At 52.3% G+C, this 112,217-nt stretch overlaps 6 protein-coding genes across 9 annotated transcripts; 2 read left to right on the forward strand and 4 right to left on the reverse strand.

Annotated features, from left to right (window-relative positions):
• The first annotated feature begins 1,460 nt into the window (after positions 1 to 1,460).
• Positions 1,461 to 16,304, forward strand: ATF1 (activating transcription factor 1). 2 transcript variants are annotated; one of them, XM_062597311.1, is made up of 8 exons: positions 1,461 to 1,594; positions 5,935 to 6,051; positions 7,867 to 7,995; positions 10,071 to 10,171; positions 11,762 to 11,892; positions 12,646 to 12,825; positions 12,928 to 13,087; positions 13,481 to 16,304. In XM_062597311.1, the coding sequence occupies exons 2-8, from the start codon at positions 5,941 to 5,943 to the stop codon at positions 13,623 to 13,625; spliced, it is 957 nt and encodes a 318-aa protein (XP_062453295.1). In that variant the 5' UTR covers positions 1,461 to 1,594; positions 5,935 to 5,940; the 3' UTR covers positions 13,626 to 16,304. The 2 variants fall into 2 exon arrangements, with proteins under 2 accessions (XP_062453295.1, XP_062453296.1); XM_062597312.1 differs by lacking the exon at positions 13,481 to 16,304 and adding an exon at positions 13,299 to 13,449.
• Positions 16,305 to 17,339: 1,035 nt separating this feature from the next.
• On the reverse strand, positions 17,340 to 22,461 carry TMPRSS12 (transmembrane serine protease 12). The gene is made up of 5 exons (XM_062597314.1): positions 22,371 to 22,461; positions 21,671 to 21,869; positions 19,801 to 20,072; positions 18,863 to 19,005; positions 17,340 to 17,814 (listed from the first exon to the last, which is right to left on the reverse strand). The coding sequence occupies exons 1-5, from the start codon at positions 22,459 to 22,461 to the stop codon at positions 17,578 to 17,580; spliced, it is 942 nt and encodes a 313-aa protein (XP_062453298.1). The 3' UTR covers positions 17,340 to 17,577.
• Positions 22,462 to 23,242: 781 nt separating this feature from the next.
• LOC134152178 (N6-adenosine-methyltransferase TMT1A-like) lies at positions 23,243 to 25,071 on the reverse strand. Its single transcript, XM_062597335.1, has 2 exons — positions 24,446 to 25,071; positions 23,243 to 23,514 (listed from the first exon to the last, which is right to left on the reverse strand). The coding sequence occupies exons 1-2, from the start codon at positions 24,953 to 24,955 to the stop codon at positions 23,278 to 23,280; spliced, it is 747 nt and encodes a 248-aa protein (XP_062453319.1). The 5' UTR covers positions 24,956 to 25,071; the 3' UTR covers positions 23,243 to 23,277.
• A 1,941-nt stretch (positions 25,072 to 27,012) lies between these two features.
• LOC134152181 (N6-adenosine-methyltransferase TMT1A-like) lies at positions 27,013 to 35,148 on the reverse strand. Its single transcript, XM_062597338.1, has 3 exons — positions 34,837 to 35,148; positions 29,061 to 33,263; positions 27,013 to 27,334 (listed from the first exon to the last, which is right to left on the reverse strand). Exons 2-3 carry the CDS (start codon positions 29,553 to 29,555, stop codon positions 27,098 to 27,100), a joined length of 732 nt encoding a protein of 243 aa, XP_062453322.1. The 5' UTR covers positions 29,556 to 33,263; positions 34,837 to 35,148; the 3' UTR covers positions 27,013 to 27,097.
• SCN8A (sodium voltage-gated channel alpha subunit 8) lies at positions 34,358 to 85,682 on the forward strand. Of its 3 annotated transcripts, XM_062597143.1 has the most exons (27): positions 34,358 to 34,534; positions 42,823 to 43,149; positions 48,664 to 48,782; positions 50,387 to 50,476; positions 50,711 to 50,839; positions 52,624 to 52,715; positions 55,486 to 55,707; positions 56,469 to 56,532; positions 56,835 to 56,976; positions 57,660 to 57,866; positions 58,408 to 58,695; positions 59,064 to 59,423; positions 61,799 to 61,934; positions 63,879 to 64,117; positions 64,548 to 64,721; positions 65,698 to 66,054; positions 67,200 to 67,670; positions 68,059 to 68,176; positions 68,850 to 69,004; positions 69,873 to 70,046; positions 74,212 to 74,334; positions 77,631 to 77,915; positions 78,327 to 78,380; positions 79,430 to 79,567; positions 80,002 to 80,106; positions 80,678 to 80,948; positions 81,932 to 85,682. In XM_062597143.1, the coding sequence occupies exons 2-27, from the start codon at positions 42,877 to 42,879 to the stop codon at positions 83,077 to 83,079; spliced, it is 5,934 nt and encodes a 1,977-aa protein (XP_062453127.1). In that variant the 5' UTR covers positions 34,358 to 34,534; positions 42,823 to 42,876; the 3' UTR covers positions 83,080 to 85,682. The 3 variants fall into 3 exon arrangements, with proteins under 3 accessions (XP_062453127.1, XP_062453126.1, XP_062453125.1); XM_062597141.1 differs by lacking the exons at positions 34,358 to 34,534; positions 48,664 to 48,782; positions 50,387 to 50,476; positions 74,212 to 74,334 and adding an exon at positions 52,401 to 52,492 and having other exon boundaries at positions 43,091 to 43,149; XM_062597142.1 differs by lacking the exons at positions 34,358 to 34,534; positions 48,664 to 48,782; positions 50,387 to 50,476; ... (1 more) ...; positions 52,624 to 52,715; positions 74,212 to 74,334 and having other exon boundaries at positions 43,063 to 43,149.
• A 2,906-nt stretch (positions 85,683 to 88,588) lies between these two features.
• Positions 88,589 to 91,901, reverse strand: FIGNL2 (fidgetin like 2). Its single transcript, XM_062597104.1, has 2 exons — positions 90,520 to 91,901; positions 88,589 to 90,324 (listed from the first exon to the last, which is right to left on the reverse strand). The coding sequence occupies exons 1-2, from the start codon at positions 91,760 to 91,762 to the stop codon at positions 89,384 to 89,386; spliced, it is 2,184 nt and encodes a 727-aa protein (XP_062453088.1). The 5' UTR covers positions 91,763 to 91,901; the 3' UTR covers positions 88,589 to 89,383.
• Between the last annotated feature and the right edge of the window lie 20,316 nt (positions 91,902 to 112,217).

Here is a 112,217-nt window from a genome sequence, read left to right on the forward strand (position 1 = left end):
TCAGTAAGAATATGCCTAAACACATTATTTTCTACAAACCATAGTGGCAATTTACTATGATTTTCCTTTGAACACATTTCATTTTCAGTAAATAACTGGAGCCCTGAATTGTTACATTAATCGCATTAATTGAAATAGCCAATAAACTGTGCCTTTCCATAAATGCTCAGATTTGAATGATAAATTTCTCAGTTGTCTGAAGATTCTTGTTTTAGTTGTTACAATTCTGGCCCAGGCACGTTGTGTGGTACCATAACGTTATATATAGTGAACTTAACGCTATTGTGTAGGTAAAACTTTTGCATAATTCTCGAGGAAGAGGAACTGTGAGAAGGTACAGCTTCTGAGCAGTAGCTGTGGCAAGTATTGACAGGGGAATTACAAGTTACTCAGGACTGACTGCAAGTACCTCTTCATCTGCTTACATTCACTAGTTTGGCTTCTAGAGAGATTATGTGGTTTGGGGAAAACAAAAGAGAACAAACATTGGAGGCTTCAAACGAAGCACTGCTAACAGTTCTTCTTCCACTGCCCGCTTTCACAGCTGTAGTCAGGTGTTCCAGGAAATGAGGAACCCACCAAACGTCTTCAGGGCCTTTGGTGAGGGCCTGGCCTCAAGCGACAGTGCAGGAACCTCGGAGCCGCAGCCTTGGCCCCCGTCGCCGATACGGAGCTCGCTCACGCCTGCCCGCACGTTGCGGGAGGCGCCTCCTCAGTACCATCTTTTACAACTGCTGCCAAGATAGGATTTGGGAGTGCTAAAGGTAGTGCAAAGGCTCCCACTGATACTGGTGGCTAGATAATCGAGTTTACATGTCTCATTTAGATATTTATTAGTTCTTTGATTACTATTTTCCTGCAAGTGGTCCTGTGAAAAGGGGCTGTTACCCTCAACTACTGCTCTACTGCTGCTTCCAGTCTTCATTAACTTTTCCCTTTCTGAGGTAGAAGAAAAAAAAGTAGTAGTTTTCCTCCCCAAAACTGTGAAGAACTGCTGCATTTGCCTGTTTGAGCTCAATTTAGTGCAAAGCTTTAATGGGCCCTGCCTGAAACATCCTTTCAGCGACGGGAAAACCGAGGCGGAGCCATTTTACTTCGCCGCTCGGCGCTTTGTTTTGCGCGTGGCTCTTGGCGCCCGCTCGCTCCTCCCGTCTCCCCGCCGCAAAAACGAAGGGAGCGGAGCGGTGCCGTCCGCCTCCGGCCGGGCCCGGCGGGGGAGGGGAGGGGAAGGGGCGGCGGCGGCGCTCGCGGCCCAGCCCGGGGCCGCGCCTGGGCCTGCAGCCGCGGCCCGCCCGCGCGGCCGCTCTGCCCCTGCAGCTCTATGGTGCGCGGACACCCCCCCCCCCGGCGGTGCCAAGAGCGGGCGCTCTAGCGTGGGCCTCCGCAGCTCTATGCTGCGGGAACTCTATGGTAGGGATTTCTAGGCGAGGCCTCCGGGGGGGACTCTATGGTCGCAGCCCGCCCACCGCGCGCGTCCCGAGCGGCCCGGCCGTGTTTACGATGCCGGCGGCGCCGCTTTCCTGAGGCGGCGGCGGCGGCGGCGGCTCCCGCTCCCCCCACGCGAGGCCGCGGCGGAGCCCGGGCGGCCTCCGAGGTAAGAGCGGGCGCCGCCGAGGCAAGGCGCGGGCCGAGACCGGGTCCGGCCGCTCCCTGCCCGCCCTCAGGGCCGCCGGGGGCCGCGCCGCGCCTCGGCCGCTGCCCTCGGCCGGGGGAGGCGCCCGGGCGGCGGCCTGGCCCTGGCCCCGCTCCCGCCGCCGCTCTTTGTCCGCCCCCCGCCCGGCCGCGGCGCCTCGGGGCCGGGGCTCCGCGGGGCGCTGCCCGCCGCGGGCCGGGCCCTGCTCCGCGCCGCGGCCGGGAGCCGCGTTATCCGCGTACAGCGGCGACGCCGCTTCCGAGCGCCCGGCCCGGGCGCGGCCGCGGCCGCGAACCGCTGCGGGACCGATCGGCTCCCCCCTCGCCGGCGCGGGGAGCCCTGCGCCGGGGGCAGCGGGGTTTCTTTTAATTCTTTTAATTCCGAGTTATTTTTTGAGTCAGGCTGTAGCTTGTCTTTCCGCTTGCCGCGGCAGCGCAGGTGGAGAGCGCGGCGGGAGTTCGGGGTTTATTCGTCTGCGGCGGGATCCAGACCGGCGCCTCGGGCCGCCGGCCCGAGCCTGGGCGCCCGCCTTGCCCCTCTCCGCGGGGAAAACGGATTGCTGTCCCTCTGGATGAGGGAGACCTTCCCCAAGTGTGTTAACGGCAGGTAAAGCAGACGGCGCTCTGCCACGGCTTGGGAAGACGGCGTGCTCTGAGCCCCTAAAGAATCCGAAATTACTTGAATGTAATTCCAAAAACTTTTTAAAATTTCTTTCTGTAGCTTGTGTACTACAGTATTTTGGATGTTGTTACTCGCTGTTTGAGACTAAAGCTCTGTGCACGGTATTCTTTGATTTCTGACTTCATAAAGTCTTTAAAAAATTAGTTACGTCTTAAAATATTTCGATATTGAAACAGTGCTTAGGCCTTTCCCCTGGTAGATTCAAAAGGACCAAAACAAGCTTAGTTCCTTCAGCTGGTGGTCCCGCAGTACAGCTCGTATCTTTTTGCCTTAACCTACTGCTTCTATATTTCATTATTATTTTTTTTTCTCCTGATTATGTTTTGAAGCTTCATCTGAGGCTAGGAATCCATTATTTTAGCCATTTTACAAACATTAACTAGAAAGAATCACTGTCTCAGAGAACTTGCATTCTAAATTGACAAAAGCAAACTAGTGAGGACTAGGAAGTCATGTACCGTTTACAGATGGGGCGCTGAAATCAAGAGTGGTTCAATTTAAAATCTTGTGAAAATAGTTAGTGTATGCGCACAGAGTGTCTCTTCAAAATTTTGGGCTATTTTTTCACCACTCTTACTCAAAATTGTGGGAATGGGGTTGGTTTGCTTGTTCTTTAACTGATACTTTTACAACTTTCTTAGTGGTTCTTGCATGGTGGCTCAGTGTGGTATAAGGGGCGTATGAGTGAACTGCGGAGTGATAAATTTGCTTATGGTGAAATGCAGGGTTTTGCTTGCGTTTAAAACGAAGCTAGTTTTGAGGCTCAGACTTGCTGTCAGACTGCTGTGCATCTCTTCGGCTGTTCTCAGAATTTTGAAAGTCCTTTGGAACAAGGACTGTTCTGCATCACGCTTGATCCAGAATCCTCTCGTTTACAGAGGTAGCTGCGGGGAGGCATCGTTTGCCTTCTGCAAATCATCATCTTTAGCTATTGTGTTATGAGCAATGGTTTTCTTACAGACTGAAGCAGTTATTATTTTCCAATTAATAAAACATCAGGTGTTACAGTGCTGGATTCCCTGCTTTCTGTACTCCATGTGACACGCAAAACTCTCTCTCCGCCTCAAACTGCTGGTTTCAGCTAAATGTATATTCTGCTGTCGAAGGTGGCTTCAACTGGCGGGTAGAAAGCTGGAGCACCAGTGTGTTTCCCGTCTCTGGTACTTTGCAGTTTGAGGTTTTTAGCTGCATAGATAGAAATCACCGTTTCAAGTATTCACAGAAGAACATCCCAATGGAAAGTTCGTATTTCTTCAGCTAAATTGCTTGTTTTAACAAGATAGAGACATGTAAAAATCTTGTGTGACAGCTGTGCAGGGCTGGATAGCATACTATACCTTCTTTATCCAGTGGAGGATAGAGATGCAATAATAATTTTCATCTTGTTAGAATGGCTTTCTAAATCCGTTTTCTATGGAAAATTGATAGATATTGAGTGAATATTTAGTTACATACTATAGAGCAAGTAGAGATGAAATGCAGTTGAAAAGCACATTTATCATTGGAAATGTCTTATCTATTATTCTTGTAAGTAGGGCTTCACACCAATTAGAGGAAGCTCAGCAGAAATCTTTCTGCTCTCTTCCCAGTTTGTTTATTTGGGGTGGTTGGTTTTATATCTATCACTTTCATTGTTTATTGCGATCAATTTTGCTGCTGTTGTAAGTCTTTCATGGGATAAAAAGGCAGAGAAAAACAGTAAAAGAGAGAGAAGAAACAGAGAATGTGGTTTAGCACTACAGAGATGAATTAGGTGTTTCTGTAGCAGTGGAAATTTCTTTTAATTTTTGCTGTTGACTGGATTTCAGTTTGACAATGCTGTGTTTACTTTTGACACTTAATATAGCTCCATTTGCACAGCTACAAAACATTTTACTTTAAAAAAAAACCCTAAAATTAAATTAGAGGGTATACAAAGTTGACTCCCTTATACATACTTTTCATCAATTATGCTTTTCACAATTTCGTATTTATTATTTTAAGCATAATATTATGCTTAAATTACTGCAGTTGTCAGTTTTCTCCTTTAAAAAAAAAGAAGAAGAAGAAGAAAGGCCAGAACACGCTTCTGAGTTTCGAGCGAGCTCTAGAGCAGTAGGAACTTCGTACAGAGAACGTCGTAGAGCCGCATTGCCGCGCCGCTGCGCGGTGGCTGCCTCCCCGCGAGCGGCGGCGGCGTTCGGCCGGGCAGCGCGGCGCTCCGGATCGCGGTCCCTGCGGTGCCCGCCTGGACGGTGCTGCGCGACGGTGCTCCCGGGGGCGCAGCCGGCGTGACTGGGGGGCGCGGGGAGCAGCCGAGGCGCCTTCAGTCCGAGCTAAAGCCTTCCTTCTCCTGCTGCAACTTAGGCGCTGGATAAACCGCGTTGTGTTTACAGAAATACGGATGTCGGGAAGCTGTGCCGAGTGTCAGAGAACGTTTGTTCCGGGCTCCCAAGAAGGCAGTTTCGTATGCCATAAAACCATTGATGTCTCCCCAGTTTCTTCACTACAAAGCCCCTTTTTAGGAGCTTGGTTGAGGAGCCCTGTGAGTGCGGGGGGACTCCTCAGATGAGTAAGGACTGCGAGAACAGGATCCTCGTCTTCATGTACGTTGACTTTTTACCCTCTAAGTATACGTCAAGCTGCAAGAGCTGTGGTTTATCTCAGTAGGGAAAAATCAATGACTCACATTTCCACAGAAAGAAGTGTAATTTCCAGTCTCATAGCAACTGTCCTTTCAACAGTTTTAAACCTTCTGTGACAAAATGTTTAACACTCACCGATCATCTTTTAATGCTCTAGGCTGGTCCGCCCACTCACCCCACCTAAAAGCATGCATTTTTACATCGCTCTAAATCCCCCTTTTTTGGGGAGGGGAGGGCTGTCAAGTAGTGTTGAACAGTTAAATATAAAATGTTGGAAATGAGCTAAATGGCTTTGTAATGTGGAGATGCAGTTACTTTTGCAGGGTTTAAAAGGATGTTATTTATCTTTCAAACCTGTGATTTTGAATTCATATTTTGCTTTCATGCGTCTTCAGATGTTTTCAAATAGATTTGGCTGGTAGCTTGGATAAAATATTTCAGAAAATTGTTCTACTTAGAGCAGGATATTCTTTAGTATAAATATTTGATGCAAGGGTTGTTTTTTTTTTTTTTTCCCCTAGCTCTCATGACTTGCTTTGCTTTCATTAAAGAACAGGAAATTCAATAAACACTGACAATAAACTTTGGCGAGGGGCAGGTTTGACCCGCTGCCGACGAGCAGCCGAGCTGCGGGCGCTGTGGGAGCCGAGCCGGACTCGGCGGCAGCTCGGACGCCGCGGTCCGTGCTGCGGGGCTCGGGGGCGGCGCGTGCGCCCTGTCCCCCCAACCCCGTCCCCCTCCGTGACTCGGGGCAAAGCTGCCGCCTCCCCGTCCGCAGGTTGGCGTAACGATGCTCAGCGTAGCAAAAGGGGCCCGACCAAGACCGCTGTGCCGTTCGCTGACAGCAAGCGACGTAGAAGGACAAAGCACTAATTAAAGATTTTCAAATAAGGCTGAAAGAATCAGGCGTATCTATTAAACACCAGTGGAATTTGGGCACTTCTCGCCCGTTCAAATTTATCATTAACTGAATTTAACTTGTTACTTTTCTTCTAGTTGATTATGGAAGAGGTGCACAAGAGCAGCAGTAACAGTTCAGTGACGGCTTCACAAACATCAGCTGTTCAAGGTACAACACTACAGGCAGCTCAGCTCTCTCATATTGCTCAACAGGTAAAGCCTGGGCCAAATCTCAGCAAACATTTGAGGGAGTTAAGAGCCATTTTTGTGTGCAAGCTGTATTAATTCTTCAGTTTTAGAAACGCACGGAGAAGGACCAGCAAAGAAAGTTGAGAAGAATAAACTTGTCTGATGATGGACATCACAAAATTAACAGCATTGCTTGAGTTCAAAAAACCGAAATGAATTCAATGCTGGTACAATGGAAAAATGCAGCCCATCATTTTTGTTAGATTATACATCCATTGCAACAGTCACCAACTTGACTTATGGGAGCTGCTCAGTAAGGAACGGAGGACCTGATCTTTATTTTTTCAGAAAAACTATTTACAGCTCCTTTTGTAAGCTATGGCAGTCCTGGGTGCTCAGCACCATGGAAACGCTTGGATTTTAGCCCAACATGAATGTATTTAATGTGATAAATCATATGAAGCTGGAAATTTGACACACTTTTCATGAGGTAACATCACTTTCAAAGCTTTAACCTAATTTCCTCCTGATTAAAATTTCTGCTTCTGAAAGAGCGTATTTTTCTAGAAAAGGCTGCTCTCACAGCCGCGTCTCAGTGCTGCGAAACAATGACATTTAACAGCTCGTCCACTGTTTACTGTATGGAGATGATTTAGATTTTGATGCAAAATCTAGATAACCACATGAAACAAAGGCAGAATAGAGCATCAGCAAGCATCCTGCTGTTTGTTGACAAGCTATTTTTCTGATCTGTTTTTATATAAGGTTGCCAATGCTACTTGATACTGGTTATTTACTTTTGCATCTGCATGTGAAACTTTAATATTAAAAATGCAAAGCTCACATAAGTTCAACATCAAATTAAAATCTACTCGAATATAAGAAATGTTTTATACAAGAATAACAGTAATAACTAATTTCTTGCTATTTAGGCCTCCACTTCAGCTACAATGTTAATTGAAATGGATAGTTTTATAACATTGCAGAGCAGATGCTTTAATTTTTATTGGGAAAAAAATCTGCTCTTAGTTCTTCCTTGCCTGGAGCTTGTGTAACTTGTCTCCTTTATTTTCCTTTGTGCTCTGATATCTTTTGTACAGCCCCTGTGCCATGAAGTAGATTGGTCAGCATTTGGTACGCATAACTCTTCTGAATGCTTCTCTGTGAAGTTTTTGAAGCATAGTCTTACACTGGCTACTTAAAAAAATCCAATAACATCAAATATGTACATTAATCATGCTATCTGTTGTGTTAATTTAGTGTTGTTAGTCTGATCTATCCTGAGCCTTTAGACCTGTTGGTGATTTCATCTTGATTAAGATGTTTTTAGTGCCATAAACTCTTATTAACTTTACAGGGAACTGAGGCACCTTAGATCTTCAGGCACTTTTATTTCTGCTTATTTAAGTATAAGTCATTCTTAAATGGAATCAAAACTTGAAAAATAAACCCACAAATGGGAGGTTTTACCTGTGCATATTTATGGAGTTGTATGGGAGTAATCATCCTCAGGAAAGCTCTGTGTTGCGATTCTGCGGAAGTCTGCTCTACGGTTCATTTAGAAAAGGACGTGTTTAAGTTGAAGCATTTTAATCTTTCACACATACTGCTACATTAGATTTTCTCCCTAGCCTGAGGCAAGTAAGTGGCTGTTTCAGCCTTCTACGTGTACAGATACGTATCTGAACAATGTGCATCTTAAAAGGATACCTTTGTGACTTGATTAGACTTAGATAAGCTTCTGCTAATGCATGTTCTCCATTAGTTTTCATACACACAGCTACATTTTCTGAACGCTGTAAACACTTGCTTTTTTCACGATCCTTTGGTTTGTTGTAGATGTCTCTAAGAGGTCCCGCCCCACTGACCGTTGTCCAGCTTCCTGGAGAACAAGTCCAAGTCCAGGGAGTCATTCAGACAGCTCAGTCGTCTTCTGTAATCCACTCACCCCAGGTGCAAACAGTGCAGGTAACTACAGAACTTTTGCTGAATAACCGAGTGTCTTTTTTACGTACATGAAAAGACCTGCAGTGGCCTGTCTGAGCTGATCCTGCCACAGCGCAGCCTTTCTGGCCCTACTGTAACAGGCAGCGACCAACCCAGTGTTGTGGGGGTGCATCATTCTTATTTAGGGATTATTTATGTTTGAAATTAGTGTTAATGTTGCCTTTAGAGTTGAAATGAAACTATTGGGCATAAACCTTCCTTTAAAAAGCGAAAACCCATCCCTATAGTCAGTGCTCTTAATAGGCCTTCAATCTGTGTGTCCTGATCCACAAATAAGGAGAGTATCAGAATAATCCAGGGAAGAAAATGTGTGTTTGGAAAGAGCCAGCCTGAATGATGGTGGATAAACTGTTGATTACTCACATGCTGTATGCTATAATTCCGTTTCTGTGGCAAAGTATTCTACTTGTGTCTCTCTTATTTGCTTGCCATGTGATTTTTGTACAAGCCACTTCAGAGAGGTGCCTTGGGGAGTTTACACTCGAGCCCGTTCCTGCTGCCGTTCAGTTCTTGGCTGCAGAGAGCCGTCTGGGCAGCGTGGCATTGAAGTCACGCTGTGAAATAACTGCACTAGTCAGCTAAACAACTGGGAGGACTCAAATACCTAAGTCATTCATCCTTCTGCTGTTGGTTATCCATTCGTATTGCATTACATTGAGAAATCAAGAAAAAAAAAAAAGACTATAATGCATTTTCAGCTACCATTGTTCCTGTAACATCAGATCATGGAAAAGAAAATGTATTTCGCTTTGCTGAAAACAGTTTCACATCTGCTTGAGTAGGTTGTCTTAACCTGAGTCTCTGCTGATCCCTTTTCTATTATCATGTTCTAATTGCAGGATCCCTGCTGACTGTATTCTTGCATTTTCTTTTGGTAATTCATGAGCATTATGGCCTTGCAGCTCACGGGGAAAAAAAAGTAACATGTGAGCAGCTTTTTTAAAAAATGTTGATAGCAGGTTGCTGCTCTTGTCTCTCTGTAGCAGAAGTTAACTGAGAAATACTTTTCCCATAGCTGCATGCATTCTTGTTGACTTTTTGTTGCTGACACATAGATAAGTACAAATAAACACTTTGTAAGCTTGCATTAAATAAGGAGCATCAGAGGAAAAAATTGGCACTGGCCAAGGGCACAATGGAATAAAAAGAAAATTATAGTTAATACTTCACATGTTTACTCCCTGATATGCTGCTGCCTTTAATTATTTATATTGTTTTCATTTGGGTCTTGTTCTTACCAACAAAATATATCGCTAGTCTGTCTACATGATGTATTTTAAGTATTTTATGTGTTTGTTTCTGTACATAAATGGTGTTCCTGTTTCCGCTCCTGTCACCACCTTAGACAAATTTATATGTGGAAGTGGGTCACCTTTTCAGACTAGATAGCTATTAAGATTCCCTGTCTTCTAGCAGCATTTTGCTTTGTTTTGCAGAAGGATAGGTGTAGCTTAACTCAAACCTTTGTGAGTGTTTGCTTAGCTGGAGTTCTTCACCCAGTTCTTGTTTACAGATTTCTCCTTGATTTCCCCCCCCCCCTTCTGTTAGGTAATCTTCATATTACTTCAGAACTTGCATTCCAGAATTCAAAGTTAAGCTTATGAAGATTTTTATGAAAATGCTAACCCGTTTATTTCTTCACACTGTTATTTTTAGATTTCTAGATTGATTAATTCTGCAGTCATAGAACATCTTGGCTTCAGATGGTGGAGGCTTTTTCAGCTTTTAATATAGTAAATATTTTGGGGATCTCTTGAGCTTTCTCTTTATAGGGAGTTAATAGATTTGCATCCTTTGGGTTTTAAAGTGAGTATGTTCTGGTTTCATTATGACCTTTCTAGCTGTAACAGTCTTTGAGAAATGCTGAAAAAAATTACATAGCACTGAATCTATAAATCCACTGCATTTTCATTCTATTTGTAAATAGCTGCATTAATGCAGTTTTCATGCAGCTTTAACTTATTAAAAAATATGTAATTTTTTCTGGGCATTTCTTCTGTAGTGTACAGGATAGCCACATGGAATGTGTTTTTTAGGTATCTTCTTTGTCTGAGAGTGAAGATTCTCAGGATTCGTCAGATAGCATAGGCTCTTCGCAGAAAGCTCGAGGTATCTTAGCTCGTCGTCCGTCTTACCGGTGAGTGCTTTATATGAAATATTTTGTTATTTTGATTTCAGACAAGCATACAGCTTCTTTAAACAGCCTCTGTCAACCTCTAAGTTATTTTCTTTCTCTTGAAGCATGCATTGGATGCGTTTATGCAGTAAACGTTTTGCGTGCCATGTTAGTTACCAATTGCTACAAGGAAACGGGCTTAAATAAGAGCTAGAGATCAGCTCCAAGAAGAGAGGTGGTATAGGGAAAATTGTTTATCATCTGTAATTTTACTTGATGATCTCATTTCACTGAAACGAGGAAAGTAATCAAATGCTGTGTGCTAGCCTTTCAAATAATACATTTATTAGAAATTCAAAGGGCACCAAATTTAATACTTTTTTTACAATAACATCCTGAAAATTTTAAAAGACAGTTTCTGAATTTACTTGACATTTCTGTGATTACTGTTCCCACTTTGGCCACTTTTTTCATTTTTTTGGAATACTTTATCCGCATTCACTCTTGTTAGTACTTTCTTTTGGGTTTATCTCATCTTGAATTATGTACCACAGCAAATCACTTAGGAGGGATTTTAATATTTTATGTGCACTCCAAAAACGGTGGTGGAAAAGAGCAGTTAAAAATCCTCAATAAAAGTAGCCAGGAAAATAGAAGCCGCAGGAAGAGCGTCTATGGGAGAACTGTTTTAGCGGGGTGGATTTGGGATCAGGAGTTGTCAGCTCTGCTTTTCTGTAACTACCACTAACTCATCATTTGGCCTGGGGTAAGATGCATAAAATTCATACCTCCATCGTTCTTTTAAATAGGGATGTCTGTTTTCATAGGGGACTGTTACATAGTACATTGCTTGTTTGAGAAGCTGTGCAAGACCTGAATTAAATGTAGAACACAAAAAGTCTTACTTTGTATTGAAGGAGCAAAAGATTAATCTTAAAACTTTTTTGCAGTAATTTACTTTCTAGTTTATTCTGGCAACAGATAGAGCAAACTGGTTTTAATTAGTTATACAAAGCATATTCTTGAGAGAATTGGAGGATCAAGTTTTAAATCAGAAAAATCTCTTAACAGGCCAGTTATAAATCCCTGGAAAAATGTTTATGATGGAAACTCTAGTGCAGCTTTTACTAAAATAGAATGATGCAGCTGCAGTGCTAGAACAACTTCAGTACAAAGTGTCTTCAGTATATTGTTTTTCTGAAGGTTGCTGAAATCTGTTGCGAATCGTATAGATTATTGCAGACTTACCAGTGCAAACATCTAAGGCTTTTAGAGGATAATGATTGAAAATCTGGAATTTGCACTGAATTGTGCGTAGAAATATTTATCGATCAGCAGCTGACTTGAATTGTTTTTAGCTCTGTCAGCATAAAATTATTAAAATATTTAACAAAAAACAAGAAATCAAAAACTACCGAAATGTAATTGCAGACAGACTTTTGGATAGTTGATACAAAATTTTTCTTCATTTCCAAAACTGTTTGCTATCAAAATTTTAGCATTTATTTTTGTAATACAAAATAGTGATAGTATTTTACAACTGTTGTAGTAGTAATATATAGCTGTTGCCTATTATTAAAACTGATAGAGAGACTTCTTTATTTTTAATAGAAAAATCTTGAAAGATCTTTCTTCTGAAGATACACGAGATAGAAAAGGAGATGACGAAAGTCCTGGTGTCTCTACTGTTACATCTATGTCTGTCCCCACACCGATCTACCAGACGAGCACTGGACAGTACAGTACGTTATGCAAAATATATACCTAATTAATGTAGTTTTATTAAACTTTTCCCAAAATACAAGTTTTTGTTTGTTTCACTTCAGTGATATATATTACAAAAAAGATTGTTTTCTCATTTAGCAGCTAATGAAGCTATTACTATTATGCAGAAATAAATTGATTTCTAAAGATTATAGATAATGCAGTTTTGAAGTTATCTTAGTTTTTGTGTTTTAAGACATTAAAAATATGGGAAAGGGAAATGTTACATTTGTTTTACAGCAAGAAAAAATAATTAAAATAGCAGTCTTCTAGTCTAATGTCCAAAATGTGAGATTATTAAAGATACACTTGCATAAACCTTAGGGCCAAGATGTGTTCCTGTGGTATCAGGGAAATAGAAAGGATTTCATTTTTATCCTCTATTAATCATTGTGTTTTGCAAACCAAACAGCTGTGTTTGTACGTGAGTTTGAAAGTGAAAGCAACTAAAAAGCAAGTTTTTAAAACTTCAAAATACAGGAATTGCAAAAGAGTAATCCTAAATGACATTGTTCCTATAGAAGAAATCTCTGTAAGATAAAGTATGTGAGAACTCAACAACGAGATCTGCTTATTAAAGGTGACAGGGATAAAGCCTTTCAAAATAGGGAGTATTTCTAGTGGTGGGTTAAGATACAGATTTGCCAGTTGGAATGAACATACAGTGTGCGTCTTTATATTTTGTAATGTGAAGCTACAAATATTTTTGTGCATGTTCCTTTTTCTTTAAGTTGCCATTGCTGCGAATGGCCTGCAGCTGGCCAGTCCCGGTACGGACGGCGTGCAGGGTCTGCAGACATTAACGATGACGAACGCTGGGGGTACGCAGCCTGGGACGACAATACTGCAATATGCACAGACATCAGATGGTCAACAGATACTCGTACCCAGCAACCAGGTGGTAGTGCAGAGTGAGTATGCCTGCTGGAAACGTTTGGAAGCACTGATCCCGAGTGGGAGTTTAGCCTCCTAACACTACTGCGTTTTGACATCTTACACTGTTTCTGTAACAGCTGCATCTGGAGACATGCAGACTTACCAGATCCGCACCACGCCAACTACCACATCCCTTCCTCAGACTGTGGTTATGACATCTCCCGTCACTCTGACGTCGCAGACAAGTAAGACGGATGATCCGCAGTTGAAACGAGAAATAAGGCTGATGAAGAACAGGTATGTTCACGGCCATAAAATAAAAGCACACAGACTGCTTTTATTTGTTAATGTGCTAAAATATGTCTTCAAAGGGCAGATTATATTTTAGCTGATTTAAGTGTGTGCTATCAGTATGGTATGCTGCATCTAGTCAGTAAAAACATCAGAGATTTTTGACCAAAATATGCTGTGTGGAATTTGGAGAAAACAAGCTGTTTTTTCCCTGCAGATTGACTACCATGTGTGTTAGCAGATACTGCTAAATTTCATGCTCTCCACCTACTGTTGCAGTTTGTTCTGCTAATGATGCCAGTGCCAACTCCCTCATCTCATATTGGTCAGTGTTACAACACTCATAAAATACTCAAATCTCAGATAAAATAAACAATGACTTCTGTCTGTCTGTTCCAGAGAAGCTGCTCGAGAATGCCGCAGAAAGAAGAAAGAGTATGTTAAATGTCTGGAAAATCGTGTTGCAGTCCTGGAAAATCAAAACAAAACTCTAATTGAAGAGCTAAAAACTTTGAAAGATCTTTACTGTCATAAAAGTGTGTAAGAAAAGAAGGTAAAACTTTTGTGGACTGTTTAAATTTCAGAGGAGAATTTTTTTTTTATACTGAATTTTTTAAACTAGATGAAAGGTCAAAAATGAAACTTTTCTACCTAGATTTCACAATTTAAAGACTATATAGATTTTATTTACATGTTGGTGACAAGTACAAAAAGGAACGAGAAAACCTCACCAAAATTCCTGCTGGCACAACTGGAAACTTCATTAAAGTCAAGATTGCATCTACAATAAAAGGACGTTCGCATTTTACCAGACAGGTGATTAGAATCTCTTTGAGCTACAAATACCTTTTGTAATGGAGGCAATATTTGGTTACAATTAAAATACGGATGAAATGGAATCCTTGCCATAGCTGACATTATTAGTAACATTTATAACTAGTATATGGTTTCTTACTGCTTTTTCAATCCTTACTTTTTCTTTCAGTTATTTGTATGTAAATATTTTTATTTTAGCCTGTAAGTTGTTACTTACAGGTAAAGATGACTTAAAAAAAGATAATACTTTTCTAGAAGTATAAATTATGTTTATTCTTTCTCAGCTGAAAGTTTAAAAGTTTTCTTTTTTAAATGTTTGCTGTGTTTATCAGATTTGGAAAGGTTTTGCAGAAAGCAGAGAGAGGCCTAGTCCTGAAAATGTCTGAAGCACGTGAAATAAGGTGTTGACTTTTCTTCAGAGAATTCAACACATCCAATTATTTTAAACCATGGTTTGGTAAAACGAGTACTGATGAAAAAAGTTTCAGGAGAATGATTTTAAAGTAGTTTGTTCTTAGTTGCTGGGCATGATAAACGTCTATAATTGAAAAAATAAATTGTGTGCTGATTATATCTACAGTTATACACGCATGGCTTACTCTGTTTGGAGATTCTACTGTGCTTTGGAACATTTAAACCAAATAAGAGAAGAACGGTAAAATTAAAAAATTGAAGATATATACCAAAGGGTTTAATGAGGTTCTACCATAGGGTTTGTACGCTGAAAGTAGTGCAAAATTTCCAAACTAATTTTGTAAGGTAGGCAATATTTTGCAAAGTAATGGTATCTTTGTAAGAAAATATTCTATTAAAAACAGGTAGATGGTTGGTATATTTTGTAGCTAAACTGTGATCTTTACAAATTCTGAAATTGAGTTTATATACATATTTTGACAGTTTATATATTTCATTTAGTAAGCAAAAGGAATATTTTGTGAACCAGATTTTCAATCATATATTTTTATGGGTAGTACAAAGTCAAATGAGATCCTCTTTGGTGTAGGAGATATTTGAATTAATTTTGTATGTCTGTAGGCAATTTGCAACAAAATGGATCCTAAAGAGTATTGGAGGGGGAAAAAAAAAAGAGATCAGGGCTCCCGCCCCCCCAAACTGGTAATACCTGCACATTTGATCTTATTGCTATCAGAGATTCTAGTTTGTGTCATTTTGATTTGTTTTGGGTGAAAATTAAATGATGTTTGACATGATCAGGACTCTTGGGTGTAAATAGAAAAAAAGTGTATACAGTGCTTATTGCATGAATAATAAATACACTATTTTCCATAGTTAGGATTGAATCCTGCTTCCAGTTATGTCAGCGGGAATTGCACTATGGACTATGCTATTAAAAGATGTTAGAGCTACGTGTGTGTGTTGTGCTAGCTCAGATCTGAATGAAATTAAAAGATGTACTCACTCCCTAGATGTGTATTGTTTATCATACGCTCAGTCAGTATTTTTTATTTTACTCATTTTTGAATTAATGGGCTTCTTAGCAAGCAGAGCTCTTTGCAAATGGTATGAGACTGCATTCCACAATCACATTGTTAGTAGGCTATGAAAATATTTTTGTTTCTGAAGCTTAATATATGATTGTTATGGACATGATCCACTATACGTTTCCTTTAGGCCAGACTGAAGTAGACATTTGTGTTCTTAGTCATTGCAAAAGAAAGCGCTCTGGTTGCACGGCAAAAGTAACGAGCAAGATTGAGAAAGTCATTATGTTTCGAAACTATGCTCCAAAAGAGGTGCTCGGTGCCTCCAACTTCTGCTAGAGGGATTTCAGGAAAAATGAGCAGCTCTTGGGAGGTGCTCGGCACCTCGGAGAACTGGACCTTCCCACTCCGTCTGCCATCAGGTGTGTGTACGCTCTTCGGCATGGGTGTAAGATGGCAGGGTTTGACCTACAGTACTGAAACTAATTTGGAAACTCCTCTGTATGGTGTTTTGATCCTCATTGAGTGCTGTTGTTCCTTTACCTTCTTTTGTCATATGGAATAATAATTTTAAAAACTATCAACTATTAAGGCTGTATGAAAAACATTGGCCAATTCTTTCTGTATTCAGCAAGTGAAACAAATGTAATGCTGCCAGACATAATGTTAGTAAATTTTTATCCTCTTAAAATAACAGTGTTTTGGGAAAGAGCATATGAAACAGTAACATGAGTTTGCTCTTTAAGTAATCACTTATCATGCAGTAGTTATTTTGGATTTATTTCAAAATTTACATGGTAAGAGAGTAAAATGTACATCCTGACAGTAAGAGAGACTATACCAAATACTGTTCTGCTGGTTATTTCCAAACAAAAATACATGCTTTATATGAACTGTAAATATTTGTTGAAACAATTAGATGGTTGAGAATTTTGACCTTGGTAAATAAAGTCGCCAAAATATAATTCTGATGTTCCTTATTTATTGATCAATTTATTTTTAGTTAACATACTGTTGCAGTGGTTCAGACTAAATGTCTGCATTTTCTAGTATCAAGTCTTTTGTACTGGCCAGGAATAAATACTTAAAACAGTTGTAAGAAACAGCATCCAGAGATCCTTTCCTTGGTGTGTTCTTTCAGCATGCAAGCAGATTGCTAAGTTATTTATGTCTAGAATTTAGTCATCACTAAAACTAATTACTGGACAATACCTTTTGTCTTACGGATTTTTTTTGTCCTTTCTAGTTCTGTTTAAGCTGAGCCACTGTTAACTGAAAACGTTCTGTGCTCTGTTTGTATTCATCCAGCAGAGGGAGTATCCCTTCCATCACCAAACACGTGGTATTAAGTAATACCCAAGCTTCTGAGAGCTGGAAAAGTATAGGAAGAGGGGAGGAAAAAATATCTTCAGTTGGTTAACATTTCTATATTGAATTTCATTATTAGAGTCAAGGTTGTTATCATTTCCTCTACTGTTAGCACGGATCTCAAAGGCAGAAGACAAAACTAAGATAACAAAATTCCCAACTTTTAGGAGATGTACTTGGAAGGACTGGTAGGTGGTTTTAATTAGCTGTATTTCATGCTTATAGGATTGATTTCATCAGTCTAAAATTATGTTTACTGTATGTGGAGACATGCCCATCAGAGTGGCTTTTTACAAGAAAATAAATTCTGTATTTATCTGGATGAAAACACTTTCTTGCAAGAATGCTAAGATTTTACAGTTCAGAGCAACAATATACATTGCAGTGCTCCTTTAAGCTAGAATACTATGTGCACTGTATGACCAGGTTAAATTGTAAAGTATCAGCTTTCTTCCAACAAACAGCGAATTAATATTCTCATAACAAATAATCATGGTGATGTATACTTTAATATTTTTTAGACATAATGAATTCATCCATTTCATGCTCCCCCAAAGATGGTGTTTTACCACAGTTTGAAACCTTACACTAATAGCAAATGGTTGTATATGCTTTCATTGTGTGCCCCTTGCTTTAGTTCATTTATTTACAAGAAATAATGTAACTCCAAAAATAATACTGCTTTATTAAAAAGTTTTATATCTATACATACAGAAATTGGATAAAAACATGCTTTCTAAAAAAAAAAAAAAGCATTTGTCCTTCTACCCTGAGATTTAGTCTTACAAAACATGAGTTAGCTTTGTTTTCAAAGTTTTAACAGCCCAAACCTTCACTGTGATGATGCAATGGCTTGTCACTTCAGAAAGCCTATGTGAGCACTATACATCTCACAGTCAGAAAGATCACAAGCGTAATGCTCATGGGAGTCACAGCCCTGTTACTCAACAGAAGTTCAGATACTACCCATCTTCTGTATGGAGAGAAACGGACATAGATCCCAGGAAATTTTGGTCGGCCGCAGCCAATTCCAAAGCTGGTAATCCCTATTAGGTAGTACTTGCTGCTACTAGGGAAATAGCACGTTAATGGTCCACCGCTGTCTCCCTGTTAACAAACAACATTCCAAAAAAAAACAGTAGTAACATTTTTCCTTCTAAGAAGCAGTGCAGCATTAGGTCAATAAGGTATCCCCTTTTCTTAATCAACTAAAAGTCTCCTGTATCCAAAATTCACGGACAAACCAAAATAAATTACTCTGGGTGACATTACCTTGACCAGAATACTATACTGACGTGATTGTTTCAGTGCCTTTAACTGAAGTTGACTCTTTTTTTCAGCTTTTCATTATAAGATTTGTCTCCCTAAACTTTCTTAGTCATCAGTTAATATGAGGGTTCAAATTACACTGTCCAAACAATACATAACTGTAAGAACCAAGAAACCTGGTAATGAATAAACAGCCCTGAATCTTTGCCAAGTCACTTAGAGGAAGCGTGCTGAGGAAAGCAGGAAGTCCTATCAGACTAAGTACTTACGAATACACTGCATTTTTTAATTATAAATATCTTCTGCACTAAATAACTCCGTATCGCCACTGGTGTCCAACGTTGTATACTAGTGCTTTTGACTGAAAAACTCTCTTTTCTGCGAAAGAGATACTGATTGCTCAGCATTTAATTCACAATCTTGCCACTGAACCTAATCACTTTCCAATGCTGCTGTCCTCTTTCAAAAGCATAAAAACATTTGAAGTGTGTGCTTCACATAAACTGTGTATGTACAATGATGTGTAGATGTGTGTGTGTATATAAATATGTATGTTTGTATAGTGTGCATTTTACTGAAATCTTTGTGAGAAGTGTTGTATACAGCAATATCTGTGTGCTCTGTTTGGGTTATTTCTCCTTTCACTCCTGTTAGCTTATTTTTGCCTCCTACCAAGTATCGCTGAGCTTTTTGTGTGTTTGAGATACACTTTTTCTTCGGAATCACCATCTTACCTCTACTTTTTTTTTCCAATTTGGTATCTGTTTTATTTATTGTTTGTACTGTTTTAATTAATTATGCTACAAATGTTGGTCATTGTTATGCCTGTGAGAATTTGGCTTAGTGGTTTCCATGGTGGCAGGTTGGACGCGATGTTTGTTCTTACCTGACAGCTATCGGTGCCTCCAGATTCATAGCCAGCACAAATCATGTTGCTACGCACCAGTCCTCCATAAGAATCAAAAGCATTACAGACATCAGAAGGAATGATTTCCACTCGTGCTTCTTTTAATACAGCTGAGGTTTTACCTGCAATGGAAAACAGTACACATTAAAATATCTCTGCTGTTGTATGTGGCAATTCTTACTGTGTTCTCTTTTCCTGTTTTGGTACTTTAAGCATAATTCTGTACATGCCTAGATATGTACTTAATACAGAGACTGTGCCTGCTTCTAGTGGATTTAAGCTTAAGTCAGTTAAGTATTTGCAGATTTGGGACTGCTGTAGTTTTTGCCCTTCTTGCTCTGAAGGAACATTAATGATAACAACACTGGTCACTAGCTGTGTTCCAAATGTCAATAGTGGCTTCTCAAACAAGTTTGTATGGTCCCTGGCTGCCTTTTAAATCTCCACTCAAAAATGCTGCACACCATTAAGTTACAGCCTATCAAGTCTGTGACTATTGTGAGTGAAGACAGAATTTGAGGGGGCGCAGGCATTCCCAAAACACACTGGGAGCCCTCTGCTCACAACACATTGCATCAGAAATTTTGTTTCTCAATAAAAGCTACTTCTGGCAGCCAACACTGAGTAACTACCAAAAATCTGAAAGTCAGGCTAGTTTATTTTCCTTTTTTTCATGTTATCCTTGGAAGAAACGCTAAAAATCAAATTATGTCTTTGGATTACATCTTTGTAGGCCTAATCTTCTTTAAATAGAAAAATCACAGAGAGCAGATTTTCAATTGCAGAAGGATTTAATGATGTTTTGTGAGGAGACTATCACCCAAGCTGATTCAGTGATGCCAGTGAGCCTGAGGGACTGAAACCTGCGATCAGCTACTTAGTTTGTAACTTGGTCTGGCAAGCAAGTAAATTTTTACCTTTCTCAGCTATACGTCCCCAACCACTTATAAAGCAGTCTGTTTCGTTGTCAATATATAGGTAAAGGTGTGCGGAAGGTAAGCAGATAGGCTGAATATAGTCATTGTAGCGTACAGAGGAATCAAGTTTAAATAACGCAATATCATTTTCAAATGTTTCTTTCTTGAATTCTGGATGGACAGTGATGTTTCTAATATTTATTTTTGTTGTATGCTTATCATGTTTCCGAAGGTTATGCACGCCTATCACAGCTCTCCAGAAATATGGGTCCCTAAAAGAGAATTCATTTATTTTTTAGTTATCTTATAGTAAATGCATTTCTTGATGGCATTTTTTAAACTTATTGCTTTGCTGTTGGCTTAAGCACCTTTGAGAATATACCTTGAAAATTCTGTAATAAATAGTTTTTGGAGCAAATCTGGCTAATGACAGTTTTGGCTGTATTTAACACTCAAGTTTGCCTAATGCTGATTATATCTTTTAAAGCAAATTCAGATTAATGATTTAAGCTGATACTCAGATTTTGCTTTCCACTGTTGTCCCAGCAGAGGCCACCCAGGAGGTATTGAGTTGAAGAAGATAAACACATGGATTTCTTTTACAAAAAGGTGGTAGGCTTGTACCCATGGTGCTTGTAAAGACAGTGCTTGTGCCTAGATTCAGAAAATCCAGTAACTAGAAGTTACAAATATTAGTATCAACTTAATGTTAAATTTAGGAATAGGATCAGAGTCATTCAGACCTAGTTTCTGTTCAAGTCCATAGGAAAAAAAAAAAAACTTAACTGATATTAAATGGTAATTGAATTTGGCCTGTAATGAAGAAAGGGGCAAGCTATAAAACTCAGATTAATATCCAAAATTCTTCAGAGTATAAGATAAAAACTAAATTGATTATTTGCAATAAAATGCCACGATCAATTGATGTTGTTAAAGTGGACTAAAGAAATAAAGAGCTGATCTAACAAACTTCTGATAGGTGGTTAAAGTTAAAATTGGTTAAAGTAGTTAAGATTAAAATTTCAGAGATTAAAAATTTAAAGAGACTGTGGCAATTCCATTACCCCCATGTCAAGGTTATGTCAACAAAGATAATGCAATCAATATTAACTTGCATGAACAAATGTGCAAATTCTGCAGCTATTTTCAAGGCTACAGTAAAGGAAACAACAAATATCTGAAATGCAGCAAAATTGCTCCAAGTACAATGAAGAAGCATCTTCTGAGGTATGTTGTTATTATTACCACATTGTCAAAGAAAAGGTACTGAAGTGCCAAATTGTTGGTTCTGCTAAGCAGGGAAAAATGGAAGTAGTGTTAAAACTAAAAAAAAAAAAAAAAATAAAAGAAAAAAAGAGGCAATTTTTCTCATTTTCTTTTTGCAGTGAGCTTCACTAGTTTAGAAAAATCTGTTGAGAAAATTGGAAATTAGTGTTTTTTAAAAAAAGGAAACCCCCAACCTAACAAAAATATTGCATAGACATGAGAACAACCCAGCCTTCAGCAAAAGTAGCAAAGGTTGTTCTGGGCCAAACCAGAAGCATGTTTCCAAAATTTCTGGGTTTTTAAGGTGTAACTTTGCATCCCACACCGAGCTTGCCAGGACGGCAGCGGTCAGCAAGCACAGCTGCTGCAGCTCGGCAGGGCAGAGGGATGGGTTTCGCTCCTCAGCTACCAGCCACCAGGAGTACTGGTAAACAGGAAGTGCATAGTTCTGTTCGCGTTATCAGAGCTCAGTCCCACTGATTTCTGTTTTTTTTCCCAAAGAATACAACCAGTGCAAATTCAGCTGTGACTCAAAGGTGATGCTTCTCCCCTCCGTGCCCCTTCTCACACTCAACCGAAAGAACTTTTAGATGAAATTACATACTTCCTCTGTGCAGCACAGTGGGCAGCTGAAAGCACTGAATTCTTGTTAACTAAGGCTCCACCACACACGTGCTTGAATTGTACACCAACTTGGTGGATCTGGAGGCTCACTAACCACGGCCAGGCTCCCACTTGACTGTCGTGTCCGCCCACGATCCGAGGCCCGGAGAGCGCCTCCACGAGCGGCCGTTCGCCACACTCTGTGCAAAAGGGAGCAGAAGCGCTTACGTCAACGTGCCAACATGGCTTTAGCAGGCTGGCAGCGGCGTTTTTTGGCAAATACTGTGGTTTCCATTTATTTAATTTATGTGGATGTTCGCAGTGGAGCCCTGATTCTGGAGATCCCCTGGATATTTTTCCTCACACTGTAAGGTTATTTTGCCTACAGCCGTGCAGACCTTTGCGGGAGCGGCTTCCCATCGCTGCTGCGTTTTTGGTATTGATCCCCCTTAAGCGTGGACAGAAACCCTTCCCCGCGTGTTTGCGGGTAACCGCGGGGTGAAGCCGTGCGCCAAACGGGCCCGGCTCCCTCCCTCCTCCCTCCCTGCCGCCGCCGCGGGGCTGAGGCGGCCGCGCCGCCTCCCGCCGCGCGGGGGCTCACGGGAGCTGTAGTTCCGCCGCTCCCAACCGCTCGAAGCTGCCCGCGGCCGCTGTTTCGACGCCCGCCGCTCTGCCGCAGCGCCCGCGTAGGGCCGCGGTACCTTCAGCGGATATCCAGGGCTCCGGGACATCAGGCACGGCGCCCGCGAGGAGCGGCAGCAGCAGCGAGGCGACGGGCAGCCTCGGCCGCATCCTCTGTCGACGGGACAAAATGGCGGCCGCGGCCCTGAGGCGGCGCACGTGACGCGCCAACGGCCGCGCGCGGGGGGGGAGGGGAGGAGAGGGGACGGGGGTGACATGACGGCCGCTGCCCCGGGCTCTGCCTCAGCCATTGCGTGTGTCGTATCAAGCACTACGAGAGACTTAAGTCCTTTAATGTCACAGCAGCTGACAGCGTTACAAGCAGTTACAGCACGGTGGGTGGCTGCGGGCCTTGGGATAAGCGCTATCCAAGGAGCCAGGGCACCTGTCCGGCGTGGCCGCCCGCCGAGGCTTGCGGCTAAGCGGCGGTTACCGCTGAGGGGTTCACGGCCACCTGCCCGTTTTGTACCGCTCGGCAGCAAGCTGCGATAACGAAGCGCTGAAAGAGGGCAACGGGCTGGAACAGCGAGGCGGGAAGTGTGCGGTCGAGGCGGCAGCTTGGGCTGGAGCCCAGAGGTAGGGCTGGCTCCTCGGCTGCCTCGCCGTGCCTGGCTCTGCCCGCTTTCCGACAGCGAGAACTGGCCCAGGAGCATCTGGAGGAGTCGTTGGCCAGCTAAGCAGAAGCTCCCCTGAATAAAGATTTTTTTTTTTTGCTTGCTCTTGCTGCTGTACTAGCATATTTGCTTGGTTTTGAAACTAAGTGAGTCTGGATGAGATCCAGAAGGGCAGGAGCTTGTGCTGGCAGCAGCGATGCAACAGTGAGGCCTTCCTCAAACCGCCGCGTACCTGGGACTGTTTCCTAGCGTTTGCGAAACACAACTAGCACACTGCAATCGGTCTAATGGTTTAATACACATGCAATATGAATTACTTCACAGCATGTCCAATGATATGAGGCTTAATAAGTGGCCAAGGTAGAGGAACGGTGATGTGTTGTAATTTCAATTCGGAGAAGTTGGCCTGTTCTAGGTTTTTCCATATCTCTCTTGTTAGGCAGCACCCATCAAACACGAGTTTCCAAGTTGGATAGCAGATCTGCTGCCAAAAATACCTCCAGCTGGAGCGATCGTCAGCCACGTGCTCTAAGAAGTAGAAAGCACCGCCCTGGGGAAGCAAAATCATCTCAGAATATCGCAGGAGAAATGTGCGCGCAGCAGACACTTCCCCCCCCCCCGACCCACCTGTTTGCAAAAGCAGTTCAATGCATGGGAAACTCAGTTCGCTCACTTCGACGGTATCTTTTTCTACCCCATTCCTGACAGCTTTTTACTTCTGTAATGTCAGTTGGAATTAATACAAGGAGACTTGCAGAGACTCAGAATGCGTATTCTGACGGGATGAAAGGTGCACTTACCTGATCCCTTCGTTCTTACAGCAGTCGTTTGTTCTTTGTCTTTTTGTTTCAGTTGCAGTTGCTGGCATGTCATTTTTTCGAAGCAAACTAGGTGAAATGTATGAATCCTACCAGAACTTGTTGTTTTTGGCAACCCAAAGGATTGTGTCGAAAATACTATTTTAAAGGCTGAAATTCTACTGCAAAAAATAGCTTTCTTTTCTCCTTAACTTGAATGGGACGCTACAGGGGATGAAGGCGTTGAATTAGATCGCTTTAGTCATACAGGTAGATCAGGCCCTCTAAGATGCTAAAGCAGTTTATTTTAAAACACAGGCTCTCAGTCCTGATCAAAGATCTCTCCCCCGCCCCCATCTCCCCAAAAGAAAATCTGGTGCAACGAGAGGGCCAACAACGAAGGAGCCAGTTCTGCTTTAAATGATAGGCTATAGTTACTTACAAGATTAATGGCAATTCTAGTTACTTACTGTGTTACTTTTAAGGCTGAACTAAGACTGACTGACCAGTAGGCTGCTACTGTTTTGCACCATTTAGCATTGCAGGGTGGTTGGAAAATCTCATTTTATTTTGAAAATAAACGGGGTCTGGCTTGTAAGCTCAAAGGCAAATTTTTGTTTTGGTGCAGTGCCTCTGAACAGATGATAAAAGAAATAACATAAAACTTCTTCTTCAAATACTCACCGATCTGAGCACTCGCAATACTTCTTTCAAGGTGCTGTTTATGTCCTTCACGGAGCATAGGACTAAAGTGCAAACAACTGCGTCCACAGAGCCGCTGGGCACCTGGCTCAGGTCTTCTGCCGCAGCTACTAAGAAACGCTCATAGTGGAGGTGCTGGTTCTCTTTCATGCTTTGAGAAAGGCTTTGCTGGAAGTGGGGGTTTATATCAGTGCATGTCACTTTGCAGCCTGGTGGGTAGAACTGGAAGTTAGCGCCGCAGCCGGTCCCAATCTCCAGCAGCTTCAACTCTCCGGAGGCGCCTGCAAACTCAGGCAGATTCCGAAATAGTTCCTGTTTCTGCTTCAGTGTTTTCCTGTTGTGAACGGCAGAAAGCTTCTTGAGGATGAAAGGAAAAAATACTTTCTTACAGAAAGGCTCCCATAAGCCCAGGAATGATAGCAGGTAGACGGGCATGGCAAGCAGTGCGAGGCAGGCGCGGAAGAGCAGAATGCTGGCCTCCGTCGTTTCCATCGTGAAGGCAGAGGATCCGTACAGCACAGAGCTTGTTCCTCGGCGCGTTAGCACACTGGGAACTTGGAGCTGGGTTTGTGTGCTTGCTGTGTTCCTCTCTAGTGCAGTCACAGGCGAGGAGGGGAAAAACAGCACTGCATACCAAACAGTTGCCGTCATGCCCCAGCTTGCGCAAAAAAAAAGGAGCTGCCAGAAAAGGAGCTGCCAGTTTATTAAGTAACCTAGATAATCTGGAGAGTACATCTTTTGTATTTAACTGCTGGCAAAATGTCAGCAATCACTTTAATCTGGTGTTCAGCAGTTTCAGATTACAGTTTATATCTCTTAAAGAAACTGTATCTTGTGTTCAGTGAGTGGTAGGAAGTTAATCTGAACTCCAGATGTGCTACAGACATTAAATTTTGTTTCATTAACTTTTTGGTTAAAAGGCATGTATTTAAGGGTTATTTACCACCAAGTTTTAGGTCTCTGAAGTAGCTAGATGAGCCAGTCAGCTGCCTGCTGGGTGCTTTCTCTGCAGCAGCAGTTTTCAGTCTTGCCACTCCATGGACACCTCAGATATTTTTTTACATGCGGATGTGGGCTCCTTTGCGGTGAATGAACTTGCTTTTCTTAGTTACCATTCAGATCTTTGATGGGAATCATGGACCAGAGAGAAAACAGTCTATTAATTCAGTATTCACTGTCTGTGGTAGCTTGGTTTTGCTAACTTTATTAGCCTGAGCTGACAATGTACAATCCATTTGCTGTGAAAATTTTTCAGCTTTTCTATCACTGATGTTTTTTTGCAGGGTTCAGTAGTGGCGGTGTAGAGCAGCCACTGGCACTTAATTGCTCTGCCTAGAGTGAGTCTAGTAAAGGGATGGGGGGCTGTTTGCACCCTTCGGGTTTAGTTCCCTAATTCAAGTAGTTCTGCTGTGAATTGCCCTGGAGAAGTTTGTTTTTCTGTTGGGTGATGGGTAGCTGCTTGTCCAAGGAGCTGCCTCCTCCCTCTAGTGGTAAGAAAGCAAATAAAATAGCAGCATGCAGCAGCAGCATTATACGACTGCTTTATTACTAAACGCTGTTGTGATACCTTCATACCTCCACCATGTGGTAACTGCGTTAGAGAAACACATCTGAACAGCGGGAGTTACTTCAGATGCACTTCGTGTGTGAGCCAGTTGGACGTGTGTGGAGCACAGAACAGAGGCACTGAGTGCGTTCTTTTCTTAAATATCATTTGCACCAGGTTTTAATTATTAGATGCTTTACTGTGGAAAATCAAAAAGAAGATGAAGCAGTGGCCAAGATAACAGCACCTTCTCTTGGTGTCTTAGGGGAGTTTTACTGGAAAACTTTGCTAATGAAATGTGTGGCTTTTAAAAAGACTTGATACCTTAAAGGTGTAATCTGGACTGGAGGGAGAGTAGAATATGAAGAGTTTAAGCATAGGTTTCACTTCTTAGCAGAGCACGACAAAAGCTGTAGGAGCATGGCTTAGAGAGACCATTTCACAGCTGAGATGAGGTTTCTGCCACCTGATTTAGCAAAGGCCAGTGTGAGGAGAAGTTCCCCTTTTTTGCTTTGTAGGTTGTAAGTTAAATCTAGACTGATAGCACTAGCATCTAATGGCCAGTGAAAGCTCTGGTGCTCTAATGGGCACTTCCCTGAATAAACAGTCTAATAAGGGAGGACTCAACTGGCATGGGAGAGTGAATGCTGGCTCCTAGTGGTATTTTGTAATGGGCAGACTGAAAGAAAAATGCTTGTACTGATGCTGTATCTATTATGTATGCGTCCTGAATCTGAAACCTTAAAGGCTGAGTAATAGTCTTTGCCAACAAGTACAGAGAGCTAACATAGCAAAGCTCTCTTCCCTTTCTTTCCTCTCCCCTTTCTCAACTCTAAGACAATGATTCTTCCTTGATTTTGCTTTGCACTGAAATGCATTCTCTGTTTTTGTTTCTGATTTGCTTGGTCCTTGTGCACAGCTCTATTTAAGAGCTCCAGCCAGAAAAACTGTCTAAAAGATGGAAGAATGTGATTCCCAATTTGAATGAGCTATGGATGCTTAGGAAGTTTTTCACATTTTTTATTCTGGATATTTCGCTGTTGTATATAGGTTTACTGTAAGGCTAGTATCCAGTGAAAAATACTCATTTATTTTACTGCATATCCAATGATATGAGGACTGGTGGGACTCCAGCGTGGTGCGACATGTATGCGCCTCAAGTTCAGTTCCGAGAAGTTAGTTTTCTCCAGCTCCTTCTGTGTCTCTCTGCTCAAGGAACACCCATCTCCGAAACACTTCCAGGCTGGGTCACACACCTTTTGCCAGAAGTAGGTCCAACTGGATTGATCTGCAGCCACATGCTCCAAAAAGTAAAACGCTCCACCCTGTAAAACAATGCCATAAAAAAATATAAAAAGGACGTAGGAGGTTGCACCTGTGTGTGTAGAACTTTATTATTTAATTTTCAGCAAACAGACTGCCCTTTTTTCACCTCTGGAGACTGGCCTCCTTTCCTAGAGATTGTGCATGGTGGATTCATGTTTGTTTTGAGTAGTGAAGTCTCTGTAACTGCCTCCCATTGAATCTGCATAGAAGGTAGTGGTTTTTGCTGGATGATTGCTTATTTTCTGATAGGTGCAAGGGTATTTATCTCTGCTCCAGCTGCCCTGCATGATCTTGGAGAAGCCACTTAACTTCCCTGTGTTTCAGTTCTCCTCATCGGTAAAGTGTGAATAAACTTGTTGCTTACACCACATAGCAGTAATTAAGAGTTCATTTCTTAATGTTTGTAAAGCCTGTGAGATAGCTGTTAGCAAGCAGAAATCAAATGTCCCGGAAGAGAGATCGAGGCTACAGCTAGTATGTACAGCACGTAATAGTTTGTTCGTTGTCGGTCTTGTGAACCCTGTCCATGTTTAACTGGATCTTTTGCCACGTCTAATTTAATGCCTTTCAGTGTTTATAAACAACAGATAAAAGGCAAATCTCGTATCGTAAGCAAGCCTTTTCCTAACAGTAAAGGCTGTCTAGTGGGTCCACACGCAGAAGTCAAGGGTTCTGAGTTGGCAGTTCCCTCCTCTTCTTAGTGGAGAGTGTTGGGTATGATCTTACTCCCTCTTCCCTAGTTTTGCTTTCTAAGAGTGTACAAGGTAACCTTGAGGAGTGAAGTGGGTTATAAGCCACATCCAGGGATGAAATCTTATTTACACAGGAAGGTTCTGACCAGTTGCATAGATTGAACCCAGCCTATGTAGATATGATTTGCCTTAAAGTGGAATTTAAACCCCTCCCCAGTTATTTTGAGATAACTAGTAAGAAAAAAAAAGTATCATAGTGGAAGAGAGGTATGTAAATACATGGGAATGTGATGTTTTACAAGGATCACCTTAGATTATAATGAAAATACTTGGTCACAGGGGTCAGGTCGAAAGGTGAGAGCAGTTGCTACTGAATGCACAGGGCAACTATAAACGGAAATTGTTCTTTTACCTGTGTTAGAACTCACATCCCTGCCTGCTTCTTCCTTCATGCCCCTTACTTCCCTCATTTTATTGCCGTAATCCTTACTCTGTACTGCTCTCCTCCTGCTCCTCGCAGCCCCCAGGACCTGCTCAGAATTTTGGTCTTGGAGATGTTGCAGGCTGCCCAGCTGCAAGTAGAGGAGTCAGAGTGCCCTGTTTGAGCAGCTGTCTCCATTGCCCCAGCCACCAGCGCTGCCTTGCAGGTGCTCCAGGCCTTCTGCATGCTTGGCAGCACCCCAGTCACATGCTGGGGAGGGAGCGGTAGGGCAGGATGAACTGGTTCTTCCAAAAACAGGTGAAGCAGCACCAAAGAAATGACTTGTGAGTGGTACACTGTGCAGACCAGGAGTACCGCTTTGATTCTGCTGCATCTGGGTGTTACATGATCTAGTAGGATGGATGTTCTCTCCTGTGATCGCAGAAGGGTCTACAGGTATTTACAGCACAGTAAGAGTGAAGAAGTTGACAGGCCTTCCTCTAATAGGCAAGATTACAAGAGAGAAAGAAAGAGGATTTGGCAAGGAAAAGGAAATTAGAAGTGAGAGCAGGACCGTTTCCTCCCTCCCGTCCTTGCGCTGCCCCAGCTTACCAGCCTGAGCACTCGCAGAACTTCCTTCAGGACTTTGCTGACGTTGGTTACAGAGCATAACACTAAGGTGCACACCACTACGTCCACGGCGCCATCCGGTACTTCGTGCAGATTCTCCCCAGAAGCAACCACCGAGCGTTCAAGCTGGACATGCGGGTTCTCCGAGAGGCTCTTGAGGAGGAACTGCCTGAAATTGGGATTAGGATCGGTGCATGTAAGCTGGCAGCCTGGTGGGTAGAACTGGAAATTGGTGCCGGTGCCTGTGCCTATTTCCAACAACCTGAGCTGGCCTGAAGGGCCGGCAAATTTCCTCAAGTTGCTGAACAGCTCTTGCTTCTGCTTGCAGACCTTCTGGTTGTAGATCGGTGCAAACCTGGCCATGATGTACGGAAAAACTCTCTTATAGAAGGAGTCCCATAAGCCCATGTAGGCAAGTATATATACAGGCCAGATGAGGAGCTGAATGCATCTCTGGAGACAGGAGAGGAGAACCATCGTCGCGGGGACCCCGAGCACCGCGCAGCGCCCGGGCCGTGCGCCGCGGGCCGCAGGTCTCCCGGTGCCGGCTCTGCACCGGATGCGTCCCTCTTCCTCGCTGGCCGCTCTCCAAACGCCGGCTTAAAGCGACAGTGCGGCAGGCACCGCTTCGGCCGCGCAGAACCGCTGCAAGCCTCGGAGGAGGGAGGGGACAGCGCGGCGCGCGGGGCCTTCGCGCTTCGTGACCCCTCGCAGGCGGTTTGCCTGTCCGTTTTGGTGACTGCTGCATCGTCATAGCTCTCACGCTCTCCTGAGCAACTGTGGCGGGGTTTGCAGTGCACTTTAATCGCCTCTCCCAGGAACCTGGGAATGTTACCGCACCTCGTAGTTGATACAGAGTTTGGTTAAGAACGCAGTACGTTTGGGTCATGGAAGAACTGCACTCATGAGACAGCAGAAGTGTTTCAGACTATAGCGATCTCTTTAGCTGTCCCCGTGCGACTACCTGTGTAATGACATCGTCATTCCAGCTGCTGAGCCTGGTTCAGCTTTGGCTTGCTTGCACGGTGCTTGTGAAACGCAGGGCTCTGCACCTCGCGGGGGTTACTGCACCCCGAATGGGTACCCTGGCTGCGTGGCAGGCGCGTGAGCGAGTGTGTGACACGTCCCTGCCCGCAGAGCTTGTGAACCGACCGGGCACAAAGCGGGAAGGGAAAGGCAGCGAGGGCTGTGATGCTCGAAGAAGGGAAAGGCAGCGCCTTTGGTTCGCGGTTCTGGGCAGCTCTGCGCTGCTTCAGGAGGCGGCTCGGCCTCGGCTAGCTGCGCGCCGGCGCGGGAACGGCAGAACTCGCTCTGCTCCGTTCCCCAAGTCCTCGGGGAGGGGACTTAAGATCATTAACCAGAGTTACTTTATTATCTGCTTATATATTTATTATATTATAGCTGCTGTGATATTTATCTGCTTTCCAAGGCCACGTTATCTTCGAAATACTTGTAAAACTCCGAGCGCACTCATTTCCTGGGGACCCCCTTTCAGCACGGTCTGGGGCAGTGAATTAGGTGGTTAGCAGCACCCGCTGAAAACAGGGCATGCCCCAGCGCTGCGCTCTCTGCGTCAAACTGCTCTGAAAGCGCCTCCACCTCGGGTGCTGCATGGCGCGAGTGGCTGGCAGCTTTGCTGTCAGAGAAGCAGGGAGAACCAGCAGAGGAAAGGTGGGATTTTTGCTGCCGCACACGTTCAGCGCAGGGGTGATGCTGCCCCGGGGGACCCGGCGGGAATGCTTTACCCTCCTGCTTGCTAGCAGGCTGCGCTGGGATCATTTAGCTCAATTATGATCCCTTCCCCCCCCCCTTTTTTTTTTTGCTATGACTGCCCAACATGTGAGCGTTGACCTACTTATTTCTTTAAGCAACGTGCTCCAAGATGTCTTATACGGGCTGTAATAGCGCCCTTGGGGCCCGGGAGCGTCCTTGAAGGATGTAGTTTCGGTGTGCTGCCTGCCCCCGGTGGGAATGCGTGGCCCCGGTATCCTTCGGGGCTGCGGGTGCCCTCGCCGGGGGCCGGGGCGTGCGCCTGCGTGTCCGTCTGGGGGTCGATGGCTTGTTTTGCTGCCGAACTGATCGCTTGTCCCAGTGCTGGCAGCTTTGCCTTGCGGTGGGGTGGGTGCAGCACTGCTCAGTTCAACGCGTTGGCTCTGGTATCTATGCAGAGAAGATAATTTTTTCTATTTCTTAAGTCGTATGGCTTAACTTTGTTTTTTGAACAATTTAAAACTCTGTATTTGGGTGTTGCTGTCCTGTTTCCTAGCAGTTTTTTATCAGTAGAATTCTTTTTCTCTATCTCAGTGTTTTTATTTCCTCTTGTTTTCCATCCCTTTGGAAACGTAAGCCTTAGTGAGTACCAAGCTTCAGAAAGTCCAGTTTGGACCACAACTTTCTCCAGATCCTTGCATTTCAGTAGCATTAAAGTGTATTCTTTTGGAAATTCTGATTTGAAATACCTTAATCTGTTTAAGTTGCATCTGCCCTTGTGTTATATTAGAGCAGTCCCGTAAGAGCCAGCGGTGTGCGGTGAGGGCAGATTTAGTTCCTGTGCCATATCCAAAGCAAGATAAACGAGTTCTCGAGCGCAGTGCCGTGAGGTTGTCTGCTCAGCACATGGCACACGAGCCCTGGAGCTCTGCTCAGAGGACCAGCTTTAAAATCCCGTGAAGAGGGCATGCCTGCAAGGTGGATTTAAAAAAGAAAAACCAGCAACCTAATACAGCATTTCAGGTTGTCGTCTCAGCAACACGGGCACAGTCCTGCGGAAAACGGGAATTGCGTAACGATAAAAATTGATCCTAAAATTTTAATCCCAACAGCGTAAGTTATCGGTATAAAGCTGGGGAAGTTGTCTGTCTTAAATTAGAGGGGTAACTTGGATCAATCATTAGTATTCTGTTACTATTTCACTGGGAAAAAAACAATAATCTGCTTGTGTGATGGGGATGTAGCAGAGAACAGTAGATTTTTCTCTCTTCAGCAAACTGCTGGGCATTTAGCAGCTCCGCAGCTGGCTGGGAAGACTGGCAGGGGCGGAGGAAGGAGCTTTGAGGAGAAACCTGAAAAGATTTCTCTAAAACACGCCCTTGTTTGGTCCCTTCTCCTAGGAACCCTGCATCCTGCTCCGGAGTCGGGACGAAATGCCAGCTTCCGCGGCCGGGAGGGCGTCCCTACCCGGAGCCGCCGCGGCGCACGCCGCCTTGACGCCAGCCCGCGAGGCCCGGGGCTGGACACCACGAGCCGCACGTCTGAAACGACGGGATTTACTGCTTACGCAGCCGCTGCTCGCTGGAGTTCAGTGCCTTCGCTGGAGAGCTGCTCTTCCGACCTGCACTGCCGGCGCGCGGGCGCTTCAGGTCCGCCCACGCCAGCGGAGCTGAGGCTTTCGCCGACGCTGCCAGAGTCTGTGAGCCACGTGCAACTGGAAGGAAGAGTTACCCAGCAAAGAACACGGGCACGTAAGATACACACGTCCTATTGGAGCTTTTTCCTTTGTAAAATCTCGTCGTCATCCGCTGATCTCCGTGATTCCAGAGCCGGCTCCGTTTTAACGGCGCTCAGTCTTCCAGACAAGTACAGAGGTTAAATCACAGTGTTTTCATGGGCATCAAAGCTAATGATGCCTGGTTTTCTGTAGATTTATGTTCCATAGTAAACTCTGACCAGCGTTTATTTTGGGAGCATTTATGGAAGTATCTGCTGTGCGTGTTCTGGCCTCCACTAGTGCCGGTCCGCGGGCTGCAGCCTTCCCCTGGGCCGTGGCACCCTTAGGTGGTGCTCGGAAGATTTCTCGGGGAAATCTTGTCTTTTCACCAAACTCTCTGGAACTTGGTAATCTTCGAAACTGCTAATCCTCTGCTAAAACTAGTCAGAAACGCTGAGATCGGAATACAGTTACATGCAGACGGCGTGATCTCAGAAACCAGGCATTTGGTGTTAATCACCAGAACACTTGCTAACTTGATCATGGGTTAGCAGCGCGGACGTTGGCTGCGAAGGTGCCCTCCTCGCACAAGCGGATCCGCAGTCGTACGCGGGCGCACCGCCGGTGGGGCATTTTCCATAGCAAACGGACGGGAAAGCGAAGAGTTGATGCCTCGCTTTGCTCCGTGCGGCGGCACCCTCTAAGCTTGGCTCGGGATGGGAGGTTGCAGCGGTGTGTGGCAGCGAGCAGAGCGGCTGCTGTGGGCACCCGAGGAGCACGTGGGAGGCTCGCACGGGGCCGGCCCCGCGCCGTCGGGGTGGGGTGGGGGCTCACCCGGGGGCAGCCCCGCGCCGTCGGGGAGGGGGCTCACCCGGGGGCAGCCCCGCGCCGTCGTGGTTGGGGAGGGGGGCTCACCGGGGGCAGCCCCGCGCCGTCGTGGTTGGGGAGGGGGGCTCACCCGGGGGCAGCCCCGCGCCGTCGGGGTGGGGTGGGGGGCTCACCCGGGGCCGGCCCCGCGCCGTCGTGGTTGGGGAGGGGGGCTCACACGGGGCCAGCCCCGCGCCGTCGTGGTTGGGGAGGGGGGCTCACACGGGGCCAGCCCCGCGCCGTCGGGGTGGGGGCGGGGCTCGTCGGGGGGGGGGGATCCTCGCACGGGGGGGGGGGTCCTCGCACGGGGGCAGCCCCGCGCCGTCGTGGAGAAGGTCCTCGCATGGGGAGGGGGCTCACCCAGAGGAAGCCCCGCGCCATCGGGGTCGGAGGGGGGGGCTCGCACGGCAGCAGCCCCGCACCGTCGGGGCCGGGGTAGGGGGGTCTCGATCGGCGGCAGCCCCGCGCCGTCAAGAGGGGGGGTCTCACCCGTGCACAGCCCCGCGCCGTCGGGGCCGGGGTAGGGGGGTCTCGCCGTGCACAGCCCCGCGCCGTCGGGGGGGGGTCTCGCCGGGGGCAGCCCCGCGCCGTCGGGGCCGGGGTAGGGGGGGGGGGGTCTCCCCGTGCACAGCCCCGCGCCGTCGGGGGGGGGTCTCGCCGGGGGCAGCCCCGCGCCGTCGGGGCCGGGGTAGGGGGGGGGGGGTCTCCCCGTGCACAGCCCCGCGCCGTCGGGGGGGGGTCTCGCCGGGGGCAGCCCCGCGCCGTCGGGGCCGGGGTAGGGGGGGGGGTCTCCCCGTGCACAGCCCCGCGCCGTCGGGGGGGGGTCTCGCCGGGGGCAGCCCCGCGCCGTCGGGGGGGGGTCTCGCCGGGGGCAGCCCTCGCGGGGCTGCGCGGCGCGGCGCGGCGCGGCGGGGCGGGGCGGCGGGCGGGGCGGGCGGGCGCGGGGGCCGCCGCGGGGCCGGGGCTCGGGCTCGCCGCCTCCGCCGGCGCTGCCCGGAGCCATCCATTATGCAAGGGCAGGGCGCGCTGCGCCGGGGGAGGCGGCGGCGGCGGCGGCGGCAGCGGCGCGCCAAGATGGCGACAACCGCAGTTCCTCCTGCGGCTCCCCCCGCGCCGCAGTCCGGCAGCGCCCCGCGGGACACGCGCTAGCGCCGCCGCCGCGGTAAGTGCACCGCGCCCGGGGGCGGGGGCGGGGGGGGGGGGGGACACGAACGGACGGGACACCCGACGGCGGCGCGGGGCCGCGCGCGCCTCGCCCCCCGCCGCCGCCCCGCTGTCGGGATTTTCGCCCCGCTCCCTCCCTGCTCGGGCGGGGGCTTTGCCGCAGAGCGGTTCCCCGGCCGCTGCTTCCCCCCCCCCCACCCCTCCCTCCCCGCGCTGCCGAGGGCGCCTCCCCCGCCCCCCCCCTCTTCCTCATCTCTCCCCCCCCCCCCCCACCTCGGGCGCTGCCCCTCGCCCCCTTACCCGGCGGAGCTGGGAGGGGGGCCGCGGGCAGGGCTCCGCCCGCCCCGTCGCCGCGGGAGAGGCCCGCGGGTCTCCTCGGCATCCCTGCGGGACCGGCCCCCGCCGCCGCCCCCTCCCCGGCGGCCACGGGGGGAGAAGTTGCAGGAGAGAGGGTTTTTTTTTTTTTTTTTTTTGGGGGGGGGGGAGCCCCGGGGGGGCGGCCTCGGTGCTCCAGCTGACCTCGATGGGCATCGCGCTTGGCGCCCTCGCTTCCTTCCGCTGTGCCCGCTCGGGGGAAGGAGCCGGGCAGGCTGCTGCTTTTTCTGTTTTCGTTTTTCCTTCCCCCCCCGCCTCGGGGAAAAGGAACTGCCTGTTCACCAGCCTTTTTTTTTTTTTTTTTTTTTTTTCTATTAAAAATCTGGGTGTCTTCTCCCCCTCCCCCCCCTCCTTGCTGGTGCAAACTGTGCCCAGCTGACGTGGGGGTGGGGGAGCTGGAGGAGACTCGACGGCGGGAGCTGCGGATGAGCCGAGGTGAAGCCCACCGGGAAGGGCGGTGGGTGCAGCGGGGGCGGCCGGGCCGGAGCCAGGTGGTCCCTGGACGGCGGGGGGGGGGAGAGGCTGGGGGTCTGCGGGGGCGGTGGGTTCAGCCGGCGCTTGCTTTGCGTGTGCGCTGCGTTAGAGGTGACTGCCGTGGGGTCGCTGAGGAGCCGCGCGGGTGGGCTCGCCCGTGGGGGGTGGGGATGGAGGAGGGGGGGGGGAGGCGGTGTGTGTGTCCGTGCGCGCCGACATGTCGCCGGGCCCTTGCAACGCTGCAGCAATCCGCCCCGATGGCAACCCGTGACCCGTCTGTCCTCGTTTCACACCGGCAGGGACTCGGAGGCGAGCGGCGAGGCTGCCCGGGAGCCCGGCGGCGCCTTCCGAGGGAGCGGGGGGGGGGGGGGGGAGGCGGAGGGAGAAGCGCTGAGGGCCCCCCCCGGTTCCGGCGCCGCTCCGGGGGGAGCAGCCGCCCCCACCCCACCCCACCCCCCCTCCCCGCCGGGCGTCGGGCTGCCGCGGGGCCGCCGCTCCCCCGACGGCGCGGCCCGCGGTGCTGGAGCGGACAGCGGCGCCCGGAGCCGCTTATGTAACCGCGGGGGCCGGGCGGGCGGCTCCGGGCCGCTGGAACTGCGGCACGGGCGGTTGTCTGAGCCTCCGGCTGGAGGGGGAGGAAGAGGGGCCGAAGCAGCCCCGAGCGCGAGCGGCCGAGCTTGGAAGCGCCAAGCGCCGTGTCGCCGCCTTCGCCCTTCCCGCCGCGGCCTCGGCTGCGGGTTGTCGCGAGGGCGAGCCAGGGGGGGCTTCGCTCTGCTCGTCGGTCCGTGCTCGCCGCTTTGCCGCGCGCTCCCGTCCGCTGCCCGGTGCCTTCCTCCCCGCGCGCTTGCGGCTGCCGCTGGAACGAGCAGGGCGCCGGCGCCGGCCGTCGGGTCCAACCAGCCGGCCCGGGTGAAAGCAAGCGTGGTCAGACAGCAATGACGAAGGCGTTAGAGATACGGGCAAGTTCGTCTGCAACGGGGCACAGCCGCGAAGGTGGGAGAAGTAATAACCCCCCCCCCCCCCCCCGCGCACGGAAGGGATTGCACGTGATGGCTCGTGTTAGCGGTGCTGCGTGCAGAGCTGACCGTCGCTGGGCCGTTGGTCTGAATCCCGCGTGCTTCAGAGCTTCCTGAAGGCTATTTCAGTCCACTGGACCGCGCTGGTGGTCGTGGTCCCGTCCCTGGTTAAAAGGCATCCACCCTCGGAGGAAACTGCCGTTAGCTGTCCTTCTTGGTGGCGTTTTCGGCCGAGAGGGACCGTGAAGCGTGCTCCTCGCAGGCTCAGATCCTCCTCTATGCCGCGTGATTCCAGACCCAGAAGAACCGAGTGGGCAGTCGCCAAGCCGGAGAGGACAAGGGCAGAGCAGGTAGCTCACGGCGGCAGGGTAAACGTAGTAAAACCCTCCCTTGATGGTATCTCAGATTCAAGAGTAGCTTCTAACTTTTCGTGTGATCTTCCATCCTATGGAAGAAGTGCTTCTGAATACTGCCCCGAAGTTAGAATAACTTGTGCCTTTCTCCTCTGTCTTCTCCTGTAGCAAAGTGCTATCCCTGCCTGATGGAGCACATCAGCATGGAGGATCTCGTAAGCAGCAAGAGTAGCCGTCAGGGACTGGACTGCAGCAAATCAGTAAAGTGCTCTTTTCCAAGAGTAGCCATTTTAAGAAGCAAATTTTTGCCATTTAAGACCTGAAAATCCTGTTTTGTCTTGCTAGCACTGCTCCTGTGCTAACAGAAGGGTATAAGGATTTTGTATTTGAAAATAAGTATTCTTAGCAGGTAATTTAGGAGGAAACATTCCCCCCCCCCAAAAAAGGAAAAAATACCAGCAGTAGTGTTTTTCATTGTTAAGTAGCATATAATACATCATTGACTTTATAAGTAGTGGTCTTAAAGGCATATAAATAAAACCTGATATTGACTCATTGTTACAGAAACAGTGGAAAATCTTGAAGAAGACTAAAAGCCATTGCCTTACTCTTTTTCTCTCTGAACATACGTGTACTGTTATTTATGTTTACCAGAACTCTATATATGAATTATAAAAACTAAACAATACATGCATATGCAGCCACTTAGGTGTATCTGGGAAGGCGTTGACGCTGGGCAGCTGGGCTCTGGGGCAGGACGTGGTGCTGCTGCTGGCCGGAGCCGCTCGTAGAGGCAAACTTAGCGCTACCTGGCTCTCGCTGGCCAGCGAGGGGATATTTCTGGCACTGGGTTTTGCAGCAGGATTCTTTAAAAACAAAGCAGCAAAGCTCATCACAGACGTCTTTTCCTGGTGCTTCAACTTGATTTTCTTTTCCTGGCTAAGCACCTGCCCAGGTATTAACTAAATTCATTTTGCAACTTAATGGTAAACAGGAATATTGCCATTCTGCAGAGAAGAGTGATAAAGCCTGTCTTGATTTCCAGGCAGGTTGAATTCCCAGGAGTTCTGTGGAAACTTAATAGGAGTCAAGTGCTCAATATTTTTAAAAATCAGACCACTTTTAGGGAGCCTAACTTAAGTGAAGTTGCAAAGCTCCAGCCCTCAGCCCGTTCACGGGTTTTATCTTCCTTATTGATTTGGGTGATGCGTAGGCCCTTCACTGCGAGTTAAATTTCACCTTGCAGGGCAGGTACTGCAAAAGCACGAGGCTGCCCGCCAAGTGCCCATACCTCAGAGACCTTTCCATCGGGAGCAGGACTTCCCGCTGAGTGGCCAGCGAAGGCAGCAGCAGGACGGTAGCGGTGGAAGTAGGAATGGCTGGATGGCCCTACCTGCGTCTTCTGCGAGACGCCAGGGAAGGGTGGGTTTTTGTCTAGTTAGGCGGGATCTACGTGTGAGGAGAAGACGAGATGAAGAAAGCCCGGCTGCGACGGCGCGGGGAGACGTGGGGCGGCGCGGGTCGCGCTCCGGAGCGCGGCAGAAACTTGGAGAGTCCGTGTCGTGTAAGAGCACGGAAGGAGAAGCTGGCTTGTTCTCCTTCCCTTCGTTTTGTTAATGTTTTGGGATATCTACACCGTACCATTTGAGCGCGTCGCAACCTTAGCTGAATTCCTCCAAACTTACTGTAAAGAATAACCTTGCTCCTATTTTGTGGGTCACTAATAGGCTAAATGACTTGAACCAGGAATTAAGTTCTGAACAAGGAATTGAATTTAGGTCCTTCAAGCCCTGCGCTGGTGTCTTTTAGTTATTCCTGCGTTAGCAATACCTGCGCTGTGGGCAGTTCCTCGTTGAGAGCTCGGCTCTTGAGAGGGGCAGGCCGAAGTGCCGTACTTCAGGGTGCTTAGCTGGGGTGACTCTGCGGGCGGGCGGTGGTAAACGCGGGTCAGCTTTGAGTACTGTCGGAGACGGGGAGCTGGAGAACTCGGTTTAGCCAATTTTAGTTCTCATAACTCGCTGGGTGACGTTAGAGAAGTCATACTGCTGCTGGCGGGGTTGAAAGAGCTTCCAGCTGCATCTCGGCCGCGTGCGCTGTCCTGCGTTCCCACCCGTGAAGTTGGCCTGTCCTAGACTCGCAGAGTTTACCGCAGGTGGAGGAGATTTCCTGGTTTTCTGGAATGCCATTTCCAGCCACGGATTCGCTCATACATTTTTTTTTTTGGTTTGATTCTGTTTTTTTGGGGGTCTTGTCCAGTAGTATTTCAGAAGATACCATCTATACTGATGTCTTCTTTTCTGCCCCAGCCCTGCGTGCTTGAACCAAAACCCATGTGTCTCTATGAGTTAAATTATGGAACTGAAAGATCCACTGTGAATGACTGAATCCTGCAAATTAATATACGGAGAAATGTATTAAAGCGAAGATATTGCTTCAAAAGTGTTTTTCAATTTATTTGGACAATCAACTTTAATAATTTATTAGAATATTTCATAATGCGCCAGAAAGCGGACTACTGGGAACATTTGTAAAAAATAATTAATTCTTAGTAACTGGACACCTCAGTACAGCATTTTTTGGGGTGTAAAATCTTTGATTTTCCTGATTTTTGCTGAGCCCCAGCATGGGCGTTGCGATCCCCCGTGGCCGAGGGCGGCGGGCGCGTGCGGCCCCGGCTCCACCCGGATGCCCGGTCTTTGTGGCAAGTTTTTGAAAGTTCCCGATGTTGGGGATGGAAGAGGCGCGCGCGGAAGCGTCGCCTCCGCCAAAACCAATCCTCGCCGCGTGGGCTCGCCGAGCCCGGGGGCCTCCCGCTGCTCGTGAGCCGCTTCCAGCTCTGCCGCTGACTTCTGGGGGACCTTGGGCGTATACAGTCCCTTCCTCTGTCTGTCTCTGCAGATAAACTATTTTTTTTTAAAAAAAAAAACTTAAATTGGGAGCTCTTCAGCGTGGTGATAGTTTAATGTTTGTTCAATCAGTGAACATGTGGTTATGGGCTGCTCTTAGTAAAGATCTTTAAATGCCGCTGTTATATTAAAAAAGAGCAAAGAATTAGGTAATGCTTGGTGCTTTTTAAATACCCTCTAATAACTAATACGTGGGATGCGCGGAAAGGAAAAGGAGCGAAGTCGGCCTGCCGTTGGGCTGTGCTTCCTCTGCACGCCTCTGTGGCAGGATTAGAGCTTTGCTGGAACGGGCGGACGGGACTCTGGACTCGGCGCTCTGCCCGTGCCGCTGCTTTGGGGGGGGGGGGTTTCTGTTCGGCTGGTTTTAGTGGCTTCGGACTCAGGTCCTCATCTCGCTCCCTTCCGAACGGGCCCCGAGCCTCGCTGGAGGGATGCTCTTGGCTCCTCGAGTGAAAAAGCGTTGCTGTTCCCGAGGTTTCCTGTTCTCGCAGCCGGATCGGTGCACGGGTGCCGCTGCCGGCGGACGTCCCGGCTCGTTTGCCCGCGCGGTTTCTGGCACAAAAACGTTGCTCTCTGCAGCGTCCCGGGGAAGCTGGGGCTGTTCGTGCTGGGGGAGCGGCAAGCGTTGGCTGCAGAGCACGAGCAGTCACCGCGGTCAACGCTCCGGGAGATGCAGAACCTGCTATATGGGTCCGATTTAAGGAGTTAGCCCGTTCCTATCCTTTCAGTTTATATCCCAATTTTGTCCGTTATCCTAACGTGGGATAGTTTACTGGGAGAACAAATTAAGTCAGGGCAGGGAAGAAGTTCCTGAGTAATGAGGACGCTCGGATCGGATCAGCATCGCGTGCTGGTGTCGGGCAGGGGAGTAAATACCAGCGGCTGAAACAAAAGCGATTCTGTCTTTTAAGTTCAGCAGCCGAACAGAGCGGTACCTGCGTGCACACAGAAGGGGAACAAGCAGCACGAGGCAAACTTCTCTCTAGCGCTGAAATATCCCACGATTTGTTAGCGGGCAGAGTCTTCGCAAACACTTTTGAGGCAGAGAAATATTTACAGTAGTGCACTGAGAGTTAGAGGGTTGAAACGTCCTGCAGACAAAGAGCACGTGGAAATTTGCCCCGAAGGGAGAGAACTGGGCAATGGGAGAGCGCCTCGTGCCCCGGAGCGGGGTGGGCGGCGAGCCCGGCGCTGCTTGCCGTCCTGCGCCGGGTTTGCAGGTTTTTTTGAAGGGTCGCTTAGCAGATTGGGCGGTTGCTTCCAGTTCCCGGTCGTGTAATTGTGCGTACAAATAAGGCTTTCGTTTGTGCCTTCATTTTTTCCCCCTTTTTTATGCTCCTGTGTCCCTGAGCTACTTTGGTTTCTAAATTCAGGCCTTACATATTTATCTGTGCCATTCAATTAGACCACATCCCCAATGCTGCTATATAGTTTCACAGTATGTGGGAAATTTGGTAATTAAACGCATGCAAATGCTGCAAGAATAGAATAAATTAATTTTTCCTTAATATCAGCAGGCTATTCTGTGATGTTTCTGGAGATAATGTGACCAAGATACTGACTTTTCTTTTCCTTTCTTCCCATCTTTTTGAGTTTTTATTATTATTACTCTAGAAATACCTGTTAAAGTTTTCACGAGAAGAATTCCAGCTCGGGCTACGCTGTGTTGTTCCATACGGAGGAAAATCCGTACTTAAGTTTGTTTGGATGTGCAGCTAGAGCCTGAGATAGGAAGCGCGTTTAACGTCTGTTAAACCGAGCCGGCACCTCCCTCGAGTTTGTGCCCGGCCGGCGTGGAGCAATAAGCCGGGTCACTTTGCACCCGATAACTTCACGTTTTTGGAAGCGCCCTGGGTACCGCGCCAAAGGCTGGGACCCGCGCGCCCCTTTTTTTTGGAGGGGGAGCTGGGTGCGTTTCCGCGAGGCGTTTCTTCCCGAGATCCGCGCCCGTCGCGGGTTTCGGGGAGCCGAGGGCCTTTAGTGCGTGCGATGAGCCTGCGCGCGTCTGCTGGGCTAAGAAGATCTGGCTTTGCTGATGCTCTTTTTTTTTATTATTATTATTTCTAAACACGAGGCGTTAGCCCGGGGCCCTCGCCAGCCGCCCGTGGGGTTTCTCCCCGAGGCGCCGGGCGATGCCGGGGCTCGCTCGTTTTGCAGCCTGCGGTACTGCAGTGCCGTTGCATCAGTGCAGGATTTCTGTAATTCCTCCCGCGGCCTCTTCCTGTAGTGCAAAAAAAAAAAAAAAAAAAAAAAAAACCTCCCAGATGTAACAGCCGTCTCGGCGTTGCGATATGTTCCGGCTGCTGCTTCTCGCACGCAGGAGCTCGGCGAGAGGCGCCGAGCCGCAGCGGGTCCGTAGGCGTGCGGGGTGCGGGCGGGCGGGTTCCCCGGGCGCCCGGTGCCCCGGGACGGGACGGCGTGGAGCCTCCCGGGCCGGTCCGGGCCGCTTTGCTCGTGCTTCCGTACCGGGTCCGCCTCGCCCCGGCGTGCCGGCATCGTCCGCGTTGCCTGCGGTGCAGAGAGGACTCTACGTCCAGCCCGTGTTTTATCCCAGTTTAACTTTCAAAAATTGCTGTTGCACTCCATGAAAAGATTTTAAAGATTAATTTTAAAGATTATTGAATTCCTAGGGCGTAAAATTAAATAACAAAAAAATAAATAGCAAATGCTGCCCCGTGGGGCGCGCGGGGCCGGGGAGGTCCGTGCTGTGCCGTGCCGTGCCGTGCCGCGCCGTGCTGCGCCGCACTGCGCCGTGCCGTGCCGCGCCGTGCCGTGCCGTACTGTGCCGTGCCGTGCCATGCCATGCCATGCCGTGCCATGCCGCGCCATGCCGTGCCGCTCTGCGCCGTGCCGCGCCATGCCGTGCCATGCCGCGCCGCGCTACACCGTGCCACGCCGTGCCATGCCGCACCGTGCCGCGCCGTGCCGCGCCGTACTGTGCCGTGCTGTGCCATGCCATGCCATGCCGTGCCATGCTGCGCCATGCCGTGCTGCGCTGCGCCGCGCCGTGCCATGCCGTGCCGTGCCGCGCCATGCCGTGCCGTGCCGCGCCGCTCCACGCCGGCAGCTCGTGCGGTAGCGGCGCTCGGCGCGGCGCGCGCGGCCGTCCGGTTTCGCAGTCGCTGACCCTCTGTCCTGCCTGTGCTGTTTGCTCCCCTGCAGAGCCGACCTGTCCGGGCTGCGACATAGCTAACGAAGCTGCTGCAGGATGAAAAGATGGCAGCGCGGCTGCTCGCACCGCCAGGCCCCGAGAGTTTTAAACCTTTCACTCCGGAGTCCCTGGCTAACATTGAGAAACGCATCGCAGAAGAAAAAAAGAAGCGTCCGAAGCAAGACAGCAGCCACCGGGACGATGACGAAGACAGCAAACCAAAACCAAACAGTGACCTCGAGGCGGGGAAGAATTTGCCTTTCATCTACGGGGACATCCCCAAAGGCCTGGTTGCTGTACCGCTGGAGGACTTTGACCCTTATTATATGACCCAGAAAGTGAGTCCGCCCTGCGCTAGGGAAGAAGTCCCTAAGCCGTCGTTTTCTTAGGAAGTTGCAGGTTTGAGCATGGTTTAAATGGAAGACCGAAAATCGAGTCTTTGAATGGGGCTTTTATTTATTTTCCTTTTTTAACATTTTTTTTCTTGATGTTTAACAGTGTTGCTCTTCATGTACCTTCCGAACAATTATCCAGTTCAACTAAGTTAGAGATTATATGATTAGTCTTTTAAGCACCCGCTTGGGTAAAGATGGCAGAACAAGGTCTGGGAATTAAAAATAGTTTATCAACAAATGTCACAAATTTTAACCATGAGGGCCCTAAGAAGGATTTAACTGAGGGGTAACAGATTTATTGTGTGTTTCATTGCTTGCACGGGAATCGGTCTGAATTTGGTCGTAATGAAACAAAGATGGAACTGGGACAAAATCAAAGCGAGATGAATTACTTAACTCATTTGCATCTTCATAACTTGTATTTTTTTTAATGTTGTCTGGGGAGTTAAGGTGATGAGTCTGGAGGCATTTCTTGGTGCTGAAATTTATTAAGAAATGAAGTAGCATCTTGAGGGAAGTGGTGAGTAAGCAGGCAGTGTGCTGGAAACAGGGAGCGGGGGGATCTGGTACTGGTGAAACTGGGAAGAGTTTGATCACTAATTTTTTTCTTCCTCGAAGGCTAGATGGCTCGAAACAGCCGCTTTTCTGCTGCTTCACTTAATCACTTTCTTTCATAGAAACGGAATTTAGGTAAAGATGTAGCTAGGAAGGTTTAACTCAGGCTTAGCCGTGCCCGGGAAGCTGGAGGTTTCACCGTGTATGTGACAACAGTTGTGATTTTACCCCGTTTTGCACGGGGTCGGCGTGGCCGGGAGCAGCGGAGCGGGGCGATGCCGGCGGTGCCAGCTCGGGACGTCGACGTTCGGGTGGAGGTTGTGCCTAGGCAACGGCTGCTGCTGCTAATCCGAAGGAAACTTGGTTAACCCCTCAGAAATACGTTAAACGGGTCTGGCGTTGGTGGCTTTGGCGCGGGCAGGCTTGGAGACGCGCGGCTCCGCAGCGGTTCCCAGCGCGCCCTCGGCTTCCCGCGGCCGCCTGCGCCGCGGCGGATCCCGGCCGGAGCGTCCTCGTCCCGCAGACGGGAGGCAGAGATGAACCCCGTGAGCCGCCGTGTTTGACCAGCCTCCCGAGCTGGGAGCATTGCTTTCCTTTTTTTTTTTTTTTTTATTTCTAAAAGCGAGGGTTTTAAAGTAGCGTTCTGTCTGCAGGCGGATCCGGTCGCTTCGCTCGCGTCCCGCGAGGAGCCCCGCGAGCGGCCGCGTGCGGGAGCGACCAAGTGTCCGGGAGCTCGGCGTGCCGGCGTTTGGGGGCGAGGGGCTGCTTTTCTGCTGCTTCAAATACTCAGTGACTTCCCACAAAGGATTTTTTTTTAAGGCTATTAAAAAAGGCCCTTTTCTGAATCATCAGGAATTGCGAATCTGCTTGAATCACGGGAAGTTTTCCAAAATTTTTTTTTTTTTGCCTTCTGTAGCGCTTGCCAGAAGGCTTTGCATCATAGGTCTTTTCTTTTAAAGCTAGACGTGCAGCACGCATAGGAGCAAATCGGCTGGTTGCTTTTCCTTGCAGTAGGACACAATGATCTTGGTTTATCTAAGGAAACTGAAACTGCATTTTAACTGCGAAGCTGAACTTTCCAGTGGCTTGTTAACTGATATTTAAAGGAGAAACAGTGCGACCTAGAAACAGGGCCGTGATACAGGGGGTCAAAACTCCTGGGTCTGGAGCAAGCGACACCGTCTTGTCCAAGCTGCTTCACTCTTCTCTGCTCAGTTTTTTCATTTTTGTAAAACGGGAGTAATGGCTCTTAACAGAATCAGGAAAGTCCCATTTACTCACAAGTAAACAATTACGGAGCTAATTTATCTTTTTTGTTTGTTTGTTTTCATTTAAGTACCAGAGAGATTTTTTTCATGATTTTTTTTGCAAATTATTTGATCACCTTGCAGTTTTGGGTCTGGAGTATATGATGGAAGCGTGATTGGCCCATGAAATCTGTTGTGGGCACCTGAAACATTTTAAATTAAAAAAAGAAAAAGAAGACGAAAAAAAGAAAAAAGCAAATAATTGCACATGAACTTCCTTGTTGACATGTGCAAATGAAATTCATGGAAGATAACTCTGTGAACACCCCTAGCAATAAATGCAAACCAGGTGATTGTCGTATGGGAAAATGAGCTACGTATGTAGGCATATAGTCTAAGCCAGTGATGAATCCGAATTTTTAAGTGTATTTTCCTATTGCCCAGTTGGCTCAAACACTTCCTGCCCTAGAAAGTCTCAGAGGGTTTTGCGAAGATCTTGGAGATCTTTGGACGAAAGATTTTTGTAGAAACAGATGTTATCACCTACTGCAGAAGGAGGTGCCAGTCCCTTAACGGCGCCGTCCCCTTCTTGAGCTCTTGAGACCCGCTGCTCTGTTTGTCCGGCAGCCCGTGTCAGCAGCTGAGCAGAACGGGGGGAAGCAAAGATTCTCCACGAGAAAGTGGGCTACAGAGCAGAGCATCCTTCAGTGTTTGCCTATGCAAGAGGTAAGTATCATCCCCTCTTCTTCTGGGTCCACAACCTCACTAGTATTTCTTTTCTTCACGGTTTTCCACCTTTTAGGCCTCTCTTTCTCTTCTGTTTATGGCATCTGCTCTCACTTCTGTTGAACAACTCTTCTCCTTGTTCTTCTCCGCCAAACATGACCAGGAGCAGAGCCAGGCTGTGGTCATTTTCCTTAAGTAACGTCCATGCATCTCACTCGATTGTATGAATCTGCAGCATGGTGCTGCAGAGCAAGACAGAGGTGCTAATGCTCCTGCAGTTTCTCCATTTAGGAGAAGCAGAAGGTCCTGGGTATCCCGAGAGGGGAGACCGTATGTCAGCTTGGGTGGATGGAGCCCAGTGGGTACTGGGGTACTCTGTAGTTGGGGCAAGCAACCTACACGTGTCTGAACGTCAGAGCCTGGAGTGGGATTGTCTGAGGTCACCTATAGATCGCAGATGGGCACCTGAGGATCCTTCTGGTGTGTATGTGCCAAGAGTGACTTGCAGCTTCGTCAGATCACATGCTCCATTTGGAAACGGGCCCTCCAGCCCAGAATGTCACCTTGAGCGTACAGAACTGGGAAAATCACGGGCATATGAAAGAGCAGCTTGGGGGAAGCATGTTTGACGCTAGTATGTGCTTCAAGGAGCCTTCTCTTACGACTTCTTTGTACGGCAGCGTTATGGTACCGTACAGGGTCACGGTGCTATGGCTAGACTTGAGGAGGAGAAGCAAAAGATCCATGCCATCTCAAAATCAGCCTTTTATTCTCATTTCCAAAAGCAAATTGCCTTTTGCAGGCCTCGTAGGTGCAATATTACTTCTTCTTGCCCTGCATTCCTCCCAGAGGTTTAAAAGGAGCAGGAAAAGCAAGCATACGCAGTTCCCTCCCTGCCGTCCCGGTGGAGCAAAGGAAGGAGAGGATAATCTCATGGGCAGGCGTCTTCTCCAGGTCCTGCTGGATGGCAGACAAGCTGGAACAGAGTTGTCCGTAGCTGTATACGTGTTCACGAGGTGACAGGTAGCAGCACTGCTTGCATCCAGTTTTTAGAGTTGCACGTGGAGCTTTCTCACGGTGATCAGGATGGCGTCGTGGTGGTGCGACCCAGGCCAGGAGGCCAGAGCAGCTCTGCCGCGATAGTCCACAGAGGTGAAACCTGCTGGTGACGACCGAGAGGAAGTATGATCGTTCCCACTTCTCAGATGGAGTAAAATTCCCTGCAGAGACAGTTTCTGGTGTTGGTAAACCAGATCAGCTCCTCAGTGCTGCATGATGAACGATATTTATTTTTTGAAAGTGTGTCTTTGAGGGATATAGATATAGAGGTATAAAAATTGAAAGCGTTTCTAAGAAAACTCTAGAGGGTTTTGCTATCTTGGGCTCCAAATAAGAGTTTAAAAGAAGCACAAGATGTGGCAAATGCTTCCCCCCCCCCATAAGCTTTTCAGTGGTAGAGTTAGATATAATGACTATTAAGCAGTGTGTTTTCTGTATGAAAAAATACATCCTTTCTGAGCCAGAGCAGACTTGAAAACGTTTTGAAGCGACGAGTAATTCCGTGTGTGCTCCCGCAGCTTGCGGGGGTCCCCGCGCTGTCCACGCAGCCGTTCGCTTCTGACTCTTCCTCCCGCTGCTCCTCTCCCTCCGCGTCGCGGGCGTGCTTCGTGCTTGGTCTTCGCGTGTGATCAATTCTGGGATGCTCCCCGGCAGAGCTTCTGTTGCAAATTGATTTAAATACCGTGGTTTTGATGCAGCTTGTTCCTTACGAGTGTTTCTTTTTTGACACAGTTTCTTTTTATATGGGAAGTATTTTTAAAGTTCCTATAAAACGTAAAATCCCAGCCAACTTTAAGCCAGCTAAAGTGGACAGAGCCTTTTCCACAGCTGCTTAGCCACAAACTGAGGCTTTTTGAAACTTCTGACACGCTGCTTCTCTTCCAAGAGGACTGCGAAATGCCCTGCTCCAGGTATCGCCGTCCTCTGAGGTTTGAGCTTTATCTCAGCAGATCTTGAAAGGGCTCAAGGATGTTCTTGGACCCGAACCAGCAAACATCTTAAGTGCATGCAGCCATTTTGAAATTGAGCTTTAATATGTCAGCAGCATAAAGAAAAAAATACGTTTTTAAACGGCTAGATGCTTTTGGGGGCTTTTCAGTTCCTCCTCCTGTTTCCGACGCCGAGCGGGGCTCTGCCCAGGACTCTGTAAGGTGGGTGCGCGCGGGGGCTGCGGCGGCACATCCCGGGGCCGCCGCGGCGCAGGTCGTATCGGGGCGGCGGGGGGGGGGGGGGGGGGGAGAGGAGGTCGGTTTCTCGGACGCGGCGGCCCCCACGCGCGCTGCGGCCCGCAGCTTCGCAAACCGCCGCGGCCTCGTGCAAGGTTCCTGCGTGCCCGCATCGCCCGGTCCCGGTGCCGCAGCCCGGGGGCTGCCCGAGGTCGGCTTTCAAGCGCGTTAGCCGCGACCCCGATTTTTGATTTCCAAAAGTTTGCTGCTCCGCGGTCGAATTCCGGCAGAGCAGCCACGAGGCGGGTGATGGGCTCGCCTCGGCGAGCTCGGGGAAGGCTGCTGAGATGGGCTCGAGCGTCGGGCGACGGCGTGGAGCCCGCCGTCGGCTCCTGCCCCTGCTCCTGGGGAAGGTGCTTCGGTTGCCCTCCGCGGGAGGAGGGGAGCGGGGCCGGGACCCCCGCGCGCCGCCGGCTCCGGGGCGGGGGGGGGGTCTCGCTCTGCTCCCCGTGATGGCCGGTGAGGCGGGACGGCTCGAGGAAGACGTACGAACGCCGCGCTGGTAGGTGTGCTTCACCCCGATGGGAGCTTCTTGGAGAGGTGGAGAATAGTCCTTTACGAGGCTGTTGGTGTCTCTTGTACGAGCCCTGCTTTGGTTTTCATGCATTAACTCTCTCTTTCTCTCTCTCTTTCTTTCTCTACAGACCTTTGTAGTACTAAACAGAGGGAAAACACTCTTCCGATTTAGTGCCACACCTGCCTTGTACATTTTAAGTCCTTTTAATCTGTTTAGAAGAATAGCTATTAAAATTTTGATACATTCATATCCTTTTTATTACTGAGTTATTTTGTCTTTGTTCATTGTTTGGAAAATCTCTGAGCTGTTGGCTCCCTGCTCGGTTCCCGTGTTATTTGTGGATTACAGTCCTGTGCCTGGTGAAGTCGGACTGGCTTCGAAGCATACACAGAAATGTGTATTTTCAATGAGAAACATAACCCTTAGGTACAGCCTATCGAATAACATTTCGTTTACATTCCCTGCTAAATTGTGTCTATCTTTATGAGTTCTTCCACCAATACCCAGACACCGATCAGTGCTGGAACAGACGTGCTTTAGAGTTAGGCTTCCACGAAGAGGAGTTGAGCTTTGACTAGCTGCTGAAAGGGTTAAACAGAATTGTTATCTGCAGAAGCAGCCAGAGATACTGGATATATAATTAGATGCTGACTAATTTCTTGCTCTTTTGGCATCTCTCAAACTTCCTTGTAATGGCAAAGCTATTCCAAAATGCTCCGCTGCTGGGCTTCGGAGAGCTTCCGAAACATCACCTGCATTTGGTATTAAAAAAGAGAGAGAAAAGTAGTAGTATATGGGATGAGCTGGTTTGTCTTATTTTTAGAAAGTGGCTCTAAAACAGTTCTTGTGGAAACATATTCATTTGTTGCTTTAGAGACTTCTATATAATTACTTCCTGCATTTCATATGAAAAAAAATCGTTTCCATTTTTTTAGTGCTTCAGACTCTGCCTGGGATCTAAGGCTAGGAACAGGCTCTTCTGGCTGCTGTGGTATTTCCTGTAGCCTTCGTTAGGATGAGGCTGGGAGATGCAGATCAGCCAGGTGGGGACGGGGGTTTGGCCCAGGGTCTTGAGCCCTGCTCTAAAATCCATTCTAGGCTGCTTAAGTAGTTTTTTTGATTTCAAGCAGCTTTGATCCTGGATCTCACCATTCTGCTAGCAATTCAGTAGTCAAAATTGACTCAGACTTCCAATTCTGAAGTTGTGTTGTCCTCACAACGCTCCTCAAATTGAATAGCAAGGAAATTTTCATCTGCAAATGAGACGTACGAGCAGCGGCGGCTGGTAGCAAGGTGCCTTCGTGAACTCTCCCTCTTTGATAAACGTGCTGACTGCGCACGCAAAAATCTCATTTTGGAGGTACAAGTCCGCAGTTATTTCAGCAAACATTGGAAAGATTGGTCGGAAGCGTGGTCAGCCGATTTATCCAAGCCGGGCATTGATGTAAAGGGACGAGGAGGAACAGCTCTGTTTATATTGAAGAGCTGAAGGGGTTTTATTCCCAACCAACCCCTTTTGCTCTTTCTCTTAGCAGAGTGGCATGAAAAACCATGTTGCCTTTGCTCCAAAAAAGTAGCGTTTTTAAAAACGTGTTTGAAATCTGTCATCTTCTTGCTCGTGCGAGGGCCGGTGTGCGCCTGGGCGGCCCCGCGGCCGTAAATTCGGCGGGTGGCGAGGTGCCTCTTTCCGCGTGGCGCCGGGAACGCGGCGGCGCCTCTGAGACGCGGGATTTACCCGTGCGGCGCGCTCGGCGGCCCCGAGCCGCGTGGCAGGGCGGCGGTGGGTGGGAGGGCGAGAGCCGAAGCGAAGAGCCGCGCTCCTGTGCCCTTGCTCCTTGACTTTGCTCCACAGTATTTAGCATGATCATTATGTGCACTATTTTGACCAACTGTGTATTCATGACTTTTAGTAACCCACCTGAATGGTCGAAGAATGTGGAGTAAGTAAAACTTTTTGTATCTTTAAGAATCTTACGGAATGTCGTTTTCTGGCTATTCGGAAATCTTTTCCGAGTTCTGTTTACATTAGCATGAACGCAAGTAGTCCTGTATATCCTCTTCGCTTAGACAAGAAAGTCTGTAATTTATCTTTCGTTAACATTATTTCATTAAATTTCATTAAAATTACGTTTCTGCAGACTTCTCAGTACAGCTCTCTCTTCTCCTTTCAACAGGTATACATTCACTGGTATTTATACGTTTGAATCACTTGTGAAAATTATTGCAAGAGGTTTCTGTATAGATGGCTTTACTTTCCTACGCGATCCATGGAACTGGTTAGATTTCAGTGTGATCATGATGGCGTAAGTTGCATTTTTAGATTATTTCAGGTATTTGTTGCATGTGGGAGAGCATCAGATCCGGGGAAGAGGGTGGGTGTATAAGGCAAAAATAAACCAAAGAGAACTTACTTAAGTGAATCCCCAAAAGATTTTTCTCTTAGTTTTTCAGAAGAAAGCTTTAGCTCAACGTAGAATCACAGACCTAAAACGCAGCTTAATGGAATTAGCAGAGCTGCAGCTGCAAAAAACAGTTTTCTCCATAACTGCCTGTGTTAATATGTGGTTTTATGATAGTATCAAGCGTTTTAGGTTGTCTCGTGTGCCAGAGCGGCAGCTTGCTGCGCTGCACGTAGGATTAGGAGCCAAAGATCCTTAAACTCTGGTCTCTGCCCCTCGGCCCCTCTGTCTTGCATGTTAAAATTCCCCGTGCTGCAGCTTGCCGTAACCCGGCGCGTTTCAGACGACGCTGCAGTGTTGGGAAGGAACCGGGGTTCGTGCTGCTTCCTCCGGGCGGGCCGCCGTGCCGGATCCGCTCGCCCCCGCGGCTCGGGCTCTTGCTTCTGCCGAGCAGCTGCCCTTTTCCCGCTCGCCCCGCGGTCGCGCGCCTGCGTTTCGCGCAGAGGGTTGCGCGCTGCCCGACGCTCGGGTTTCGCTTTAGCGCGGGCGCGGGTCTGCTGCGCGCGGGTCGAGTTCGCTGCGGACCCGTTACTGGCTTTATTTCTTCGGTTAATAAATTCCAGCAAGCCGGCTTTGAAAGGCACGGCGCTCCGACGCTCGGTAAACGTGCCGGCCCTTCAGCCGCTCTCGCTGGACGGTCGCCTTGCTTGCAGTGAGGCTGCGTTGCTCGGGAGAGCTCGGCCCAGTAAACACGGAACAAAATCCGTTTTTTGTCGAGGGCTAAAGCGACGCTGTGTGTTACTTAAATCTCACTAACGCGGCCCAAGTTTTGTGACGCTCTTGAGATGCAAGAGCACTTCCTTTCTGCACCAGGAGGAACCTTGGCTCTGGTGCACGTCTTTGACTTTTTATACTCTATTTCTCCCCAAACGGCACAGAGGAAATACTCTATTCTCAGTTGTGATTTAAAAACCCCTCTATAACTCTTATCCTCTGTGTATCTCAGGTTTGGCCCTCTGTAAAATGGGGATAATAGTGCCTACCTGGGGCCCACAAACAGGTAGTAAAGCAAAAAGGATTAAAATAGAGGACAATAATAAAAGCGAAAGATGATGGTACTTTATTAAAAGCATGAAGGAAAAGGAAGCAAATATGCCTGAAACCAGTGAGTTGAGGTGGTGTCACCAAGCGTCCTGGCGTGCTTGACAGTTTTACAATTACCTTCTTCTGCAGAAATAGCTTTAAATTTTTGCGGGCTCTGTAGGCGAGAACGCAAAGCTGGATAAGCTGCTCGCAGCGCCGAGAGACCGAGACTGTTTTCACCGTGAAACTCTCTGTCCGTCTCTCTTTTAAATGCCGGTTCTAAAGCGTTTTAAATTAACGAGCTGCTTTCCTGCAAACAGACAGCGATGTTCGGAGGGCAGGTGACCCCAATGGTGCCATTAACTCTGGTTTAATTCTGCAGGTATATAACAGAGTTTGTAAACCTAGGCAATGTTTCAGCTCTGCGCACTTTCAGGGTTCTGAGAGCTTTGAAAACTATTTCTGTAATTCCAGGTAAGGCGGCCTGCGGTCGGTGTTAGCTGTGGGTACAGGCCCCCGTGAGTGACGTAGTGCGTTGCCTGTAGCTGTGGTTTGGGTGTGTGTTTTGTCACTGTGTTCTCTGTGTGTGACCTCCCTCGTTGCAGATATGTCACAGAGTTTGTGGACCTCGGGAATGTCTCAGCACTGAGAACTTTCAGAGTTCTCCGAGCTTTGAAAACTATCTCTGTTATTCCAGGTGAGAAACCGTGACGCATCGGAGGCTGGTCTTGCCTGTGTCTCTTTTCCGTGTCTTCTCCCTCGTCCTGCATCGCTTTCTTCTCCGGCACGGCGCTGGGGTGTTTCTGATGGGCTTTGCAGTCTGTGTAGACGGGGCGGCTCGAAATTCATACAAGGCTCCTGAGCCACCAGATTTGCTGTTCCCGGGCGAACGTTGCTGCTCTGTACTTTGCGTGCGCGTACGGCTGCGCAACCTCCTGAACGAAAGCCCGCCCCGAGGTTCAGTTCAGCACGAGTGGAGGGTCGGGTACCATCCTCCCACTCGAGCTGAAGGGGTTTGTGGTGAGTCGTCCCAGCAGCAGTGTTTCTGGAGTTGCTTTAGCAAGAAGTTTATAAACCAAGCTAACAAAACCTGGCCAAGGTTGAAACGGTGACCGGGGGCCGGGTGGGATGCGGGACGGGTCCTCTCTTCAGTAAGCAGACTGCTAAACCCATCAGATTTACGTGGCTGTTGTGCATGATGCTCTTAAGTGGAACCCGCTTTTCCCGCACCGAATGAGGGAATGCTGCAATAACCTTCTTACTTGGCCTTTCCTGACGTTTGGCAGTGCACATGCAAGAGCAAAAGGGATTTGGTAATTGCTGATAGCAGTGCACTAGGTGGACCTGAAATGCGGTGGTGATTTTATCAGCCTGCTACAGGTATTAACGGGCTTGCTAAAAGGGAAGCATCAATGTTGATGTAAGTTTTCTTTGTGTTTTGCTTTCGTAATCATAGCAAAAGGAAGATGATGCAACTTTAATGAGCTGGTTGCTAAATGTGTGACAGCATGCCCTGTCTTCCCGCAGAAAGAAGAGTTCAGCTTTGCGCCGTTCCCTCCACGCTGCTCAAAACTAACGGAGTTTTCCTTTTATTTCAAATGACAGCGAGGGTGGGGGGGGCGCAGACCCTTCTTCTAGCGTCTTTCCTGAGTGACGGTTTGCTGCACACAGCTGAGATTGCTTGTTCTGAGCGTTCAATGCACCGATCTCATCCGTGGCTGGAGCTGTAGGAGGCAAAACTTCAGTTATTTGCATCGGTTAGGCTTTGGGATAGGATCGCCCCGACGGCGGTTCTGCAGCGTGAGCTGGCGCTGCGAGTTCGGCTCCCGCTTCGGTTCCGCCACCGGCAGCGCAGAGAGCGTAAAGCGTTTCTGCAACCGACCTTTGGGTGATTTAACACGAAGTCAGGCTTAGCGTGCCCTTCATGAGCTTCAGTGTGACTGTGTTTCACGGCAGGAATGATTTTTGGAACGCACTTAATATATTAAAATCTAACAGCGTTCTCTTACTGCCTCGGTGCACGTAACGGGATGGGAGTTTTAATACTGCGCTGAGCTGATGAGAAAATCGTCTTGCTGTTACGACAGGTGCTAACTGCATCGCCTATAAATAACGAGGATTGTGTTTTTTTAGACAAAATAAAAGAAATACTGCCAGGAGGAGACAAGCCACTGGACAAAGTGCTGGGCAGGCAGCGAGTCTGCCCGGGCTGGGCTGAGCCGAAATACCGAAGCGTCGCCTTCGGCCGCGTTAAACCCTGGGACGGTCCGAAGAAAGTTTTTCATCGGCGCTCCAGTCGTCGATGCGTTAAATGAAGTTGATGCTTCGTCGCGCTGTCGGCCTCGGGGACGCTTTCTGCTCCGGTCGGTCCCGGGGAGACCCCGGCCCCCCCCCGGCCGAGAGTCCCCGCAGGCGCGTTCGTCCCGGGAAGTCGCTTGCTGCCGCTTTGTCGTCCTCCTTCGAGACCGCTCGCTCCCGGCGAGCCTAGGAGAGGGCTTTGGCCTCGGTTTAAAAGTTCTGGAGGGGATAAAAGACGCTTCTGAACTTTTTCCTCCTTAAGAATTCATTTTTATTTACGTATTTTTGAATCTTTACGTGCCTAATATGGATCAAACCTGTGTCGATATAAAAAGGCTTAAAAGGCTTCTTGTCAAAAATTTGTGATTTGTTGCAGAGTGCTTATGTGGCCTCAGCCAGAGACTTGGGCTGACCTAGCCCTGCCAGAAACATGTTCAGCTGGACCTGACTTTGTTTGGTTTTGTTGCTTTTAAACTTCTGCATTGGTTCCTCCAAGCAGCCTCCTGCTCATCGGGATATTATGGATGTTTGATGCAATCCAAAGAAGCATTTCAAGACTGGAATAATTGTTTGGATTTCAAAATACTGGTTGAGTCTTTACGTCAGAAATAGAACTTATCCATCAGTACTATTTTGATTAACATCAGTTACATTGGCATGGAAGCAGAGAGAGGGATATGGCATGTATGCCAGAGCAGGGAAATCATGCATGATTTGGAAATAATAAAATACATTGCAAAAAGTTGGAGCTAACAGGAGATTTGAGTAAGAAGCCTATAAAGCAGAACCCTCAACAACTCATTAAATGCCTTTTTCATATCATGAATTAAAGGATTAAATACAGTGATTCTTAAGTATGCTTTGCATACTCTTCTGCAAAACTCGGATATTTTCAGGGATGCAGTTCTGTATTTTGATCTAACTATAGCAAGTTCACTGTTGAAACTGTTGAGCTTAACATCTGGCATGGGAATGGTTCCTCGTTTTCGTTATACTTTGTGGAAAAAGCTGAATGCAAGCGGTGCGGCTTTGAGTTCCCAGGAGTCCAGCCTTTTTAAGGCAATAATCCTGTGCGACGGCGCGGCGGTGGTGACATACTGTCTGCACTGAAGTTGCAATGTCTTTTCATTCTGCAGGGATGATTTCTAGTCTCGTTTCTTTTGCTGCAGGCCTGAAGACCATTGTGGGTGCCCTAATCCAGTCGGTGAAGAAGCTGTCGGATGTAATGATCCTGACAGTGTTTTGTCTCAGTGTCTTTGCTCTGATCGGGTTGCAGCTGTTTATGGGCAATTTGAGGAACAAGTGTGTGATATGGCCGATTAACGTGAACGAGACGTTCCTGGACAACGGCTCTAGGGGCTTTGACTGGGAGGAATACACCAACAATGTCTGTAGGTATTTTTGCAGTGATATTCCCCAAAACCTTCTTATTTGACTTAATGCTGCTGACCAGGATTTCTGGCATGACTTACGTGGTGTGCCCAGCTTTGCACGGTGAAAACCCTGTGCTCAGATGTCTTTCGGTTTCTGGAAACCTCACCTTGTGGAGGTGTTTCTAGGTGGGCTCCTCTCTTTGGAAAGTCTTGGCGATATTGTTTCTAGCTAAATAACGACTTGGTCCAAAATGCATTCTTTTTTTTTCCCCGATTTGTTCCCAATTAAAAACCAGAGTATCAATATGGTAAAAGGAAGGCAGCTCTGCCCGTTAAATCCCTGGAGTGAGTGCCGAGTCCTTCGTTTAGTCTTACTGAGTTCTTGTTTGGCAAATGCGGATGAAGTTGCTCGTACCTGTTTGCTAACTGGAGGTGACTCGTTTCCATGCTGGCAGGATTTCAAAGCCAAGGATCAAGGAACCAGGCTTTAAGTTTTCATAACTTAATTTCTTCCTCCTTCCTTTGCTTTGAACTAAGCTTCTCTGCTGTGCGGTCACCCAGTCTTAAATTTTTATTCAAAATGCTCTACTGGCTTTCAGAAAGGTGTTTAAACTCAGGCACAGTTAGGGCTAATGTTATTTAAAGCTGAGTTAGTTTCCTGATAAATTCATCAGTAGATCCCCCAGAGGACTATCCAGTTAAGGTATTTACAGCGTTACATTATGTTCAGTCCTTTAACTCCGTGTGTGCGTGTAATTTGTCTTTTTCATCTTCTCCAGCAAATTTTTACACGATTCCTGGGGCCCCTGATCCCTTGCTCTGCGGTAACAGCTCGGATGCAGGGTGAGTGTTGGGTTTTAATGGAAGGAAAGACTCTGCTCGCTGGTGACAAAACCTTGGGAACGTTTCCTGCCGCTCCCGGAGTTGGTTCTTGCGTTCTTTCGCGGGCCGGGGTGTCCCGTTGCCAGGTCTGGGCGCTAAGCTCTCTGCTTGGCTCGCGGGATGGCGGCTGCCGTTCTCGTGCCCTTTGGGAGGCCGGGAGCGCGGGTGGGCTGAGATTGAAGCAACGCCGCGAAAACCCGTGGGTGCGCCCTGTCCCTTTTCCGTACCTCGATGGCCTGATATTGCTTTCACGTTCTTTACAGGCAGTGTCCGGAGGGCTACACGTGCATGAAGGCGGGACGAAACCCCAACTACGGCTACACCAGCTTTGACACTTTCAGCTGGGCTTTTCTGGCTTTATTTCGCCTTATGACTCAGGACTTTTGGGAAAACTTGTATCAATTAGTAAGTAAACGTTTTGCTTTGGCGTTACACGAATGAGACGCTGGAGACAGGTTGGGAGGGGAAGTGACGACTAGCTTGTTTTTTCCCTCGTATCTGAGAAAGTGACTGCGGGCAGAGCTGCAGAATGAGACACCGCGTTCGGGGGGAAAGGGAAGGTGCCGACAGCGGGTGTTGTTCTTGCAAACCCAGAAGAGTTTCTGGGTCCTTAGTGGGCATGAAACTAAGCTCTGAATTAATTCTGGAGAAACTTCACGGCGTGTTGCAGAGGCTGTGCAGCCTTGGCTCGACCCGTAGAGGATGGTCACGCGCTTTAGAGGGCAGAGCTCTTCCTTGTAGCCTGAGGACAGTTGCTGAAATGGCCATTTTCTTTTCGAGGGAGTCTTAGTATTGAGTTTCGTGCCGTACTTCTGAATCATTTTTCACTTCCATCCCTTTGCTTGTTACTTTAAGGGAAGAAGCCAAACGTCGCCTTTTGCATTTATCGCTAGTGAATGTGCAATGTCTAAATGCTTTGCAGCAGAAGTGTTGAGATGTTAAATGTTCAGCAAAACCGTGTTTTCTTAGAAGCATTTGGGTCAAGAAACTTGGGATCAGCTGCTCAAGCTTGTGTGTCAGGTGATCCCTCTAGAAGTTGCTTTCTCTGTTCCTTTTCTCTTCCCTCTGCCATTCTCTTCTACTTCCAGACCTTACGAGCAGCAGGAAAAACCTACATGATCTTCTTTGTCTTGGTGATCTTTGTGGGATCGTTCTACCTGGTTAATCTAATTTTGGCTGTGGTAGCTATGGCTTACGAAGAGCAGAACCAGGCCACGTTGGAGGAGGCAGAGCAGAAAGAGGCAGAATTTAAGGCTATGTTAGAACAATTGAAAAAGCAACAGGAGGAAGCACAGGTGAGTGTTTTGATCATATATTTTTATGAGTTTACGTATTTTTAGATTTATTTGCCCGTTGTTACAGAGCAGTAATGCTATGGCTAGCCTTCTCAGCAACACTTTCCTCTGTTGCCTGGGGTTAATGCTGTTCACCATCTCTCTCTGCCACTGTTTTGTTTTTCTGGTTGTATGTAGGCTTGCCTTGTTTATTTTTTGATGGAAAACTGCCTTTTATTAAGGAATTTTTAAACCTTCTCACGGTCTGTGGTTAAGTCTGGGAAGTCCTTTGCAAAACACACAAGTGCTTTGCTAGTCCTTTATTGAACAGTTACAAACAAAGCTGAAGAACCGAGAGAGATTTTACTACTTGCAAAAATAGACGATAAGAGTAGTTAGGAGTCCTGGCTGCAAGTACTCTCCAAGAGGAAGAGTAAGCATCCCGGTCCTGCCCCAAAGTGCTTATGGGCACTAAGCTGCGATCTTTTTTGAAGGCAGAAAGTGGAATATTAGTGAAGGTAAGACGTGATTTATTTAGGCGTTCTCTTGCCTTCGCCCCCAGGCTGCTGCTATGGTCACTTCAGCGGGGACGGTTTCTGAGGATGCTGTGGAAGATGACGGTGGCGGGAGGGTGTCTCGAAGCTCTTCGGAGATTTCCAAACTCAGCTCCAAGAGTGCCAAGGAGCGCCGAAACAGGAGGAAGAAACGAAAGGACAAAGAGCTGTCGGAAGGGGAGGAGAAGGGTGACAACGAGAAGGTGTTCAAGTCGGAGTCAGAGGATGGCATGAGGAGGAAAGCATTCAGGCTCCCGGACAACAGGCTGGGACGGAAATTTTCCATCATGAACCAGGTAGTGTCCGTTTCCTTCTCTAGTGTTTTGTGCTGATTTATACTCTGGGTCATACCCTAGCGTAGACTCTGATGAGCGCTTCAGAGGAATCTTCGGCTTAGGATGGATCGGGGGACGCTTAGGGCCCGGGTCAGTAGCATCAGCAGATGCTTATCCCAGCACAAATTCTGAGGGAGATTAGTGAATTTAGCAAGCTAACCTGATTTAGGAGTTTGGGGGGGGGGGGGGGGGGAGGTTAATGGATAAGGGGTTTGTGGCTCCGGAATGACTCAGGTCCCCGCGGGCTGCAGCCGCCCCGCCGGGTCTGTCCCCGGCTTTGCTTTTCCCGGCGGAGCCGTTCACGCTGTCGCCGTTCTCTCCTTCCCCAGTCCCTGCTCAGCATCCCGGGCTCCCCCTTCCTCTCCCGCCACAACAGCAAAAGCAGCATCTTCAGCTACAAGGGGCGCTTCCGCGACCCGGGCTCCGAGAACGAGTTCGCCGACGACGAGCACAGCACGGTGGAGGAGAGCGAAGGCCGGAGGGACTCGCTCTTCATCCCCATCCGCGGCCGCGACCGGAGGAGCAGCTACAGCGGCTACAGCGGCTACAGCCAAGGCAGCCGCTCCTCGCGCGTCTTCCCCGCCCTCCGCCGGCACGTGAAGAGGAGCAGCGCGGTGGACTGCAACGGCGTGGTGTCCCTCATCGGCGGCCCCCCTTCCAGCATGCCCGGCGGGCGCCTGCTGCCCGAGGTGGGCATGCCGGCGGCGCGGGCACGGTGCCGGCGCGGGCGCGGGCACGGTGCAGGCGCGGGCACGGCGGCGGCGGCGCGGGCACGGCGGTCCGCCCTCGCCCGTGGGGCTCCGCGGCTGGAAACGACGCGCCTCGGAGGGCGGCCGGCGGCTGGGGCTCGCCCCGCTGGCTCGGAGCGTGCTGCCGGGAACGCCCAGGTCGCCGGTTCGATCCCCGCACGGGCCGCTCGTCTGCGGGTCGGACTGGGTGGTCTCCAGAGGTCCCCCCCAAACCTTACCCATTCCCTGATTCGATAAGGACCTCTGTTATCCTTGTTTTTACAAAGTTAAAGGTTTACGTGAGCTGTGAAATTGCACTTTGGGGCTTGCAGAAGTCCTGTCAGATAGATGAGTTTGCAGAAGGAGGGTCCGGCAGGGGAAGGAGGGCGAGGGAGGAGTCTCCAAAAGGAGCAAAGTTTGGCTCTAAAACGCGTTCCTCAGAGAGAGACTGGCCACAGAAGTACAATTCCCATAAAAAGGGGAGGTTCAGAAAGGGACGCCGTCAAGAAATTCAAGTCCAAAATTTAGATTTTGTGTAAAACAACAAATAGAAATATTTTCATAGAGTTGGGAAATGTGTATGAAAACAATTTAATTTTGGATTTAGCATTTCTGAGCATGTAAAAACCTGTGTAAGAGAGGAAATGCAACTGCCGGTAACGAGGAGGGGCTTTCATTTACCCAGCTTCAGTCTCTCAACTGCAAAAAAAAATCCATATGGTGAAAACCAGTATTTAAGGTGCTTGTTTTAAACCCTTTGGGTTTAGCAGGTCGGACGGTGGCTGGACGTTTCGGTCAGGCTGTGTAGGTCTCGTCGGTCTGCGTAAGACTCGAGATCTTTATCAGGATCGAGTTCTGCACCCTGAAGTCTTAAAGTGTGTTTGGGGGATATCTGTGGGACTGTGCTCGCTTCATTGCTATTAAATTCTGTGGGCTTATTTTACAAGGGAAGCTGTTAATATAATACAAGTAAGGATTTTTAAAAACTATTTTCCTTTCGATTTCTGAATTTTCCTTGACAATAATTTTTTTTGTATGAGTTGACTGAATTGGCATTGGCTGATTTTTTTGATGGATCAGCATTTCAAAATATGGCAGAGAAACAAAGCTCAAAAAATAGCTGTATTAGTGGGGATTATAATAATCTGGATAAGATTAAAACAATGACATTTGGGAGAGAACTAAAGCAGTAATTTCTGGAAAAAAGTCTGTTACCGTGTCTATAAATTCCAAGATATTTTTTTTGTTACTTCAAGTCTTGCAACCTAATTGGCCTTTATTGGTTCTGTTCAGCATTAGTTGCTGGCTTTTTTTTCCCCAGTTAGTGTGTTACTATAATGTTTTGCTTCGGTATTTAGTTCTCTTTGTAACTCAGCGTGAACATAGCAGGAGTCGTAATCAGCACGATGCATGCGCAGAAGACGAAGTTTTACTTGGCGGTTGGTTTTTGTAGTTGTACAGGGAGCTAAACACGCAAAAACAAGTGAAGCGTTGTGGTGGGAGAGCCGCATGGGTTGTGCAGATACCTCCGTTGCTCACCCAAGTATTTCCTTCTCCTGGGAGAGTGCGGTGAGAGGCCTCTCAGTTCACAAGCAGGCAGTGCCAAATCCTTTTAAAAAGGAATGGAGAAAAAGTAGTTGTCTGCTGGTACACGACGTTTTGTGCGTGTGGGCAGCAGCTGGCACTCTCGAAGCAGCCTTAAGAGGGGAACCCGGGAGGTGCCTGTGAGCGCGTCTGCTTTTTGGCTTGAATGCAGCAAGATGCTTCTGGACACGGGTGAGACCTGAGACCCGGTTACGTCCCTGCGTGGTAGAAAGTGAAGTTCTCGGTGGGCTCGAGCGTGGGAGATTCCCGTTAGTTCTCCGAGGCGATGCATCATACTCAGCTTTCTTTATCCTAATTTTCAGATAAAGGTTTTGAAATAAAGGTGGATGCTATCAAATCCTCAGTTCCCCTTTTGGTTTGGGTGGCTCAGGTAAAGCTGGGGTGGGATTTGCACCCTGACCAGAGGTGTTGTAAAGTGGCCTGGTTAGAAGAGTCGTTGCCTGTCTCTGCTGTTAGTCTAGGAGCGGTAGAGAATATGTACTGCTTACTACAGTAGTAGTTGTTAGAAATGTTCTTTAAATTGTAGCCCTTAATTTTTCTAAAGCTGCAAAGTGCTGGTACTAGCAGAAACAAGGGCTTGGGTTTTGCTTTGACCACTCGGGTAATACAGGAAAGAGCAGAAGCGAAGGTTTTTTTCTCCTTCGGACGCACGTGCCATATTTCTAAACTGGTAATACGTAGCGCGTTGGGCGGACTGAGACTTTGTGTTAATCGACCTATGAATTCTGCAGGGCACTACTGAAATCGAAATTAAGAAGAAGCCTGGTGGCTCTCTCTTGGTCTCAGTGGATCAGATGAACGCGTCCTACGGAAGGAAGGATCGCACCAACAGTGTCATGACGGTTTTGACCAACACCCTTGTTGAGGGTAGGTGTGCTTGGAAGAGGTCTTTGCTGGCTTTCAGTGCGCGAGCATCGATTGCCCCCTCGTGGTACGTCTTAGGTAGACAGAGGACCTTTCCTGGCACTTAGGGAGAGGTTCTGGCACCCCTGCGGGGACCCAGATCTGCCCAGGGTCCCTTGCACGGAGTCAGAGCCCTGCGGGATGCCCAACCGCAGCCAGCCCGTTGCCCGAGGGCTCCCGCGGACGCGTCTGCTCCGTCTGTCCAAGACGATGCTGAACGTTGGCGTTAAACTCGGTGAGATGCCGTCTTGGGGGCTGCAGGTGGCTAATGAGGTTAGGCTGGGCCCGACACGTTCCCGAGGACCAGGGTGGGCAGCGCAGATGGAGGCCAGGTCCGGCCAAGCCTGCGAGGTGAAGTGTCACCCAGCAGAGATTTGTTTTGAGCCGTAACTCCCTATTATCATATAGGTACCCTTCAGACGTAAAAAATCCAACTATTCCTGCTGTCCAGTAGTGCATATTCATAAACTTGCTGCTTCTCAGTCATTATTAACACAGAAGCATTTATTAAGCTTCATTTTACCTGGTTTTGCATTGAATTAGGCAGATCCACAGGTTAAAAACATCAGGTAATGCTGCAGCGGAAGAGCTGCGGTGTCACACTGAGGAATTCGCAGCGTGGAGGTGATAGGAGTAAGACGACGTGTGGTGGTACGGGGGCACCGTGTCCCCCGTGCCCCAAGGACTGGGGAGACCCTCCTCCGTTCACGGCCTGCGAGAGGAAGGTTTGAACAGCACCGAGGTCTCGCGCGCGGAGGAGGAAGGGACTTGGGTACGATGGCCCTTCGGAAGCGGACAGCAAGCGGAGACGAGATCTCCGAACGTGTTGTGCAGGAGCCGGCAAGAATCTGTGAGCAGCAGCCATGTGAAGTTGATGATCTCAAATTCCTGCTGTCTCCTGCAATAAAATTGCATGAAAACTAAATATACTTAGAAACAGAGCAAGGTTTTTCTTCTGCTTCCCTCCCTCGCAAACGCCTACAGGCTACAGTGCTACGGTCCTCTTTTTTAACTTTAGAAATTCCAAGGCAACTGAATACCAAGCAACCAAAGAGCCAATCGGAAGGAGAGAGCGGTGGTCCTTTCCCTACCCATAAAAAATCGAGCATTGGGGCAAACAGCTGTATAGCCTGAATGGAATCACTGCGAGACAAAGAACAGGGACAGGAAGGAAATTTCCTGATTTTTTTTTTTAACTCCTCCCCCCCCCCAACATTTGAAATAAGTCAGTTTAAAAAATGGAGACAGCATTAGGCTTGATTTCTGTAAATGGATGTGGTTTGTCTTAATGAGCTTCTTGCTATTTAAATTCCTTTGCAGCATTGTCGTTTATTTCCTCTTTTAGACTATGTCTGTATGTAACATTGAATTCATTCAACTTTTAAGTTACTTAAAAACTGGCACCAAAGATGGTTTAGAATCTGTTAGTTTGAATCACTTTACCTTATTCAGCTCTGAGTTAAATATTTCCTCCATTTTTAAAATGATTTGAATTGGGAGATGCACAAAGTCTTGTTGCACAAATGACTTCCCGGTTACCTAGTGCAAATTTGTGTGTTGGTATTGCCTAGATACAAGGAAGAACTTAGTGTAGCTCAATACAAGACTTGACCTGACTTTTTGCATCTGTCATGGTGATCGGGGTAATGTTTGGCCATGGTGATGAGGTTCAGTGCTTATGAGTCGTTTGCATTAAGCTATTGCTGACACTCACATCGTTGAGTGTTGGACGTACATACAGCCAAAAATATCTTTCCTCAAGAATGTTGAAATATTGTGTAAGCAAGAAGGGAGAAGTTCAGGGCAGGCAAGATCAGAGAGTTAATATTTTAGCCATGCTAAGAGTCAAATTTAGCAGCATTAGAGGCAAAGACTGAAGTCCATTGCTGTTCTTTTTTGTAACTGTAGAGCTGGAAGAGTCCCAGAGGAAGTGCCCCCCTTGCTGGTACAAATTTGCCAACACATTCTTGATTTGGGAGTGCCACCCGTACTGGATCAAACTGAAGGAGATAGTGAATTTAATTGTCATGGATCCTTTTGTTGACCTGGCCATCACCATCTGTATTGTGCTGAACACTTTGTTCATGGCGATGGAGCACCATCCTATGACCCCAGAGTTTGAACACGTGCTCTCCGTGGGAAATCTGGTAAGACAGCATTGGTAAATGTGCCCTATGGGTTTGCTCCTGTTGGTCTACACTACTTGTTGATCGAAGCTCAGCCTGAAAGAGCTGCTGTTACAGGTTCCTAGAGGACACTGAGACGCGTGAGTTGCCCTCACTACAATCTGTGGCAACTCAGAGATGTTGGCTATGGGCATGCTGTTCTGGTCAAAAGTCGTTACTACATCAGATCCATCCGTTAGTTTCTGGTGGGCTAAAAATTGCCTGTGTAGGTCTACGAGGTTTATGCTAGTGAAGCTGCATCAGTGGGGAAAAGACTTTATTGCACAGGCTCCACGTGTGAATCAGCGTGACAAAGTGCGTTGTTTGATGTTGACACTGATGATCAGAAAATGAACAAACAGGGATCTTTGTGTGTCTGTTCTTTTCTGTGTCTCTTTCCTCGCCGCTCCAGGTTTTCACTGGAATTTTCACAGCAGAAATGTTCCTGAAACTTATAGCCATGGATCCTTACTATTATTTCCAAGAAGGCTGGAACATCTTCGATGGATTTATTGTCTCCCTCAGCTTAATGGAACTGAGTCTAGCAGATGTGGAAGGACTTTCAGTGCTGCGATCTTTCCGATTGGTATTGCATATTCCAAACCTTTTTTGAATGTTCCTATCTTACAGCTACTAGAAGACTTTTTTTTCATAAGTTAATTCGGTAAAACTGAAAAGTAAACTCCCCCTTTTTCTGTGTTGAGGAGGACAGCGACGGGCATTGTCATTTTTGTGGTCTCCTCTCGCTTCACAACTGCTGTTTGTATTTTGAGATCCGAGCAACAGCTCGTTCCATGTAGGCAGTGAAGGATGGCTTGGGAGGTGTCTTGGTGTAGAGTATTTAACAGGGAAGTAGGTGACATAAGAGGTGCCTTCTAATGTCACCTGTGCGTTCTATCCAGGTAATTCACCGAGTCAAATTCGGTAGGTCCTATATAATGGTATGATAAAAGTGCTGAATACTTACAGCCTTCATATGTGCCTTGTTCTAGCAGTGGTTAGAGGTTGTGAAAATTAAATTACGAAAACCTCAGGGTTAGATTTTTGAGCACTGAGAACCACGGCTGAGGTCAGATTTTCCAAAGAGCTTGTACTCAGAAGTTCACACCTGCATGCAGCTTCAGAAGGTCCATCTCCCTCTTCCAAGGTGAGATTGTCCAGAAATGAAACTTAGATTGTGTGGTCTGGCTTTGCCAGGAAACCCAGTCCTTTTTTCCAGGGGAACATGAGAAGCAATCAGGGACAAAAAAAGAATGTGACACACAATCTTCAATTAAGTCTCCTGATTTCCTTAATGTTGCAGAGTTTGCAAAGCAAGAAAGATACACCATACTTTTCCTTTGTAAAGGGAGAGCAGTATATAGGGCTAACAAGGTACAAAATAGGAGGGGGGCAAATTCAGGGAGAAGTTAAGCATTCCCTATTCCCACTGACTCCAGCAGCAGAAAAACTGGCTTATGTTTTCATAACACAGAGGTTGTGGCCATTTAGAAAGTTCTGCTGACTTTCTTCTTTGTTTTAGATGAAATTGAATTAAGCACTTGTTTTGTTTTGCTTTGTAGCTGAGAGTCTTCAAACTAGCCAAGTCCTGGCCCACTCTGAACATGCTGATAAAAATCATCGGTAACTCAGTGGGCGCTTTGGGGAACTTGACCTTGGTGCTAGCCATCATCGTGTTCATCTTCGCTGTGGTGGGCATGCAGCTCTTCGGCAAAAGCTACAAGGAGTGTGTCTGCAAGATCAATTCGGAGTGTGAGCTACCCCGCTGGCACATGAACGATTTCTTCCACTCCTTCCTTATTGTCTTCCGTGTGTTGTGTGGGGAATGGATTGAGACCATGTGGGATTGTATGGAAGTGGCAGGACAGGCCATGTGCTTGATTGTCTTCATGATGGTCATGGTCATCGGAAATTTAGTGGTCAGTAAATGGTTACTGATGGTCTTTATTGGTTGCCTCTGGGGGGGATAGAACATGGGGAGACCAAAGGACTAGAATTGTGAGTCTTCCAGCTCTTTGGGGGTTCTTTGTGGCCTTTGGCATACAGACAGTCCTGTTGGCTTTGGTAGTGCAAAGTTAAGGCTTTGTTTTGGTTGGTTAGGGCCTTAACAGTTGCCCATCAAAAAAGAATGCTAGCACTTGGCAGTGAAAGCTGGAGGTACGAAAAGCTCGGTCAAAGGGGACAGATCCACAGCTTGCCTGATAGGGTAAAAGAAGCTGGCAAGAAGCAAAGCCTGGCTTTCAAATTCCAGGAGAAGCAATAACTTGGTAAGCAAGGGAAGGTCCTGAAGCATTAAAAATAAGGTTGGAAGTTTCTTCTAAAATCTGCCCACTAGCTCAGTCATGAGATATGGTGTGTGCAAGAATCGGCTGGTGAAATTGCACTGCCTGTTGTGTGGGAGGTTAGACTAGATCATGATGTTTCCTTCTGGTCTTAAATTTTATGGGAAAAAAAAGAATCTATGGGGGAAAAATAATCAAGAATGGCGCAGTGTGAACAGTTGCCTATCTTAAAAGGAGTGTGAGCTTTCTCCCAGAAAACTTGTCTCACTAAGGGATTTTGACAAAATAACCCTTGGGAGCTATGAGTAGATGTGGGCAAGGAAATAGAGCAGGGAGTGCTTGCTCCAAATGCCTGGATTTGGCACCCTTCCTTTGAGCCAGAGATGGGGCCAAACTAATTGAATTTAAATTCCTTGGATTGTGGCTGCTTAAATCCCTACCTGTAACATCTGCAGTCTGGATCCTGCAGTGAAGTCTGTGTCAGGGACCCCTTCACCTGCAGGGAACCCTGCTGACGGCAGCGGAGTTGAGTGCTGTGCGGGGCTCCGTGTTTATGGATGCATTGCAGGATTGGTGCTTTGAGCCTCGAATCCTGGATACCTCAGTAGGTCTGTTGGACAGCAGAGCTCGTTCTCAGTGTCGTGTTTGGAGACTTAGCTCTGCAGGCTCTGTTAACATCAGCAGGACTCGGGTGGCTAAATGCTCACACTCAGCTTTGGAAATATTACCCTTGTGTGTCAGCAGAGTCAGAGCTCTGCCAAGCGTGACCTCTTCTCCTTCAGGTGCTGAACCTGTTCTTGGCCTTGCTACTGAGCTCCTTCAGCGCAGACAACTTAGCAGCAACAGATGATGATGGGGAGATGAACAACCTGCAGATCTCTGTTATTCGCATCAAGAAGGGCATTGCATGGATCAAGGCAAAAGTGCGTGAGTTCATGCAGGCTCATTTCAAGCAGAGAGAGGCAGATGAGGTCAAACCCTTGGATGAACTGTACGACAAGAAGGTGAACTGCATTGCTAACCACACAGGGGCTGATATCAACAGAGACATTGATTATCAGAAGAATGGCAATGGCACAACCAGTGGAATTGGGAGCAGTGTGGAGAAATACATAATAGATGAAGATCACATGTCCTTCATCAATAACCCCAATCTCACTGTCCGGGTACCTATTGCTGTAGGTGAATCAGATTTTGAAAATCTCAACACAGAAGATTTCAGCAGTGACACGGATCCCGATGGGAGCAAAGAGGTAGGAGAAAAATGCTAAAGAATCATTCAGCCTTGGGAGAGTAGCTTGAGGGAGAACTGGGTAGTTCCAGCACAAGGGTTTGTTTATTTTATGGTATTGTCCTTGCACCCAAGACAGAAGCCTCTTTCTTGCGCTGGTTATGCTCTGTGGAGAGCCATAAATACTACTAAATTTGCTTAGTCAGTTTGGGTATAAGGTGAAAGCCAGCACTGAATAAAACTCTCTGTGTGTCCTGTAAATACGAGATGCAGGCAGGGCCGGGGTTTAGCGAGATGAGTTGAGGAGCAAACTTCCTTTGCAGTAAATATGGTGAACCAATTGCTGAGTCATCATGAAGTTCGTATCTGGTGGCATCTAATCATAGGTTGGGTTTTATTTTGTGTTCAAGAAACTTGATGATACCAGCTCCTCTGAAGGTAGCACCATTGATATAAAGCCTGAAGTGGAAGAAGTCCCTGTGGAGGCACCAGAGGAGTATCTCGACCCAGATGCATGCTTCACGGAAGGTAAGCTGTACAAAGCGTGGTGTGTAAGCATACAACGAAGCTTCTGAGCTGTTACTGGGAATTATGTCTGCTATAAACTTGCTTTAAGGTTAGGTCCGAGTGTGGCTCAGGGCTGAATGTTGGCTTATTTTGAATTAGTTTGGAAGCATTTGCAAGATGAACGCCTTGGAGATGCAGGTGCTGTTGCAAGGATCTAGATGATCTACGGCTAAGACAGGTCAATCTCTTGTACAATTGATACCTCGAGTACTCTGAAGCAGAAAAATCTGGCTTCTGGTTTGTTTTCTTTTTTTTTCTCCTGCTGTTGCTGGCCTCAATGTCATTCTGTGACTGATTCGTCACAGCTATTCCCATGGCAAAGATATTTTAAATGGTTCAAGGTTGTTTTATCAGCAAGATCTCCGTTCCACCCTGTGAAGTGAATGGATGCCTCTCCAAATATAACTAGCTTAATTTGTTCACAAACGATGTTAATTCAGGTGGCCTGATACAGAAGTAGTAAAAGTAATCACGGAAGCCTCTAGAATGCACAGTTTTAACAGAAATTCAACCTCTCTAATACTGTTTGCATCAAAATCACTGTTAGACAAAGACATTTTACGTTCTTAAATTTTCTCATCTGCCGCTTAGCAAAGCTGGGCTCATTCTGCTCTCTGCACTGTCCCCGTTCCAGGTTGTATGCAGCGCTTTAAGTGCTGCCAGGTCAATATTGAGGAAGGGCTGGGAAAGTCTTGGTGGACCTTGAGGAAGACTTGCTTTCTCATTGTGGAACATAACTGGTTTGAGACTTTCATCATCTTTATGATCCTACTGAGCAGCGGTGCCCTGGTGAGTACAGTGTAGAAATACCTGTAGCCTCGTTGCATTAAGTTAGGAAAAATCTACATGGGAAAGCTGTATATAAGAAATCTGTTGAAAAAGTTATATTGATGATTCTTGGAAAACAGCACAGTCCCGCTGAGGTAGATACTGTGCATAACCGTTTCTTAGTATTTTTGCTTACTTTAAGTTAAGGTTGAAAACCTCAAGGTCTGGAAATTTGGATTCAAATCATAGCTTGACTAGAAATGTGATGATTTTGGGCAAAGTCAGCCTATATCTGTCTTATTTTCACATTACCAAAAATAACTTCCCTTTCTTCACCCTCCCAATCCTCATAGAGGTTCTGGAGGTTGTGGTGTTACATAGCTACGGATAATCAGTATATTTGTCATCTTGCACAGGATCGGCACACTGAGTATTTAGTAGATAAGGTTATACAACAAACAACCACAGCACATTTCACTCATGCATTTTGGAAGAAAAAGAAGTGCACAACAATTAGTATCCCACAGTTGAAGCTGGATACTTTTCGCATGCATAGCTCTGCTTCAATTTTCAGTGAACTCAGCCCGCTTGAATGAGCTGAGCACTCAGCTGCAGGGAGTACCTGTCTGTGTGTGTTGGAGGAGAGAAAGAAAGGATTTTGTTTGGATGCCTAAAAGATAGAGAAGTTCTTATGTAACCTAGCTTTTCAGGCTTTTTTGTTTTTTCTTTTTTGGTGTTGAATTGTTGCAACTACTAGAGTAGATAAGTTGCACTTAGAAATGTGATTCCATTCTTCATCTCAGTGTAGTTTGAGTAAACTTCTAGATTGCCATGTAGAATTGTGGAATAGATCTGATATCATTGACAAGAGTACCTGGTTATTTCCCAGGCTTTTGAGGATATTTACATAGAACAGAGAAAAACCATCCGGACCATCCTGGAGTATGCAGACAAGGTCTTCACTTACATTTTTATCCTGGAGATGTTGCTGAAATGGTGTGCCTATGGATTCGTCAAGTTCTTCACCAACGCCTGGTGCTGGCTGGATTTCCTCATTGTGGCTGTATGTATCCTCTTCTCCTTATTTCTGATTGGAAAAAAATACTAGTTAGAGGAGGGCTGGGGTCGCGTTTTCTCCTGAGAACTGGATCATTTCTTTAAGGAGGAGGTGGGTTGAATCCCAGGTATCCGTAAGTTTCTGAAACACGATGAAACCTTTGAGCCCACTGAGTACTGCTTGGGTTCCCTGTGCCGCTGGGCACTTCTTGCCCTGCAGTTCCTAGCGGGCCTGTACGGACCGCGAGGGGTTTTCCAGCCCTTCCCTGTGCCCTCCTGGGATGATCCTCTAAGAGGATGTTGAGCTACTGACAGGTGTCAGCAGGTCGAGGACTCGTGCTGGGTGCAAATCTGGCACTTCCTGAGGTCAGACACTGACGCCTGCCGCTCTCCAAGGGATTTGTTGGCATCCGTAGCCATGGGAGGATGATGAGGCAGTTCCTTCTGCCCGGCGTGGTCTGTCATTCTGAACACCAGGTGCTCGGGGTGGCAGGTCCTTTCCTACGTTGGTACACATCAGAGCGCTTGCAAAGCTTATCATGCAAAAGGAAGTTCAACATCATCCTTCTCTTAAAAGCAAAAAAATAAAAAAGATCTAATTCCCAGGGGAGAAAGCAAGGAAGGACCACATCCAACAACAGAGGCAGTAGCTTGTTGGTAAGAGATCATAGTATGAGTAAAGGAAGTGGTGGTCAGTCTGGATGGATCAGCACATAACTGTCCTGGAATCCCCCTGCAGAACATCTTGGGTGAGAGAACGAGTTTGAGATTAAAACAAGGACAGTAGAGAGAAATGTTAAAATAAATGGAATTTGTGTTGTCAAAAATGGTAAAAGCTTACGGCAAGTCCATAGGACTTGGAGTCCTAAGAATTGTGGAAAGTGGAAGTTTAAGATCTGAAATGTTTGGATTCTCTCAAAAGTTTTGTAACATCCAGTTGTGAAACAGTGTCCTAGTGAGTGTCCCAAGAACGAGTATTAAAAACAAACGAAAAAGCGTTTTTCCAAGTCCTGTGCTGGGAGAAGGAATATTTTGAATATGATTCACTTGTGCCAAGTTGCTGTTCAGTGACATTAGCACTCTGGAAATATTTCTGAGTAGGTGGAGGGACTATCCTTGGAATTCAGGGGCAGAAGTGACTCAAGATGTCTACATTTCCAGTGGAAAACTGAATATTTAAGAAAGGGGGGGGGAAGTCCTCTCTGATCCCTTAACACCTTTCCTTTTTAGCACACTTCTGAAAATAACTCTGTATCTCTTTCACTGCATTAAACTGAAGTGCCAGTGCTAATGTGGACGCTAATACAAGATACCACCTATTCTTCTGTACTGCTTTGTGGAGGGTGTTTCAGACAATTGAATTCATTGGGATATTGTGTTTAAAAGGAAGACCAGCACTTGAGCAAAGTGCAACAAAAATATCAGTCATTTACAGTCCTCGTGCTTCGTGCTGCGAGTTGAATTCCAGCTGCTGGGAACAAGTGAGTGGTTCGACTGGCACGTGTGTGGCAGATTCACATGCAGTGAGCAAGTGCAGTGCAAGTGGTACGCGTGAGGAACCTGAGCGCTCTGCAGTCGTAGTTCTTCAGTAGAAATTTCTCTTTTCCCTTGGTACCAGAGGTGGGAAAGTTGCACGTTTTTACCTGCAAAAAAAACCCTGAAGTGTGAATTTGAGATGCCAAAAGCTATAGAGTAAGTTGATGTTAGAAGGATTGAACCACAACTGAATATTACTCAGCAAAATCTCAGCTATGCATCCTCTCCTGTATTGGTTAAACACGCTTTTTTTCCCAACATTTCTAATGTGGCGTAAACGGGGTTTGAGCGAAGTCACGTGATGGCCGCCGTAGCTAGTGGAGAATAAACCTTTGGGTCGTAACGTTGCTCTTGAATGTTATTTTTCAGGTTTCATAGCATTATCAAATAACCCTCCCGCTCTGATTCCCAAAGCTCGCTGGGTGTATCCGTGAAGACAAAGTCTTTTTTTCTGGGTAATGATGAAGGCTTCTGCTTTTCAGCCAGTTTGCAATTCCTTTTGCCTTGCCTCGGTGCCCACTGCGTGTTCTGCCGGAGTGTCCTAGGAGAATGTCGCTGGAAGGAGCCGCTGGAAGCCAAATGAGCTGTTAGAAATGTCCCTGCCCTTTTGCCGGTTAAACCCGGGAGCGAGGCGTTATCCTAAGGGGAAGAAGCTCCGAAGCCGAGGATTCGATGACGCCTTTCCCCCGTGTTACGTGTAATTTCGTTCCTTGTGCCTGTGGACCTTACAGCTCCTGCCTCTAAATCCTGTCCATACTTTGAAATTTGGGATCTGAATCCTGATCAGTTTTCCAGCCAAATCCTGTGGCTGCTCCTCCCGGGAGCTTCCCAGGGGCTGGTGGCGCTCGGGGGGCTTGCGCAGCCCGGACCGAGACGCGGTTGGTTTGCCCTTCAGGTGATTCCTTATAACGTTTTCGGCTCCGCTCGTTCCTGGCGTGGTTTGCACGGTTCTCAAACAGCTGTGCAGCCCCAAACGTCCCAAACGGCGTCCCAAACGGCGCCGTTCGACCCGCGGTGGAGAAGGAGCGGCTCAGCCTGGGAGCCGAAGCCCAGCCAAGCTGCGGGGAACCAGCGCTCTGAGTGTCCCGGCTCCTCCCCGAGTAGGTTTTTCTTTCTATCGGTGTAATTTCCAAAATCCAAACCGCATGGAAAAAACCTTGGAAGAGCCGCATCTGTTGTGGCCGTTTGTCCCGGGGCGGACACGAGGGCAGGGAAAGCGCGAAGCAGAGGCACCGACGGCAAAACGAGGTGGAACCCGCGTGCCACGAGCGCTAAGTTCTGTAGATCTTCCCAACGTCCCTCTACCAGGCACGCCAGAAACGGGCTCGTTTGCTGCTCTCTGGGCAGCGGTCCCCTTCTTGGAAAGCTCCGAGCGGTGGAGATCGCGTCCTGGCGTTGGATGAGGACGCGTGTGCCTTCACGCGCTTGGCCCGCGGCGGGTAAGAGTCTTTCACAACCTGTAAGAGAAGGTGGTTCTTCAGGCAAATGGAGCTTTTCCACCTCTGGAGATCCTGGGTTCAGTCTCTCGCGTTCTAGGTGAGAAGACGGTTGGCAGATAACGGTGAAGGAGGTCCAGAAGCCGGCACAGAAATATTCTCCTGCATGTTTATGTATTTGAAATGTCCTGGATTTTTCCTGGAGTCTGGGTTTTGTTTCTTTTTTTAAGGATCATCCTTATAATTAATTTCACCTTAGTATCTTAACGTCTGCTTTCTTTTTTTTTTCCTTTTTAAAAGGCATAAATAGGAAGAGTCTTATTTTGAGAATTAACTAAAGATCAAAAAGAAAAACTGCTATGGGAAGAGGTCTCAGGGTTTTCCATTATCTGTTACTGTATATTGATGTCTTTTCTGTCTTTTATTTTCTTTTTTTCCCCAAAAAAGGTTTGCATATCTGTTCTTATCTGTGTCTGTAACGTGATACTAGCCAAAAATGGAAGATAGCGAGATGCAGATGAAACAGGGTCTGCGGATGTTATTTATACATGGCCAGTCACTTCTGATTTAATCCCAGGAGCGTTCCCGTGGCTAGCGTGGGAATCGGACCGCGGCCCCAAATGCGGGAGGCAGTTTAAAATGTCCCGTGTCGTGCGTGTTCTTGGTAAAACGAGTCTGGATCCTGCGCTCGTCCCCGCGGGCTCTCTGCCGCGGGTCCCGTCCCCGTCCCCGGCGCGCGTTGGGCGCCCCTCGGGCACCGTGTGTATTTATCTGTATTCTTTCTCATAGGTACCTTTAAAATTTGGCTTAATTTAATGGGAGCCGCCGGGACCCCGCAGACGGTAAAGGGCGAGGGTAAGGTTTTTGTCATCCGTTTGGGCTCTTCCTGCCGACAGACCCCTTCTCCGTCTGTGTGTCTCTGCCTCTCTCTCACTTCTTTCCCCTATGTTTTTTTCTTATGCCTTTCTCAACCGCATTATTTCCTTCCAGGTCGTTTCAGTCAAGTGAAGTAGGCAGCTGGTGTCATGTCTTCGGTATTTATCTATGGGGGCCCAGGCCGGCAGTCGGGGCTGGGCAATCAGTGCTAGGGGATTCAATCTAACAGTCTGGAACCTTTTTTTCTTTTTTCTTTTTCTTTTTTTTTTTTCCTTTTTTTTCTTTCTTTTCTTTTTTTTTTTTTTTCTTCTATTTTCTGTGTAGGTCTCTTTAGTCAGCCTTATAGCTAATGCCCTGGGCTACTCGGAACTAGGTGCCATAAAGTCCCTTAGGACACTAAGAGCTTTGAGGCCTTTAAGAGCGTTGTCCCGATTTGAGGGGATGAGGGTAAGATGCCATTAGCAGCTGATCCTTCTGCATGCCTGTGGAGCGGTTTTTTTTAAGCATGCTAGAACTGATCAAATTGGTGGAAAGAAACTTCCAAACAGAATCATGATGCAGCTGCTGACTTGATCACCTCTATCGTCTCCGTCCCCTCACCCTGCCCACCGCTGCACACTCCCCTCCGAAGAAAGGGAGATGCATTAAGCTGCCTCATTACATTAATTACTGGCCCAAACCACATGCCATTTGTAGACTCTGTTAACACTTGGCTGTTCTCATTTAGCCTGGCTTTTACCTCTAGCATCCGAGGGGGCTTCTCAGCTGTAACTTTTTTTTTGTTGTTTTTAATCTAGGGAGAATCACCAGGTGCAAAGAAGCAGAATTTGAACCACCTCAAACACCCCCTCTTGGTGTTGGCCACTGGTGCAATTGGGTTGAAAGAGTATCGAAGGGGGGGTCAAAAATGCAGCGTGTGTGCAAGTGGGTGAAAAGCAGCTTCCTTCCTTGGATAACTCGGGCCTTCGGGAAGGGAATGGTGGGGAGCTCAGCTGTTTGCAAACAAAACAAAACAAAAAACAGAAAAAGGTTTTGGTTTAATTCCTCTTGTTGCACCTTGTTGTTCTCGGTCCAGTCTGGTGGCGACTGGAAGCCTTGTCTGACAGTGAAGCTTTTCCTTTCCACTCCCTCCCTCTTACCACGCTTTTATGGTCCCCTGTCCTGTCACTGTGAAACTAGCAGTAAAGCACAAGCAAAGCATTGAACTTAACAAGCTTTCCTCAAATTGTTAGACAGCACCACTGTCTAAATTATTGCAGTGTCTTGCTGCTTTGCCACTAATATTCTGTATTTTGGTACTTCTTTTCCTTTTTGGATTGAAATAATCTCCTAAGAACATGCAAAAACCCTGTTTATTTCTGTAACTAAAGGTATGTTGTATTAATGGGTTGCAGCTGCTTCTAGAACAATAATTCAGGTCTTTTGTGCTAGACCTCAGCCCACAATCAGAGATACACTAAAAAAAGGGGGGGGGGGGATTCTGCACCTGCGCCCCCAAGCCCGAAGAGAAGAGCAGTCGCGTAGATGACTTCAGGGTACGGCTGGAGCGATTCCGCTTGGAGCATTCCTGTTTCCTTTCACTTGCTGCAGTAATTTAGTGCAAAGCACAGTGTGAAAAATGCAATGAACTAACCGGGAATTCTCAGATAAATTCTCAGATTTTGTAGGCAGTGTTTACAGGAGTAAACAGTATGACAGCAAATCCAAAGAGGCTTGTTCCTTCCCTGATAAGTCATCCCGCTGTTATTTCTGTGTCGTTTAGGCTCTATTAGCTTAATGCTAACCTTTATTATATAATACAGCCAAAAAAAGGATGATTTCCCCCCGCCAACAGCCCAAAGCTAGAGCTTTTGCCGGGCCGCGCTCAGGGGGCTCAGCGCTTTGTCTCTTCCTCAGACCCGACTTTGTCCCCCCCCGGGGCACTTGGGTCCCTTTTCCTCCCCAGATTTGCTCAAACTTGTCCCCAGAGTGACGAACGCTAGATCAGCGTGCTGCTGGGGTTGGCTCTGCCCAGGGACGGCTCCAGAGGGAAGTGTTTTACCCCTAGTATGTTATCAGTTCAGTCCTAATTATTTTTTTTTGCCACTAAAGTGCATGGTCGTTTTTGCTAAAGTGCGTTGCTTAGCAGAAGTTTAGCCAAGTGTCTTGAGCGTCCGGTGCAATTGCAAAGGAAAAGACCTAGCGCTGAATCTCTGGGTATTAAATGCCATCTTAAAGGCGTGCGGGAAGGCAGGCTGTGACTCGCGGTACACAAACAGGAAATTTGTAGGCTTAAAAGGGAGAATTTACAGTAAAATCAATGCAGAATTATAACTACTACTCATCAACCCTTTTAGTTACCTAAAACCAATTAATTTTCCCGTTGTTTTGACTTTAAGACAAGTGTTGCTGCCCCGTACAACCTGAACAATTCTTCTGAGCCAGAGACTGGAGATGTGAAATGCCTTTGCAAAGGAAAACATAAACTGTAGTTCTTTGCTTTTCTCTACTCCATAGTAATTTGCATCTTAGAGAGCTTGCTCTGCTCCTACACTCCTCAGGAAGTATGGCAGCAGCGCTGTGAAACGTGCATGCGTCTTTGTCCGGTGCCAGTGTTGGTCTGCACACAAAAGCCATGTTCCTTCTCCCGGCTCGGTTTGCAAATTCGGCGTGCTCCTAGGTCACCGTGTTTGCTCTGCAAACGATTGCGGGAGGACGTAAAACTTCTTTTCTCGTTGCTGCGGTGAGCCGGAATAAGCCGATACCCGAAGAGGCGGCTGGTGCGTTGGGCTTCGGCAGCAGCGGCGTCGGGGATAACGTCCCTCGGCGCCGGCTTTGCTCCCCTCGCTGCCCGCCGGCCCTGCCGCCCGCGCGCGCGCGGGAGGGCGAGAGGGGCCCGCCGCGGCCCCCGGCGCTGCCGGATCGCGGGGTGTCGGCGAGGTGGCTCCGAGGAGCAGAACGGGGCAGATCCCGTCCAGCCGCTAGACGGGGAGCTTGCAATAAAACGCGCGCTGACCCGGCTCTGCTGCGAGCCTGCCGGCTTCGCGTTTGGTCGCGCGTTGCTCAGGGGATGCTCAGGGACCCGCTGCTCCCGGACGGGGAAGCGCTGAAACCGGGAGGAGGAAGGAACATGGCTTTTCTGTCCCTGGAGCCTGCCCGGCTGCATGCTCGGCCGCCCGCCCGGGAGGACACGACGCTTACGGCGGCTCGCTGCCGAGCCCGGGCAGAGCGGTCCCGGGGCTCGGCCTCGGCGCCGAGCTCGCGGGGAGCGCGAAACGGGCTTGGGGGGGAGGGGGGGGGCAAAACCAGCCTTGTTTGACCGTGGGGAATGGCCGTAAGGGCCCTGGCGGACCGGGAACGGTGTCGTCGGAGCCGGCGCTGGGGCGCCCGCGGCTGGGAGCCCGTTCGCTGCTCGGGAGGGAGTTTGAGCCGCACTCATTAATACCCCCTCTCCCTTTTGGCAACCCAAATTGTTTAACACGATTGTTGTTTAACCAAAAGAAAAAAAGAAAAATCAACCCCAGTAAAGTTAACAGCCTGGCCTGTTTTATTTTTTAAAAAACAGAGCTTCAGTAGGTGGCTTTTAAGCAGATTTTTTTTTTTCACCGCTTGGAATAAGTTCACTGCCAACTTTGCATGGAGTAAACGCCACCGAGCTGTCAGCGACCTTACCTCTAATTCCCCCCCCAAAACAGCTGTGCTGATGCTTGCTGTCGCCCGCCTCGTGTCTTACGCTGAGCCTTTCTCCCCCCGTTGCACCGCAGGTGGTTGTCAACGCCCTGGTTGGCGCTATCCCCTCCATTATGAACGTGTTGTTGGTCTGCCTTATCTTCTGGCTGATTTTCAGCATTATGGGGGTTAACCTGTTTGCCGGGAAATACCATTACTGCTTTAACGAAACAGCCGAGAAGCGCTTTGAAGTCGATATTGTTAACAACAAGACGGACTGCGAAGCGCTGATGCCTCCCAACTCCACGGAGATTCGATGGAAGAATGTGAAAATTAATTTTGACAACGTTGGGGCAGGATACCTGGCTCTTCTGCAAGTTGTAAGTCTGGCCTTCGCCGCTTCCCTAGTATTGGTTAAAAATGAGCTTTTCTAAAGTATTTTCTCTATTTTGGACTGCTTCCTTCTCGCCGGGTAATGCAGCGTTCCCATTAATTCCCCTCGGGTTTGGGTCCGCAGTACAGTCCCTGTTTCACCTCTCATCCCTTTGCCTAGTTTGGGTCTCCCAGTCGGGAAACGGCCCCCCAAAAAAGTCTACAAATCTCACATGAGGCAACAACAAATCCATGCGTGTAGACTAAACGAAACCAGACTTATTTAAAGAGCGTCGAAGTCCGTTATAAAGGGAGGGGAAGCGTGCCAGGGGATCCCTGCCGGCGCTGACACAAACCAGGCTTGTTCCTTTTTCCTCCGGAGGAGTTCTGTCTAAGAGAGCGTGTGTTTTCTTTGCTAGGCGACTTTCAAGGGCTGGATGGACATCATGTATGCAGCAGTAGACTCCCGGAAGGTAAAGTCGCACGGCCACATGCTGTCTCACCTCCCCATCGCTCTGCTGTTTTGTCATCTTTAAGTTCGGAGTGAAAATGGTAGAACTGTGCTTATATTATGTATTTATGTTGTGATTATGTTTAATTTGCTGCTGTTAGTTAAAAGACACTCAGCAAAACCCCAAAGAGCAAGAATGCTCTGGCTGCTTGGGGCAGGAAAACTCCTGCTGGAGTAGAGCTGCCGTGAAAAGAGAATACACCGAGAATATATATTTCATTAAAACAAATTATGGAGAGGAATTAGCCAGGAGGGTCTCCATGAGCCTTGCACCTACCTGGGAACCCAAGTGCCCGTCCGAATCCGCTTTCAGAAATCCTGGAACGGCTGGAATTCTTCCTCCGGGCACTTTTCTTGTTCTCGCATGCTGGGGTCACACAAATACCACTTCTCTTGGCTTTAGGTGAAGCGATTTTAAAATGTTTTTTCTTGTCACATGCTGAGTGCAGGGCAGGAAAAAAAAAAAAAAACCCCAGTGTGAATACCTGGGGGCGATGTAAAAACGTTAACGGGGTTCTGGGGTTTTCGGGGAGGCTCTTCCCCCCCCGCTTGCTGCCGGTGCCTGCGTGTGCGCACGTCCACTTCTGCTGTCCCTCAGACAGCGTGAGGACGCTGAGGCTGCTGGATGTACCCGCAGCTTGCAGAGCGTGGCTGCCTGCCGTGGGAATGCTTGCAGCATGACGAACGCCGCTCCCAGCCCTGTCTCGGCAAGCGCTGGAGTTTCTGTGCCGTCAGGGGCGTGTTGGCTGGTCGCGTTTTCTTTGATGGCACCCGTTACCTGTGTAGAAATGGGGAGGAAAGAGGGATCCGAGGTACGATATCGGTGAGGAAGATGATGCGGTTGCATTTACTTTCTCCTTTAGGTAAACTGACTCAAATCTGATTTAGATTTGTTTTTATTTTGTGTCCGTTAGGTGAGCGCCCCTTCGCAAAGCTCACAGGACTGTCTTCATTTTAACTGTATTTTACTGATGCCTTTGAAATGTCACTTATTTCTCTTCTCCCGTTCAGCAAGAAGAGCAGCCCAAGTACGAGGACAACATTTACATGTACATATATTTTGTAATCTTCATCATCTTTGGCTCCTTTTTCACCCTGAACCTGTTCATTGGTGTCATCATTGACAACTTCAATCAACAAAAGAAAAAGATAAGTGCTCGATATTTGCTGATTGGTAGGGGAGATGAGGCCTGCCTGGGTGATGGGCGTTTCTGAGCGGTGCCCTCTCTCTAATACTACTTTTCTTCTCCGTAACTTTAGCTGATGATTTGCATGTATAAAGTACCCGCTTACACGGCCTTCGTTTTAGAGCAAATGTAAAACTGCTGCTAGTTTGTTGCAAGTGAGGTAGAGAGGATTGGAAGGATATAATGAAGTAAAAACAAGTTATTCATAGGAAAAGTACTCAGTTTTCTTTAAAGGAAATTCAGCGCGTCTCGGGTATTAGTACAAGTTATTTCTGTCTAAAATAGCTGCCACCAACTTCCCATCTGGCAGGTATCCTCATGACTTAGCTGGTGTGTGATTCCTTTCCCTTCTGCTGGATGAGCTGATTGTAACCAGTTTTCCTTTTGCCCCTTTACTTTGGAGGTCAAGATATTTTCATGACAGAAGAACAGAAGAAGTACTATAATGCCATGAAAAAGCTGGGCTCAAAGAAGCCTCAAAAACCTATTCCCCGACCTCTGGTGAGTACGATATAAAGGGAACTGAAGGGCGAAAACGCAGAGCAGACTTTGAAAGGAGCTTCAGCTCCAGAAGCTCCCTTTGTTCTCCCTCATGCTTGACTCCACATCAACATGTTCTTGTCATTGTAATGCAGGTATGATCTGAGAAAGGTTAAAGTGCTGTAGCCATGGTTGATATTAATCAATTGGCTCACTCGAATCAACAAAACAATCTGAAAATCTTGTCTGGCTGAAAGGCCAGCCGTAGGGTAGGAGGCTCCCCGGCAGCGGTGAGGGGGACCTCGGACGGACGGTCAGCCGCGTGGGTTATGTTGATTGAGACCAAAGCACGTGGCCCTGCTTCGTGCAAGGCTTTGTCCTGCGTGACGTTAGGTGAGTCCCCTAGGTGATGTCTGCATTGCTGTAGATAAGTCATCCTGCCGATCTGCCTGCTGCCGGGACTAGACTGCTGCCAGGGCCTGAAGGAGGTAGCTGAAATCTGTGTTTCCCCCAACGGTGACACCGATCTGTTGGCTAGTAGGAGATCTTTGCTCAAACCTGTCTGGTTCACTGCCTCTCTCCCGTTGCACAGAACCGCATTCAAGGAGCTGTCTTTGACTTTGTTACTCAGCAAGCATTTGACATAGTCATCATGATGCTCATCTGCCTCAACATGGTCACCATGATGGTGGAGACGGACACGCAAAGCAAGCAGATGGAGAACATCCTGTACTGGATCAACCTGGTTTTTGTCATATTCTTCACCTGCGAGTGCGTGCTGAAGATGTTCGCCTTGCGGCACTATTATTTCACCATCGGGTGGAACATTTTTGACTTTGTGGTCGTGATTCTGTCCATTGTGGGTAAGTGCAATACCAATTAGAGGTCTGTGCATCGCACAGCTTTCTTGGACATCATGCAGAGCTAGGCTGTCTTCCTCTGCGTTTGCAGAGTAGAGCATATCCTTGTCATTGAGGAGGAGCTATTGTATGCTGGTGCATAAAATACCGTAGAGCCAGGGCTCCTGGCCTCTCCTTTGAGCATGGTGAAGAAACTGTGGTATAGTTTTGCAGTTCAAAGTCCTGACCATGCCCCTTTCTCCCTCAGTTCTGGAATTCATTTCCAGTTTTATTGAGTAAAAACACAATTACTCTTTCCCTATCTTTAAAAATATGTATTTTACTCGCCTCGTAAGTGTTCGTAAGCACTGTAACGTCCCTGAGCTTGTAGTACTTCCAGCCTCCATCAGCATGTGATTTGCACTCTCTTGCTTACAGTTTAGGTTGAAGGTGAATAGACTACTTTCCTCCACCAGATTTTTGGTTTTAGTGGCTAATCTGTAATTTACACATAATCTCACAAGTACAACAAGATCACTGAAAAAGCTTGCCTGGACGCAACTCCGCCTGCGCCTGTTGACAAAATAGCAGCCAAAATTTATTGACTGTCCTGCAGTCTAAAGCTCTGATCCAGGTTTGTCTGCTGCTTAAAATAATATTTGTCTTGCATATCTTTAAGCACCTTCAAAATGGAGTCCATAACCAAAATTTATTATCTAGGCTCCTGTGGCACAGTTAAATGTGGAGAACTAGACACCTCCGGGAAACCACTCATCCGTCCTTATGCAGGTGGAGTGAATCATGCTGCAGCTGTACACTCTCTGCTTAGGAGAACTATTTAGGGAGCCTGAGCAGCTAGCTAAGACTTGGCTGCCTGAAGCTCCGTCGCAGCCTCCCGTGCAAGTCTGACCAAGCTGTTCTGCAGCCCTGGTCCCTCAGCTGCGTTCAGAACCGGAGGCAGGCTGCGTGGCTCCGTTGTCACACGTCTTCCTTCTTTTCTGCTTTAGGTATGTTCCTGGCCGAAATCATTGAGAAGTATTTTGTGTCGCCCACTCTCTTCCGAGTCATCCGGCTGGCTCGCATTGGACGTATCCTGCGTTTGATCAAAGGAGCCAAAGGAATACGCACCTTGCTTTTTGCCTTAATGATGTCGTTGCCTGCCTTGTTCAACATTGGCCTCCTGCTGTTCTTGGTCATGTTCATCTTCTCCATCTTCGGCATGTCAAACTTTGCCTACGTCAAGCATGAGGCTGGCATAGATGATATGTTCAATTTTGAGACTTTTGGAAACAGCATGATCTGCTTGTTCCAGATCACCACGTCGGCTGGTTGGGACGGCCTGCTGCTGCCGATCCTAAACCGGCCGCCGGACTGCAACCTAGACAAGGAGCACCCTGGGAGTGGTTTTAAGGGGGATTGTGGGAACCCTTCCGTGGGGATATTTTTCTTTGTGAGTTATATCATCATCTCCTTCCTGATTGTGGTGAACATGTACATTGCCATCATCCTGGAGAACTTCAGTGTGGCCACCGAGGAGAGTGCCGATCCGCTAAGCGAGGATGACTTTGAAACCTTCTATGAGATCTGGGAGAAGTTTGACCCCGACGCCACGCAGTTCATCGAATACAGCAAGCTGGCAGACTTTGCCGATGCTTTGGAGCATCCTCTCCGTGTCCCCAAACCCAACACCATCGAACTCATTGCCATGGACTTGCCCATGGTAAGCGGAGACAGGATTCACTGTTTAGACATCCTGTTTGCCTTCACCAAACGGGTCCTGGGGGACAGTGGAGAGCTGGACATCTTGAGACAACAGATGGAGGAAAGGTTCGTGGCGTCCAACCCTTCCAAAGTGTCTTATGAGCCCATCACGACTACGCTGCGGCGTAAGCAGGAAGAGGTTTCAGCAGTGGTTATCCAGAGGGCTTACAGGGCTCGTTTAGCAAGGCGGGGGTTTATTAGTCGAAAGCCTGTCCCCACCAAGTTGGAGAACGGAGGCGCGAACAGGGAGAAGAAGGAAGGCACCCCCTCTACGGCCTCGCTCCCGTCCTACGACAGCGTTACGAAACCCGAGAAGGAGAAGCAGCAGCGGGCGGAGGAGGGAAGACGAGAAAGAGTGAAAAGGCCAAAAGATGTCAGGGAATCCAAGTGTTGAGACAAAATAATAAAATTGTACAAATTAAAAAAAAAAATTGCAAGTGAAAAGATTGTTTACAAACTTCATGAAATATATCAATACAGAACAGCTGTGGAGACACTTACCTGAAGATCTTATACCAAACATAGTCTGCTTACTGTGTGACGGCGTTGCATCTAAAGCAGTGACCCACCACCTGTTTAAAGGACCCCTGTAAACAAACATTTAAGAACAAAAAAGGAAAAAAAAAAAAAAGGATTTTCTATTGTTTGGGCAGGTGGATACTGCATGTTCCACATCAGTCAATGCAACTTAGGACAAACAAGCGAAATAAAACACACACACACAGAAACAAAACCTGCTACTGGGATTCATATATTTTTCCAAAGCAGCCAAAAACGGATTTTATTTTCCCATTTTGTTGATTATTGAGATAAAACCCAGAAGTCACAGTGTTAAAGGGTTTGTTCATGCAAAACTAGATTTACATTTAGATAAGCAGCAAAAAAAAAAAAAAAAAGAAAGGGAAAATGTGAAAATAAGTAAAACAAGAACAACGAAAAAACAAACCACCCATTCAGCCCATGTCATTTAATTGTCATAGTTTATTTGGTATTTATTATCTGCATTCTACTTTTTACATGGGCTTTACTTGGTTTGGGAGACGGGGTAATCGGGTACCTTCAGCCCGGAGCCAGCTCGGGCTGATTTCCCCCCCCCCTCGCCCCCCCCCCCAAAAAAAAAAGTGCTCGTTCAGTGCATAGAAACGACTTGCATGATGGCATGCCGTGACCGGGAACCATGCATGAGGAACCACGAAGCCACCAGACACTCCGTGATCTGCCCACAGCGCCGTGTTAAGCCATAAACCCGCGGCACTGCACCGCGCACCGCCGTCGGAGCTGACCCGCCGCGATGCCCTCCGCCCGCACTGCCCCGTTCTTAGCGATCTTTTGTAGACCTGCCAGTAGGAAACGGGGGGGAGGGGGGGGGGAAAAGGGAAAAAAAAAAAAAAAAAAACAAGCAGACGAAAGCGTTGTGTGTGCGTATGTTCAGCGGCGTCTTCGCCCGCCACGACGGGACGGGGATGGGCACGGGCAGGCGCGGGGCCGCTCCGACACCCGTTCGTGCCCCGCCAGCTCCCTCGTTAGTTGTTGCTCCGCCACCGTCTTGCAGCGCGGACGCTTCGGTATTTTTTTCCCCGCGGGCGTTTCGATGCCACGTCGGGGTTTTTAATTTCATTTTTTTCCTCCCCTCCTTGCTGCAGTAGCGACCAGGTTGGTCCCGTCCCCGCGAGCGCGGCGGGCTGCAGCGCGGCGCCTCCGCTCTCGGCCCCGGAGCCGCGCCGGCTGCGGCCCCGGCGAAGGGTTTCCCCTAGCAGAAGGGTGAGGGGAAAAAAAAATGGGATAAAATAACAGTAATAACCCCGAGACAACGGCTCCTCCGGCCCCGGCGCTCCCGGGGCGGCGCGGGCTGCGTTGCAAACAGCACAAAAAAAACGGGAAATAGCTGAAAAGTGCGGCTGAACTTTTTAAGAGAATATTATAAATAGTGTAATATATCATTTTATTTTATCGGCATGCCTTTTTGTAAATACAAAGGACTACGGAAATAATGGAATGGCTTCTGGCTTATGCCATTGTCCATGTTTATTTTTATTTTTTTAATATTTTTTCCTTTTTCCTTAGACCTTGGATAGCCAGCGAGCGTCCCCCAAAGGAAAACAAAACCCTACCTACCCCCAGACTAGATCCAAAAAAAGGAAGGCTTTATTGCGAATTATCTTTGCAACAGCAAACATATGTATTTTTTGGCTTCCAGTGTGCAATAAGTCGACCACTTCTATGCAAGATTTGGCTAAACTTGGTAACCGTTCGTCAGCCGGGCTGCCGGCTCGTGCGCGAGCTCGGCCCCGTCGCCGCTCGGGCCGGCGGGTTCATTCAGCTACTCGATCACCTTAGGAGGAAAAAAAAAAAACAAGACCCTTCAAACGCGCCTGTATATATATATTTATTTTTTTAACATTAGATCTGTATTAAATGCAAGAGGCGAGCGGTGGCGCCGCTCAGCATTGCCGAAAATCACGGGGGGGGGGGGCGAAGGGTTTCGTGAGCCGTCCGCTGCCGGTCGGTGCCCCGGCGCCGGGAGGGTCCCGGGTGCCTTCGCCCTTGGTTTGGTCCCGCCGCTCCGTTTCCTCCTCGCAGCGGGCATCTCCGCGCTCCCGGGGGGCCCCCGCAACCCTCCCTTTTCTATCGATTTGTTACCGCGTTCTTAAGGGAGCAGAGGGGAAAGTTTGGGGGGGGGGGAGGAAATCCCCATCCAAGCTGCTTTGTTCACTTTTCCTGTTCACCTTTTTTTAAAATATAGAAGCCAATGTCGAACAAGAAAAACAAAATAAAACCATGATATGACATAGAGGCCACACCCGAGTTCGAATTATTTAATTTTCCGCCGCAAAAAAAAAAAAGAAAAAAAAGAAAAAAAAAGAAAAATGTTAAAGCTGTAAAAGACCAATAGTGAAGATTAGTGTATTAGAAATTGCATGGTGGCTCTTAATGATCTTACCCAACATGATTAAAAAGAATTACGTCTACTATAAGCCAAAAGAGATGCAATAAACGTTACCCTTTTCGCTGAACAAGGGAAGGTTGTCTCGGTGTCCCAGTTCTTTGCCTTCTGCCGCCGCTTTGCGGTCGGTCTGTGCAGGGGGAGCGTGCCGGCGGGAGCAGGCGGCAGCTCCGCGCCCACCGCTCGCGGTCCTCTCCGGCCCGAACGACGCCAAAACGCAGCGCGGCAGCGGGGCCGGGTCGCTGCACGGCGGGGAACCGAGCCGGGCCGAGCCTCTCCGGGCCTCTTGCTGGCCCGGAGACATTCCCACGTGGGCCGGGGCGCGACCGCGGACCGGGGCTGCAGCTGCGGGTTGCAAACACAAGTTGCAGCACGGCTCGTGGCCGTGGGTTGCACCATGGGTTGTGCATGGCTCTGGGTTGCAACCATGGGCTGCATCATGGCTCTGGGTTGCAGCTGTGGGTTGCAACCATGGGTGGCACCATGCATGGCTCTGGGTTGCACCATGCATCATGGCTCTGGGTTGCAGCTGTGGGTTGCAACCATGGGTGGCACCATGCATAGCTCTGGGTTGCACCATGCATCATGGTTCCGGGTTGCAGCTGTGGGTTGCACCATGCATCATGGCTCTGGGTTGCAGCCATGGGTTGCACCATGCATCATGGCTCTGGGTTGCAGCTCTGGGTTGCAGCTATGCATTGCAGCATGGACCGTGTGTGGCTCTGGGTTGCAGCTGTGCACTGCAGCAAGGCCTGCAGCCGTGGGTTGGAGCATGGACCGTGGCCGGACAGGAGAGACACGAGCCCAGTCGGCGGAGCGAGGTGGGCACAGAGGACACACGGGGCTGCTCTGGCAGCTCAGCTCCTCCGCGAGGCTTTATTGGGTCTCCCTTTCCCGCAGGATGCGCCGGCAGCCGATGCATCCGCCATCCTGGCCCAGTGCCGGGAGCAGGCGGCGGTGAGGAGGAGGAGGACGATGCAGGCGAGGAAGCCCCCCAGGACGCCCGAGGCCATGGGGCTGAGCCAGCCCAGCGGGCTCCGGGCGTAAGGGGGCGGCCGCCGGCTGCGGAGGGGGCTGCCGGCCCGCCGAGGCCTGCCGCCGCGGTGATGGGCGCCCTCCAGCAGCAGCGAGGAGGTGAGGTGGGCCACGGCGCGCCCGTAGCCCTCCACGTTCCTGCGCAGCTCCAGGCTGCGGTCCTGGTTCAGGTTCTTGCCCAGCTCCCGGGCGACGTCGGGCCGGCCGATGTGGCGCAGCCCCCGCGACAGCCGGTCCCAGGGCACCGCGGCGGCGGCGGCGGCGCAGCCGGTGGGCACCCGCCGTGCCGGGGCCGCGGGCTTCCTCGCCTCCGAGAGCTGCTCCAGCTCCCGCTCCAGGTCGCCGTCCGGCGCTGCCAGCCAGGCCCGGAGCTGCCGGCACTCGGCCGGCGAGAGCAGCCGCGCCAGGCGGTCCACGGCGTGCCGGCCCAGCGGCACGTCGGCGCCGCCGTCCCGCGCCGCCAGCAAGAGGAGGCCGAGCACCGCGGGCACCAGCATCGCCCGCCGGGTTCCGGATCGCCCCGCTCCAGAACCGGAGCTAGAACGTCCTCTCCCCGGGAGAGGCTCCCGCTTCCCGGCTGAGCGGGGGACGCTCTCCGCTGGCCGTTCCCCCGCCGGAGCCTCCGGCAGCTCCCGATCCGGGCACGAGTCCCGCTCAGCGATCCGGGACCGGCAGCTCCTGGCGGTGACGCAGCCAAGGCGGGGGGGGGGGCCCGGGGCCCCCCCAGGACCCCTCGTCAGGACTCACCGGCCTCCCCGAGCTCCTCGGGGGTGGAGGAGCCCCCTAGCAAGGGGCCGGGGCCAGCCCCAGCTGCAATAACCCCCCATGACACCCCCCCAAACCCTGCAATTACCCCCTCCAATAGCCCCTCAAACCATGCAACACCCCCCAAACCATGCAACAGCCCCATCCCTGCAATGCCCCAAACCCTGCAATAACCCCCCCACAGACCATGCACCAACCCTCCTGCAAGACCCCCCCAACCCTGCAATACCCCCTGCAACGCCCCCAACCCTGCAATACCCCAAACCCTGCAATAACCCCCCCAACAGACCATGCACCAACCCTCCTGCAAGACCCCCCCAACCCTGCAATACCCCCTGCAACGCCCCCAACCCCGCAATACCCCAAACCCTGCAATAACCCCCCCCACAGACCATGCACCAACCCTCCTGCAAGATCCCCCCCCCGCCAAACCCTGCAATCCCCCCCTGCAACACCCCCAACCCTGCAATACCCCCTGCAACGCCCCAAACCCTGCAATAACCCCCCCCCCCCGCCCGCGACACCCTCTGCCCCCGCTCCCCGACACAACGGGCCGCGAGCTCGCGGACGGGTGTTTCAGGTAATCTCTTTAATACTGTGTAATACTTCTCTTTTTAAAATACAGTATTTCTTGAGGTAGACCATTACAGCTCAAAAGCATTTCTTTCTCAGACATTAATAAGACATGAATTAAATACTTTCATGTACAATATGTTGCAAAATGAGGTAGAAATGGTTACAGAGAGTGTACAAAGTCAAATATGATATTAATAATAATAATAAAAAGTCTCCAGGTTACCCAGTACCACTTTTTGGAGGAAGGGGGAAGAGGCGAAGGGGGATCCCGGAGTTAGGTTTTGCTACAACCCCGGAGCGCCAGCTCGCTCCGGCGGCGCTCGTGGCGCCCGCGCGCTTCCGCAGCAGCCTGCAAAAGACCACCAAAGCACCCAAAAGCCGGCGGGCTGCTCCCTCGGAGCGCGGCGCGGCGGGGCGGGGGGGCCCCGAGCGCGGACCCTGACGGTCCGGGCACCCCGGCGCCCTGCGGAGCCCGCGCAGCGCTCGGGCCGCGCAGCCCTGAGCGCGCCGGCGCCGGCCCCGGCCCCGGTCCGAGCAGGAAAGCGTCCGCGAGCGACCAAAGCCGGCCGGGAGCGCGGCGGCGGCGGCGGCGGCGGCGGCGCGGGCAGCGAGCGGCCGGCGGCTCGCTCCAAAAAGTGGTGCTGGCGACAGCCTGTACACTACGGCACTAACACGCTTTCCGTTGAAGACACATTACTCCACCAAACGCTACAATGTTAAAAAAAAAAAATTAAAATAAAATTATGGCATAATATAAGTGAAAAGCACCCGAAATACATTCAACTTTCATCTTTGTAACAACTTCAAGTTTTTTTTTTCCTTTCCTTTCTTTTTCTTTCGTTCTTCTTTCTTTCTGTCACCCTTTTTGGAAGCAAATGCACGACACAGCTTTGTCCTAAGTCTGAAAACTCTCAAAATCTCCTTTCTGCGAAGATCAAAAGAGTTTTTAAAAACACATTCTGTTTTTTTTTTTTTTTTTTTTTTTGCTTTTTTCTGAGGTAATTCTTTTCCTGAGTAGTTAAAAAGAAAACAAAACAAAACGACTACATACCTTACAAAAATAAAAAGGAGGTCTAGCATATCAAACGAGCTACGTGGTCCCGGCGCGAGAGCCCCCGCGCCGCGCCCTGCCCGGCCTCCCTCCCGCGGCGCCGGCCGGCTTCCGGCACGCGCCGGGCTCGGCGCGGGCGCGCGGGAAAGCAGGCAAATAATAAATAGATTATCCTGAGTTCAGCGAGCGACTACTTCCAACAGCGAAGGCCCGCCGAGCCGGGCGGGGACGGTGAGAAAAGGAGGATTTTTTTTTTTTTTTGGTGTTTTTTTCCCCGTTTTTTGGGGGGGAAGGGGGCGTCCTTCCCGGGGGGCTGCGGCGCGGGGGTCAGTGCCCCGACCCGTACATTTTGTCCCACTCCACGAACAAGTCCAGCTCCTCGGCGGAGGCGGCGGGGCGGACCTTGCGGAGGGCGCTCTCCAGCTCCTTGTAGGAGGGCGGCGGGAGCTGGCCGGGCAGGGCGCCGGCGGCGGTGCCGGCGGCGGTGCCGGTGCCGGCGCCGGCCCGCTGGCACAGCTGCACCAGCTCGCCGCCCGAGTAGCTCTCCGTGTGCTGCACCAGCGAGGCCATCTCGCGCTCGCCCAGGCAGCAGCCGCGCCGCGCCAGGGCGTGCTGCAGGATCTGCCGCCGCGCCGCGCCGTCCGGCGGCGAGACGTAGAAGCGCTTGGCGAAGCGCCGGTGCGAGGCCTCGTCCATGGCGCCGGGCCGGCGGGTGGTCCCGATGACCACCACGCCGTGCTCGGCTGAGGTAGCCACGTTGTCCAGGTAGGAGAGCAGCAGCGACTTGAGGGCGCCTGCCTGGCCGCCGTCCTCGCCGGCGCGGGCCGGCAGCAGCGCCTCGGCCTCCGTGATGAGCACCACCGAGGGCTGCCGGCAGCCGGCCACGAAGAAGACGGTCTGCAGGATCTTCTCGGCCTCGGCCTTCCGCTTGGAGAGCAGGGCCGCCCCGCTGAGCTTCAGGAGGCTGGAGCCCAGCTGCGTGGAGACGCACCGGCTCAGCAGCGTCTTGCCCGCGCCGCGGGGGCCGAACAGCAGCACGGTGCGGGGCGGCCGGCCGGCGCCGGCGTAGGCGCCGGGCCGCAGGAGCGGCCACACCAGCTCCTCCTCGAGGGCGGCCTTCACGGAGGCCTGCCCGGCGATGTCGGCCCAGTGCACGGGCGGGCCGCCGTCCACCATCTTGCCGCCGTCCGCCGGCTCCAGCCCCAGCGGGTCGCCGGCGGCCGGCGGCTCGGCGCCGGCGGGGCCGCCGAAGCCCGGCGCCTTGGGGGCTCGCCGGGGCGCCGCGGGGCGGCCCCGCTCGCCCGCCCGCTCCCCGCCGGCGCCCGGCGGGCCGAAGGCGGCCGCCAGCCCCTTCAGCGGCGGCGCGCCGTACTTCCCGGGGCGCTCGCCGTCCTCCTCCTCCTCCTCCTCCTCATCCTCCTCCTCTTCCTCCTCCTCCGCCGCCGCCGCCGGGCGCTTCCCACCCTTGAAGGGCCCCTGCGGCGGCTCGGCGCCGCCGCCGCCGTAGCCGTTGCCGTAGGGCGACGCCGGCGCGGCCTTCGCCGCCTCGTAGCCGAACTTCCCGTAGCGGCCGTCGGCCTCGTCCGCGCCGCCGGCCATGTCGAAGGCCTTGCGCTTCAGGGAGGCGTCCGCCACCGGCGGCGGCGCCGGCCCGGGGCTCTGGTAGCCGCCGTAAGCGGGCGGCGCGGGGGGCCGGGGCAGCGGGGCGGGCGCCGCGATGGCCGCCGGCAGGTAGGAGGCGGCGGGGTGGGGCGGGTGCACGCCGCCGTAGCCCGGCTGCGGCGCGTAGCCGGCGGCGTAGCCGTAGCCCGGCGCGGCGGCGGTGGCGGCGGCGGCGGCGGCGGCCGCCGCCGCGTAGCCCGGCACCAGGGCGGAGGCGGGCGGCAGCAGCCCCGCCGGCGCGTGCGCGGCCGCCTGGCCGCAGTAGCCCGAGGGCAAGTAGGCGCCGCCGTAGCCGTACTCCTGCGGCGACCCAACGCCGCCGCCGCCGCCGCCGCTGCCGCAGGAGCCGCCGCCGTAGACGGGCTCGGGCAGGGCGGGGGGCGGCGCGGCGGCGCTGCCCGAGGCGCCGGCCGCCTTGGCGCCGGCCAGGCCGTCGTGCGCGGCGCTCAGCCCGTAGGCGCCGTCGGGGCCGGCCGCCGCCGCCCAGGGCTCCCCGTCGCCCTTCTGCCCGTTAAGGCCCCCGAAGGCGCCATCGCCGTAGCCGCCGAGCGCCGGGCGCTCGTAGGGCGCGTCCAGCGCCGCCGCGTACTTCTCCGCGTACCTCTTGAGGAGGTTGGAGGCCGTCAGCGCCGAGATGTCGTCGTTGGCCCAGGCGTAGTTGAAGCGCTGGCGGCCGCCGGGGTAGAGGTCGGGCTTGTGGGCCGGCGACGAGGTGGTGGAGGAGACGTCCAGGTGCTGCTCCGGCCACTGGTTGAGGGACTGGGCGTGCTCCGGTGACCAGTGCATCTTCGACAGACCTGCGGGCACAGGGCAGGGTGGGACGGCTGCGCGGGCACACGCGTGCACATGCACACGCATGCACACCCATGCACATGCATGCACACGCATGCATAAGCATGCACATGCATGCACACGCATGCACATGCGTGCAAACGGCGCCTTTTCCCGGGCAGCCCCTCTTTGCCCTCGGCATCCCACGGGAAGTAACTCGCCGGGGCCCGGTGCGGCGAAGCCTCCGCGGTGCCGCCGCCGTCCCTCTCCCATTGTCACCCCGCCGCCGCCGCCGCCGGCCCCCTCCTCGCCGCATCCCTCCCCCCGCCGCGGCGCACAAAGGCCCCGGGGGCCGCGGGAGCCGGCGGGGACCCGGCGCGCCGCTCGCTCGCTCGCCGCGCTCAGCCTTTAAGCCACTTTGTGACCGCGGCACAATTAGATTACTTAATGCTTTAATTGACTTATGCGGCATTTGTGACTTCCACTTCGGATATCAAACTTCCACGAGAGGATTTAAATGGCGGCTTTATCCGGCGCCCTCCCTGCATTTACTCGCCGTCGTTGAAGTGCTGCCGACAGGGAAACGCTCCGGCGGCGCCAGCCGGGACGGCCGCGGGAAGGCGCGCGCTCGCCAGCACCCCCGCGCTCCCGCAGCGCGCCTCCCCGCGAGCTACGAAACGGAGGGGAAAAAGAGAGGTTTGGGGTGACTCCGCCAGCTCGTATGAACCGAACTTTGCTTTTTCAAAAAATATTTTTTTTTGATGTGCAAACTGTCGGGCCCGGCCAGGGCGAAGCCGATGCCCCGGCGGGGCCGATCGCCCGACGGGAGGCGCGCCGCGGCGCTCCGGAGACGGCAAGAGCCGCCGAGAGATGCCAGGCGCCGGGGGTCGATTTTCTAACTAACCGGCCTGGCGAGGGCGGCTAAAATCGAGGTTTGCAGCCGGCAGCCCGGCGCAAACAGCGCGAGGGGCCGGCGCAGCCCCGCGCCGACACCGCGGCCGGCGACGCGGCTTCGCGGGGCGGCCCAGCGGAGAGCAAAAAGCCTGAAAAGCAAAACCGCTTGCACCCACTCCCTCGAAATGCCGGGGGAGAAAGGCCGAAGAAAAGCAAAAAAAAACCAGCTCCCCCCCCCCGCCCGTACCTTAAAAATGAGCCGCCGGGCGCAGGGGGAGGGCCGGCGGGCCGGGGGCAGTTGTCAAGGGTTTGAAATGCAACGTGAATGCGCTCGGCGAGCGGGACAGATGTTTCAATGCTCCCTTGGCAGTGTGAGAAAATTACTGTCCAGTGACCAAATGGCCCGGCAGTTTCCCACCCCGGCGCCGCGCGTTATCCAAAGCGCAAGACAAAAGGAGGGCGGGGGGGCGGCCCGCGGAGAATCCCATTGTTCCCTCCCGCTCTAATTATGGAAATCTCGTTAATCTATTCAGCAGCAGCCCTGAACCGGGCTTTTGTTCGGGGGCTCTTCAGCGGCGCGCAAGCGGGGCGCGCGGCCGAGCGCGGGCGTCCCGCTGCTCGGCGGTCCGGACGGGGGGGACGGGGGGGTTCGCTGCCGCTCCGGGGCGCAGCCACGAGGCTCCGGCCCCCAGCGGCGTTTGCCGGCGGCTCCCGGCGCGTTTGCCGGCGGGGCTCGCTCGTGCAGGCGCGCACCCCCCTCCGGCCGCGCCGCCCGCGTGCACGAGAAGCCGCTGCCCCACGCAAAAGGCACGCAGCGCGCGGGGCGTCGCAGCAATCCGGTGCTCCCCGGGCGGCCGGGACGGATTCGGAGGGCAGCACTCTGCCGCAAAGGATGCGCGCGAGCCGGGGCTCGGGCACGGCCTCGCGCCCCGAGCGGCTGGGCGGCCGGCCGGGCCCCGGGGCAGGCCAGCGGGCTCCCAGACCCGGAGCCGGGCAGTCTCCTTCCCCCAAGAACCAGCCCGGCTTTCACCGCACGCCCTGCAGAAGACCGGAGTCCCGGCGAGGCGTTCAGGCAAGACTCGCGCCGCGTCGTCCTCCTCCTTCGTGCCTTCCGCCCCTCAGGAGCAAACAGACCAGCCCGCCAGGACGTGTTTGTCTTGGAGCCGTGACAAGCGCCATCCACAGAGACCCCCCCCAGCAGGTACGCTGTGCACGGACGATTTGCTGTGCCCGACTTTGCTCTCGATACGCCGAGTCAAGAACTTGCACCGAGCACCCACAGGGTGAGCAGGGAATCAATCGGCGATGATATTCCTGCAAATCCTAAGGGTTCACGAACCCGATCGGCTAACCCGTGCCAGGGCAGGCGGTCGCCTCCGGGCAGACCCTTTGCAGACCCTTTGCAGCCGCCGCGACGCAGCCCCGCGGCAGCGAGCAGCCCTGCGGTCGCACAGCCGTCGGGTTTCCAGCAGTGCCGCGATGCTTTGCCGCCCCGCGCTGCAGACACACGGATTTGCAGTGGCCCTCCGAAGTTAGGGCAGCATCAAGATCCTCCAGCCTGAAAACCGGATGAAAGAAATGGAGCGACAGGGAGGAGCAGCCTTTCTGCAGCGTGCACAGCGAACGGGAGGCGGCAGCTCTCAGCGGCTCAGTCCCGGCTCGGTTCATCCTTCTCACGACAGCAGTGTAAGCAACGCGCAGTGGCATTAGTCAGCCAAATTACAGCTATAAACGAGAATTAAAATCGATGCAAATGCTCTGATTTACACCCACTGTGGACCTAAAGTTTACGGCAATGTTTCTGGGACGATTTAGTGTTGACACTGTGGAACATGGCAGCATTTTGCAGGCTGATAGGCACATTTAATCCAGATACCGGTCACTACCAGGGAAACCCCACGGGCAGGGTGGCGGTGCAGCGACCGCCACCAGCAGAGCGCTGATCCTAAAGCCACCACGAGGCTAAGGAGAGCCGACAGCCGCGCTCAGGCATTGCACAGCTAACGTGCAAATTCCTTGCACGGTTTGCAAAGGGCGAGGCGCTCCCAGCGCCCAGCCCCTCGCCTCCGCACCGCGGCAGCCCAGCTGATTTCTTCCAGCTCGGCGCGTTGCCGCTGCACAAACTTTGAGTTTTACAAGCTCGGCCGGCGCGGCAGAGATTTGGGTCGTTGGCAAATCCGTCGGGGAGCTGCGCGTCTTTGTGCGGCGCGTTTCCCGCTGCCTCCTCGCCGCGCTGACAACGGCGAGGCTCGTATCGCAATCAAAGCAGGGTCAACGTACATATGGCAAAAGGATTTAGGCTAACCGCGCTCACGCCCTCTCCGCACACCCTCCCCCGAGGAACGGCCACGTCCCAGCCCGGGCCGGCGCGAGCCGCGGGCTCTGCCGGCCGCTCCGGCTGCTCGTACATCAAGCGCAGAGCAGCTGGAGCTCCGGGCGAAATGGAGCCTGCCCGACGGGCCATTTCCCATCTGTGCCGCTTCGGGATCCATCCAGCAAATAAAAAATTCATACGCATCCGCTCGGAGCGGCAGCAGCTGAGCATCCCCCATCTGTCAAGCCGAGACGAGAGACTCGCCGCAGACCGCCGCCAGGACCGGTGCCGCCAGGACCGGTGCCGGTCGCGGGCAGGCTGGCGCTCGGACAGGGGTGTCACTAATATCTAACTGGCGCAGTTCCTGAATCCGAGGAATTTTGAAAAGGATGCAATAAGAAAAACCAGCCTCCCTGGCGCTGTTCACTCTTTCCCTCCAGCCGCACGCGCTCAGGTCGCATGGACCCCTCACGCCTGCTGCGATCTGGCTTCGGGTTTTCACCCCACCCACCCAAATACAGGACAAAAGAGGTCTCAGGGCCCGCGAAGTCAGGGCCCGTAAATAGCTGAAAAGCCAAATTTTCACAACCCTACCCACTCCTGACGGGCCCTGGGCGCGTTTCCCCTCGGCGCCTGCCGGAGCGAGGCCCGGACGCTGGTGCTCTCCTCCGCTCCGGCCTCGCGTTTCCCGTAGCACGTCTGTTGGGGCAACATCTCAGCTGGGACGTGCCCCGAACCTTCACCCTGCGGATCGCTCTCGGGTAGCGAGGAGCTTTGTAGCACAAGCGCGCGGGTGGAAACGCGTGTTAGAGGAGCGGCAGATCTCGGAGGTTCCCGGCTCCTCGGGATGCGCAGCGCAGACCTCCTGCCCTCGTGGCCTGCCGACGTCCGCCACCCTCAGCGTCACCTCCGGACGCTCTTCCCGTGCCTCGAGGTGCGAGAGAAGCCTCGGCGCTGCCTGGCGCTGCGGGCGCAGCCCAGATCGCCTTCGGGACTGCGTCCCGCTGCTGAAATTTCATTCCTCGACATACGACGAGCTCCCCAGGGTCCGGCTTCGGTGTGGTGCGGTGGGCCCGGCCCATCTTCGAGGGATTATGTCGGAGGGGAAAATCCATTTCCAATCAGCAAAACAATTTCCCCAAACAGACGTGGCCCCATAAAAAGGTCGGGAGGGCAAACGGACCCGATTTGCATGAGATCTGCATAACAACGGTCTTGGCAGCAGCAGCGGAGTGGGATGCGCCTGCGCCTGCTCCTGCGCCTGCTCCAGCACCTGTGTCTGCGCCTGTGCCTGTGCCTGCTCCTGTGCCTGCGCCTGTTCCTGCACCTGCGTCTGCTCCGACACCTGTGTCTGCTCCTGTGTCTGCGCCTGCTCCTGTGCCTGTTCCTGCTCCTGTGCCTGCGCCTGTTCCTGCGCCTGCTCCTGCGCCTGTTCCAGCACCTGCACCTGCTCCTACACCTGTGTCTGCTCCTGTGCCTGTTCCTGCTCCTGTGCCTGCGCCTGTTCCTGCGCCTGCTCCTGCGCCTGTTCCAGCACCTGCACCTGCTCCTACACCTGTGTCTGCTCCTGTGTCTGCGCCTGCTCCTGCAACTGTGCCTGTTCCTGCTCATGCGCCTGTGCCTGCTCCTGTTCCTGTGCTTGTTCCTGCGCCTGCTCCTGCTCCTGCGCCTGCTCCAGCACCTGCGTCTGCTCCTACACCTGCGTCTGCTCCTACACCTGTGCCTGTTCCTGCGCCTGCTCCTGCTCCTGCGCCTATTTCTGCGCCTGTGCCTGCTCCTGTTCCTGTGCCTGTTCCTGCTCCTGCGCCTGCTCCTGTGCCTGCACCTGCTCCTGTGCCTGCTCCTGTGCCTGTTCCTGCGCCTGTTCCTGCTCCTGTGCCTGCTCCTGCGCCTGTTCCTGCACCTGCACCTGCTCCTGTGCCTGTTCCTGCACCTGTGCCTGTTCCTGCGCCCGCTCCAGCCGAGCACCCCTGGCCAATGCTGCTTTGCAAGCCCAGCTGAGCCCCGAGCTCACCCTGGCTCTTTGGGCAGCAAGATGCCGTCTCCTCCCAGCTTTGCTGGCGAAACGGCACAGCACAGTCATTGCAATCGCTTCCCGAATGGCACCAAGAAACTTCACGTGTGAAATTGCCTGCAGTCGCCGTGACCGAGCAGCTCCTGGAGCAGCACCTGCGTGGGGAGCGCCTCTCCGGCGCAGTCGCAGCCTCCACGCAAGCAGCAGCGTCGCTGGGAGACGGCGTCCGGGCTCCCGAGGTGGAAAAATCCCCCGTGGAAACAGCATGCAAGAAACCACAGCAGTCCTGTCCCCCCTCACCGCTGCCTCTGGCCGATCTGAAACCTCCGCTCTCGGGGTGCTTTCCACGACGGAGCTCCATTAACGAGCTCCCACGGGGCAAAGGCGAGCCCGGGCCCCTCGTGCTCTGCCTCCTGCAGCGTCTTGTCCTCGGCGGGGGCCGTTGCCGGACGCTTCGGAGGGGACAGTGCCGCGGGGGGTGGCCGCCGTTCAGCCTAGCTCCGGGAAAGCGGTGCCGGGACGAGGCTGCCGGTGCGGGCAGGGGCCAAGGCGCAAAACGTCCAGCGTAGAGATTGCAACGCGGAGGCGAAATCCCCTGTTGCAGGGAGGCTTCAGGCAGGCACCCAACGCCCATCCAAAGGCGCCGTCCGCCGCAGCACCCTCATTTTTGCAGGTTTGTGTTTGCGCCGCCGGTCGGATCCGGCGCTGGGATGAGGAGGAGAAGATGCTGCTCCGGAGCCAGGAGACACCGCTGTCGGGTGAGACGGGGCTGAGCCGCAGCGTCCGGTTAACGGCCCAGGGGCCAGCGGCGTGGCCCGACTCCTGCCAGCCGCTCGGGCTCCCGGCAGCCAGCGCCCAAACCCCAAACTTCACTTGGACGAGCCCCGAGCAGGCAGGACCTGCCCCCGCGGCCGCGCCGGGTGGCCCAAGCGGAGGCCGCCGCGAGCCACGCGCTCGCCGGAGCGCGTCCACCGCGGCGGCGGGGCGCGGGGTCGGCACCGCTGCGCCGGCACGGCAGCGTCGCCGGCGGGGAAGCTCCCTCCAGGGGAGCGGGCTGACCGCGCTGCTCCTACCCCGGCACAGCTACTGCCTTCTGACCGCGGAGGAGAAATGCCAAAGATATTTATTTACCCAAGAGGCCGGAAAAGCAGGAAGAAAGAAGCCTATTGCTCTGACTCCGAGGCGCGAAGCTCTGCGGCTGATCATTTCTGTGCTCCAGAATAGCTACTCGACCAGGGCGCTGCAAAAATAATTAACATGAATTAAGTCCACGGTATCTGCAAATACCAGATCGTAAGCGAGACGGAGGACATGCTTCCAGACCTGTTCCAGGAACGTTTCTTTGATTAAAAAAAGATGGTGTGGGACACAATATTAAGAATTTAAACATGAGCCTTGTCAGATTGTTTTCTTCCTTCAAATCCACCTTTGCTGTTGCAGGATCTGACCCTGCCTTTGGAGGCAAACGCCTCGCCGGGGCTTTTCAGTTTACCTTTTCCGCAGGGGGAAGAGGAGGCGAACGAAGGCAGGTAGAGCCGCGAGCGCGCGGCGCCGAGCAGGAACGGGGCGCTGCCGCAGCCCCCGATCCCCTGCCAGGCGCATCCTTATTTCAGAATACCCAGTGCAACCTGCTTGGGGGATTCCCAGCATTTCATACGGGTTTTAACACGGGGGATTAACGCTGACGGGCTGCAAGAGAAAGGAGCTTGTTTCCGCGCTGCAGAGCCCTGCCGCCCGGCACCCCCGCGGAGCCCGGCTGCACCCAACCGAAGACGCGATGAGAAACCCAAGCGGGATGTGGGAAGGAAGAAAAAGGCTGGGGAGAAGGGAGGGAGGGGAAAACCCCAGGGCCAGATAAGCAATTGTTAACGTGATCCATATGGTTCACAACTTGCCCCTCTGTTTAACCAAACCGATAACGGCACAAGGGGAGAATGCGGCGGGGGCTCGGCGCGAGAACAAAGGCTGCGGCCAGAGCCGGCCCCGCTGCCGGCTCGCAGAAACCTGATCGCGCCGGGGCCGGCAAGCTCGCGGCCCCAGCCCAGCGCCGGCTCGCCGCCGCCGGCCCGCTCAGCCCGGAGCCCCGCTCCCCCGCGATAAAACGACCAGGGGCATTTCCAAAACCCGGGAGTTTCTGTTTCGCAAGCGAAACTACAGCTGTCAGCAATAAAACAAGGGGGGAAAAATCTGACAAGTATTAACGCGGCCGTTTTCATAATCAATAATAAACTTTCAGGGTAAGCCGTGGCTCAGGCCCAGCAGGGATGTAAACAGCAAGTCCATTCCCCTCGGAGCGGCGCTGAATTCAGCCCCGCGTGTTTATGTTACTCCAGGATCCCGGGGCTTTTCAAGGGACACAATACAGTACGCGCCGTTCGTTATCCCCAGCAGTGCCCAAAGAGAAAATGTCAGCATGCTTCCGCTAAAGAGATCCAAAACAAATGTTTAATTTGATAAACAACTCCTGGGCCTCTGCTCTGCAGAAACGTTTAATTCAGATCCACCTCTGCGAACAAACACACGCCCGACGGGCACGTTGGCATCCACAAAACACCAAATCCAGCACCCTGTCACGGCCAACCGAGCGCATAGAGAGCGACCCGTAACGCGCCGAGCTGGCCGCGCGGGGAACGCTTCAGGAGAAAACTACGGAAAAAGCCTGAGCGACGCACGGGATCGGTAATTCAGTTAGGAGCCGACGTGACTTATTGCATCCACGCGCGGCCCGCGTACGCTGTGCGCTTAAACCGAGCTCCCCGCGCGAGCCAGCGAAGCTGCTCTCCTGAACTCCCCCGGCGCATTTTTGCCCTTGCAACGCTTGCTGCAAACCCGGCGCAGCTCCCGAGCCGGAGAGAGGAGGGTGCGCGCCGCCGCGGGAAGCGCCGCGCTGCCCGGCGACCCTTCCGGCCGCGCCCGGCGTCGTCTGCTGCTCGTACCGGTCGGGCGGCGGCCGGAGGGCGAACCCCGGGAGAGACGCGAACTTTCCGGAGGAGGAAGGAGCCGTCGAGGGGCCGCGGGGCCCCGCGGGCGGCGCAGCGGGCGCTCGCCGCCGGCCCCGCGCGCATTGTTCCGCCCGCGCCGCGCCGCGGACACGCGCGGGCCGCGCCCGCCGCCGCTTGATCTGGGAGAAGGGGGGAAAAACAAATAAAGGAGGGAGGGAAACGCGGCGGCGGCGGCGCGGGCTGGGAGCGGGCTGGGAGCGGGCGCGCTGCCCCGGGGCTCCGCCGCCCCCCGACGGCCGCCGCGGCGCGGCGCGGCGCGGCGGGGGGGTGACGGGCGCCCTCGCCCCGCCACCCCCCCGGCCCCACTCACCTCCTCATGCCGGCGGGGGCCTAGCGGGGCCCGGCGGCGGGCGGCCGAGCGCCGCGCAGCATCCTGCCGCCGGGACAAAGCGGGGCGGCCGGGGCGGCGGCGGCGGCGGCGGCGGCGCGGGGGCTGGACGCGGCCGGGGCGGCCCCGCGCGCCGCCCCCCGGCCCGGCCCGGCCCGGCCCGGCCCTGCCCTGCGCGGCCGCGGGGCGGAGCGCGACGGCGGCGCGGGGCGGTGGCTCCGCGCTCAGCGCCGGCCCCGCGCGCGGGGAGCCCCGTGCGGCGTCGTGCACCGTGCACCGTGCCCCCGGGTGCCCCCCGCACCGTGCCCCCCGCACACTGCATTTCTGCACCCTGCCTCCCCTTGTCCCCCTGCGCCAGCTCCCTGCACCCCTGCCTCTCTGCACCCTGTATCCCAGCATCCTGCATCTCTGCACCCCTGTGCCCCTCTGCACCCCCACTCCCCGCAGCCTGGCACCCCGCAGCCTGCACCCTGCGTCTCTGCCCCTTGCCCCCTCCGTGTCCCGCTGCCCCAGCCCCCTGCATCGCTGCACCCCTGTACTCCAGCATCCTGCATCTCTGCACCCCACCCCCCAAACCTCTGCACCCCTGTATCTCAGCCTTGTGCATCCCTGCACATCTGCACACCGGTCCCCCGCACACCGGCCCCCCGCACCTCTGTACCACAGCCGCCCGCATCCTCGCATCTCTGAACACCAGCTCCCCAGCATCCCAGGTGCCTGCATCTCTGCGCCCGGCATTTCTGCACCGCTGCACCCTGGCTCCACGGCATCTTTGTACTCCAGCCTATTCCTGCATCTCTGCACCCAGCATCCTGCACCTCTGCCCCAGGCCCCCTCATGCCCCCTGCATCCTTGTATTTCTGCATCCCAGCATCTTGGCCCCCTGCATGCCTGCGCCCCGACCCCTGCCCCACACTGCCCGTACTCCAGCCCCCTGCCGCGGTGCGCGGCCCCTCTGCGCGCGGCACCCCAGTGCTCCTGGCTGTGGCACCGTGGGGCCTGGCCGTGGGGCTCCCGCGCCCCGAGGAGGCAGCGGCGGCCTGCGGGGAGTGTGGGGCCGGGTCTTCAGCTGCCGGGCTGCGCGCAGAGGAAGCCCAAATACCTCGAATACTTTCCTACTATTAGTTTACCGTGCAAAAATAAAACAGTTGCCCCCAAGGATACCGTGTCGGTGGGAGGGGTTCCCAGCACGGCCTATTTATTAAGGCATTATCCACTGCAGCGAAAAGCCGGAGGCCCCGCGCGCGGCTGCCTGCGCCGCCGGGGCCGCGGAGCAGGGCTGCATCGGGCGGATGGTGCCGGGGGTCTCCTCCGAGCCGCGGGCTCGGGCCGCCCGGGCTCGGGGTTCGCTTTCGTGCAGACGGAGCGCGCCGGGCGAAGGCGGGGAGGTTTGCAGGGAAGGGGCCGAGGGGAACGTCGTGTCGGGCCGAACGGTTTGACGCCGTTTCGTTAAAGCACCCCGGTTCCTCCGGAGCAGCGTTCTCCAGCGGGGACGAGCACGCTCGGGTCTGGCAGCCTGGTCCTGCCACCACGGTGGTCCCTTGGCGAGCGCATTTTGCCCTCACCTTGGATTTTCTTAGTGCAGTTATTTGCATGCAAAAATTCCCCTTTTTTTTTTCAATCCCAGCTGCTGAGCTGCACCAGGAGCCCCCGGTCGAGCCCGGCTGCGGGCGCCGGTGTCGGGTGGACGGGCTGCAAGCAGGGGGAAGCTGCCCCGGCCGAGCGGGCAGCCGGGTTTCCGGGCCGGCTCGCGGCGCTCACGCGCACCTCATTAGCTGAGGCAGGGCTGGATGGGACCCGCAGGTCACGCAATTTATTTTCGCTAATCACTGCCCGTGATTCCTTTAAAAAATACGCTCCTGATCGAAAGTCCGAATCCGTTAATTGTTTCCCTGTTTGACCGGCAGTAGAAACCATCAGGAAAAATCTGTGCTGACACCTTCTGCTTAAAAACACCGGGGTTTCGCTTATCCCACAGGGAAGCTGACATTCCTCAAATCACGTTAGGGTTTGACAACAAAATATGGTAATCCGAGGCCGGCGGGTTGTCGGCACGTGATGCCCGACGCGGTCTCGCGGCCGCTGGTTCGCGGAGGGGCGGCGCGGCCCTCGCCGGCTCCGCTCACGCTTCCGCCTCGGCGGGCCGAGCCGAGCCCGGCGCCGACAGAGCCGCCCGCTCCGGGGGCCCCGAACTGCTCAACGCTCCCCGGGGCCGAGGGACGGGGCTGGAGCTGCGAGTTCCCACTGCAAAGCGTTTCGGACTTGACCCCCCCCCCGGCCCTGCGCTCGGAGGGGCAGCGGGTGGGGAGAAGAGCACCGGCCGCACCAGTACGACCGGCTGCAAACTCCGGAGGAAGGCCGGCTGCGACCGCGAACGGCGGCTAACGGAGGCGGTGCCCTTAGGCAGGAGGGAATGTTATTTTCAGCTCCCGGCTGGGGAAGACGAGGCCAGGAGCAGCTCAGCGACTGCCGACAGCGAGCGGCTCCCGAGGCGGGCAGCGGAGCATCATGAACCGCAGAGAAACCGCTGACGGAGAGGGGAGGAATCTCCTCCCTCGGCTTCGCCGTCCGGGACATGCCGCGGCACGGCGCTCGTTAAAAACCTTCCCAGGCCCCCGGCTCCCTCCTACAGCCAGACAACCATCAATCTACAAATTATTTTAAAGCACCGTGCCGGAGCGGAAGGTTGATTTATGCCTTACAAGGCTCGAGCTATTTTCATTTGTCTGATTTATTAACGTTACATAAAATTACCGAGAGCCGCTGATTTACGGCCAGCTGGGCCGCTCGCGGCGCGCGCGCCCTCCCGGCCGGCGCGCTCGGGAGCACGCGGCGCGCCGCTTCGCCGCCGAGCTCCCCGCGCTCCTGAAACCGGGGCCGCCCCGTTTGCAAAGGGCGCGATGGGAACAGGAAACGGCTCCGTATTTGCCGAGGTTTCTGCCTTTTTTCTGCATCACGAATCCCGTGCTCGCTCGCCGGGCGGGATCCAGATTCGGACATCCGTATCCAAACCTCGGCACTGCAGCCCGCTCGCCCCTCGCGCTGAGCCCGGGCGGCTCCCGAAGGCTCGCGGCCGGCGCGCCGCGCGGAGCCCGCCGGCGGCACGGCGGAGCCTTGTTGCCGGTAACCCGAGCTGCCGCATTCGCGGCGCTTTAATTTTGGGCTCCGCGGCGCTCGCATTCCTCGGCGCTGCAGTGGCAGATATTTATGCTCAGGAATGCAGGGCCCGGCGCTAATTTAGCGGGGCCGGCTCAGCCCCGCGCCGCGCTGCACCGCGCTGCATCGCGCTGCACCGCGGCTGAGGCTGCGGCTGCGGCCCCGGGGAGCCGGCAGCGCCGCGCCGGGCAGGACGCTCCGCTCTGCTCCCGCCCGCCCCGAGCCCGGCGCCGCGGGTTCAGGCCGGAGGAGCGAGGAAGCGCAGCCCGGGCTTGGCTCAGCTCGGCTCAGCGGCACGGCGCCCGGTGCCGGCCGCGGCACGGCGGCTAATTGCGAGGGGAGCGGGGCTGGCAGACGAGGGAGGAGGTCAGCGCGGCGCAGGGAAATCCTTGACCTGTTATTTAAGAGGTCAGGCAGGGCTCAACACGCTGCTGCAGGTCAACGCGCTCAATTAAAATATTAAAAGTCGGAGGCAGGAGCGCGGCGGCGGCGCTGGGCTCTGCCCCTCGCGGAGCGCGGGAGCTGGCGCTCTCCCGCCGGGCACGGCCGCGCGCGGAGATCCCAAGCCGGGCGCTTGCAAGGCAACATCCCGGGAGCGGGTCTCTCTTCCCATGGATACCGGGGATAAGCTGTGCTCCTCCCTCCCCGGGCGCTCGCTCAGATTCAGCCCCGGCCGGCAGAAGCTCAGAGCCGTCCCGGGACCGGGCTCCCGGCAAAGCAGGCGGCTCCAGCAGAAGAGCCGCCGGCGAAGGAGGCTCCTCGGCCTCGCGCCGGGCCGGCACGCTTCCTGGGGATAAATAAAGGCTTTCAGCAAAATTAGCAACAGAGGGAATAGATAAACACTAAGCAGATATCGACTTCTGTTGAGGTGAACGTCAAGATTTATTGACCTGGGGAGGTAAATATTGACCAAGGCAAAGCTAAGGTCAATAATTAACTCGAGGGATGATAAATCAACGCACAACGAAACATGAACTCGCTGCGTGCGTCGCTATGGACCTTTCGAACGTCTCCGCCCAGGAACCTCTTGAGTCTTTGCGAGACTCTTGGTCCGGGAGCGGGACTTCGGAAGCGCTGTGCGAAGGCCGAGAGCCCTGCGCAAGCGGGGACGGAGGAGGAGGATCCTGCGGAGAGCGGCAGCCCGAGGACCGAGCGCTCCGCCCCGCCGCCCCGGAGCGGGCTCGGCTTTGGGGAGAGAGCGGCTGTCGGTTTGCACCGGGCCGGTGTCACCTGAACCTGGGACGAAGCGTCGGGCAAAGCTCGCCGATCCTACCGCAGCTTTACGCGAGCGTGACGCGGCCTTGGTCCCTCTCGCTCCTCGCTTCGGCGAGACGAAGCGTCCCGGTGCGCCGGCCGCGGCGGCAGCCGGGGCGCTGGGCGGGCGCTGCCGGCGCGTGACGGAAAGCAGAGCCAGCCCCGGGCTGCCGGCAGCTCTTCTCGCTCTGCTTTCAGCGCCCTGCACCCTGGCTGACCTCCACGGCGAGAGGGGTCACTTAAGACAGAATAGCTTCGCCAGGGCCAGTTAGCGGAGATGGGAAGCACACGCTGCCTAAGCTGTTCAGCGTGAAACCAGAGCGAGTGGGCTGTGCCGGAGGCTGTGACGCCCCGGGCAGCGCGGCGGTGCCGGGGCTCCGGAGCCGGAGGCTTCGCCGCTCCCTGGCCGGGGCAGATCTCGGCTAGCAGCAGTTGGTGCATCAGCAACAAGACGCCTCGCGCCGTACGGCACAGCCCAGAGACGTCAGCGCTGGGAGCAGCCTGATCCCAGCTCGCTTGCGAGAGGCTGGTCTCAGCAAGATTTCCAACAGGACGAGAGTTTTCCCAGGTCAGGAGGAGCCTGGATTTGGGTTTGTGGCTGGTCTCGTTACACAAAGGGAGATGAAGCAGCAAGTCCTGGCCGGGCTCCGTTCAGAGAGCGCGAGGGTTTCCCAGCCAGGAGCCTGGCCTAGCCGGGATGGCACCGTGCACGCAAACACCCTGCGGGAGGGTAGCAAATGCCCTGCGGCGGGGTCGCACTGTGTGTGCAAACACCCTGCGGGAGGGTAGCACCGTGCAGGCAAATGCCCTGCGGCGTGGGCTGGCGGGTACGGAGCATCCGCCGGCCGTGGCAGCTCCTGCAGCAGGTCCCGTGCTTTCCCGGCACGCGCCTCCCCGGGGAGGGCCGGCAAGGGGCCGGCAATCTGGCAGTGATTACGCAGGGAAAGTCGAAACCCTGCTGGGTTGCCTCAAACATCAATGTGTCACAACGCAGAGCGGAGATATTTCAGATACCAAATTCAGATGTCATCAGCAATAACATTATAGCCTTCCAAGGGGCAAAAGGCCCATCGATGGCACTTTTATCGTCACCCCTGCTTTGGCTATTTGCTTTCTACCAGCTCCGGGGGAAAAGGCAAGCACAAACGGACCTGTAGGTGCACGCGATCCCCTCCGTCCGCAAGAGCAGCCTCACGGCGCGGAGCCGCCGAGCCCCCGCTCCCCCCTTCTGCGGAATTCGCACCCGCGGCCGGGCAAAGAGATTAAAAAACTAATCGCCGCCTCCCGCCGGGCGCCCGGCCCCGCGGGCCAGGACCAGCCCGAGGACGAGCTTCCCCGCGGCCGCCGGTAACTCCAGGCATCGCGGCGCTCCTGGAAAAGCGCCGGAGAAGCGGCGTGACCTTGGCGAGCCGAGCGCCGCCGCCGTCCCTCCCCTCGTCCCCGGCTGCGTAGCGAGGGACTTTGCTCTCTGCTCGGCCTCGGCAGTGCCGACGGCTGCCTTTTTACGAAATTAATTGAGTTGAAGCTTATTAATAATTCGAGAAAAGCGCTCGCGGGCAGCTGCGGGTGAGCATGCCGCGGAGCGCGAGGAGGCCGGAGGGCCCAAACGCGCCGGGGCGCCAGCCCCCCGCCGACCGCAGCCCCTCCGCGACGCTGCCGTCCGGGCGGCGCCGGGGGTCCGGCGGGGGTCCTCGGGGACCGGAGCACGGAGCAAGCGGGTCCTGGGCTGGCGCGGTGCCGGGAGCGAGCCCCGCGGTGCCGGGAGCGAGCCCCGCGCCGGCGCAGCGCGGCCGGCAGCCGTTCGGCGCGGGGCGCCGGGGCCGCGGCGCGCAGCGGCCGCTTTGTTTCGGGCGTTCGTAAATCACCGCTCTTTGTGGCCCGGAGCCCGCGCGTCGCCCGGTTCAGGTTGAGTTATAAACGGGAGCCCGGGCCCTTTCAGGTCGGTGAAGGACGAGGGGGCGGAGCGGCAGGGAGGCGTCACGACTACATAACACTTTCATTGCCCTGTCAAAATAAAGAATACGGGCGCCGCCGACCCCCTTTTTTTGCAGCATATATCAGCCGAGCTCCTGACCCCGCGTTTCAGGCCGAAATAGGGCTCGGGGAAAACCCTCCCCCAGCACGGCTCTTCCCGCGGGAAGCCCTGGAAGCGGTTGCGAAGGCGGCTCCCGAGCCGCAGGGACCTTCCGGGGCCGGTTTCGTGCAGCGCCGTGCGCGCAGCGCCCTCGCGCCTGGCACGGGACCGTCAAAGCCCGCTCTCAACCCACGCGACGCCGCGCGGGACCCCTCGGGCCGCTGCTCTCGTGCCGTCGAGGCCGGGCGCCCGCCGGCTCCCACGGCCGGGGCATCGGCTGCAAGGGGCAGGGACGGAGCCGCTGCCCAGGCCGCCCCGGCGAGGTGCCCGGCGCCGGCGCTCCGCCTCGGCGACGCCGCTGCTCCGGGGAGGTTCGGCCGCGGGGCGAGGCGGGTTTCATCCTCGCCGCTCCGTGGAACAACACGGGAACGGGGAGGTTTTGGCTTCCGCGCTGCAGGCGTCGGGGGACGGACGCGAACGAGCGGCCGCCGCGCGCGGAGGCCGGGCGCTGCCGCCCCGGCGCGGGCGACGCCGAGCCCCCCGCCGAGCCGGGCACGGATCTGACGCGGAGCCGCCTTTAACAGCCCCAGCGATAAAAACGCCGGTTTATTGGAAACACATGGAGTATTTACAGGGGACATCAAAGCGGGAAGGGGGTTTACATAGCAGCAGGCCAGATGAAGCTGAAGGCATCTGCTTTCTCGGCAGCCGTGGGGCTCTCACGAGGCTCCATAAATCGGCGGCACACTGGCCCTTTCATTCCCTCCTCTGGGGAAAGCAAAGGTTGGCAAAACAAAATATAACCACATGCCCGGCCGAGCAAAACACGGGGGGGGGGGTTGCACGGGCACGCGTCGCCTGCGAGGCTGCGCCCCGGCCGGGCCGGCGGTCGCCGGAGCGGCTCCGCCGCCGCCGCCGCCGCGGGGAGGCTCGCGGCGGCCCGACCCAGGCTAACCGAACCCGGCCGCCGCGGCCGACCCCCGCGCCGCCGAGTCTCCCGTCGATTAACCTTCCAAACGCTCCCGTAACGTTTTGCAAAACCTAATAACGCGATGTTGGCCGAGGAGCCGCGGGAGGGATCGAAGCGGCGCTCCTGGCTCGGGGCCGGGGGCTTGCGCGCGCCGGGGCGGGCAGGAACAGCTTTGCTGCCCGTGTTTACGCAGCTTTTCCGTTTTGCCGGCGTTTCTCGTTTCTCGCAGCGGCCGCGGCTGCGTTCTGCAGCTTTCTGCTGCCCCCTGTTAACCAACCTCCGTGCGCCGGGGCTGGCGGAGACGCCGGCGTCGCCCCGGCCCGGGGGGGTCCGGGAGCAGCCGAGGGGCTGGCGCGCCGCCGAGGAAGGAGCTGCCGTCGAGGGAGCTGGACGGAGCGAGGCTCTGCGGGGGAACGGCTCCGACCGGCCGAGCGGCAGCATCCGCGTCGCATCCCTATTTATGGAGGGGGGGGGAAGGACGCGCCGACGAGCGGTACGCAGCGCCGGGAGGAAAGCCGGGGCGGCGGAGCGAGGCACGCTGCTCGCGGCGCCTCGACCCGCCTCCCTCCGCCGCGGCCGGCTGCCCTGCGAGCCCGGGCGGGCCGGCGGCAGAGCGGTCACAGCGCGGACCCCGAGCCGGCACCATCTGCGCCTCCGGAGAGGCAATTAGCGCGGCGGGAAGCCCCTCGCCTTCCCTGCTCCCGAGCCGCCCGAAATTGCTCCTCGCACACATGGGAGCTGCTGTGGCAGCTCCTCTCCGTAGGTGCAATTACGGCTGGGGGATTAGCAAGTCTAATTTCCTCCCCCCTCCTTCCTCTTCCCTTCCCATCCCCAGCATTTCCCTCCCCTCCAAGAAAAAAGAAAAAAAGAAGCAGCAGAAATTGCAATTGATCTCCGGGCGCCGTTGCTGCCCATCTGTAATTTAATCAGAAAAGCCTCTCTCGCCGGGTTTATTTTTTTTAACCCTAAGGTCCTAAATTAAAAACGACGGTGTCAAGGCAGCAATTAGAGCAGTCCGGGCTCCACGGTGGATTCGCTCCGGCCCCGGCGTCACGGCTCGTTTGGGAGCTCGTTTGCTCAGCCCGCCGCTGCAGCCCCTGCGCTGGCATTTAGCCCCGTCCCCAGGCCCCAACCCTGCCCACTGCTCCCCACGGACACCCTCCTTTGGGTGATTTGGGGGTTCCCCCCCTTGATTTAATTCTGCATTATTATTTGTGTTGGCTTCAAAGTGAGCTAAAAGAAAAGAAAAGTCAAATTCCAGCACCGTAATCCAAAAGGCTTGCAAAAACCTGATCTGATACTGCTGTTGCGGAAGCATAAATGCGATAAAAATCACTTACAACAACCGCGACTACAAGGGACGGTTCTTATTTGACATTTTCAACAGCGCATTTGGGCTGGGCCAGGGCTGCTTCCCACTCTGCCTGCACCGAGTCTGCAAAACGTGGGGGAAGAGTTGTGTTAAATGGGGGGGGGGGGAGGCGGATTTCAAAGGTTTTTTCAGTCTCTGAGCTCCTTCTCCCCAGGAGCCTCTGTCGGCGGTTATCACAGCGCTGCCCACTCGGCTGGGCACGGACTGTCTTTATGAAAAAAATGCAGCTTTGGGGAGAGTAACAAGGGAATCCAAAATGTATAAAAGGTTTGTCCACAGAATAATTGAGCGTAAGACTCGTGTAATTCCTTTGCAGCGATTCGCGCTCGGTTTTGCCTGGACTGTTTGCATTCACCTCTACGCTGCTCCCTGGCTAAACGGCAGCGAATCTGCTCCAAGGGAAAAGCGGGATGGGGAGAGCAGCAGCGTCCGGCGGCCCCCTGCTCCGCGGGACGGCCCCGACGGCAGCGGAGCGGGAGCAGCGCGGAGGCGGCACGGCCGGCCGGAGCGGCGGGGGACGCGCACGCCGACGGCATGCGCTGCTGCTGCTGCATCCCGCCGGGGCCGGGGCCGGCCGCGTCGCCTTGCTCCGGGGTCACTCGGCACCGAGCCCCGAGGTCTGGCGGCTAATTAGCAGGATGACAGCGGGAGCCGGGGGTCAGGGCCCCGCTGGGCTCGGCCCCGGCGCGCGCGGCCGCTGCGCGGAGCCGTTCCCCCGCTCGGAGACAAAGGGGAGGCCGGGAAGGGCGGCGCGGGGAGGGGAAGGCTCGGCACCTCCTCGGCACGCCGCCGGGGCCAAGGCGACCGGCCGGCCGCGCGGGGCGGCCGCGGCTCCGGCCCCCGGACGAGGCGGCCGCTCGGCCTTGGGCTCTAGCAGAGTCTCGCAGGGAGCCAAGGCGACGGAGCTGTTTGCATCCACGGGATTTCGCGCCAGCGGCGTCGAAACCCTCGGCGGGCGAAGCACCGTTGGCACCACCGCGGCCCGCAGCCTGCCTGCCCCGCAGCCGCAGCGGGACGAGGCGCCGCGTGGGGCACGGTTCCCGCGCTGGCCCTCCGCGCCCATTTGCCCTCGGTGTCTGCTTTCCGGCGGGCGCCCGGCGCGGGGGCTCCCCGCCTTTCTCTCACTCCTCTTCCTCCACGCCGTCGACCGCTGGGGTCAGACCTCTTCTCTCCCCCTCCTGCAGCGACCACAGACCGCGCTGGGCAATGCCCACGGAGGGCGGCCGGGTGAGCGGGGACGGCTCTTACGGGAGAGCCCGCGGCGTTTCCGATGGGCCCTCGCGTGCCGAGCGGGATCGCCAGGGCCCCGCGTGCCTGCACGCCCGAAGGTCCGGACGGCCCCGCCAGCGCTGCGGCCAGGCGCGGAGAACCGCCGGGCCCCCCGCGCACCGCCTCACCGCAGGCTGCCCCGGCCCTGACCGCAGCCAGGCGGGACGGGGTTAGGAGAGCCCGTCCCGGGGTTTAAATCAACGCCCGCCGCTTCCCTTCCATGCTGAGTTATTGCGCCCTGGTTTTGTGATGGAGATGACCGGGCGGTGAGGGAGGAGTGACCCGGGCCAGACCACCAGGCTTGGCGTTCCCAGCCGGACCCTGACCACAGGGTGAAAGATCAGGGCTTTATTCCAAGCACTTCCCGGCCCCCCCACCTGCTTGGATGCTCCTGAGCGACGGCGGTGATTTAGTGCCTTCGGGTTCAGCTGGAGAGTGAGCGATGCTCTGCCCGCAGACAGGCTGCTCTCAGCAGCACCTCCCCGCGGGGGAGCAGCCGAGCCCGGCTCCGCGGAGGCCTCCTCCTCCCAGCTGAGCTCTTCCCGCATAGGAGCCGAATTCTTTATCTCCAGACTGTGTCTCATCTGCCCTGGCGATGCAGCCTGGCGGAGGGGATCATCCCGCGATAGATTCCCAGGCCCAGGGGATCCTGCTTTCCAGGCTACCTCTCCGGATGAAGCCCAAGAGGATGGCACAACACCCACACACAAACTCCTTTAAAAATAAAAATAAAAGCAAAGAGAAGATTTGAGACCTAAATCCAGCCTGCCAGGACTCATCCCAGTGCAAGAGCCACGCGGGAGGCATCAAACAGAACAGGATCTTTTCCGTGCGCTGTCCCTGCTCTGGCGGAGCGCGGACCCCGCTCAGGGCTGGCTCCCCGAGACGGGCCGGGAGCCGCCCGTGCGGCTCCCCGCGGCCGCTTGCCTTTGCACCCGGGGTTTGCCCGGGGTGGCACGACGGCCCTGCCGCGCTTGGCTGCGGCACGGACGGGCCCAGCGCCCTGCGAAGAGGGACGGGGCCTGGGAACGGAGCGGGCAAGGACGAACGCGCCGGGTAGGCGAGGGCAGGCTGCAGCCGGTCCCTGCGGTCCACCACATTTCTTACACATCCCAGGGAAAGGCAGGAGCACCCAGCGCCCGGCTTTCCTCCTTCGGCCTGTGGCATCCCCTTGTGGCAACCGGAGGCTTTGCAAAACCCACGTTAGCAGCAAAACGGTGCGCAGAAAAATCACATGTTGTCGCCCCGGCTGCTGCCTCCGTGGGCTGCCCGCCGTACGCATGCAGCGGGCAGCACAAGGCGAAAGCACCCCGAGGGGAAACCCTCCCGGTCCCCGCAAAGACAGCGGCAGACGGGGCCCGGCACGGGGAGGAAGCGCTTTGCTCCCGCGCCGCTCGCGGCAGCGGGGCCGCGGCGATGCCCCGCTCGCCGCGCCGCAGCGGGAAGGCCGCCCGCCCCGCCGCTCCGCTCCTTACGCAACCGGCTCAGGGGCTCCCGCCGGCTGCGTGCGAGCGATTACGGCGCGGAGCTCCCCCAGATAGCTCCGTAAGCCATAAATCTGCCGCAGGCCCTCTCTGGAGATAAGGCGGCAGCGTGAGGCTGGCAGATGGGCTGCAGCAACACGTGGAAGGTGCAACACGGGCTGACACCACGCCTGCAGCTGGTGGCACAGGGCTCAGCCCGGCGCGGGGCACCGGAGACCCAGGGGCTCCGGCTGCTCCCGAGTCCGGCAGGATAGGAACTGGCAGCCTGGAGCAAGCAGGGAGCGCCCCGGGTGCATTTAGCGGCCTTGGGTGCCTTCCCAGGCAAAGCTGCTCGGACGCTGATCCGCTCCGGGACCGGCCAGACTGCTGCCGTGCACTGGCTGTTCTGCCGTGAGAACTAAAACTGCCAGGTCCCAGATCCCACAGGCCAGCTGCCCCCGTCCCGTGCAAAACACGCGGGAACCGAACAGGCACAAGAGCACCCTTAAGGAGCAAGACAAGGGAAGCCTTTGGGTTTCTTGTGAAATCCAGGAAACCACTTTTTGCAGCCCCTCAGCTGATACTGATCTGAGCTGATAGGTGTCCTCCCCGCCGTGG

This window comes from Rhea pennata, chromosome 29 (genome assembly GCF_028389875.1).
Source record: "Rhea pennata isolate bPtePen1 chromosome 29, bPtePen1.pri, whole genome shotgun sequence".
In the NCBI taxonomy this organism is placed as follows: domain Eukaryota; kingdom Metazoa; phylum Chordata; class Aves; order Rheiformes; family Rheidae; genus Rhea; species Rhea pennata.

Bases quoted from the DNA above. Each gene is read 5' to 3' on its own strand.
- ATF1 (XM_062597311.1), top strand. From the start codon at position 5,941: ATGGAAGAGGTGCACAAGAGCAGCAGTAACAGTTCAGTGACGGCTTCA. The intron at 6,052-7,866 runs GTAAAGCCTGGG...GGTTTGTTGTAG, and splicing joins TCTCTCATATTGCTCAACAG to ATGTCTCTAAGAGGTCCCGC. The intron at 10,172-11,761 runs GTGAGTGCTTTA...TATTTTTAATAG, and splicing joins GCTCGTCGTCCGTCTTACCG to AAAAATCTTGAAAGATCTTT.
- TMPRSS12 (XM_062597314.1), bottom strand. From the start codon at position 22,461: ATGCGGCCGAGGCTGCCCGTCGCCTCGCTGCTGCTGCCGCTCCTCGCG. The intron at 19,006-19,800 runs GTAAAAATTTAC...TTTCCATTGCAG, and splicing joins GGGACGTATAGCTGAGAAAG to GTAAAACCTCAGCTGTATTA. The intron at 17,815-18,862 runs GTAAGAACAAAC...GTTTGTTAACAG, and splicing joins GAGGCACCGATAGCTGTCAG to GGAGACAGCGGTGGACCATT.
- LOC134152178 (XM_062597335.1), bottom strand. From the start codon at position 24,955: ATGGAAACGACGGAGGCCAGCATTCTGCTCTTCCGCGCCTGCCTCGCA. The intron at 23,515-24,445 runs GTGAGTATTTGA...TTGCTTCCCCAG, and splicing joins TATTGCGAGTGCTCAGATCG to GGCGGTGCTTTCTACTTCTT.
- LOC134152181 (XM_062597338.1), bottom strand. From the start codon at position 29,555: ATGGTTCTCCTCTCCTGTCTCCAGAGATGCATTCAGCTCCTCATCTGG. The intron at 27,335-29,060 runs GTAAGCTGGGGC...ATTGTTTTACAG, and splicing joins TTCTGCGAGTGCTCAGGCTG to GGTGGAGCGTTTTACTTTTT.
- SCN8A (XM_062597143.1), top strand. From the start codon at position 42,877: ATGGCAGCGCGGCTGCTCGCACCGCCAGGCCCCGAGAGTTTTAAACCT. The intron at 43,150-48,663 runs GTGAGTCCGCCC...CTTTCTCTACAG, and splicing joins CTTATTATATGACCCAGAAA to ACCTTTGTAGTACTAAACAG. The intron at 58,696-59,063 runs GTAGTGTCCGTT...CTCCTTCCCCAG, and splicing joins AATTTTCCATCATGAACCAG to TCCCTGCTCAGCATCCCGGG.
- FIGNL2 (XM_062597104.1), bottom strand. From the start codon at position 91,762: ATGGGAGAGGGACGGCGGCGGCACCGCGGAGGCTTCGCCGCACCGGGC. The intron at 90,325-90,519 runs GTGGGAAGCGCC...CGCCCCGGCGAG, and splicing joins GCCGCAGGGGCCCTTCAAGG to CCCCCAAGGCGCCGGGCTTC.